Below are 141208 nucleotides of genomic sequence, written 5' to 3' on the forward strand. Positions count from 1 at the left end.
ACTCAGGCCATTCCCACACCATTTCAGGGGGTTGTGGCCGGCAGTGCCTCTGTCTCCTGAGCAGTCCTGTGACTGCTGAGCCCCACTGGCCCCTCACGCCAGACTTGTCATGCGCTCTCCAAAACACAAAATGAGAACATCCGCAGTGGAAGTGGAATGTGAGGCTCTGAGCAGGTGCAGAGGAAGTACGTGGGGGCGGGCAGCTTGCCCTGCCCACCCGTCTCTGGGTCCCCACCAGGCCAGAGGAGCTGTAGTTGTGATTTCCTTCAGCCGCCACTGGGCCGAGGTGTCTCAGGCCTCTGGCCTCTGGGTCTCAGATGTCTCAGGCCTCTGGGTAGCGTGAATGACTGCTAGAGTTCTCGGCTGTGACCAGTCTTCATCCTTTCCTGCTTGTGGGGCTCTTCCCAATGCCCTGCAGCTGTCACACAGCTGGGCTCTACCATCTGGTGGGATTGCCTTGAGAGAGAGAGAATAAATGAATGAATGTGATGTGTGTGTGACTGTGGATGTGAGAGTGTGTGAGTGTGAATGTATGGGTGTGTGGTGTATGATATGTGAGTGGCGAATGGTATATGACTATGATGTGTGAGTGTGTGGGTGTGAAGTGTGTGTTGTGTGTAACATTGTGAGGAGTGGTGTGGTATGTGTGATATCTTAGTGTGTGAAGGTATGATGTGTGGTGTAATGTGTATGTGGTATGTGGTGTGTGAATATGTGATGTGTGGCTGAGTGTGTGAATGTGTGTTTTATGACATGTGAATGTGTGTTGTGTGAGTGTGTGAATGTGTTGTTGTGAGTGTGTGAATGTGTGGTGCGTGAGTGTGAACACATTATGTGTGCGAATAGTGTGTCTATGAAGATGAGTGTTGGCTGCATTGTGGCTGGGCCTGCCAGGCAGTGCTGGGGATGTGTGGGATGAGAGTGATGGGGAGAGATTTTCACAACACGTGTGGCCCAAATAAAACCCTTAGAAACATCACATTGGGTTGTTAGAGCAAGAATTAGGGGTCCGAGGCCTGCCAGGTGGGAAGTGGATGTTTGGAGTCTGAGATCTAGGCCTGACCAGTCTCTGCCTTCGGGTGTTGCCCCAGGGTCTTGGGGGTTGGGCCGCAAGGGAAGGCTGCCCCCCGGCTAACTTGCCAAGGGGGAAAAGTTTACTGTCCTTATTGTCTTCTCCCTCTGCTTTTCCTTGTCTAAAATTCTCCTTTCTGACTCACAGGGCTGCTGTCTGGCCCTGGTGCTCCCGCTCCCAGGAGAAGGTCTGATAAGCTGAAGCACACTGACAGGGAGGGGGCTCGATGGCTGACGGCCTCTGGAGCCAATGCTTGACCGGAAGGGATGAACCAAGTGGAAAAACTTCAGGGCCCAATGACAGGCAGGTGGAGGAAATAATGCCAGATCTACCGGGAACTGTTGTAAGTCTTTTAGGTAAATTCGTTTACTCTCCATAATCACTTAGGTTTTATTATCCTCCCTATGTTACAGATGGGATAAGAAGAGTGTTTCTCATAAGGTTGTTGTGAGGATTGCATGAGATCAGCATTACAGGGGCTTAGCACGGTGCCCGGAACATAGCATGAGGGCAGTGGAGACTGGCCGTGCTCATTAGGGCGGAGGCCATCCTTATGGGTTCTGCTCAGTTACTGCATCACCCTACTTTGACCCCCATGTGGCCAGGCTCCAAAGGGCCATCTCCTGGGCCTTCCTGGACTGAGGGTAGAGATCCTCCGCTGGCACCTCCCATGACTCAACACTGCTCTCCCCAAAGAAAGACCATGAGAATCCCCCTGCCTGCTGGATTCACCAGGAAGCCCACCCAGGTAGAGGCACCTGGCTCAGGCATGTTGCGGTTTGCTCTTTCCAAGAACTTGGACCACAGGCTCGCCTGTCCAGGATGAGCCGCTCTGCAGGAATGGGGCTTTGGGAAGGTTAACCTGCACAGTAAGCCTGCTCATGACTTTCTGCTACAAGAAATGGTAGAATTTTGGTGAGGAAGACTTCATTCCTGAATATGGTCATATTCCTGTTGGTATTCTAAAGTTAGAACCCAAATATGTGGGAATTTTGGATGAATTTTAATGTGATTTATCAGCAAAAATCTAGATTTTGGAATAGTCACCTCCACACATTTATTTATTTTTATTTATTTATTTATATTTATATATATATATTTTTTAAAGATTGACACCTGAGCTAACAACTGTTGCCAATCTTTTTTTTTTTTTTTTCTGCTTTATCTCCCCAACCCCACCCCGTACATAGTTGTATATCTTAGTTGCAGGTCCTTCTAGTTGTGGGACGTGGGACGCTGCCTCAACATGGCCTGACGAGCGGTGCCATGTCCGCGCTCAGGGTCCGAACCCTGGGCTGCTGCAGCAGACCGCGCGAACTTAACCACTCAGCCACGGAGCCGGCCCCCAAACCTCCACATATTTAAACAAAGACTTTTGGGTCTAGTGAGGGAGAACTAGCTGCCCATTTCTTTATCAGCCTTAGGAGAGCCTCACCAAGCCTCCAAAGCTGCTTGAATCTTACAGCTTGACTGTCTTCCTTCCCTCCCCTTCCTGTGTTAGCTCCCTGGCCAGCTGGGGGCCATGGTCTCAGTCTCACACCTTCTCTCTCATTGTGCCCTCTGTCTACCTAGATATGTAGTCTTTCTGAGATGATCTCTCATTGCTTTTTTTGCACAGACTTCCTAATAGAGTTCATTATTTCCGAGAAGCGTGGCAGGGGGTGAATTCTACTTGTTTCTCAGCCTTGGGGACCAGCTTCACAGACCGTATCCCAGTCAGCTCCTCTCTGCTGTCTACTGTTCTTAGGAGAGATGTCCTGAGTCTTGGGAAAGTCTTGGGCAAATGACATATACATATGCCTTGGCTTTACAAACCAAAATCAACTGCCATAAACAGACTCTAAGCTGCTACTGGGCCTTAGTAAGGTGCGGTCATTATTACATATGGATTTTTAAAAAGAAAAAAAATCAAGATAATTCAAGAACTTGAGGAAGATTTTTTTGTCATCAGAAATATTTGAGTAGATCTCTGAATGGTTGTTGGACACTGATCATTGCTGATCAGTTTATCGACATCAACCCTATAGATGATTGTCAGTATTGGGCTGAAAAATGTCCCTCCAAAATTCACGTCCATCTGGAACCTCAGAATATGACCTTATTTAGAAACAGGAACCTTGCGGATCTAATTTGTTAAGATGAGGTCAAACTGGTTTGGGCTGAGTCCTAAATCCAATGACTGGTGTCCTTATAGGAAGGTTACGTAAGGACACAGAGCCACACGGGAAGAACACTGTGCGATGACGGAGGCCGAGATTGGACAGATGCAGCTACAAGCCAAGGAACGCCAAGGATTGCTGGCTGCCATGTGAAGCGAGGAGAGAGGCACGAACAGACCCTCCCCTCAGAGAGTCCGGAAGGAACCAGCCCTGTGACACCTTGATTTCAGACTTCTAACCTCCAGGACTGTGAGAGAATAAATCACCGTTGTTTTAAGCCATCGAGTTTGCGGTACTTTGGTACAGCAGCCCTAGAAAATTAATACATTCCCCAAACTGGTGACTTTTTAACTTGTCGGAAATCCCACCTCAGCTATAGACCGACTTCCTTCTTCACACAGGGGCACCTCCGTCCTCCTGCTGCAGGACGAGCAAGTGGACTCTGGGCAGGACATTCGTATACTTGCTATCACCTGCTGACAGTATCAGGTGAGAATAATGTGAGATCATCTGGGGCTTTAGCGACGTTTGGTGACATTTCTTGATTCTAGGGACCGGCATAGGCTGCACAAGCTCAGGACTCGCTTGCAGGTTGTTGACATTAATACAGAAGCTGCATCTCAGTCCTGCCCCAGGCGTGACCCTTTGGTGGGTTAGGGAGCAGCTTCCGGGGGTAAAACAGTGATACATTCTGACACCTTGTGGTTCTGGTTCTTCTGGAATAATTTGCTATCATTCCAGGAAAAGCTAGACACTCATCCCCGTTACAGAAAACAAAGAAGCAGACATTGCTGATGACCACCTCCTCTGGCCGGGGAGGAGGCCAAGGCTCTAACCCAGGTCAGGGCCCGGGGATCGGGACTGGGCACTGCAGTTGGTGGGGCTGGAGGGGAGACCGAGGGGGGCTGAAGTCTGTGTCCTGCCGGGGGCAGGCCTGGGAAGCACGCAGCATCCATTGGAAGCATTGTGTTCAAGGCCTGGGCAGAAGCAAACGTTCGGCCCGAAACCAGCACATCAGGCAGGATGGACTGGGAAGAGCGCTCTCCCGGGGAGAACTCTCCGCTCACAGGTCCTGAGGAGGAGTCTAGGGGCGGGGTGGGGGCCTATAGGATATGACGAGGTTTAGTGCCAGAACCTAGGAGTGGCCTTAGCAGACAAGGGGATCCTTTACCTAATCACTGTCCCCCAAGAGACTTTGGGTCAACTATTCTAAAACCTAATTTATTATTTAACTAGCTTCTAGTTGATATTCCTATGGAGGGAAGTTACTCATTTGGTTACTTGAGTTTTCATTAAAGCCTCTTGATCTTGGAGGACACCCCAGGAAGGTATGAGATTCAAGGGCATGTATTCCATGAATGCCTTACCATTTTTTTTTTTTTTAATGCCTAAGAAGAGCACTGGTTGTACTTGCTTTCAGTTCATTCCGCTATAAATAGTCTTAATTTTGTCCTGTGACACAGAGCTTTGGGGTCTTGACCATTGCAGTAGCCCCCAAACTATTCTTTTATTGAAGATCATCTTGGTCCCACTTGTAAGCAGTCTCCTAGCCCCCTCAGCCCAGCGCTGGAGGCGGCAGAAACTTTAGTTTAGACACATCCTGGGGTGCCTGAAAATGGGACCAAAGCAAAATGCTCTGAAAGTGTTGTCTGGGAAACAGAAGGTATGGGGGACAAATGCAGTCCAAGCCTCCTTGGTGGCAATCACGGTCTTTAATTATCAATTAAGTCACTTTTTTGATTTGTTAGCAAGTGCCAGCTCACAGGTGCTGGTTGAAGTACAGAGCTCAGAGGGAGAAAGACGTTAAACCTTAGCTCTCTGAAGATCAGTCCCTCCCTGGCACCGTCAAACATGCTCTTTTCTTCCCTTCTGTTCAGAACTCTTCCAAAGCTGGGGTTATGAGTGTCTGACTATTGTCTTATCCTCTCATGTCCATGTGAGTGACAGAAAGGGGAAGGGCTGTCTTCCCTGAGGTGGGGTTTGTGAAATACCAGTCTCCATTTACACATTTCTCTTCCTCCTCCTCCTTATTCTAGAACTATACCTCCACCACGAAAGCAGGGACTTTTCTAGAGAGATTCTTGGCCAAGATGACAGGAGATGCCAAGCCTAGTTTTGACACTAGTGTATCTCACTTGGCGCCCTTGAGCAAACCTCTTCACCTCTCAGAATCTCAATTTTCTCACTTGTAAAATGGTAAGAATGTGTGTTCATGACTTGTTGTGTATATGCCGTGTTACGTGATCCCTAAGGCCTTAGGACTCCAGACATTTTATGGTTTCTCCCAGTATGGGCAGAGGTGTGTATGCTTGATGAGGATTTCAGGTTGCAGAGAGTTTAAACACACTGAGAGGAGATGTGGCTCCCAAAGATTCAGTGATGTTTACAGAAAGGCCGCTGGTTGGGTTTGAGGCCTCTCTGTCCCTGTGTCTAGCAGAATGCCTCAATTCTAGTGAGTATTCAAATATGTATCTTTAACGAAGGAAAGAAGAGAGGATGGAAGGGAGGGTGGATGGAGAGATGGAGGGATGGAGTGGAGGGGAGCATCCCATTGGCATCCCATAGTAAGAGTGAAGAGAAGCCCTGAATGGCTCTCCTTTCTGAAATTATCTCCCTACCCCCCACCCCCTCCCAGCCCCGGTGTCTCTTCTTTCTGAGAGGCCCCTCTAAGATCTTAATTCCTCTTCCACACCTTGGGTTCTCTCATTAGAAATAAGCTGCAGGTGGGAACTCCTCACGTCATCTCACCCCCAACAGGAACAACGAGGCCAGGCTTGGATGCCGCTGAGGAGGGACCAGCACACCTCTGAGGACAGGTAGCAAAAGCCTAAGTGGAGTATGAGTGCAGGCAGCAGAGCCCCCCGGAGCTGAGGGCCCCGAGGATCAACGTGATTCTGAAGGTGATTGTCATGGGCGAAGGGAGGAGGCAGCAGGTGCTCTGCCTAGGCCTTGCTGGGGCCGTCCTGGATGTTAGCAGCCATGTTGTTGGCCTGGAGCAGGAAGGCAGTGTAGGCCATGTCAGCTTCCTCCTTGGAGGACTAAGGGGACAACAGGAAAGGAGTCAGTGTTTAGGGCATTGGCTCAGCAGGTGGGAGTCGGAGGGAGGGGATGCAGTAAATACCCTGAATGCATAATCTTGGCCCAAGCAACCCAAGCCTGTGTTGACCCACTGTTTTTCCAGCCCCCATGCTCACCAGCAGGGACTAATTTTGAGAAACGGAAAGTTGCAGCTCCTAAAAATATCCCCTTCTGTCTCACTACCTCCTTCTGACCCGTGGAGTGGAACACCTCTGTTGCCTGGGCCTGTCCCCGGAAGCTCTGCCCACACAGTCCACGGCTAGGCTAGGCCTGTGTCAGCCACAGTGGGTTGTGTTTTTCTTTCTCCACCAGCCCAGAGGTGTTGCTTTTTGTGTTGCTTTTCAGCAACACAAGGCTGGAGAGGAAAGCTGTCTCCAGGACTAACTTGTTCCCCTAATTGCTCCCAATGCTGGGCTCTCTGCTGCTGTGAGGGAGAGTGGACAGGACAACCAGCATTGGCGCCTTGGGATTTGGGGGGCACAAGGGGAGGGTCACAGGACTCCAAAGGCAGGAGTCACTTCTGGTAGGATTTCAAGTAACGTGGCACTTGGCTGGGATGGGGATGGGCTTCTAATGACTATCAAATTGCCCACCACCACCTGCAAATGTCCTCCCAGCCCAGGCAAATGGCTGGTACCCAGCAAGACCCTCAAGGGAGGGTGGCTGACCTGAAGTCCACGGGTCCCACAGCCCAGGAAGAGCCCACACCAAATTGCCGGCGCCTGACATTTGACCTTCCCACCTTGGGGCTGAATCTTCTAGGCACTGGCCTTCCCTACCCGCCAGTCTCTTGCACTCCTGCTTGAGGCTCAGCACCTGCCTCTGCCCCAACCACAGCAACGCCACAGCCAGTAAGATGCGTCTTGCCCTCAGGAAGTTCTCTGGAACACTATTTAAGCTACCTTCCCTATTCTGACATCAGCCCCTACTTTGCGGTAGTTTTTTCCGACGTCTAACTGCAGTCCCACGCACTACATTTCCTTGTCACACGAGTGGGGCCTCAGCCTCCCACCTCACCCTCACCCTTTTCGCCTTCTTGGGTTCTTCGGTCTCCACGGTGTTCTCGGTGGTGGCAATGAACTCTATGTGAAGAGAGGGGATGGATTAGCCCTCACTAGCCTCATATTCCCACCCAGGTGCAGTGTCAGGTCTAATTGTTGCTCTCCCGGGAATTGGGCATTCCTCTGAGTGAGGGACGTACCATCTTTTCCTCCGAGAGTTGTCTCCTGAGAGACTGGAGAGGCTCCCATGTTGTCGTTGGCTCCAAAGTCCCTGGAGTTCTCAAAGTCCGACATGCTAATGTCTGTCCTGTAGCTTCTAATCGAAATCCGGTCTGCGGGGGAGAAAGGAGCAGGTGCAGGGTGGGGGCTGCGTGCACGAGCACGGGCCGTGCTGCTCCTCTCTGAGGGAGCCCGCAGGGCAGCTGAAGGGGGTCAGGGTCTCTGACCACCACCCAAAGCAGAATGCAAATGACCCTGGTCTCTTCCTCCTTAGACAGTCCTGCCCTTTTCACGGATAACCGAGACAACAATCCCTGACCGTTGTCGCTCAGAGCCTTTCAATGCACAGTACCTTGCTTTGTCCTCACAGCCCTTTGAGGTGGCTATTTATTATGATTCCTGTCTTGAGCAGTAAGCAAACTGAGGCGTGAAATGGGGACATGCTGAAGTCACACAGCTGATTAGCTCTCACACTAGGCCAGCAGCGCAAGGGTCTGGGCATCCTGCTCGCCTCTTCCTGGCAGCCCTGCCTCTGAACTGAGACCCTGAGCAATGGGAGATGGCCTTCCAGAAATAACATTTGGACAGCATCACTTCATGTGAGTTTTGGGCACGTGTGGCTTTACTTCCCCCCCCGCCCCACTCTCCCAGAACCTGTTCCTAGAGACTATAAGAGACTGTGGTGGTGGCATGCCCCCACCAAGGACAGCTAAGTCAGGCTGAGGGCTCAGGGTTGGAGGTGGGGCAGGAAGCACCTAGAGACTCACCTACATTCTTCCTGTGCCGGGCTCTTAGCACCCCCACCACGAGGACCCCCAGCGCCAGCACCAGGGCCAGGGGTACCAGGGTGGAGACCACCACTTTGGAGCTCCCGCCTTGTCCTGCAGAGCTGGAATAAGGATTCAGTTAGTTAGTTACCGAAAGGAGAACCTGGGAGTCCCAAGATATGCTGGCAGGTTGGCTGTGGCTAGTTCTTTCTCCCGGATTGATCGACTCCCTCCTCCTGATACAGCCCCTTGCTCTGTTCTTCTGAGAAGCCTTCCCAGACATGGCAAAGGCAAGGACAGAGCCTTTTCTGCATCCCAGGCCGGGGAGAATGGTAAACTGCACCCCAGCCACAGGAGAAGGGCAGAGCTCATCGGCCCCTCGCGAGGCAGTGAGGGCTGCCCCTGCTATCAACGAGCGGACAGGCTCTCCACCTTGGTCCCGGTGACCCAGCCTCAGGTCCTTGGCCTCTGGGATGTTCTCTGAGTGAGAAATCCCGAATCCTTCCTCACCTGCCGGGGTCTGCAGATGCTATGCTCCCACCAGCTGCATCTTCAGGATCCTTCTCTTGCGTGTCCACAAAAAGCCTGGGATCCTGAACGACTTCGCTCTCAACCTTCCTGACACTTGTCTCTATCACATCTTCAGCAGCAGCAGCACGCACTGAGCTGAGAGCTCCAGACCCTGGAGAGAGCAAAGCGGGGCTGGATTATGGTACTGTCTCTGTTGTTTTCCCCCCTTGAGGTTAGGGAGTCTGAGGAATGGGACTTCATTAGGAATCCCAGGGTCAGGGTGAGATCTGAAGGCTGTTAGGGTAGGGTTCAGGATGACACTAGATGTAGTGGAGGGATGGTCTTCTCTAGCTTGTCACAGATGATCTCTGTCCTATTAACACCAAGTTCGTTTCCATCTACAAGGCTCCGTGTCATCGATCCACCTGTGCATAAGGGCTAACCCATCATTTGGGAATAGGAAGAGTTTTCACAGCCTTGAAACCCTGCCCGAGGCCTCCTGAGGGCAGAGCTGGGTGCAATAGTGCTGCCCTCTGGTGGTAGCTTGGTGATGGGCCCCAAGTGAGCCAGAGCCGCTGGACCCACAGACCAGGGCATTTCTAGAGGGACTAAAAATATCCTCGATAGGAGTAAAACATTTCATGTGACATTTTAAAAAGAGGCTTAAAATGCAAACTTACTAGAAGAGGTGGCCTAAATTTTCTTTGTCAGTCCTTGTACATGAAGGTCTCTGGCCCTCTTCTGAGAGCAGGCTTTGGCGGGGGGTACTGCGTGTGATAGTGACTTTGAAATTTCTGTGTGTGGAAGAGCTCTGAAAATGGTCTGAAGGAGCATCCAGGGAGGGGACTTGTCTTGAAGCTGAGGTTAAATAACAAACCCATCTTTTTTTCTTGGAGGGCTTTTTGGAGGGCTAAATGAGACTATATGGGGGCTAAATCTCCCCCAGCATCTTACAGCCAAACCTCGGGGCCACCCCTGATGAAGAAGCTGTTAGGCAAGAGTCTTCCTCTGGGGTTGGGGGCGGGGGGGGGGGCACAGGCTTTGCCCTTGGAGACTCACCTGTTCCCTTCTCCTTGACCGCCACATAGACAGCCACGGTCTCTCTGTATTGAAGGCCCTCCTTCACCCCGCACCAATACCAGCCCTCGTCCCCCTTGGTGACTTGCTTCAGGGTCAGGTTGATGAGCTGGCTGTTTTGGTCGCAGTTCACGACGGCCTGGCCGGAGCCCTCGTCTTGGCTGGGCAGGGCACTGCAGCCTTGGTCGGTCCACTTGCACCAGAATTTCTTGTAGGAGTAGAATTTGCACGGTGAGTGGCAAGTGAGCTGGACAGTCTCTCCCAGCTCAACATTCACAGTCTTGGGCACCTTGAGGTTAGGTTGTCCTGGAGCAGGGAGGGAGGGAGAAATAGGCACAGAAGCTGTCATTGGTGATGCTGCAGGGAAGTGACTGGTGGGGACCTGTATCCACAGCCTGATTCCTCTACGGATGACGTTGTAAGTCCATGCCTTACAGTATACGAAATACTTAAGAAATGTAATTATGTGCCCACGTGGTAATTATTATTGATGACCACTATGAATCAGTCCAGTCTAGCATAGAACATGGAACCTTGACATTGACTTCAGTTTGCTTTCCTTGCTCCTCTCTTCTCTTCTAGACTCAATACAAAGAGCTGCACTCTACTTCAGCTGACACAGTACACACTGTAAAAGAGGCCAGTGATCTTGATAATAGGAGGCGCTGTGTGTGGTCGTCTGGAGATTATGGTGTGTGTGCAGGGAACAGGTGTGAAAATGGGACCTCTCGACAGGTGGGCTCTCTCCCGAGGTCTGTCCCATCTGCATGGAGGGCGGTGAGATGGGAGGAAGAGCAGTTGGGGTGATGCTGTGGCTGACTGGAGGGGTCCTGGGGCTGCCTCCCTTCCCTCTCGCCCCATTTGAGCTCTTACCTTCAACAATCTTGAGCTCCACCATGGACCTCCAGTGAATATCACCATTGGTCAGGCACCAGTAGAAGCCGGCGTCCTGGGCAGTGAGCTGGTTGAGTATGACCGTGTAAGTGCCGTTGCCCGGCTCGTCATACAGCACGAGCCTGCCGTTGTACTGTTCGTACTGGTTCTTAACCAGCCCTGTGCTCTGCACCAACGGTGGGCAGCCGCTGTTTTGAATGTCTTCCCAGCGACACCAGGACTTCACGCTGTTTACTTCCTTCGGGTTGTAGGGGCAGAGCACAGCCACAGAGCCTCCAACCACACCTTTCACCACAGAGGGCCTGGAGGGGAACGTGGTCTCTAGAAGCACAGACAGAGATGTGGTGGAAGAATGGACACATGGTCTGAGCGACCTCTTCCCCACGGCCTCACAGGGCAGGGAGGGAGGTTTAGATTAGTCTTAACCTGGTCTTTCTCAGAAAATGATAAAGGACCCACCAGGACCAGACTCCAGGGACCTTCACCACCAGTCTGGGCATCTCATTCCCTTTCCCACCTTATTCTGAGCAGAGACTGGAAGGAGTTTAAGGAGACACCATCAACCCTCCTTTTTGGGCTTCTTACAAAATCTCCCTCTATATAAGTTTCTGGCTGTTTATTAGCTTGCCCCACAAAAATGGCCAGATGGATTTTCTCCAAATTAAGAAAATATATTTAGAACAGTGTGATTTAAAATATAAACTATGTAGCACAGATAAGTTTAATTGCTGAGGACCCTGAGGGCCGTCTCAAAGAGAAGAATGGCCCTTCTCCAAGAAGCCAAAGCCAAGGTTCAGGGAGGACCCTGGATGACTGACAATGCCGGGGAATGTGGTAAGGACCCGGAGCCGCATATAGAAGTGATGCACAGGGAATGTGAGCCCTGCAAGGGCACAAGGGCAGTTACTTTGAACTGCCAGTACTGGTTTGCTGCTTCTCCTGAGGGCAATTCTATGCAGATGCTCCAGGGTGAGAAGGAGCAGGGCTTTAATTATGTCACCACTGTTGATGTCTTAGAGCTGAGCAGGCTAGATCGTGCTGGATAGCAACCTGAATAGATGTTGGAGAGGGGAATTTAGAGGCTGGGACATTGCCTTCCTGGGAAAGCTTTGAGACCAAGATAAGCCAATCCTTCTCCCTTCTGGATGTGAAGGATGAGGTGCCATCCTGCCTAATGGTCAGGGTGAAGGGACAGTCAGCCCCTGTCTCTCAGCCTGGCACTTGGATTCCACCTTAATTCCTCACCGTGGTTCTCTGAAACCACGACAATCTACAAGTCTTGCCTCTATCAGGAGCTTCGCTCGCCTCATTCCTGTTAATCAGGGAAGCCATCAGAAGGCTGTGTGTTCTAGCTCTCCTGTACAACAGCCCGCGCAGCATCCAGTTCAGGGCTTGTCAGTGAGCAGATATTGTCGACCGATGGAGGAATGTTGAATAGATTCACAGGGAGGGAGCGAGGCTCTCACCTGCCAGACTGTCCCACTCCTTCCCTCCCCCCGCCTCAAGTCTCACCTTCATTGACAAAGAGTTGCCAAGCCTGGATGGGCCGGGATTTCCGAGGCTGACCATCAGAGTTGGCTCCACACAGGTACAGCCCTGCATCCTCCTTCCTCAGGTTGGTGACGTCCACGCTGAAGACGCCATTGTTGTTCTGGGACAGGATCCTGCCCTTAAAGGCCTGATTCCACTGACCCAGAGTGTTGGCGACCAAATTACAGGTTTTCTCTTTATTCTTCTGGCACAGGAATTTGGCCACATTTACCACCTCGGGGCCCAGGGCACAGTCAAATCTCACTGAGCTCCCCAGGTCTGCATAAACCAGCTCCGGCTCAGGCTTCAGCACATGGAGGTCTACGTTGCTCTTATCACCACTGGAATCATCCCCAGCCTGGCAGACATACTTCCCATCATCTTCGACCTGGAGCTGGTCAATGACGAAGAAGAACTCTGTTTGGGTGGTACCCTGAATAATAAGTTTTGCTCTGCCTTCATAGTTGGGTCCCTTGTACCCAGCGGAGTCGATGACTCGGATGCAATGCTTGTCAGCTATCTGCTTGCACACGGACTTCACGTTTGGAAGATTCGCAGAGGTGAAAGGGCAGCTGATGCTCACTTTTCCGCCTAGGTCTTCTGCGTAGACTTGAGTGCCATTTAGGACCCCAGAACCTGCAGGATGAGAGGAGGGGGTCAAGTTGTGATTTCACTTTCTTGCAGCACAGGACTGCTCAGTGTTCCCAGTGAGGAGCCAAGTGTGCCTATCAGCTCCGGCTCAGGTTTCGGCACCTGGAATGTGCACCCCCTCCACTGGGACACTATCAGAATATGTCTTCTAAGGCCCGGCTTTACTGCTGTCTCCTCCGTGAAGCCCTCCTCAAGCAGGCACTAATCTCTCCCTCCTCTGTGCTCTCTTGATATTTACATCTGTATCACTTATTACGTCCAACCTTGTATAGCTGCTTAAGTTCCCTGCAGGCTGGAAGTTCCTTCAGGGCAAAGACATGCTTTCCTCATGTTTGACTCCCCTGCAGGGCCCAGCACAATGCCTAAACATAGTAGGTGCCCAAATTATCGTGCGTTGAAATGAACAGAATGAATATAAGTATAGGGTGGTGGATTTTAGTGTATTGTGACAGAAGTTCCTAAAATTTACAACAATCCGAACATGGAATGGGCTGCATTGTGAAGTAATGAATTTTTCCGTTTAAAGTGTTTAATCAGAGCTCCATACCCGTCGTCTCCAGTGTTCTTCTGGACGTCTAATATAGGGTCAACTCTAAGCTCTCCTCAGCTCTTAAGATTCTTTGATTTTATGAATCTCCATGACCAGTGAAGGAACTCTTTAGTCAGTGCACAGAGAGTACTAGACATATCGCAACGGAGCAAAGCTTCTCTTTGGGAATCCCTCTAAATTTCCTCCCTTAAGACCTCTTTCCCTTCTAATTTCCCTTGATTACCTAAAATGCCCTTGCCATTGAACCCTTGCCAGAAAGATCTTCCCCATTTTTCTCTTTTCTCAATCAGAAGAGGCTTGTTCAGTGGCCCATTCCTTCAGTGCCCTGGTCTTTGGGCAAGAACTGCTCACTTAATTTATGCTGAGAATGTTGATGGACTAATGGGTCCCAGGTAAAAAATGCATTTTAAAACAAACCTTCTGTGACGCAGGTCTTCTTCTTCTTCTTTTTTTTTTTTTTTTTTTGAGGAAGACTGGCCCTGAGCTAACAGCCGTGCCCATCTTCCTCTACTTTATATGTGGGACACTTATCACAGCATGGCTTGCCAAGCAGTGCCATGTCCACACCTGGGATCCGAACCAGCAAACCCCGGACTGCCAAAGCGGAGTGTGCGAACTTCACCCCTGCGCCACTGGGCTGGCCCCTGTGACTCAGGTCTTGATCTAAAGGGTTCGCTAATGGCAGCAATAAGGATCCCTATGGAGCTCTCCCTGCCTTTTCTACCTCCCTCAGCGCATGGACCTCCTGGCTCACTTGCAGCAAACAATGAGAGAACTTGTGCCCTGATGCGCTTCTGAGTTAGAGACTTCATAAAACCCTAAAATGTTACAGGCCCTGAAGACCTAGAAAGGTCCACCCGCCACCCCCAAGAAGGTCCCATCCGTCTTGTTCCTGTGTTCTATTATGAAAAGTCTTTGCTTCTTGCCTCTGGAGGGAGGAGGACCCACGGCCTTCCCCCCCTGCGCCAGGACCCTCTTCTCTCTCGGGAAATTCTCCTTCCAGCTCTCCCACTGCACCTGAGATGATTCCCTCTCACTTTTCCACAGAAGCCCAAGGAGCCTGGATCCTTACCCGGAACGACTCTCAGCCTCACATCAAAGGACAGGCCCCGGTTATTGATGCCCACACCACACTTGTAGCTCCCGGAGTCACCCTGGACGAGATGGTCAATGTTCACCACAAACGTGCCACTCTCTGGGAAGTTGGTGAGGTTGGCTCTGCCCTCATAGTCCTTGGACACGTAGCCGTTGGAGGAGATGAGGGTTGTGCACTGGCCCTTGGGCCCCTGCCGGCACCAGTACTTCCGGGAATGTCGGTTGACGGAGGTGGGTGGGTAGTAGCACTTGATGGATGTGGAGGTGCCTTCCACGCTGTCTATCTCCGGGGGACCAAATATGGGGCTCTTCATGGAGACCACTGTGGGGACAGAAGACAGAGGCTTTCTGAGGCTGGGGAAGGTGAAGCCTGCTGAAAGGATCAGACTGCCCACCTAACACACGTGCCTTCTGTGCGATATTTACCATGTACCACAGCTGAACAGGCGCCGCAACTGGATAAACGGATTGACTAATCATTGTTAACTTTTAGTTGTAATTCCTTAATGATAACCACTTTAAGGACAATGGAATGGCAAACTTATTTAATGATATCCCTTGTTTATAAATAAAACCACTTTTGTGGGGTACTATACTTTTGCCGTTGCTGTCTATTTCCTTATATTTCTAAAAACGCTTTGTTAATGATTGTCTTTTTTTCCAGATAAAAATATTGAGAGCTAAGGAGGATAAGGCATTTCCCTAAAACCCCATAGCAACTCATAGAGATGCTTGGTTCAAGGTCAAAGTCCTTTGTTTATTCCCAGTGAAGACCCTTGGCCATGTCTGTTCCTGACCCCCAGCGCTTGCTCACCAATCCATTTCCATGCCTGTCCTTTCTGCATCATCTGTGTGACTCCTGCTCGAGGGAGTACAAGTACTGAGAGGGGCATCCCTGAGCATGGGCCAGATTTCAGCATCCCCAGGGAACTGAGTCCTGGAGAGGGGTGGGCTGGGACCCGGCAGATGTACCTGGGAAGACAGCCAGCAGGCAGGTGAGGAAGAAGAACATCATCGCTGGTGGCTCCCGCGGGGCTCTGCCACCCAGGCCAACTCCTTGCGAGGGATGCTGAAAGACAAGAACAGGGATGAAGCTCCTATGTCTTCCAAGGCTAGTTGACCTTAGAGTTCCTGTAACACCTGCTTGGTTTTGTAGCTCCAGTAACTGACAAAATCCTGTTGAGACAATAAATGGCTCCGCCTTTCCCGTTACAGCTCAAAGTCCCACCATCCGCAGTGCTTTTTGATCCTTAACGGTTACAAGTTGATTTTTCTTCTCAACCAAGCTGCAAGTTCCTTTGGGATATGGACACAGGTGCCATTTCTTCTGTATCCCCGGCCAGCAGGCACGGTCCTGAGCAAGATCCGTAAGATCTCAGGAACAGCTCACTGGACAATGGGTAGCACCAACAAGTGGCCCCTTCTCTCTGTGTCAGCCCTGGGAAGTGGGGGGCTGGCATATTCTATGGTGTGTTCATATGAGTAAACTGAGACCCATAGAGGAGGCCTAGTGAGGATTAAAGCTGTACACGTGACAATTTAGGTCGTAACCACCATCAGTTGCTCTCCTACCATGTTCCAGGCACTGTGTTAAATAATGCACTTGTATTATCTTACTTAAATTCCATATCCTCCTATGAGGTAGGTGTTCTCATCCACATTTTGCGTAGGAGGAAATGAAAGCTTAAATGTTAAGTGTTTTCCTGAAGGTCACCCAGGCATTAAGTGTGTGGGTGGAGGTTGGGGGAGGTGGGCAAGATTTGAACCCAGCTTTGTCTTACTCCCCAAGTCCGAGTTCTCAGCCTCCCCGCCACACTGTCTTGCACCTCAGACACGGCAGCATGCTCAGCCCTGTCCTTATTCCTGTCATCTGTGGAGTCCCCTCTCCTTATCAAAGCCTTGTCGTTTATACCGCTTCGCTGGAGCTTTGTTACTCCCTTTTAATAAGACAGAATGGATATTAGCACAACCATTTTATGGATAAGAAAATCAAAATCTTGAGATGGTGAACAATATGCCCAAGATTTCCCAGAGACTCGGTTATGGGGTCAGGGTTAAAAATGTGGGTGTTATGGCCTTTGTTATGCCACCTGGTGGGGCAGGGCAGATCAAGATGGAGACGCCAAGATAAGGCCACTCAGAGTGTGCCACGCACATGGACCTGGGGAGGGCAGAGGGTCCCTGGGTCCAGCCTTACTGCGGCTGTCTTCAGGTCCCAGACTGCCGCCTAGAGGAGGAGAGAGAAGTCCCCACTTTCCCAGAGACTTTGACAGGCTTTAAACTTTGAGATGGGCTGAACAAGAAGAGGGTTGAAGGAGAAAATGGTGTTAGCAAGAGCAGGGCAGTAATAGGCACCTTACTTCCGGGCCCTGCCCTCGTTCCCAGAGACTCCCTTCCCCAGCTCTAGCCAAAGGCAATAGATCTGTTTATCTTGGTTGTTTCTTTCCTGTGGGGGAATTTCCCAGCAAAGAACCTTTTTGTTTCCTTGTGGAGATAAAGGTATTCTGTTTCTCCAGTTCTCTAGAAGAGTAAGGGGGGCAGGTCAGGGGAGGTGGGGACAGATATGGGTGTCAGGTGGCAGCTGGAGGCTCTCTTGATTCCAGTTAATTCCCCCAGACCTTTCACACCAGGCCAATGATTAGCCTTAGCCAAATGCCAGTGTCAGCCCCAACCTGGACACACTCAGGGGACTCTAGCTGGGGGACCCCTGGAGTATGTGCCGCAGGTCATCTGGGGAGAGGGTTTCAGGTGGGAGCAGGTGTCAGAAGGTGGGAAGTCTGCCTCCTCTGGGATGCTTGGGATGGGCTGGCTGCAGAGTTTCAAAAATCTACCACCTGCCATTTGCACTGGCCTTGGGTGCAGCGGCAGGTGGGAGGACAAAATGCCGTGTGCTTTTAAGAGCCCAAACCAGCAATGGCTCTCCTTGGTTCTAGTTGCTGTTCTTACCTTTAGATAGGCAAGCTTCCTAATATTTCTGTGAGGCAGGCGTGGATCTGCCCGTGGGCTGAGCTGGGGAACGCAGCCTCTGGGTTAGTAAAAGTGATTTACTCTGGGCTACAAAGAGTTAGCTGCCAGGTTTTCCAAAGTGGGGTTCTCGACTTCCTGCCCAGGCTTCCTCTCATTTGTGACATGCTTGGATGGCTGTGAATGTCCACATGGGAGGAGGACACGTGCATGTACCCATTAACCCTTGCACAGCCTCAGGCCCAGGATGAAAGCATCAGGCATGCACAGCTGGAAGGGCAGATCTGGCAAAGGGTGACCTTGGTGAGGAAGCACATGATCTAGTCCCAGGGGAGATGATGGGAGGGCAAGGGCACCCACACCCTCAGGAACAGAAAATCTTTGCCCAAAGCTAAACTTGAAACACAATTTCTCTGGTAGCAGCTGAAAGGGCCCTGGGCTTTGAGAATCATTAGATCTCTTCCTCTCAAAACCAGCCATTCTCCCAAACCCGGGAGACTCAGGTCTCAGGGAGGTCCCAGGTCTGCAGTGGCCAGAGCTGGATTTAAAGAATTTGCTTAAGGAAGGAAGGAAAGAGCATGCCATTTATTGGGCACCTGCTCTGCACCAGATGCTTGGCGAAGGTTTTTTCTTATATGACTTCATCTATCATCACAGCAACTCGAGAGGTAGATATTATCTTCATGTGGCAGACGGGAAATCTAAGATTAAAGAGATCCTGGCCCCGACACCCACAGCAGAACTGGATCATTACCCTATTTGCACTCTGTGGGTGAGCAGAGGGGCCTGTTCTTTTGGGATATACATATGCTAGTGTATCATAAACACAGGCACCTTTTCTGGTCCTTAAAATAGGAGTTGTTTTACTCACTGGTGAGGCTGGAATGTTCTGGGTCATTCTCATTTTACCAAGTTACTGCCATTGACATAGTCATAACATATGTCTACATAATTGTGGATTGGGGCAGGGGTGTAGGCCAGGCTGGAGAATAGAGTTTGTCTCCTTATGAAATTAATCTAGCTAGCTCCCCTTCAGTTAGAGTGACTGATTTTCAGCTATCATGGCTCAGAGTCCAAACCTTTCTGCTCTTAGATTTCCTCCTTTTTCAGAGAGAGAGGGATCTCCTGGTCCAGGTCCTGGCTTGGCTGCTGGTTAACCACATGGCCTTCAGCAACTCTGGGCTCTTCATCTGTCTGGTACACAGCAGAGGGTCAGTCTGGGCTCTTACAGCCCCAGGGGCTTCAAAGGGGATAGAGAGCAGGGGCTATGGGGACCTGAAGCCAAGTTGGCAATTTCAGACAACTCCCTGTGAGCGTAAACAAGTGAAAACAGAAAGCTTGGAGCCAAGAGGAGTGGGGAGCAGCTGGCCTGGCTGAGGAAGGGCTTTCATCAGCCTGGACTGAATGGGCCCCTTCCCCTGCTTCCAGGAGAGCCGTTGCCTGAGGCCATCTGGGACTGCCACTCTCATCTTCCATGGGTGCGAGGGCCGAACACAGATGAGAGCGAGGGTGAAAACCGCAGCTTCGCTAGGGGAGGGAGAGCAGTCTGTGTGTTTGGAAGAGCCTCAGACTTGTAACGACGGGCGGGAGCTGAGGAGAGGTTGCGTCGTTTGTGTAAGCCCCGCGGTGTGAGAGAGTCACCAAGGCAGGGCAGTGCTGAGGGAAGGGAATCGGAACTCTGGAGGGCAGGGAGATGGAGAAATAACAGCCAAGGGGTCTGAAGAATGTACAAACTAGAAAGATCCAAGGCTTTCTGGTCCCATCCCTGTCAAAAGTGTCTTCTATTAATGCAAGACTTAAGCAGAAATTAAGAATTTGAAATACCAGCTCCACAAGGCTCTGGGAATAAGCCTATGGATTTCCAGATGGTCTTTCAACAATGACTTAGAACCCCTGTGATTGACTCCAACCCATCCTACCTTGACATGTAGGTATTTATCTCATCCAGTCTACCGGATGGCAAGCTCCTGGAAGGCAAGGACCAACTGAGATCATTCTCTCCATCCCCACAGTGCCTGGCAAGGACCAGCTCTCAGCAAAGACCGACCAGACTGGGAATGGTTACATCCTCATCCCCTTGCCAAGAAAGGTGAAGTCGGGGCTGATTTCTCTCACTTTGCCAAATGCCTTTTTGTTCTGGGCACTCAAGGGACAGTAGCATGAAGAGTAGCCTGGAGGATGGAAGTGAACCCAGAGGTCCAGAGTCCTGCTTTGTCACAGGCTATCAGGAAAGCTCTACCACTTGGACAAAACATGCTGGCTCATCTCCCCATCTGTATAATGGGCCTTATAGTTCCTGACTCATCTAGATTGAAGGGCTACTGCAGGATGGGAAAATATGGGGGCAGATAATGGGATAATGTATATGGAAACACTTTAAATAGCATAAAGTGCTCTTCAACTCTAAGAGGCTACAATCACTCTTAAGCACAGGAGGTGGGGGTCCGTGCACTTGGCTTTCATGTTTGCACTGCTCTTGGAGAGTGGCAAGAGCAGGGACCCCTCACTGTGGCTCTCAGCTCTCTCACGGTGGGGGGGCTGTGTGATTTGGGAGCCGGTTATTTAAACTCTTTGAGCCTCAAGTTCCTCAACTGTAAACTGGAGATAATTGTCCAGAGAGTCGCTGTAAGGATTAAATGAAACGACATACATTAAGTCCTTAGTATGGTGTTGGGCTTAAAAAAATGTTAGTTCCTTTCCCATCTCTTCTCTAAAATCAACACAGTCTTCTCTTTTTCTTGTTCTAGAGTGAGAGGAGAATAGAAGTCTGTTTACTGGGCGTCCTTTGAAGACTAGAGGTGAGCTGTCTATGTTGGACCAGCATAGGCTGAAAGAGGAGACACTCACTATGGCCTAGGGTAGAAGTGGGGGATAATAGTTACAGCAAGCACATGTTGAGTTATTTTCAAGTGCTTTACATGTGTCAACATTTAATCGTCCCTAGCAGCCAGGGAGGTAGGGTAAAATGTGCAAGCCCATTTCACAGATGAGAAAATTGAGGCACAATTTTGCCTCCTCTGAGGGAGGTAAGAAATTTGCCCAAGGTTACACAGCTGGCAAGTGACCACAACAGGACTGAAATTCAGACCCTCTGGATCAAGAGCGAAGCTCATAGCCGCTAGGCTAGACCGCGGAGGGTCTTGAGGTTGAGAGGAAGCAGTCAGGAGAGGAGGGAGCAGGAAATTCAGTTTTAGAGGAGAAATTAGTCCAGTTCTCTCCTCTCTGCCTTTCACGGGAAAGGTAGTTCCTGTGAAGAGACGCCTGAACCCAGAGGTAGGTGCCAACGGAAATTTCTTCCTGAAAAGTAATAATAGCTGCTATTTATTTAGCACCTACATTGCGAAGGGCACATGATGTTTGTTTCCTGTAACCAGACACCTTGCCTCCAAAGCTTCTTTCTACTCTATGACCCTGTGTCTGTGCCAGTGACTTTGGGACCCCAGCCCATCCAGAGAGAGGGCAAGACACAGATGGGGAAGGGCTCCACTGAGCACACGCATGGATAATGCTACTTTTTTATTTTAAGAGGTGGGTATTCTGTTTTTCAGGTGATGTCAAAATGTCCCCATGACTATATCAAAATGGCTGCACCAAAATGTCATTGTTCGTACTTACTGGGTGACCTTACACCACTCACGTTAACTCACGGAGTCTTCATTTCCTCAACTGTAGAATGGGCTCATGATACCTACCCCGTCTCTACCTTCCAGGTTTGTTCCAGGTGGGAATGAGATGAAGCTGTGAAAGCCCAGGGTAAGTGGATTTACTGCATGGAAGCTGCTACAATGGCACTATTTATAAAATAAAGCCACAGAGGTCTAGATGCGCCAAGAGACAGGCAATGATCACAGACCCAGTTGCTTTCCTGCCTCCTGGTTCAGTACTCTTTCTGGTACATCACTAAACCCGGGGCCAGGGAAGAGGATGGATGGAGAGTTCCAGAGTTGGCTCTGGGCAGACCAGACAGCTGCCTCTACCCTAACTCATGAGTTGGCATATCCTCTCTCCAGATGTTAAGGAGCCTGTAATTCCCCTAGTGAAGGGGGAGAGTGATGATGAAAAACAGTGCAAGCAGCTTGGGTTGAGGAACTGGGGGTGGTGGGGGCTGGAGCCTGCACAGCTGCGGCAGTTGTGTCGGAGGGTCCCATGGCAGGCTTGGGGATGCCATCATGATGAGCAAGGGGAGAACACGGAGGGAAGGGAGGCCCATGTCTGAGGCCTCCTGGCTGGAGAGCCAGGAAGAGCATCAGGACTTGGGAATGCTGCCTGTGTTTGGAAGGGGACTCTGCCGCATGTCTCACTTACCCTGGAGGACCTCCTTTTCCCACCAGAGCAAGGACAGGACAAGACGATGGTGCACTATGCTTCAGGGTGGCAGGAGTCTACTGGAGCAAAGAGGGGTTGAAATCGGAAAGGATCTCAGAGCCTCTTTGAAGCCCAGAAAAAGGGCAGCACATGCCGTCAGCAGAAAGCTGGAAGTGGACAGCTTCAAAGACCAGAGGAGAACCTGCTGTGTGTGGGTGTGTGGGCACTTTACATGCCTTATCTCATCCAGTCTGTCTGGGGCTCCATAAGTCCTTGAGTAATTGAACTAAACTGAAAAACAATTGCGATTTTGCTCTGGAGGTTACAAAGCAACTTCACACATATTTTCTCATCTGAACCTCACATCGACCCTGAATGATGGGTGTTATTTATATCCCCATTTTACAGATTAAGAAACTGAGGCTCAGAGAATGATTAGGTGACTGGCCCAAAGTCATACAGTTAAAACTATGGAGGGGCTGGTAAGGAATTCAGGGACCAAACTCGGAGAGGAACTACACACGCTGACCACAGACATTCCTGCTTCCCACCTGCTGATATTTCGCAGAAAAGTGGGGCGGGGGGCTTCCACACACGTGTCCTTACTCTCCCTCGAGGGCAGACCTCTACTCCCCCACCACACGCTCAGGACACAGGCTTTCGCCCCTGTCCTCCTCACCCACTCTCTGTAGGCCGAGAGTTGTGAATGAGCCACCATCCCTGGGTCCTTCCCAGATGGCATCCCGTCCAGGGATCCCAGAGCAGCCACACTTACTTTTACCACTTCCTTCTCCCCAGTCGACTCGGTTTCGGGGGCACAGCCTGTCAGCCAGACGGCAGCCCCTGCCTTTCTAGAAGTTGCCAGCAGGACACTGGATGCTGCTGCCAAAACCGAAACTGTGTGCAGTGCTGGACCCACACCTGGGCTCTTAAAGGGACACTCTCCCCCAGGCATGGCGGCCAGCCAGGGGCACGTGACTCTCACAGATCCTTTCCTTTCAACTTTCCTAGCTGGCTCCATTTGCTTCCCTTTGACCTTGGGGAGACTCTGTTACTTGGGGATTCTCCATCATTGCAGCTGCAGGATGCAAGACAGAGCATCAAGCCTGAAGAGCCTGTTCTGCCGCTCTCTAGCTGCAAGACCTTAGGCAAGTCACCTTCACATTTCTTTTCATCTGGAAAATAGGGATAGTAATTACCAACCCCACAGGGAGAAGATATAACCAGACATTAGATGTGAAACACATGGCCCGGGGCATAGTATGAAATTGATGTGCATTCGATGGGGCACAGGTGGCAGGGATGGCTCTCAGTCCTTGGTCTCACGTCTCCACTCACTCGGAACATCGCCCCACTCCCTAGGATACTTAGCCTGGATTAAGTCCACTCTTTACTCATCTTTTGCAAAGCGCCTTTTACCAGCTCCAGCGCTTCCAGCCACATGGGGGGCCGTGGCTCTTCCCTTTCATGCCCTGCAGGAATTAAAGACTCTGGCTGCTTCTGGGCTCCCCTGAAAATGGCGGACCTTGGAGTCTTGTTGGGAGCTGGGCTTGGCACCACAGCAAAGAGGGCACTGATCTGCCGAGCCGGGTAGAAATCTCTTTCTCTTAGTTGGTCCTTGGAGCAATCTCTCTCCCTTAGTTGGTCCTTGGAAGTCCCCCGGACACGGCCTGGTTAGGACTCCCAGGCAGTCCCCAAAAGATTTTAGCAGTCCTGCATCACACGAGTGAAGCCCACTCCCCAGCACACACGCACATCCCCCACCCCCCCACAGCCCCACACAGAAGCCTGCCCCATCCTACCTGCGCGGGGCTGACCAGGCTCTCCCTACAGTATCCTGCAGGCCAAACCCCAAAGGGGAAGGAGGAAAGGAGAAATAGAACCCTGGAAAAACAGGGCAGTCAGAGCCCTGGTCTTATTTTAGCTAACCACTCACTCGTGGTAGGGTAGCAACCTGGAAACACAGATTTGACAGTATTTTCTATTATGGAGCTTAATTTCAGACCCCAAACCCAAAATCTGACTGACGTAAGGAAAAAATTGCCTAGTCACTTCCAGGCAAACTCGATCCAATTCAGCAATACCTCTGTCACTTCACTCCTTATTTAAAACTCTGTCTCCGTCAGGATTTCCTATCCTTCTTGTCTGCCTTCTCTCCTCTGGGGCTTATGTTAGGTGTGGGGTAAGTGGGCCCGTGAGGGGTGGCTTTGCCCGTGATGCTTTGGGAGCGCTGGGAAGGAGTGCTCCATTACTTTGGTCTGCTTTGTCATAGTGCTGTGTTGGCCTTGTGCTCCAGAAGGAAGTTGTCCTGTCTTTTAAGATGGAACTCGACTTGCAGTCATTGGGCCTTTATCCCTGTTCATCCGAGAGGTCTGGTCCACTCTGCGCTCTCCTTGTCTCTACTGCTGGGCTCCTTTGGCTAGGACTTCCAGGCCCCCTCGGCCCTTCCTTGCCGTTCCTGTGGGTGCAGGGTAAGTTTGGCCAATCTGTGTCTCTCTGAGCCTTGGGGACATCCTGTGCACAAAGCCTCATTCTCCCCTAGAACCCCTTGTGGGCTTCTGTGCTCGAACATTCCTGTGTAATTGGGGCTGCAATGGATATTGGCAAGACTGCTGGCTACCAAAGTCCTGTATGGGACAAGCCAGCTGCAGCCCCCCTTGGCTCCAGCATCTCCAGACCCTTCTAGATCTCTCTGTCATTATGGATCTCCTCTCCTCGCTTGCAGCCGGGGACTACACCCCATGGTGGTGGGTGGGAGGGCACAAAGATACACCAACAGCTAAGTGGTCTTTCTTTCCCCTCAGCAATCTTTCTCCTCCCCAGTTCCAGGGTCTGTATCTAGTGGGAGGATGTAAGGGGAGATGGAGATGGTGTGGGGACAGTGAGGGAATAAGCCTGGTTCTGCCAGACTATGGCTTCCTTCAAAGGTTCTCTGTCTTATGCCTTTCTCCTTTAGAAGTGGATCATTAAGATATTTGTAGATTTTGTTTTCTTATTCCTCGTTAACTCACATTCCCCAGAGCAGGGGGTAAATTGCGTCTAGTTGTCTGGGCTGGTAGGAGTTCAGGGAGGCCCATCCACGAAACAGCTGCTCTCATGCTTCCCCGGGGCCCCCAGATCTCCTTCCCTGCCCCCTTATTCTATGATGGTGGGATCATGTCCTGGTGTGTGTTCCCAGGAGTCCCCATAACTATCTTAGCAGACTGTGTCAGGCACACACGTGTGTGCATGGGCACACACACGCATGCACACACACACCCCTGAAGCCCACCTGGCCCACTGGTCCAGCTTAGGGAAAGGGGAACATGAGAAGCGGAACCTGGAGAAGAGCCAAGAAGCAGAGTCCTGCATCCTGTTTTGGGCTCAGCCACATGCTAGTGGTGTGATTGGAGTCCCCCAGCTTCCCCTCTCTCACTGTGGTTTCCCCATCTGTAACTCAGCGGCTCTAAAACATCCCAGTCATCAGGAGGGAGGGACTGGCCAAGAGGGCCAACAGCCCAGCTCAATAGTAATGACCATGACAGCAGTAATCGTACCTTCCAAAACTTACGTCACTTCATCTGCTTTAAAAGCTCCCCTTCCCTTTTAAAATAATAACATGAGAAGAAAATAGTGATCAGAAGAACGTCTTTTCATTTGATTCTCATGGCTCAGGGACTGGCATGAGTCAGTGTGGGGAAGTGCAGAGCCCTGGTCTGGGGTCAGAACCTCTGTGTCCAGGCTCTGGCTCTGCCTCTAACTGGCTAAGTGACCTTTGCCGAATTGCTTCTTCCTTTAGGGCTGTGGTTTCAACTGTTAAATGGGAGGCTGGGCCAAATGGTTCCCAAGGCTCCTCCGGTTCTAGGATTCTGGGTTCTGGTTGAGTACTGCATTAGTTTCCTGTGGCTGCAGTAACAAATTATCATAACCTTGGTGACTTAAAACAACAAAAATGTATTCTCTCTTAGTTCTGGAGGCCAAAGGTCTGAAGTCAAGGTGTGGACAGGGCCATGCTCCCTCTGGGGGACTCTGTCCCTCACCTCTTCTAGCTTCTGGTGGCTGCTGGCATTCCTTGGCTGGTAGCTCTATCGCCCTAGTCTCTACCCTTGTGTTCATCCTGCCCTCTGTGTGTGTCTCAAATGTTTCTCTGCCTCTCTCTAATAAGGACCCTTGTGATGGCACTTACGGTCCGCCCAGATGATCCAGGAGATCTCCTCATCTCAAGCTTCTGAACAGAATCACACCTGCAAAGACTCTTTTCCCAAATAAGGTAACATTTACAGATTCCAGGGACCAGGGTCGGACACGTCTTTGGGGGGCCATTTTTCAGCCCACCACAAGCATCTACTATGTCCATGACCTGTTTGAGGTTCAGGGAGATGCAAGACGTGCAGGAGTGTTCATCCATGTTCCCCAAGGGCACGCGGTCTGATGGAGGAGTCATTGCCCCCACACACCACTGCCAAGGAGCAACACCAGCTGGGCAGCAGCCAGGACGAAGAGGCAAAGCAGCCTTGTGGACAGTGTATCGGCTCCAGCCCCAGAGCACCCTGGGTTCACGTCCAGCCCCTGCCACTTGCCAGCAAGTGGACCCTTGACAAGTTACTTAATATCTCTGAACCTTAGTTTTCTCATTTATAAAATGGGGCTAATTATCCTCCCCCATAAGTATGTTACAAAGATTAAGTATAATTTGTGCAGTGGCTGGCATCTAACAGCTGCTTATGATTCAGCTTCAAATGAATGGGACAACACAGCCTTTCAGAACAAAGAGTGATTCCCCACTGATCAATGAAGAGCTAAGGGCCCAGAAGTGGAATGACTTGTCCAATTTTGCACAGTGAGGCAATGGCATAGAGGAGTCGAGAACCAAGGTCTCCCAATATCGGGCGTTTCCCTCCAGTTCTCCAAGCTTTCACTCTTCCGACAAATCTTTTGAATTGTGTTTCCACAGGCAGCAAATGACTTCTGTTTGCACCTTTGATTGATTCAGGGATTGGAGAAGACCAAGTACACAAGCACATGCAGGTCCAGCTCTTCAGGTTGGTGGCATTAGCTGATGCTCCAAGGCCCTAGGTTGACCCAGCGCCAATAGAGAAGGGGAGGCCTGAGCCATACAATCCTTCCCCACCTCTCCACTGCCCTTCCAACATTGCTCACTGTGGATGCTTCTTATGAATGTGGCTTTTCCCAGAAGAGTGAGATAGGAGCGGACAGATGAAATGCCTATCACTGCTGTTTACTGCCAGCTCTCTGCTCCCATGTGAAGCTCTTCTGATTAGTCAACATTTAACCCCTGTCTTGAGTCAATGTTTAATCCCAGGCCAGCCAGCCCTAAAATCCAGCATTCCTCGGCCAGCCAATAACATAACAGTCATTTCAGTGTCAACCATTGGAAAATAGAATTGTGACAGTGAATCTACCAAAGCTGGATGGCTAACCCCCTCCCTTTATTTTAAGGATATTGACTGTTTGGGATTATCCATGTCCAAGTAGCCCCAGTGTCACCATTAGCAGATAATGATCTTGTATTTCCTGACCTTAGGTGTCATCCATTGGCCAAGAGCTTTACATCCATTTACTCTTCCTGTTCTAATTTTGCCTTTCGGGCTGGAGAGAGGACATGAGATGGGAACTACTGCCATTGTTGCTCAGCTGAGTGCTGCTGGCTGGCCACATGGTCCCTAGTATGGTCACTGGTTGGAATCCCACTAAGAGAGTGGAGACTGGAATAGTCCAGTAGGCTGGGCTCAGCCAAGCTCTTTGGGAGTTTCTGAGCCCAGACTTGTGTTCAAAGGCCTGAGCCTTTTCCCAGGTGAGTCTCCCTGTTAGCGACAGGTAGGAGGAAAATTAATTCTAAACGCTCCATATTTGCCTGGCTATTGGGCGATTGCACAAGGGATCCCCAGGGCCCTTCTTAAGGAGCTTGGAGATGGCGTCTGTGATCTGGCAGCATCGTGTAAATGCCAGGAACAACCTTAGTTAAGGAAAAGTCAGAGAATGGCCAGCTGATGGGGGCCATGTGGAGGGTGTGAAAGACGGGGAGAGGACTGTGACCAGATCAGCAGTTCCAGTCACTGGATGGTGTTGGAGAGGGCGTCTTACTGGCCGAATGTATGTATGTGAGCCTCAAATCTTTTCTTTTTTCTACATGAACACACAGTCACCTCCTTCTCCCTGACTACCTGCTTCCCTGTGTCACTGCACTGATGTCCAATCCCTCACCTGTTTTCCTAGCTCTATTTACTCCCAACCAGAGAGTGAAAACAACATTTCTTCTGGGGCTTCCGGGGTAGAGGGCTGTCTGTTCTCTTTGAGTGGTGGAGGAGCGCAGGCAGGGACTGTGGTGGGAGCCCTAAGACAGGTGCATTTTGCCCTGAGGAGGCTGTCATGGAGAGCAAGTGGTAAAGCCGAATGAGAAAGAGCCTGGAAGTGGAAAGTTGGCCTTGGTCCAAAGGCCCTTAATCCTGCCAGGCCAGTCCCGGGGCCCCAAAGAGCTTTTATTCTCCCATTCTGAGAGGCAGGAACAAATGAGCAAAACTTTCTGAGGTTACCAAACCACTCTCTTGCCTCTCCTACCTCCTTACTCTGGCCAGGGAGGGGCGGAAGGAGGAAGATTTTTGGGATACACATCCAAAGTCAACAGGTGAAGTGTCAGGTGACAGGGCCTAGCCCTTCTCGTGAACCATTGGGGTCCCCCTGAAGACTTGCTGTTTCCTTGTTCCTGGTCTTAGCCTGGCCTTCAGCCCAAGGTTTGCCTGGCTGGCAGCCATTGGAAAAAATCCCCTGCAGCCTGTGCCCATCTGAGCCTCAACATTCCCATCTGTACAACAGTGTACAACCTGCTTCTTTCTGCTGATGTATAGTCTAACTCATTTTCAGTTGTCTGTACCACACAGATGGAAGAGAGTGCTGGCAAAATGAAGAGTTTAGACCAGTTGCATTTAATAACCAGTCTGCCCTTCTTATGCCAGGCTCTAGAGAAGGAGACTCCTGACGCCCTTTTCCTGAACTCTTGTCTGATGTGAAGGGCAACAACTTCAGACACATTGTGGGGCAACTCGGAGAACACCTTTGGTCATGGTAGTCCTGGCTCTCTTCCTCCTATCTGAGGTACTCAGGGTTGGGGAGTCAGGCATTTGCAACATTAGGGAAAGAAGTGGCCTGGTTTGAGCCTCTGTGCTCAGAGAAGAACTGGTAGATCCAGATCGAGGCAGCAAATAAGCGAGGGGGGCGGGGGGGACTGAGCCAGAGGCTGGGAAAGAAGAACACAGAAGGCTCCAGATGCTCTCAGGGAATGTGTGTTTTCAACAAAACGGGAGTAGGGGGCGCCTGGTGGCCTACTGGCCCAGTGCCTCAGTGTTCACGATTTCTACACGCCTCCAGAAGTGTGGCACAGGGTCCTCTCCTGCAGCTGGCACCTCTCTGTTGCCCATCTGGGTTTCAGCTGACCCCTTGCAGAATGGGCCGTGGGGTGACAGCTCCTCCTCTTGCTGATAGCGAAGGGAGCAAGTTGGCCTGGGAGGGTCGGTGCGTGTAAGCCAAGCTACATCACTTAATGCAAAATGGAGAGCTTGGTGATGCTGGACCCTGCATGCGGGGCCACCCACAGAGAGTCTGTCTCCTTTTGTGTTGAGTCTCCATTTTCCATTCAATGTTTGTCAACCCCTTAGCCCTGGAACGTCTATACAAGTGGAAAAGAATCACTAATGGCTAAAGTGTGTTACAGGTCTTTCCATGGAAATGCCTTCCTCTTGTGCCTGACTGAAGCTGTTATTAAACTGGTTTTGCAGTTCCCAGATCACACTGGCTACTAGAGGAGAGGAATAAACCCCCAAAGTCTTAGTGGAGGACAGTGAGAAGTTGGCTGGGGGTCAAGCATTTGCCCTGAGTTACCTGAGATGGATGGACACCCCTGCGGGTAAGTAAGATCTGAACTCTATTTGTACAAATGCCGGTAAGGACCTCAGGGCCAGTGACTGAATTTTTAGCTCTCAGTTCCAGCTCCTTGAACTTTTACACTTCATTTAACCAAAATAGTAATAAGTCAGCTAGTGACTGGAGAGAACAAATTGCTGGAAATGATTATGAAACTTTCTACACATAGGCCTAAAAGAGAAAACAAGGAAGACGTTAGAGTCTTAAACAGCAAAAGACCTGGCCGGATACCCAGGCCATAAATCCAGGCACAGAGGAAGGCAGTGCAGCACGGCCCTGAGATCAAGGAGGTGCGGAGGTGGACCACGTCGCATTCAATTCCTAGCTTGCCCCTTTTCTAGGAGGGTAACCAGTGAATTTCTCTGGTTTCAGTTTTCTCATTTTTAGAGTGGGAATTCTCATACCTACCTCACAGAAATGTTGCAAAAAGTGCCATATGGAATGTGATAACACCTGGGGCAGGCCCTGCTGGGGAGAGGTCCTTTACGAGTAGTTAGTAAGTAGACGAGTGAGAAGTGAAGAATTGCACCCTAACCCGTAGAACATGCTTGATCCTAGGAAAGTCAGGGCCTCCCTGAATCTGGGATCAGAAATCTCCATGGGCGCTTCCCTGATTCCAGCCTCAGGGGTAGAGCGTCTCCCTGCCCCTTGTCCCAGTGATGTAGGCATCGTGCTGGCTAGGGATATAAAACAAAAAGCTAATCACTGACCATACCCAGGGGTGGAGTTGGCCTGCTTTGCCTGTTTTGCCTCTGGCCTTTTAAGTCAGCCGCCCCTGCCCCACTCCAGGATCAGTTAGCCCATAAAGGAGAGCTGTAAACTCTTGGGACTGTCCCACTTCCTTCTTGGCGAAGGTTTCACTCAGATCTTATCTCTGCATAGCTCCCCTCTCTTGGCCCTGACACTCTGATTGTGGCTCTGCTCTGGCCCCTTGAACTTGGACTGGCTCCTTCCGCTGGTGGACCTCAGCTTTCCCTAAAACACCCTGACTTGACAGCCTTTCCACATCCTGGAAGCTGCCCCTGACTCCAGCCACTTGGCCTACACCCTTGCTGGGCTGGGCCCTGCGTTCCCCCAAGTAAGGGGGGTCAGGCAGGACATCCTAACTGCTGAACCTCAGACAGCCAGTATCACAGGAGTTTGGGGGAAGGGGAGGGCCTGAGAGGGGTGGTGAGGGAAGCTTTTGAGGAAGAGCGGGGTCTGCTCCTTCGCATCAGAGTAGAGACAGAGATCCTTGCGAGGTTTTATGGCTTTGCGCAGGGATTGGCAAATTATGCCTCCGGAGCCAGGTGCCGCCTGCTGCCTGTTTCTGTAAAGAAAGTTTTGTTGGAACACAGCCAAAGTCATTCGTTATTTATTGTCTTGGCCGCTTCTGTGCTACATGGGCAGAACTGAGTAGTTGCGACAGAGGCTGCATGGCCTGCAAAGTCTGAAATATTTGCTCTCTGGCTCTTTACAGAAAAGGTTTGCTGACTCCTAGTTTAATGCATCAAGCCCCAAACAAGGAGTGACCCGAGGAACCCAGTCCTGTGCGACCGCTTCACCAAAATACAAGAGTCCACAATGCCGGGAATCTGCATGATGTCCCCACACCCAGGGCCACTCAGCGTGCACCTTAGCGTATTAAAGTCTCCAAAGGCGCGTGTGCAGGAGAACCTGCTTGCGTCCAAATTGCCTCGCCCGGACTTCTCTCAGCTACCAACCTTCTTTTTCTCAGAATACCGCCTAACAGTCCTGAAAAGCCAGTTATCTGTGGACGCCCCTAGTAAACACCAGTTAGGTGGCACGATCCCACACGGCCCGGGTTCTCCGCCCATCCCTGTCCCTAATGAGCTCAGTGACCTTGGCTGAATTACATCCTTCTGGGGCCTGCTTCCTGCTGGGTGAATGGCATCATGATGGCTGTCCTATCTCTCTTACAGGTTTTCTAGGTAGGTCACTGAGACAGCGTGCATGAAAATGGTCTGGAACACCATTGTGGTTGATTTTTGACGATTAGTTTTGCTTTGATACATTATTTAGCAAGGGTGATGTGGAGAAGGCACTAGATCAAGGATGTGGGTTCCCTTTTCTTGTCCTCACTCTGCTACTACTGACTGGGTTAATTGAGTAACTTTAAACAAGTTACTTCCCCGACGGGGCCTCCGTTACCTTACTAGGCTGAGGGTTAATCTCTAAGGCTCTACTAGCCTGAAATTCTATGATTCCATTTGGTTAGATTCATGCAGCTTTCCTACTTCTCTAAAACAACAGCTCTCTCTGCGAACCATGGAGACGGCATCTCCTCGACTTTCTTGGGACAGTGACCGGGTTCAGCACCGGCTCTGTGGAGGGAGTAACCAAAGGTTTCCGGTGCTGCTGACAGTTGGCAGGCAGGGCCGCGCCTCCTTGGAATGTCTACCCAGCAGTTCTGCACTGCATGTTGGACTTTCTCTCCCTTCTCTTCTGTTGCTCAGAGGCTGCTCTGCCCGCACACCAAGTTCAGACAGCTGGGTAACGGATTTGGCAGAATGGAAGAGCAGGTGTGATTCCTGAAAAGACAGTTGGACTGAGGAGGAGTGAAAGTCCCCAAAAGGCATGAGATGAAGTGGTTATAAAGCAGAATCCACACAAAATTGCTCCTGGCCTCCTTCTCTCTTATCCCTCCCTGCCAACCCAGTAACCATTTTCCAGTTTCATCAACAGTCCTTGATATCAAAGATTTATAAACAGTTGAACAAGAGGCTCTTTATGAAGAAAGTGAGAATCTACTGAAAAATACCCTCCTCCTCCATGATTTTAGGAAAATCCCAGAAAATCTTGACTGGGTCAAAAGGTCTGCTGCATGGAGTATGGACCCAAATGGGGAGGGATGATTTGAAGAATGAGTGTTGTTCCTTTTGGTTTCTATGTAGAAAACACCGCCTATGGAGTCGTCCAGGGGACTACCAGTTGAAGGGGGATTCAGAGCATCTGCATGGGCAGAGTCCCAAGAGCCCACTGAGCCCATGCCTTTCCAGTCAGCCATTTAGTCACAAATATTTATTGGGGCCCTACTGAGCTGGAAGTTCTCTGGGGACACAGTGAGGCAGATGAAGCAGAATTACTGCCCTATAGGAGTGTTGAATCTGCTTGAGAAGGCAAAACTAGTATACGTGACCATATACGCAAATACAATGAAACGTGTGCAGCAGGCTGAGTGCTAACAGATGTCAGAAAAGGGGGCGCCTAGCAGGGGCTTGGGTGAAGGTTAGAATTTGTACCTTTCCACACCACCTGGAAGCCTCTTGTATTTTCAAAGCTCCAGGAGTGTAAATTCCACACTTTTCCTGGGTGACCTCTACCAGTGTTTAATAAGTCCTTTCTTGAAGACTTCTTTGAGTCATACCGCCACCTTTGACTATGGAAAATGCTTGGCCTTCCTCAGCCCAAGGATGGTCAGCCTTTGCTTCCCCAGATGGCCCCCCAGTTCCGTTAGCTCCCTTCGTCAGGTGGAGGAAGGGTGAGGTTAGAGTGTTTGGTCCGGGTTCTCCTCTGTGGTGACTGAGGCGCTGATCCTTCGGTTCCTCAGGGTCCAGGGTCCCTCTCCAGGACAGTTAGGCTGGCATGGATAAGAGGAGAGTCATCCTGGAGCATCTTCCTTTCCACACAGGACAGCTGGCCTGGCTGAAGGCTCAGCTCCAGGAAATGTGTCATCCGAGTCAAGATGCCCCCTGCTGCCCTTCCTGTCTCCTGAGCTGCATAGACACAGAGCATGCTGTGAGGGTACTGGGCACTGGATTGGATTTCCCAGAACCACTCCCACACACCAAGAAGCCTTCAAGAACTTTCTGACACAGAAGAATTGCAAACGTGCCCTTAGATTGACAGGAATTGGGCCAGGCCTTTGAGCCCCTGGATCTGAGAATCTTAGCCTCCTCCACCTGCTCTCAGAAAATCTCATCTTTTCCTCGCCAGATCTAACCATCATGGATCACTCACTTTAGGAGTGTTTAAACCTGGGCACCTGGCTGTCAGAGACTTTTAGCTGGGCTGCGCAGAGGGCGCAGAGGTTGTTTGGCCCCACGTCTGGGCCCTGCACGCCCGCTGTCTGCTGCTCATGTGGTTCCCACACCTGTGGTTAGCGTATGCCTTGCCATCCTCCAAAGAGCTCCTGAAGCTCTGGGATGGCATTGAGCTATAAGTACAGAGATGATTTTCCCATTTGGTTGACAAAGAAACCAAGGTCAAGAGTGATTAAACGGCTCAGGCTAGAATTTAGCTCTCCTACATCCAGAAGTCCCAGCACCAACTCTGACCCCACCCGGTGCTGAGGGTATCAGATGGGAACAAGCACTCCCCTCCCCGGCCTTGGGGCTACTTAAACTCAACTCACAGGTGCTCTTTCTCTGGAGCTTCCTCTGCAGTAGAAAAAGAGCCACAAGAGTAAGCGGGAGCAGCACGGTAGAGACTGGAGTCAGGATCCGAAAGACGTTTTTCCCTTCTGGAGAAGCGCTGGAATGGAAGTAGCAGGAGTGGGGATGGGAAGAGCACAAGAGAGGGGAGGTTAGAGCTGGGTAGGAGACTGCAGACCATTTGACCCTCACCCCTCATTTTACAGGCAAGAAGCTGAGGCCAAGGCAAGCTGGCTGCCCTCACTCCCACGGCGGGTTAGCAGAGCTGGGACTAGAGCCTCTGTCTTCAAGCTCCCAAGCCCCCAGTCCTTTTCCTGCTCCGCCATCTGTGTAGGGCCCCACCAGTGTGCCACACAGTGGGAAAGAGGACTGAGTGAGAGCCAGGGGATCTACCCCTGGCAATTGGCTCTGCCACAGTCCTTCCTCCTGGCTTCAGCAAGTCACTGCCGCTCTCTGGAGATTCTTTTCCTCATCTTTAAAAAAAGCCCCAAAGGTTTCACTGAGTATTCTGTTATTCTATTGTTTAGATTTTTGCTTGAAAATATTCAGATAGCATTCTCCTAGCAAGGACCCTTGGCTGAGGGAGGGTGTCTGATTTTGGTGTCCCTGGCCCTTGACTGTCTGCAGTTCCAGCAGCAGAGAAGCAAGCAGACAGAGGGGGCACAGCGGGCAGCTCACTGAGGCCGTGCCAGGCAAAGGGGCTGGGGGCAGCCCCAGCTGAGAGGAGGGCTGGGAGCTTACGTCTTCATGGAGGACTCCCTGCCCGGGGGCCTCAGGGGCCCTGCTCCCGCAGCCTGGATCGGGGTTGCTCGGGCACTACTGTCTCCAGCAGGCACGTCCAGGTCCCCTTCAGCGCTTCCCTCTGCAGACGCCATCTCTACGCTGGTGGGGTCCATGGTCCACACACCTGCAGCTGAGGTGAGCCATTCAACGGAGCCCGGGGCTTGTGGCTTAGAAAGCGACGTTTCTTCTCGGAGGGTTTCCCACGCCCACTGTTTTGAGACGAGGGTTGATGGCCTAATGGTCCCTATGGCCTTCCCAGCTGCATCCAGGGCCGTTCTGAGCCTCTCCGTCTCCTCTCCCGGCAGGGCAGCCTCAGGAGTGGTGGTCTCCCTCCCTTCTTCATTGGCCCTAGCCCCATTTGCTACTGAGCTGCTGGTGCCCCACACCCAAACACCTTCTGTTGCAGTGGGCACACCCCCGATTGTTGAAGCTGGACTCTCTGGAATGGGGACTGTTGCCCTGACAGAGCCCTCCACCCGGCTGCCTGTCCCTGGAGCTGCTGCCCTAGTTGTTGCTGAGGTTTGCCTTCCCTTAGCTGAAGCTGCACTTTCGCGGGTTCCTGGAGTCAGAGCAGCTCTGTCCCATCCTGTCCCCTGTCTTGCTATAGTCTGGGTGGTTCCTGGGGTCCATCCGTTGGCTGCCACTGATGTTCTTCCAAAGGGTCCCCTGACGAGCTCACCAGCAGCTGGAGTGGCAGTGGGGCTGGTGCTGGCAGGACCTGTGTGAACAGCAGAAGGAGGCCACGTGGGAAGGCTATCCGGGCCGCCTAGAGGATCTGGCAAGGGAGGCCAGGCTTACAGTGTTTCCGCAAGGAATGCAGCCTCACTAAGCCACGCAGCCTTTGGCCAACATGTTGGATAAAATAAAAACGGGGAAACCAGATGGACTCTCTAGTCTTTGCAAATATTGACGTTTTATGTTCCTGTCTCGTTCTTCCACGCCCACATCTTGTCTATCCACTCCTCCAGGACCCCCTTGCTGTCCCTTTCCCAGAGGCCCACGGCCCTCCGCGTACTGCTCTTCAAACAGGACAAAAAGGAAAACCCCAGCTGCAGCGGAGCAGCAGCCTCAGCAGATGGTTAGACGGCAACATCTCACAGGACAGGTTCACGCAGGCCCCCGTGCCTGCCTGCTCCCTGACATGCCGTCCTTTCTGTGGTCTGCCCTCTCACAGCCTGGCAGCCCTTCCTCGGACCCTGGGCACCTGGTTCGGGATCACCTCTCCGCACCCTGCCACACAGACGAGGTAGCAGCTGGAGGTTCACTGAGGGCCTCCCTCTTAGGGAGACCCCCGTGCCAATTCTTCTGTTCTGCCCTCACCTGCTTTGCATGTCTGAACCAAGTCATGACCATAAGAAACCACTTTATCCAGTTCACTCCCTTCTTAGCAGTCTCTCCAAACGTATATTCTACAACATTTCGGGGGGATTGGGTGGGAGAGCTGACGTGCATTCAGCTGAGAAGTTTGCCTAATGTCTACCTTCCTTCTGAAACGAACACCTATACTTCCTAATGTCCTCGCCTTCTCCTGGCTTTTCGTCATCATTGCCCCCGTGTTGGAAGCCCTCTTGGACCCCTGGGTCTTCTCTTGTACCTCTCCTTCCCAGCACCTGCTTCCCCAAGCCTGACCCCCCCCCCCCCACCCCCCACCGTCAGCTCCTACCTGCAGAGACAGTCAGGTTCATGCTGAAGAACACCATGTGGTTTCTGTTCCCGAGGCCACAGCGATATCGCCCCGCATCTTCAGGGGACAACTGGGACAGCCTCACTGCGAACAAGCCACGCTTCGGGAAGTCTGCTAGAGCCACGCGGCCATGGTAGCGAGGGTGAGTGTAGTTGTTGGTGGACACAACGGTGTGGCAGATCCACGTCAGGGGGTTCAGGCGGCACCAGTACTTCCTCTGGTGCTTATTGATGACCAAGGGGTCATAATGGCACTGGATGGTGACAGCTCCCCCCAGCTCACCAGACACCAGCCTCGGGCCCTTCAACGCACTTGCAGCTGCAAGCAGAGAAAAAAATGTCAAAGGAGAGGGAGGGTTGAGTATCGTCACTGTTTGGGGGGGTTACCAGCTCCAAACTCCACCAGAATTAGATCAGAAAATGCCTCTGTGAAAGTGAAGCTAAGAAAAATCAATGTAGAAATGTCAGCGCTTAGCCGCTGGGTCAGGAGTAGCCCTTGGGCACGGAAAGGAGCCGTGTCGAGAGATGGAAACGCGGTAGAAAATCTTCCCACTATTTCGCTGACGCTCATCACGTGCCAGCTGTTCTCCTACCGGTCCATGCAGAGCCTGGGTTCATTCCACCATGCTCTGCTGCAGAGGTTGAAAAGGCTGCCGTCTCAGCGCCTGTGAGAGGCTGAGGCAACGTCTGACAGAAGGGCTGCGGTTTGCGGGGCGTGTTAAAAGAGAGTCAGAACAGATCAGTGTACTTTCTGCGGAAAGGACAGGGTGTCCTAAAACTCAAGGATTCTGGTCTGCTTGGTGGGTACAGCCCCACATCAGTGGTTGCAAAAACGTTCACACTGTTCTACACGTTCTGTAGAAACGGGCAGAGCCAGCGCCGCCGTCAAAGGCGGGTGAGCAGCACTGCGAGTGCCTCCACTTTGGCCGTGCGCGTAAGTCGCAGCTGAACCACCATGCATGGCCTGGGTACTGATCGACTTAAATTTGATCGGGTGCAAGCAGGAACAAAGTTTGTTCTTTCTCTCACTACCTCCTCATACTTGTTCTGTGGGCTTTCTGCTCCTCTATGACATTTTAGGAGTAATTTTGGGTACAGTAGCTTTCACAGTCTCAGGCATTAAGAAAGAGCCCAGTCTAGTCTAAAATTATATGCCCGGTCCAGTCCAACAACTGGTTGCAGCTCCAATCCCTTATCCACCTGAAGGCTTTTCCTTTCTCCCAGCCACGCTTAGAGGCCTGCTGTGGGGGAGAGGGACATGTTGGGGTCTCTTGCTCTGCTCTACCCCTTCCTCTACTCAAAACTCTGCTGTTCCAGGCCCTTCCAGGGTTGGGTATGGAGGGCGAGAGGAGTGATCTGCTCTTGCTGCCCTCCAGGCATGGCAGATGTCCAGGGCTGCTTCCTTCTCTTTTACCTCCCAGATCTCCCTTCCATGGCCTCTGGCTGCAGGTCCCTCCTCGTAAGAACTGCCTCCTCCTGCTGCTGGCCTTGTGTGATTGACTCCTCCACCGCCACCAAGCCTGTTGCTTCTGGCCATCTGCCCTCTTTTGTGGGACAGTCTCCTCTGGGTGGCCCTCTTGGTGGAGGCCCCAGGCTTGCTCCTTTTTGTCCATCCCACATTTGGTCACAGGAAGCACACCTTTGTCCTGCTGTCAGAAGAAACCTGGGACATATGGCGAGCTTGTTGAGTGGCTGTCTAGAAGTTCCTTCTCTTACTAAGCTTACAGTGTGGGGAAGCGATCCCTCCCGTCCCCCAGGGCAGGTGGCGGAGAGCACAACACATGGATGTCTCTCTCCAAAACGGCTCACACAGTGAGCTCCTCCACCCTCCGAGGACTCTTCAGAAGGCCACATGGTGGGCGACTGCGGGAACGACCAGCTTTGCACTCTCTCGCCACAGTCCTGCACAGGTGGTTCAACAGCCTTCTTTAGGATGTGGGTGCCTGGCATCTATCAGTTTGTTCTATATCTCTAGGGCTTCTGAACCCAAGAAAGCTCAGTTTAATGTCCTGTTGCCAGGACCAGCTACGTAATTTGTGGGGCCCAGTGCAAAATGAAAATGCAGGATCGCTTGTTCAAAAGTTATGAAGGATTTTACTACGACAATAGCAGAGCATTAAACCAACCAGTCATCTTGGTTTAAACCAAGCACACGGGCCCTATATGACCTCACAAGGCACATGCCCATGAAGCTGGCCCTGCCTGCTGCATATGTCTTGAGGTCTAATTATAGGAAGAGTCGAGGCCATAAATGCTATGGGTGTATCAATACTCACTGTGGGTTTAATTAAACAACACACCACCAACTACACCACCATTGATAAAGTTAAATGGTCATCTATCAGTAAAAGGCAAGAATAGTCCTGATTACAAGGTCTATCTCAGGAAAACAGTGATGTGCCCTGATCAAATTCTCATACCCTGGATTTTAGGAATTCTCGCGATCGACATGTGGCCTGTGCGAGAGTTGCTCTGCCTCAGAGCAACCGTTTGTCAGCAGGATGGGACCATCCAACTTCACAGTCAAAAGCTGATTAAGGATCCTTAATCAACTCTGGCAGTGCACATCTCTTTCTTTTACTGATACCAAATTTTACTCACCCTTAAGAACTCATTTGGGGGATTACTTATCAGTAGCTGTTACTTATATATAATTAAGGTTCTTAGAACTTTTTCTTAGTCACTTGTGAGAATTCAAGAAAGGGCTAGCCTCTTAGAGTCAATGTGGTGCCCAGCTGGGGCCCCTCATGCAAATTCTCTGCCCCTCAGGGGAGGCGGTACCCCTGCTCCCTTCACCGTCCTTACTCGGCAGGCGATGTCCAGGCTCCACTTCCCTTGGGGAGGGGCGGGTGAGGCCTGCAGTTGGGGAGGGGCCTGCAGACTGGAGCCTGACTTGGTCTGAGAAAGTGCAAGAGGTCTGTAGCAGGACAGAGTCGGGGGAGGGTTGCACCTGCGATGGATCTCGCCTCCCGCCAGCACAGGGGTGAGGAAGGTATGAGTGTTTCCTTGGCCCAGAGGTGGGACCTGGAGGGGAGAGAGCCAACCCACAGCCATCTGAGGTGGGGTCTTCTGTGTGGAGGGGCCAAAGCAGAACCTGGGACAAAGGGAGGAGATGGCTGTCAGGGGAACACCTAAGGGTCCACAGAGGCGCCACAGAGGACGAGGTAAAGAGCCAGCTCTAAGCACCTGCCAGGCTGGGAGCTGCAAGCCACCCCTCAGACGAGAGCGGCCTGCTCCCCACCTCTCCTCCCTCCTGCCTGTGACCTGCTGGGGTCCAGGTGCAAGATCCTAGCCAGGGAGGAGAAGGCGGAGGGAAGAGAGGAGGCTCCCACCACACCCGCCTCCCTGGGCCAGTGAGGGAATGAACGAAGATTAAAGTGCTGACCAAAATATTTAACTGGACACTTAAAATTACCAAATTTAGGGTGTTTGAGACTTAAAGGAATTGAGGACTATTACCTGCACGTTAGCAGAGAAATCATGGGCCCTGAGTTTTCACCAGGGGCAGGCCTACTCCTACGGAAAAATTGTAAAGGGGGCAGTGTGGTGTAATTATATCACAGGGAGTTCTTGCTTAAATCTTAGCCACTTTTAATTCGTTTAAATTCTGGTTTGTTTATAAAGCCAAACATAGTCGTTAATCCTTTGGTATTTTCATAACATTTTCGTTCGTTCATTAATTCATTCAACAATTATTTGTTAAGCATCTACTTGGGACTAAGTTCTAGGTGCCAGACACTCTAGGTGCCACTTACTACATTCCTCAATGGCTCCCCATACCATCAAAATGAACTCCAGACACCACAGCATGGAGCAGGGCCACTTGTCATCCAGCCTGACCCGCACCTGGCCAGCCTCCCCACACCAGCGGCCATTTGTCATCCAGCTTGACCTGCACCTGGCCAGCCTCCCCACACCAGCGGCCAGGACCTGCAGGGCTGGGAGTCTGCCGTTCAGCCATCTCCTGGGCCTGGCACAGGGTGGGCCCTTCATAAATGTGTGTTGACTAAATAAGTAGATGCATAGATATGATTTTTCTTTACCCATCTAGTTTCTCTGTGGACTCTGAGCTCGTCAGAGTAGGGCAGGGCCTTCATCTTTAGGTCCCTAGGACCGGCCCTTGACCGACACTTGAGTGCTTTCAGGATGAGTGGTAATGCAGCAATGTTCCTTCTACCTCTTGCGAGCCCTGGAACCATTATCTTGCAAATGCAACCAACTTTCAGTCATTAACTCAAATGGAAGAGAGCAGAGACAGAGGGGATATCAAAAGAGCGAATGTTCTAGAAATCATCAGGTCAAGTATATGCCCTCTCAAGTGAGCTCTCACCTCCCTCCTTCCCCCTGGGCCTAATCTGATGCCTGGCCTTGGATCCCGGGAGAGAAAGCCCTGGATCTGCCCAAACTGAGGAGCCCGCCAGCAGCCTCTGCAGCCTGGAAGGCACGGGTCTGGTCTTACCAACTCTGAATCTGGGCTGTGTCCGGGACTCACCTTGCAGGAGGCACAGCACAAGGAGGACAGGCATTTTCCATCCTGCCTTCTGGTTGGTGACCTGCAAAAAAACTCTGTAAATGAACAGGCCTGAGAGCCGGCAAGCGAGCGGCTGGGCGAGCAGCAGTGGGACCCGGGGCAAGTACCTTCCTGCTTTGGGATCTCAGTTGGCTCAACACTGGGGCTGGATTAACTCTATCTGGGAGCAGACAGGAGCTGCCTCTCGGAGAGAAGCAGGATGCCATTCTCATGCTCCTGAGCAGGCACATTTGGCTGGGGTCACCACCACCACCAAGGCGAAAATTCCCCTACCCGTGAGGTTTCTGTGTTCAGAAGAGATGACACTCCCTCTGTAGGATTCCAGCCCCTGCACCCACGAGCCAGTGTGGAGCTCTGAATTTCGGGGAGCGGTGTGTAGTGGGAAAGACCATGTGCTGGTTTAACCTTGGCTGGAACTGTGGGGCTTTGGGAAGCTCCCTCAGCCCTGGGACCAGCCTTCTCTCCAGGGGTTGTAGTAGCACTTCCACGAGACGGTGTTGAAGTGCCCACAGGGGGCCTGGCACAGGGCGGCTCCCTTCCGCTCCTCTCCTCACCACTTCCTTTTTGCAGAAGGAAAATGGCTCCTTTGCGGGAAACTTGCTGTTCACTGGTAGTGTGCCTCTGGTCACCAACAAGGGGTGAAAAATGAACTCTCAGGCCAAGTAGCTGTCTGCTTGAGGGTCCCATTATGCTTCTTCTCCACGACTTCTCGAAAGCCTGCCCTGCCCGCCGTCTCTGCCCATCTCCCCTGCTTTGGGCTCGCCCACAGGCCTAGGGACCTCCTGGAGGGACCGTGTGTTTCGTCGCTCGCCTCCAGGCTCTGAATCAGGGTCCAGCACAGGGTTGGCGCACAATGCACAGCCGTTGTGAACAGAACTAACCTCTCTTTTAATTGGCACCATGCTGATCGCTGTGCAGTGGTCCTTACTGCTTGCTGATTAAAGACAGATTGTATGTTATACTCCTTTTGTGTTCCCCACAGGGTTTTCATGGATGTTTTTGGTTGATTAAAAATCTGTTCCTTGAATCTATCTACTACCTGCAGTTCCTGGAACCTGTAGTTTGGTTTTTTTTTTAAAGCAAACTGAAGATAGCCGTGTTTTCTCCTTCCTCCTCAAACACACGCCTCACTAACGGTCAGAACAGGTGCTGCCAGTCACTGGTCTGGCCATGGGCAGGGCAGCTGCCCCCACCCCTGCCCAGCTAGACTGAGCCACACCAGGCGAGAGGAGAAGTGGGAATGTGGGGAAAGCAGGCAGAGCCAGCAGGAGAAGGGGAGAGGGAAGGTGAGGAGGAGGCGAAAGAAGGGAGAGGAGAGGAGAGAAGGAGAGAGAAGCAGAGTCCACCGGCCGTCCCCCCAGCCTGGCTCTGCCCAGCCGCCTCTGCCAAAGCCTCTGCCTGCTCCACCCAGGGAGAGCCCGAGAGTGGTCAGACTTGGAAAAGTCCAGGGGCTCCTCGTGCCTCCTTCAGTGCCCTCCCTCAGGGCCTCCATGTCTCGGGAACGGCCACAGCAGCCTGCGGCCTCCAGAGCCGCTGGCTCCCTGCCCCCACCTGGAGGCTCGCCCAGGGGTGCCTGCACCCAGTCCATTGTTTGAGTAACAGTCACTGAGTCCAGGCTCATTCTGACACTGGCGCCTTGGTTCCCCGGAGCTAGTTTTTCATAAGCACTAAGTACTGACGGCAGCACGTGTTGGGGCCAAAGTCTCTGTGCCAAGCAGCCCAGTTCCTCTGAAACCCAGAGGTGCAGCAATCTCCCCGAGGGGCAATGAGGAAGCACGGAGCGTGGGATAAAATGTCCCAGGGAGTTATCAGCCTTGATTGAAGGCTGCAGGGATAACGTTCAACGGATGTCTCCAAGTCTCCCGCCCTGCCAGTGACCTTCAGAAAGCCTTTCCCCTGGAGACAAGGAGCACCAACCCAGGAGCCTGGGGCTACTGTTAGAGTGCACAGCATTTTAGGGGATCAGGGTCACATTGGGGAACTCCTGTCCCCTGGTCCTGCTGCGAAGGGCATCTGCCTCATTTTCAGCACAGGCTGGGCTATGACTCGCCAAATGCCGCCACCCTGAGCCCCACTTCTCCCCACCCCCCACCCCCGGACAGCAGACAAGAAAGGAAGGAGCCAGTGTGGGGTAGAGGGAAGAGCAGAGACCCAGGATTCAGGGGGCTCCACTTTGCCTGTGGCAGACACAGTGACCTTGAGCCCCGCGCCTTTCCTCCCCACCACAGCGGAGGAGCATTGACTGCACTGGCTCCATGTTTCCTCCTCTTTCCAACGTGTGTCGGTTCTAAATTACTCAGGGCCTCTATGGAATCAGGCACTCTGGGCAGGGAGAGGGAGGCTGAGCAGAAGGTATTGGGGAGGAGGGAGATGCTGTGGCCTGAGCTCCGGAGTCCTTCCCTGGCCTCCTGGGAGCGAGCCCAGCCTGCTCTGGGAAGGGCACTTGAGTGAACACTTGACAGCAGCTGCTGCCACTCATCACCCGCATTCAGAGAGAAGACCCCACCCTCCAGGGAGAAAGCCTCAGCTCACCTGTCCTTCTCCAGGCTCTGCTGGGGCTCCTCCATCCATCTTGGTCCAGAAACAAAGTCCTCTGGGACTTTTCTTCTTCTCTCTTTGAGATGCTGGTGTTTGGACGTTTTCTAGTTTCTCTTACTTAAACCCTGAGACTGAGAGGCAAGACTGGTGAGTTGGAGAGCAGCTGGAGTTAACAGTAGAGATCCAAGTGTATGGTGCAGCTTAGCCACAGACCCTTCCACAGCTAGCATCAAGTCACTTCACCCTGGGCCTTGGTTTTTATTTCTTATAAGAGGGCACCAGTCCTGGTTCCTGTCATTCTTACTGCTGCTTATTCCTGCAGAAATTTTCCAGGGCTGGTGTCAGGGGACACACACATCCGCACCCTCCCACCTCTCATTTCCCCTCCACTCCGGGGTCCAGACTCTTCAGTATGCCCCCTCTTTGCCAGCCCATTAGGGCCTCTTCTGGATAAGTGATGCAACAACTTGGGCAGGAGAGAAAATTCAGGAGAGGAATTCCCCTGCTGTCTAGCCAGCAGCTGGTGCCTTCTCTAGCTGACCTGGCCCTTCAACTCCCATGGAGAGGCAACTGGGTCACTGACTGCAGTTCAGCTGCATGCCTGGGGGTTATGAATCCATGCCCTGGACGAAGCACAGGACAGTAGATGGGACAGTCTCCATGGAAAGAGATCACTGACAAGTATGGCTTATCCAGACGCATGACACACTTCAAAAATACCCCACTATTTCCCTTTGGAAAATCTTTCATGTGTGGGTTCCTTTCCTTATAAGAGATGTGATGTGCCCACCTCTGTTGCGTTTGAACTGACATTAAGACGGCCGGCACAGCCCAAGCGCTCACCCATGAGGGGCTGCCGGGCCGGAGGTGCTGCAGGCAGAGCTAAGGACTCTCACCAGGAGCCCTGACAACAGCGTAGCACCCTTGCACCAGTTAGAAAGGGAGCTTCTTCCTTAAGAAAAATGAATTCACTTGGTCTATTGTGCATGATGCGAATAACGATAGGTGGCAGGTTGCATTCTCTATGCGGTCCCTCTTCCAGGTTTGAAGATGGGTTGGGGACAGGAGTTGAGTCTCTGAGAGCAAGAGGAAAGGAAAGGAAACAATTCCATGGGACCTCTGGAGTGTAGTTGGGACAAGGCATCTTGTGCATGTGTGTGTTCCAGTGCTTGTGTGCACAGCTGTGTGTGACCAGGACTTGGTCAGGAACTCCAATCCTGGAGCTCCAGAGCTTCACAACACCTGTAGCCTCTCATATCAGTTAGAACATCTACAATGTGAATGACATCCCATTAACTGTGGCATGCTTGAGCAGCACACAACCTGAAGAACTGTACGTGGTGGCCCTGCTTTCAGAGGCTTATCCCCCAAATTGAGCCAACTCTGTGCAGGTGGTAGAGAGGTGATTAATGCTTGGCTAGATTCTCCCCTCCCAGCTCCTCAGGAGCAGTATAGCATCACGGTTGGTCACATAGACTTTGGAGTCAGACTCCCTCCAAGTTAATATCCCAGCCCTAGTTTTTCCTCGGAAAATGATACAGGTCAGATTACTTATCTGCTTTAAACCTTGTTTTCCTAATCTGCAAAAGAAGAGATAATAGCATCTACCTCATAAAGTTATGATGTGGACTAAGTGTAATAATTCATGTAGCTCAAAGCGCCTAGCAGGCAGTAAGTTCTCAGTAATCACTAGCTGATAATATTAACAGCTTAGCTGACAGCAACAGGGAGCACACTCTCAAATGATCGAACTCTGAAAACAAAGTCCTTTTTGAAAGTTTTCATCTATTCAGAGGTCTTTTTCTTTTCTTTCTGACATTTGAAAGGTGAAAAAGAAATCAATTTGTCTAAGGACATATTTGGATTGATTGTGTATTTTAAAATAAATATTCGTCAAATTTTCATTATTTTATAAATAATGCAGTCAGTTTACACCCCTAAGGGTATCTTCTTCTGTCTACTTTTGAACAGTTTGAAGTTTTTTCCATACTAAAGACATAAATGGCAGTAAAGTTCAGTTAGTTGCAAAGCCCTGGGCCACCTTCAGAGCGCTGACCCAGAGCCACGATGGGCCCTCTCTGAGGTTTGTGAGGGAGAAACTTCTGTGCGGGCCACTCTTTCAGGAGCGTAACTGGATCCTCTCGCCCAGCACAAAGCCACAGGAGCCTCTTTATGTAGGTTCACGGCACCGTGACCTTCTGACTTCAGGTTCCAGACTCCAGAAAAAAGCGAAATAGTACTTAGCAAACGTGAGATCTGGGAAGAGCTTTATCCACTCCCTGCACCCACCTCCAATCCCCCAATCTCAATTTTAGCGAAGGATTTTATTTTCTGAATAGACACACAGAGTAAAAATCAGCAAACGGAAAGGTACGTAAGGCAAGGAAAGCCACTTGTGCTATAGCACAATCTCTGCCCTCTCCACACACGTTTTCTAATGAATAATTGAGAGCCATGTACAGAGATGTCTTATCTATCCACGTGACTGATAGTCAAGGCTTGCATTCCTCCTTACACATTGCTGCTAAGTTTTAGCTGTTTTTACCCTCGTTATACGCAGAAGAGACACCCCCCTCCTCCCCAATCCAGCATGCTGCACACAGAAAAAACATTGCTTCAGAACACTTGGATTACCACAGACCTGATCACTTACTTAGAAACTCATAAAGGGAGGTGAACCATGAGAATTGTCACTCTTCCAAATGATAACAGAAAAAGTATTTGTAAAGCACAAGTAATCGTTTTATAACGGCTTTCGCAGGCTTTTACAACCTCAATAATCATTTGGCAGATAGCGAAGATTGCGGTCCAGCAACACTCACGGCCCTCCAAACACAGAAGGCATTCAAAGCGGTCGGGAGGGTGCAGAGATGCTCTAGGCTTGTGCACAGAATGCTGGGAAAAGCACAGAGCCTGGGAGATCGTTTCACAGATCATAGGAGCGTGTGGCCTAAGACCTCAGCTGCAACCCATCTGAGGATATTGGAGATCGCTGCAGGAAATCATGATTAACAGCTCCCAGCACAACCTTCCTGGACTGACTTGTGTACGGGAGCAAAATTTGCCACCCCAAAATGTGTCTCTTTGGCACAAGGATTATTTTAGGCTGATTATTTTTAAGAACCAGAAGACTTGGGAAGTTTTTCCTTTTTCCTCCCCTTTAACTGCCTAAAAGAATTTAGATGGAGGGCCTCTAGCAGGAAGAGAGCCATCACCAGAGACAACTGCAAAGAACATGAGTGACATGTGGTGGAGGGGTGGGGGTGGGGGCTCTTACAAGGCCTGTTTGTTCAAAGTCCTCTCTGTGTCCCATTGTCCCTGCACGGCATGGCAAACATTTGTTTACCAAACATCTGCTCTTCCCATCTTCCTGCGAATTGTCTTCCTTCCCTTTGAAGTCCCAGACCACTACCCCTTTGTTACTGGTTGGGATTATTTGATTATGATGCTATTTGGAATAGACATTATCCCGTGACAATGAATCACTGGCCATTCCAGGGTGGAAAGGGCTCAGAATAATTAATCTGCCTCCAAGGAGGCAGTTGGTCTCCTTGAGGAATGTGCTAGATGGGGGACTTGGTGTCCAGCTCTTTGCTGGCAGGTTGGATGTTCGTTAGCAACAGTGTTAAACTCATCCTTACTTAGTGGGAGCCTTTGCTGTTTGTGGGAGCCCAGGCATAGCCCCATTCCTCTGACTGTGGCTACTTCCTTTGTGGGTTCATTGTGCCAGCACCATGTGGCCAATACCTAGAGGTGGCTGATGTCAGATGGCCAAGTCATTCTGTCTTCTTGGTAAATTAGTTTTTTTTCCATGTAGATACTCTCTGGTGGGCATTAGCTTATGATACAAAGAGCTTCAGTCTTCATGCTTCTCCCATGTCCATCCACGTGTCTCTAACCAACCTTTCAATCTTTCTCTATCCAGACCTGTGTGTATTCTAACAGCAGGCCATTTTTCCTTTCGCACGAAGTAGATGACCAGGTGCCCTGCCCAAAGTTCTGCCTAGTGGGAGGACTTTCTCTTGCCACTGTTTTTTGAGGCCACTCCTTGTAATATACCTACTGTTCACTTCCAACTTGAACCCATGTCTTGAACCAACTCATCTACAAATGAAGCTTGGGTTTTCTGGTCCCCTGCCATGCAGTTACACAGAATCCTCCTATGTGGCCCCTTGTGAGCAGAGGGAGGGGCACTGTTGCAGCCATTCTAGCTGATATGAGGGGCTGTGCTACTTGCTCACGTGGCTTGCTTGTACCCTCAAGTCCTTGCTGTGCTGGGTCCCAGCCGTGGCATTTCCAATCAATGATGAATTGCTGCTGGCCTGCCTGCTCTTATGACTTAGTGGGTGTAATCGCTCTCAGCTCACGATGAGCAGTTCCAGATGCACCCTGGAACTGGTGTCCTGGGTTCAGGTATTACACCTCTACCAAGGCCCAGTATCATGTCAGGAGTTGTTTTTTAAAAGACACACGATTCTCCCTTGCAGATGACATGGCCTGGCAAAATATCCACAGGGGACCTTGTGACTAGGCTGCGATTGTCCCACTGTGGCTTGTCAGAAGTTCCACATGGCATCTTTTCCCAACACCTCTACCTCTAATATTAAGTGGCAGGGTTGCTTACATCTCAGCCTGGACCTGCTGCAGAGCCCTTTTCTGCTCTGGGCCCCATTCAAAGGTAGAAGCATTTTATGCCACTTGGTGTGTGGGCTAGAGCAGTATTTCCAAGTGTGGAATATGCTGGTCCAGAGCCAAAGAGGCCTATCTGCTATGTTGCTTCCTTCATTGTGGTGGCAGGTGCAAGATGTAACATCTTGTCTTTCACCTGGGGAGAGATTTCTTGGCAGGCCCCTGATCATTCGACCCCTAAAAATATTGTTGATGTGGCAGTTCCCTGAGTCTTCAAAGGTTTACCTCCTACCCTCTGAGGCATGTGTGTCTTACTAAGGCTTCCAACATGCTAGCCACTTCCTGCTCACATGGCCTGATTAGCATAATGTCATGAATAAATAATGGATTGACATGACATTCTTCAGGATGTCCAGATGGTACAGATGCCTTCGGACTATGTTATAACAGAGAGCAGGGGAGTTAGCACAGCCTTGAGACAATAATGTAAATATATGTTGTTGTTCACCCATATAAATGCAAATTGTCTCTAATCTTCTTCTCTGAAGGGAATAGCAAAGAATGTATTCACCAAATCAAGGCTGCAAACTCTTTGCCCAAGGCCATGTCAATCTGCTGTAGTAGGTAAACAGACACAAAGGCTGGATTCGGGACTAATATTTGGTTGAGCTTGTGGTAGTTAATTGTCCTCTCCCAGGATCCACTAGGTTTCTGCAGGAGCCAACTACTAACTTGAAGGGAGATATTATGGGAAATACCACTCTGCCTCCTTTAGCTTCTTCAGGGTGGTACCAATATCAACAATTCCCCCCAGCAGGAGACATTGTTTTGTAATTCTTGTCTTGGCTGGGATGGAGCAGTTTCGGAGGCTTCCACTTGGCCTTCCTCACTACGATAGCTCTTACCCCACAAGCCTAAGACCCAGTGATCCAACTAACAAGCCTGTCAACCACGATTATCTATTCACAGACTAGAGAAACTACCACTGCGTGTGTCTGCAGACCTAGTGGGCACAATGTAAGCCAGGACTTTATTCATTACCTGGCCACATATACCCCATTAGTTAGAACAGGGGGTCGTGATGACACTTTGGTTCTTTGGGTATCATCTCAGCTTGGCCCCCGTGTCCAATGGTCCTCAGAACATTTGTGAATCCCTTTTCCCCAGTGTACAGTTACCCAAATAAATGACCGTGGGTCTCTTTGGGAAGGACTTATGGAATCATTACTGTATACGTTTGCTGGTGTCGCAGGGCTCATTCTCCTGGGACCCGGCTGAGTCTGAGTCTGGAAACTGGCTCAGGTCCAGAAAATGGGCAAGGGATTATGACATTTTATCGGGGCTACCGCCCTCAGGCTCTTTGTCCTCCATCCTTAACTTCTTCTAACGGTGCAACCTAGGAAACACCCTTGTTGGCTGAGTGTCCGTTTTGCCTCTCGGGACGCTGTGTTCTTTTGATCATCTCCGTAACTCTCTGTGGGTGAGGTCCCTGACAGGGCTCAGGTCATGTTGCCCCAAAATATGCCACTTTGACAGAATAATTATTTTGAATTAAAGTTACTTAAGAAACAGCAGGTGCATGCTGGATACTCTGACCCTGTTTTCTGTCCCTGGGAAAGCAGGAAATAAATCTTCCAGGTGACAGGTCTGCTCCCTGCATCAGGAGGCATCCTTCCTGCCAGAGATATGGCATTCAGGACTGAGAAGTGTGTGGAAATAAACTCTGCTTCATTTCTTCATTAATTAGTACCCAAGCCTCAGTTTCCTTGTCTTGTCAGTTCTTCATAAATTTATTGTTTCTTCGTCTAAAAAGTATAAAAGTTGCTTGCTTCGGTCATTTCTTTAGGTCCCTTATCTATGAAACCTCCATAGATATGAATTAAAATTGCTTTTCTCCTGTTAATCTATTTTATGTCAATTTAACTACTAGGCCAGCCAGAGAACTTAGAAGGGTAGAGGAAAAAATTTTTCCTCCATAACAGTGGACATAGCCGTCAGGATAAACTTCACTGACTAGACACTCCTTGCTCCAGGGCTGAAGCAGCTGCAAGAGCCTGGGACTCTGGACAAGGGTCAGCAGAAGGTAAGAATTCTCTTTTTTTACCAAAGTCAGCTCCCCTCCATCTCTCTGTACGCCTGGTCCCTTTCTTCTCTAAATTTAGATTAACGGGAGGAAATATTTGTGGCACTAATTGTTCCTCGGGCATAGCAACTCTAGTTTATTGATTCCTGTCCTCCCAGAGATAGCCATTGTTTTTCTTTGTCTCTGTCTGTTGTGTCATTTGTTATAAGGAGGGCAACAATAGGGTGGAATGCAGGCACAGGCCCTGTAAGCCTGATATTTCAGCTGGCCTCACAGACTGGTGACTGCGAGATTCTCGGCAGACCAGCATCTGTATAGAGAAACTTTGCTGTGGGTCTCCTACGTCAAAACCAGATGAAGTTTGTCCTTTTGTCTTGTTCTATGTCCTGAGAGCTTGACTTTGTGACCAGAGAGAATATTCTCTCTGGTGTCTGCTGTCTGGAAGGTGCACTTACCAGGATGAACCTTAGTAGCCAGTCAAACAGACTGCAGTTCTGAGACACAAAGTCACAAGCAGCACTCTGTCTGGCTATGCTAGCTCGCAGGGGAATTTGTCATAAAGGGTCCTAATCCATAAGGGGCCACTGTCATCTCAACTTTCATCGCTTTGTTGGTGCTGGAACAGTCCCACTCCGGTAGCGCCTGCCCAGTGTCAGAGGTTACAGGGTCTGTAACTGGAGCAACTCACGTTGCCATGAGAGACCAGAGATGCTGTTTTTATTCTATCGTCTTTACCGCCTATGCAATGAAGGCCTTCGCTTTTTTTGGGAGCAAACTTCCTAGATCTTACGTGGGCTGCATATTTTGTACTCTCTTGTAGGATGACCCCTGCATCCTTGGTTAAGCCATAAAAGGCTTATTGGTTTGAGCTGCTGTTGAGATCCTATAAGATCCCACTCATCAATGTCCAGATGATGAATTGCCAATGTTTAAAAGAAAAAAATTTTTAGAGAGCTCTCATCTTAAACGTTTTTTTATTGGTACCTTTGGAAAGACCAAATTAAACAGTGGATACAAAGAAACATAAGAGCTAGCCTTTGGGACTCCTTTTAACAAGATGAAAAGACAGAAATTAAACAGAACAAAATTAAAGTTCACATCCAGTGTAAATTCCCCTTAAAATCTGGCCCCATCTCAGCAAATTCCCTAACTCCTCCACCTTCCCCAGAAAACCCCTAACCCCCTGCTGTCTGTGCTAACTTCCCTCTCCCAGCAAGATTTGCAGAGAGCGCTCCAGCCTCATCTGCAAGCCCAAGGCTGCTCACTTAAATGTTAAAAGCCAGAAAATAAATTCAGCAAAAGCACCAAGGATGGACAATACGGTTCTATCTCTCTCTTTTTTTTTTTTTTTTTTGCTAGGCTCTACAATTAGGCTCTGCCAGCTTCAGGCCTTGCCATACAATGTCCTTTGTGGCTACTCAATTCTTTGAAGGTAGCTTGCAGGAATACAAAGAAAAGAGTTAAAATCAATAATTCTTGATTTGCAACTTGAATCTTTTAAAAAAAAATCAGGACATTGGAAGTACAATTGTCCTGCACTTAAGAAAAAAGTTAAATAGTAATTACCCTAGACTTCTGATAATAGGTAAATATACCCCAAAACTCCAAGGAAAAAACAACTTGCATTCTTTCTTTGTCCCTTGAAGCTGTAAGTTTTATCATGTCTTTGAAATGTAAACACAGCCCACAATCGCCTAAAACTGAAGAAAAATAAAAAGAGAGAAAAAGATCTTTTAAAAATACTGACTGCTACAAACGGACTCTTTCCCTAACTCTTACCTTAATTTATTCTGTCTACTAGAGACACAATTACTTATAAATTAGTGAGTTTTGTATCATATCTGGTTTACGGATAAAGTTTTAAAATAAAACCTAAGAGATCTCTGTTTGTGTCTGTCTACATGTCTATGTATGTAGGTTATAGATATGACATTTTTCTACCTCCAGATAGTATTGCCAAAATTAATTTGCAAAAGAGCTCTATTTAATTGTCTTAAAATAAAGCACTTATAAATTAAGTATTTTTAAATCTCAGAGATATAAGTGAAACTAACCTTAGTGTTTTTCAGGTTCATGTGACTTGGGTTAATCTTTGGGGAAAAAAACTAGTTCAAGTTTGGTTTAATTAAAATAGTTATGTATTCAGAGTTATCAGCATTAAATATAATGCAAATAAACAACTTTTATTTTACCTGGGTTTACTAATCAAACAAGCTCATATTATCTCTGTTGAAAAATTTGTCAGCAAAAAAATTAGCTTGAGATGATGGCTGACTTTGTCTAATGTCTCATGAAGTTTTTGTAGGTAATCTAAACATTACTGTTAAGAACAAATGAATTAAATAGATGTAAATGAGATAAGAGTTTTTAGGTGAATTTTTCAGCAATAATTGTTTTATGGTATGTCTGCTTAAATAGTTTTCCAAATCTTTTTGTTAACTTACACCCTTACAGCTTTGCTAAGTTAAATTAAGTGATGGAAATTCATTGAATATCTAGACCATTTTCTAAATAAGATGAAATACTAGAACATTAATTACTGAACACAGGTTTATTTACTTTTGGCTTCTTTTTGCAGAGAAACTAAAGATAAATTTGGGTCTATTAGTAAACACATCTTATACCAAATTGAAAAAATGTACTGTGATGAAGCATACATTTCTAGAAATTATGAAATGTGTTCATAAATTTGCCAATCTAAAAAATACTGCTGGTGTAACCGATAGTCCACAATTGCTTGCTTCTTCGTTTTTGCTAGAAGGTTTCTAATGGCTAAGAATTCTAATTAATATATGTGGTTAAAGCTACTAAAAACAATAGGGGAACATCTCTATATACACGGAAAGTAGGAGATGTTTTTGGGTAAGAAAAGGTATGAGGTATGGAGATGTTTTGTTAGGGGAAAAGAAAGTAAATTTGTCCTAAAGTACAACTGGTTATGAGAAGAAGGAAAGACAATGCCTGAATGTAAAAAAGAAAGTTATAGAAGGTTTAAGCAAAAGGAATCTTTGGGAAGAAATTCTATGTGTAGTCTGGGTTGGCTAAGATTAAAATGAATTTAATTAAGTGAATGAGTTTTAATATCGAAGGCATGCTGGTGCAAAATTAAAGTTTGGTTTTCTCTCTCTCAAAAGGATAGAGTTTTCCTCGAATGTTGGCCTGCTCTTGACAGGATATTATGAAGGTTGTTTGTTTGTTTGGTTGGTTTTTTTGCCTTTTAAGTGATCTGCCTGGAAAGCAGCAATTCTATGTTTTATAAAAATGATTTCCTGTGTTTGCTGTCTTTATCATCAGGTCTTTGATTGTTTGAAAAATTGAATCTTTTCCACTGAGAGAGCCTTTTGTTTTTACAAGCACTTAACTTGTCACTTTGGTTAAATGGATAACTGATTATTGTTTCACAGTGACCTATGATCCTATTTGACCAAGTGCTTTAAAGCTGCTTGATCTTTTTGACAAACTGCCCCCAATCAAATTCTAAATGAAGTCTTTTTGACTTAGAATTAACTTTGGGATTTTTTCCAGACAGCCCCTGAAACATCTCAAAGATTTGTTCTCTCTCCTTATTATTTTTAAAAAAGGAGAGATGTTACACTAATTAGGGTTATTTTATATGTTAAATTACATGGGAAGCATTTTCAAATAAGTTATGATAAATCTTCTTAGGTTATAGTGCATGATGAATGTTATTAGTATAAGTGTTCTAAAAATTATGTAAAATTCCTAAAATTGTGATATGTCCTGGTATAATGTTATTAGCCATAATTCAAGTTATTATCTTAAAATATTATGTGTCACAGAAATAAGCAAATTTCCTTGTCAACTGCATTATAATGAACTCTTATCAGATCTTTAACCATGGGTGTTTTAAAGTCTTTTATTATTTACAGTTTTTGTTTTACTCAGAAGCTTTTACAAAAGCTTCCTGCAACTGTGTTTCATCTTCAGAGAAATTCGTGGAAGGGAATCTGACAAGTACTCTAGAATACAAGTTTCTGATAACTTTCAGATCATACCACTGAACCGAGTAAGAATTTACAGAGCCCTAATGGAGAAACTGATGGCTTCATAAAACTTAACCAAAGACCAAGATAAACAAGGATTAATTACATGGAACTGAACGAACTGGAGAGAATGATTCTAACTTTTTAATGACTTTTTTATTTGAAACATGCTGATTTTCTTAATGTTTTGCTTTTCCAGATTTAAGGAAACTCTTTTCTTTTAAGCTACCTATGACTTACATGAAAGATAAAACACACCGTTTTCTCCCTCCTGGTCTCTCCAGAATTCAGAAACTCTCAGTGAGTATTCTCATTTCCATGCCAATATAGTTATTTGCATAAGTTCAATAAGAATCTGTTCTCCTTGTCACAGGACGCAATTGGAAACATTGGTTATATTACCAAGGTTTTGATTGGAATGTCATATTTGAGAGAGACATGTGTAGACTCAGATATGACCAGATAGCTTTAAGGAACTAAGGCTGATTTTATGGAGCAAATAAAGCCCCTTGGAAATGTCTGCCTGGTACTTTGTTTACAGGGCTCCCAGAAGCTTTACCAGGTGAGTAGAGAAAGTCAGTTCGTGACAGGCCCAGGAACCTCAAAATATTTTCAGGATCTTGAGAAGAGAGGAATTAACCCAAATCTATAGGTATTGCAGGTGAAGTCTGATGGCAAGTCCTTCATTTGAGGTTATCAAGAGGTCGAATCTGAGATTCCTTATGGAAAATTCCAGCAAAGCAGATTAAAAGATTCCATACGGTCAGTCATTATTCTTGCTGCACTTATGTAAATAACCAGCCCAAGTTTATTGAAATGACTTTACAAATAAATTGGTCTTACTATGGTTATCTTTGATGGAAGTAGGGGTGAAGGTAAAGAGAAAAAATTATGTTTCAGTAGAAACTATAATATACATTTATGGATATTAGATTCTAGTTCTATTAATTTTCTTTGAGGTTGTTTTCTACCTGCAAACTGGACTAGAACCTGAATTCTTCCAGTTTCCTCCAATGTCTCACTACAATTCTCCAAACTGACTTTTCCAATTTTTCTCCCATGCTTCTGACTCAGAATCATTAAGAACTAAAACTGCTCTTTCTCTAAAGCCATGCAAACTAAAATTGGACAACTTGATATAAACTTCAGGTAAATCACCACACCAGCTCATATATGGACCATCTTTGTGCTTGTTGCTGTGTGACCACTCAGGAAAATCACCAGAGTCATTCAAACTGCAAACCAGCAAAATCTGTCAAATTGTCACTGCCTGCCATCACTCTATCTGAAGAATGCTTCAAATCTGACATCTAGAAATCTTCTCAACTGGCCACTCTCAAAACTCAGAAACTGGTTTTTAATTCTCTCCAATCATTAACCATTGTTTCTCTCTTGTTTCCCTTGACATGCCTCTTATTAAATAACTGATTGCTTGCACAACACAGAGCTAACTTTGGGAGCCCACCTGCATCACCGCCTGCTAAAATGAGTTTAACTGGATTGACCTGTTCTCAGGACTAAGAAACTGGCTCAATGAGATAAGGATCAGTGTACTACTCAGCTACTAACCTGATTCTGCTCTCCACAGCCATCAGTTCAGCCTTTAATATTTAAAACTTCCAGGGAAGTTTCAGAGGGGGGAACTGATGGGGCTCAGGGCACGTTGCCCCTAAATGACGTGCTACTTTGGCATGGCAATTATTTTGAATTAAAGCTACTTAAGAAACAGCCAGTGTAAGACCCTCATTTCTGTCCCCGTGAAAGCAGGAAATAAATCCCCCATGTGAAAGACACCCTCCCTGCACCAGGAGGCAGAGAGACATCCTTATCACCAGAGACAGAGAATTCGGGGCCAAGAAGGCTGTGCAAACAAACTCTGCTTCATTTCTTCTCTAATTAGTACCCAAGCCTCACTTTCTTCATCTCGTCAGTTCTTCTCAAATTTATTGTTTCTCTGTCTAAAAATTAGAAAAGCTGCCCACGTTGTTCGTTTCTTTGGTCCTCATATCTATGAGACCTTTGCACGTATGAATTAAGTTAGTTTTTCTCCTCTTAATCTGTTTTATGTCAATTTAATTATTAGGCCAGCCAAAGAACTTAGAAGGATAGAGGAAAAATTTTTTCCTCCCCGACATCCCTTTGGCTCCAGCCAGGTTGCTCATCATAACTGCATCTACCTGGCCTCTCTGGTCCTGGGCCTATCATCACTATTGGTATCACTGAACCAAATTTTCCACCTACCTCTTCACCATCAGCCTTGGCTTGTGGAAGAGAACCCCAGGTGATCTTTTTGGTGATACTGGTGTCCTTCTCAACCAGCTCATTTCTTTCAGCTTTTGTGAGTGGTATTCCACAGGCCTTCCCATGGAATAGAATCATCTAGTACGTCTCCCAGCCTTAGGTATATCCACTCTAGCATGCTTACTTCCCTGAGCCTTTGCATTTCTCCTTCCACTGCCTCCTGGGGCAGTACTGGCTTTGCAACTTCATCTAGCTTAGGCCATCACTTTTTCCCTACTTCTAGGAGCCATTTGAACAGCGAGGTCATATCACCTCCTGGAGGCCTTACCAGGGTGTTAAATCTTGTATCCCTAGAGAGTGTTCCCAAATCAATAAGTTCTTCTCTATCTTATGTTACGTTTCAGCCCTTTTGATCCAGCACCTTCAGGATTCAGTCTCATGTGAACTCCTCTGACTTTTGCTGGTACAAAAGAATGAGAGAATTCAATGGGCCGAAGAAGTTAGGAGAAGATTCTCATAGAATCATAAATTATCAGAGAATCATAAAGCGTAAGGGACCTTAGAAGTGACAGAATTCAAATCTCCACTTGATGTACAATATCGTCAAAGATTTCCTTAAAAAGGAGACATTCCACCTCAGTTTGATTACCTCCAGTGACAGGGAACTCACACAAGGCCAATTCCATTTTCAAACAGTTCTAATTTTTAGGAAATTCTGATTGAGAAAAATCTAACTACTTTTAATTTCTAGCTATTAGTAATGCTTATACCTTCTGGAAAGAGAAATATAAGATTAAATCTATTCCCTCTTTTCTCCGTAGCTTTGAACTAGTCCACCTGAGTCTTTTGTTGGCTCATCTGAGCAAGCCTCATTCCTTTGGACTAAAATCATAGACTCTTATTGATGCAACTATGTATTCCGTATTGAGTGTTTATTTTCTGCCATGATCTCATTTAAGCATTGCAATGACCCCTAGGTCAGCATGACTATCCCTGCTATTTAGAGAGGAATGTGGGGCCTCAGGGAAGTTAACTTGCCCCGCTGCCCTACACCATCAAAGCTGCTCCCTTCTAGATGAATTTGTCAGTATGTCTCGAAAGCTCTTGGGAATTAAACCTGTGAGTAATGTTTTTTAGGAGCTGGGTAGTGGAGTGGACAACATGTATTGGAGAGCAAACATTTGGAAAAACGAAAACCTGTTAGGAAATTGTGGCAACACCCAAAGGTCATGAGATTGGGATCGTAGTGATGAGCAGCACAAAGTCAGGCTGATGTCAGCGGTGTGGAGAGCGGGTGGGTGGAGGGCATGTATGAGAAGAAAAAGAGGAATTAATTTAACGAGACCTCAAGTATTTATCAAGAATAAATAAACCAAACACTATGCTGGGTGCTGGAAATCGATAGTGAACAAAACAGGTATGTCCCTCCCTTCATGAAGCTTATAGTCTGGAGGAGGAGAGGGACCTTGATCTGAGCAGCATAGAAACAAGTCTATAATTACAAATGTTAACGACTATTAAGAAGGAAAAGCATAGAACTCTAAGAAAGCAGTCAGGACAAGTCTGGATAGGAGAGGGTGCTAGCAACATTTAGGTCAGTTGGGTTCTGATGAGTGAGAAGCCTATCTCCCACACAAGGAGTGATTTGCTCTAAGTTCAAGTTCGGCCACCTGCCTCACCCCTGCCAGCTGTCTACTGGACTGAGCTAGAAGCTGAACTGGAGTTTGGGATGGTGCAATCATGAAGCATCCTCTAGTGTCAAGGAAAGGAAGGGAATAGCTTGAAAGAGGGAGTTGGGGAAGGAAGAAAGAATTTAAGTGGGGACTTGTTTTGGAGATGGGTGGCCCAATCCTTTTCCTGGGCCGAGGAGAAGCCCCCAGGGACCTGTGCTGAGAGGTTGGGGGTAAGGTTGAAGCGAGCACCCCCTTGGTGCCCCAGAGTGCGTACCCACATCCCAGCCAATAACACAGACCACGAGCAAGAAACTGTCCACTGCTCCACGTGTTTTACTCGATTACTCTTCACAAAAGCCATATGACAAGGTACTAGTAGAACCCTATTTTACAAGGATGGAAACTGAGGCACAGAGGCGAAGTCATTTGCCCAAGGTCACACTTGTAAGTGGCATCAAACAGAATCAACAGTCAGTGTTAGTCTCCGACTGGCCCGGGCAGATCTCTGGACCCCAGCACATGTTTGGGATGCTTTGGATGTGCTTGGCTGAGCTTCTCTTTGCAACGTTTTCCTGACGGCTGATCGAGAAACCCAAATGAAGGTGATCAGTTAGGGTACTTATTGCTAGGCTCATACAGTAGGCAAACCCTAAAATCTAAGTGGTTTAACACAGCGAACTTTATTTATTTCTAACTCAAGCAACATCCCACATGGATTGGCAGGGTCTCTCTCTCCAGTAGAGCCACCCCTCAGGAGCCCAGCTCCCTCATCTAGTGGCACCACCCTCTCAACACTTGGCCTCCAAGTCTGCTGAGTCAGGGAAGAAACGGATGGAGAAACCACACGGGCTTTTCATTTCTTCACCCCAAAAGTGCCACATCAAATGTACTTGGCCTGGACTAGTCACATGGCCTCAGCCTAAGAGTAAAGGAGGGTGGGGAAAATGTGGAGACAGAGACTATCAGGGGAGCACCCTCCCTGCCGAAGTGGGACTGACCCCGAGCCCAGCAGCAGAGGCAAAAGTGAACGCGTAGGAGCAGTGGCTCATTTCAACCCCCGAGGAAGATAATAGCCAGATCCTGGGAGAACACAGCCTGTCCCTGCCCACGCCAGCCTGCTTTCAGCTTCCACTCTTGGCCCCTGCCCCAGGATTTAGGGGCCACTGGCAGCACGGAGAAAGGGGCATAGCTGGGAAGCGGGTCACCCCACAGACCAGTGAGAAGTTGCTCCCAATTTGGGAATGGGGAGGAAAAACAACTTTTGTCTTTTGACTTATGGGGAGAAGGTGACAGAGCTGTGGAGACTTGAGCTCCTGGATGTTCACACTGGAAACATAACCCTGGGGGAATTTGTTACCCACCCCTCATAGATGTGGCCCCCGTGGTCCCTGCCTCCTGGGTTTCATGCCTTTTCCTCAAGCGTGGGGGTGATCTGTGACTTACTTTTAACCCACAGAACATGGCAAGGTGACGAGAGGTCACTTCCGTGATGCAGATGCGTGAGATTGCAGCGCCTGTCTTGTGAGGAGAGTTTTTCCCTTGCTGGCTTTGCTGCAGCCGGCTGCCACGGCGTGAGCTGCTCTGTGGAGAGGGCCATGCAGCAGGGAACTGAGGGCAGCCTTTGGCCTGCAGCCAGCAAGAAACCGAGGCTCTCAGTCCAGCAACCTACAGGACCTGCATCCCGCCAATAATCATGTCAGCTTGGAAGCGGACCCTTCTCTACTTGAGCTCTCAGGTGAGAACCCAGCCTTGGCCAACACCTTGATCGCAGCCTTGCAGAGAACTCAGCTAAGCCATGCTGGGACTTTTGATCCACAAAACCCAGGAGATAATAAATGTGTGTTGTTTTAAGCTGCTGACTGTGTGGGAGTGTTGTTATGCAGTGAGAGATGCTAATACGTTGGGATTGGCCAAGTGTGAGAGGGCAGTGCATCGGTTTCCTAGGGCTGCTGTAACAACGTGCCACGAACCGCTGGCTGAAAAACAACAGAAATTTATTCTCTCGTGCTCTGGAGGCTAGAAGTCCCAGATCAAGGTGTTGGCAGGGCCATGATCCTTCCGAACCCTCTAGCAGAGTGTTCATCCTTGCCTCTTCCAGCTTCTGGTACCCCAGGCGTTCCTTGACCTGAGGCAGCATCACTCCAATACTTCTTCTCTTCTTGCACGGACACCAGTCACAGGATCAAAGGCCCGCTCTACTCTCCAAGGCCTCATCTAAATTACTTGGATCTTCAGTGACCCTATTTTCAAATAAGGCCATTCAGAGGTACTGGGGTTAGGACTTCAACCTATCTTTTTGCAGACAAAATTCAACCCATTAACAAGAAGGAAGAAGAAAAGTATCGGCTGGAACGTGGACACCTCCTTCAGGAACACGCCCAAGCAGGCTACACCTTCAGGGCGGGGGCTCCTGTCTTCGCAGAAGGGCCTCAGAAACCGCTGGGGGAGAGGCCCCTCCCCGCGTTCCCCAGGGAATGCTTGAACCCAGGTCTAATTCTAGCTGCTGAGGGAATCCTCACCCTGCAGACAGGTTTCCCACGGGTGCCTGGTGTGGTTGTGTGGCCTGCCACATGGCGGGGGTGGACAAGGTGACCCCTTTACAAGTCCTTGCATTCTAAGGTGCCCCCATTTCGTCTGTCTGGTGTTATACATCCAGCCCTGTCCTGGGTTAATGAAGGGGCCACTTTGTCTGCCCAGATAGGGCGCCACCCACAAGCTGCAGTCCTTTTCAACTGTGGGCAGATGCTGCCACCTTGCGGTGGAAAGGCTCCGTGGCCAGGGTGACCACGTAATGTATGACAGACTAGGATGCTTTTGAAAGTTAAAGGGGGCACTTTTAATCCTTGTGCTGGGTCAGCGGTGTAATCTGGGACTGCCCCAGGCACACCGGGACATATGGAATGTGAGGGAGCAAGAGGCTGTGCGGGGACTCTGAAGCAGGCAGAGGTTTCCAGATTGTCCCATTCTCCTGTGTTCACTCCTCTGCCACCCACGCTGGCCTCATCCACCTTACACCACTAACACAGGAAAGAGTTTCGAGTTCCTCTGACACAAAGTACAAAGCAATCCCAACTATGCCTATTAAAAGGGAAAAAAGAGCTCTCTTTCTGCATTGCCTATGGACTCAACATGCTCCAAACACATTTAAAGTTTTCTTCTGACTTTAAAAATACATTTTAAATTAATAAAGGATTTAAATTCAGAAAAGGCCTTGTGTGCGTGTGTGTATGTGTGTGTGTGTGTGTTTGGTGGTGGTGGTTTCAAGATTTACATATTATTCAGAAATACAAAAGTGAAATTTTTGTTTTATAATTGCACTTTCTTCTGGAAGCTAACTTCTGTTGCTAGCAGGGACGAGGTGACATTGGCAGGACATTTCAACCTGAAGATTAAGGGTAACTTGACCTCTTTCATTTTCAGACCTCTTTTAGGTAAAGCAGTGAATTCAAAGCTCAAACTCCTAACATCCTGAAGGGGTCCCTTGCACCCCTTCTCTGGACCGTGTCTGGGTAGAGTGATGCTGGTCAGCCCCAACCGCTGCTCAGATCCCCTCGTCCTGCTTCATGATGAAGGCACAGCTGGCCTGCCCTGGTCCTTGGGTATCACAGTGGCATCTGCCACCCACACCCTGGTCCTCATCACTGTCTCGGGTGACAAGAGGGCCACTCTCTCAGCTTTCTTACTTAAAATGCAGGTCTCTTCTGGTCTCTCAGCTATCCCACTCCTTCATGGGTGCCAGAACACTGTAGAGTGCGTTCTTTCCAACATGCTGTGGTCCCTCAGAGTCTGCCCACAGCATCTGCCCCAGTCACTCTTACGTCCCCTCTCCTGGATCGTGTTAGACCTGCCATCCCACCAGTGAACCGTTTCTCTGTGAGGCCTGTTGTTTCCCCAGCTGTAGCCACCTCGGGCAGGATAGCAGTCCCTGAAGTTCTCAGATACTAAATCTATCTGGCAGCTCATTTTATCCACCTACCTCCTACCCTGCCACACCTGCTGTCAGTGTTCCATCCTGAGGTGAGGAAGGAGTCCGAACATTCCAGGTGATGCTTTGCCTTCCCTTCTCCCTCTGGCACCCAGCTCCTATTCTCAGCACCAAAAGGGACTTTTCCCTTCCTTTGTGGTAGAAACTTTGCTCCCATCTTATTCCATGTTCCTCTCTGGTCAATGATCTGTTCTCTGATTCGTTCTCTAAGCTCTGGCTGCCTGAAACTCTTCCAGCATTTTTTTTTTAACTTTCTCAACATAACCTGTAAACCAAATAGTAGCTGCCCCATTCTTGATGGTTCTTCCCCACACTGAAGCCATGAATGTCATTAATTCAACGTATGGGAGCCCCAGGCTAACCAGAGTCTAGGCGTTCCCAGGTTTAATATCTCACACAATGCTGTCCTCCTGCAGTGAGAATTTCACACTTGCTGAGTGTCACCAGATAACAAGTAAAGAAAGAATAGTCTTAGCTAGCAATTTAGAAAATAGATTGCTCCGATTAATTGCTAAAATAAACTTAGGTGGATTAATTAATTGAAACTAGCAGAAAATAGAAATGAGTATCATATCCTTAAAGGGGTAATTTTCTAAGCTTTAAAATCATGGAAGAAATAAACTAGGAAAAGAGAAATTCAAATACTTTTAAAGATCTGCCTCCCCCAACAAGAATATAAATAAATAAAAAGGAAAACAAAAGACCTGGAAAATCTTCCCAGCACATATTAGAATCAAGGGCTACTACACATGTTACACAACAGAAACCGGCACTGCTTCATTGTAGTACAAAATGACACCTTTTAGAAAGCAATCTGTCAATATAACCCAGGAATCTCACTATTTGGAATTTATCCCGAGGAAGTAATTTAAAAGAAGACTCAAGTTCTACATGCTTTTTATAACCCTGTTTATTGCCCTGTGGCGAACATTCGACACCTCTGACTCTCCCACCGGACGACGGGGATTGTGTTCTTTTCACCTCTGAATTCCGGATGCTTCGTCTAGAGTATGAATATTGTAGGTGGCAAACAAATGTTGCAGAATAACTATTTTCGTTGTATTTTTATTCTATTAAAAAATGGAAACAATCAATTTTCAACAATAGGGGAATGATTAAATAAAATATAGTACAGTCATTTGATGGGGATACAGTTGATTAAAATAACTATTAAGTGTTACAAGACATGAAAAAAATCTTACATGACTGTAGCACGTATGAATCCTGGACTATAGACTCAGTTGTGCCAAAAATGTAACTTTCTTTAGTTTTCTATAGTAAGCCTTACTTTCCCTTCCAAGCCCCCATTATGCTAAGTGTCGCACCCCTGGCGTGCTCCGGGGCTGGTCCTGGGGATTCTCCTGCAGGCCGGTCCTTCAGCCCACCCTCCTCAGCCCCATCCCCAGCTGCTCACTTTCCCCTGGAGCTGTGTGCAGTAATTTGTCCTTACCTGCTCTTGCTGGTGTCCACCAGGATGTCCACTGACTTCTTTCTCCTTTGATCATTGATCCATCCAGGACCTAGGGTGGCCTCTATTCCCTAAAGCAGAAATTTCTCAGTCCAGCCTTTTTAGCCACACCCAAACGACCCCAGGCCAGAGGGAATCCGAGAGGTCGTGTGAGTCCTCAGGTCTAGCTGGGTCACGTAGCCGTCGCTGCTCCCACACCGTGCTAATTGGAAGGAACTCTGCCACACTTGCCACTTCTCCAGGCTCTTTTCAGAGTCTCACCCATGAGGTCGTGTGGGAGCCAGTGAGGTGGGGGATGGGCCCAAGCCACACACCTTCCTTCTGATTCTCTGCAGCCCTACTCCAGCCCAGCACCATGAGCAAGTTTCTGGGGTGAGAAAAACTGGTTCTGGCTGTTTATTTACTTCCGAGTGCTTTTGTCTTTGGGCCAGACCTCAACTTTTGAAAATTCTTTTTCAGCTTTTGAAATTTTAAGCCCATTATTTGATTACTTTATAGTTTGGTTCTGATGTCACAACCCACCAGAGACAGAATAGGAAAAGCTAAGATATAAAATACAACAGTACAAACCACAATAAAAATTTAAACTCATTGACTAATGTACCAAAAAGCCCACAAAATGCTAAAACAAGCAAAACCCCCAAATCACGTGCACGACCCCATTATAACTATGTGAACGCTGTCTATGCACATGTACAGACACTCTATGGAACCGGGGCACACCAAGCTGGTTGAGGTCTCGGTGAGGAGAGAGTGTGGGTGATTTGTTTTCTTTAACACATTTCCTTCATCTTAGTTATGTGTAAATACCAGCCTTGTTGTTTGTGAAAAAATCATTGTAGCTCCAGTAATGCAGAAGCTTCCCACTTCCTCTGTTCCCACCTGGCCCCCGCCCCGATTCTGCATGTCCCCTCCAGTACGGCCAGCCTCCTCGCCGCAGCCTGCCTGGGCCTCTGCTTAGCCCAGTGCTTCTCAAACTTTAGCTACGTCAGAATCCCCTGGAAGGCTTGTTAAAGCACAGATTGCTGGGCTCTGCCTCAGAGTTTCCCATTCGGTCCACTGGGTGGGGCTGAGGATTTGCGTTTCTAACCAGTTTCCAGGTGATGTTGATGTTGCTGGTCTAGGGGCTGCCCTTTGAGAATCGCCGGCTTAGGCTCGCCTCCCACCTGAAACGTCTCCTTTTTTTGCTCCCTCCCTCCTTCCCTTCCCTTTCTTCCTTCCCTCCTTCCTTCTTGGCTCCCTTCCTCCCCCTATTCCTTCCTCCCTCCCTACCTTCCTCCCTTCCTTCCTTGTCAGTCGTCCACAAACTCCTAATGGGACCCTAATATGCATAATAGGCATGAGATACTCCTTAAGGAGTTTTTTTGGCTAGAACCAATCTATTCATCAGTGTACTTCCCCTACCTTTTCTCAACAAATTCTCAGAACTTGCATTGTTTATTCTGCACCATCCCTACCACTTACATAATCCAGCCAGTATATCAAGATAACTCTATATTATTTTGAATTTATCACTGCATGCCTTTGTAATTGTTTCACAATTTTTTCTCGCTTTAACCAGCCCTTTGAAACACACAGAATCCTCCTCCTCCTCCTTTGTGGGCACAGAACCCAAGCTTGCAGACTGGGTCTCCGGAGGGGCCGGCGCCCTTCTATTGCTGGAGCACTGACTTAGAAGCCTGTCTGCTCGCACCCTGACTCATCCTGATGACGAGCTGCTCCGGCCATCGTCCACATTCCTGCTCCCAGGAATACCCCCGGCTCCCTTCCATCAGCGCCCGGCCAGAGACAGCCGTGCTGAGCAGAGAGGAACAACTTCACCATGTTAGAAATGGGTGTTACTAAGAAAGTTATAATACAGTTTCAGAGTTTTATATTAAAAAATACAGAAAAGCCAAGGAAGAAAATTAAAATTTACCCATAACCCCACCACATAAAGATACCCAATTTTAACATCGGAATGTTTCTCTCCCGTATGTATTTTCCCACATAATTAAACTATTCTGCAAATACTGTTTTTCAAGTCATATTTTTTCATTTGCCAATATATCCACACTTCTTTACTCATGTTAATCTTTTATGACGTCGCTTCAGATGGTTACAAAGCATGACCTCGTATATGGAGACTATATGTTACTTTAACCAATCCTTTATTGATTAATAATCCACCACTTCTGTTAATATAAACAACAACTCAGCAAATATCCTTGTTCGTTCATCTTTGTACACCTTTCAATGATTTAATCAAATGTATATTTTAAAGACTTGGATGCATATTGAAAAATTGCCTTCCAAAATATTTACATTCCCCTCAGCAGTGTGTAAGAGGCCCATGCAGTCCCTCACAGGCCACTACCAAACTGTGGGATGGTGTCCTTCTCATCAGTGAAGGTGGCATCTTATTATAATTTGAATGTATCTCATTGCTTGGAGAATGAATTTTATTTTATTTTTTTGAGGGAGCTCAGCTCTGAGCTAACATCTGCCGCCAACCATCCTCTTTTTTTGCTGAGGAAGATTGTCCCTGAGCTAACATCCATGCCCATCTTCCTTTATTTTACATGTGGGACGCCTGCCACAGCATGGCTTGACAAGCAGTGCGTAGGTCCGCACCCGGGATCCGAACTGGCGAACCCCAGGTCACCAAAGCAGAGCATGTGAACTTAACTGCTGCACCAGTGGGCCGCTCCAAGAATGAATTTTAAATTAGTAGTAAACATTTGTATTTATTCTTCTGTGAATCGCCTTTTTGCATCCTCTGCCCAGTTTTCTCCTTATTGTTTTTTGACAGCAGATTAAGTTAGACATTCAGTTGAACCACCAAGATCCACAGTGAGATGAGAGACGGACCTGCAGAAAATTCCACGAAAAGAACCAGTGAGGCCACTCCCCGAGCCCGAGGATGAGGGGTTGAGAGTGGAGGTGGGAGTTGGTGGAGCAGATTCCTGTGCAGGGGCTGTGCTGAGCCTGACCTCCCCAGCCCAGTCGGGGAGCGTGCTGCTGCCGCCCGGGCCTCAAGTCTCATGACATGGGCTTCCGTTGACCACGGGGAGGGCGTATGTTCCCTGCAGTTAGGGCAAAGGCTGACTCTGCCCATGGAATCCAGGGGAGAGGTGAGGCGGTTGGCCAGCTGCTTTGGTAGTGGAGCGAGCCAAGGAGAGTTGCTCAGATTCTACCCAAGCAAAGAATGCGAATTTCCTGTGGACCAGAGGTAGAGGTGGCCCATTCAGGAACGAGAAATGGACTGTAGCCATTTGAAATCCTACCCTGTAATAGGCAGAATAACAGTCCCCCCAAAGATGTCCGTATCCTAACATCCTAGTCCTCGGAGCCTGTGAATATGTCACCTTACCCAGCAAAAGGGCCTTTGCAGATATGACTAAATGAAGGATCTCGGCCTGGGGAAATTATTCTGGATTATCTGGTGGTCCCAATGTAATGACAAGGGTCCTCGTAAGATGGAAGAGGGATGCAGGAGTGTCAGAGCCAAAGACGGGGAATTTTCCATAACTTTATATATATATATAATATTTATAAACTTCTGCTATTGTATAGTATTTTACAAGAACTCTCTTGTTTTCAAAATGCTTTTTTTAAAATATATAACATCATTTTCTTTTCTCTTTTTTTTTCTGGGAAAGATTCGCTCTGAGCTAACATCTGTTGCCAATCTTCCTCTCTTTTTTTTTTCCTCCCGAAAGCCCCAGTACATAGTTGTATGTTTTAGTTGTAAGTCCTTCTAGTTCTGCTATGTGAGCTGCTGCCACAGCATGGCCACTGACACACAAGGAGTGTGGTCCCACGACCGCGAACCGAACCCCGGCTGCTGAAGCAGAGCACGCCCAACTTTAACCACTGGGCCAGAAGGGCTGGCTCTGTAACGTCATCTTCTTGATTCATGGTTGCAATATCTCCTTATGTTTCCAAGGATATTGATTATCATTTTTTCCGAAGAATTGTTTGTACAGTTTTTTTAAATCTCTGCATTGTGTCTGTTTCCCCAAGCTCCTTTTTCCTGTTTGTTTATTTTGGTCTCTGGCTCTGATTTTAGAGGCTTTCCTCAAATGTCTAGTGGTCCCCGTATGTGTGTTCACACCTAAGACTGAGGCACCTAAACATGGATTTAATTTTTTGGATTGATTTTTGGAGCTCATCGATCACCTTGACAGGCATCACTGTAGGTTTTCTGTTGTGTTTTTTCAGGCAGGGACCCAGCCACTTCATTGGCAGAAACTCCCAAATTTAGTAGCAGTGGCCGTTTACCCTTGTGCTGATTGGCTTTCCTGGAGCATCTTCCAGCGCCCTGCCTGAAGGCATGGGGCAGGGACACGTGTCTGCTTGCATTTTTGAAACCAAATGGAGAAAGGCTGGAGGGTTCACATCTCCATGTAGAGGACCAGCTAATCCGCTGGTTCTCAGCTCATGTGCCTCATGTTTCTGAGTTTAGAGTTTATCTGGTACGAATTCTCTTACTTTCGGCTGATCGCCCATCCTCACCCCCACAGGCCTGGCTTCCATTCTCTCGACCCTCCCGGCTCAGTTCCCTTCTCCTACATGCTTTTCATCTTCCACTGTCATCTCGTTTTCTTTTTCCTTTGTCTTTGTGGATTTTTATGGTATTTATTCTTTGACTGTCATTTTAATGGGATTTGGGGATGAAGTGGAGATAAAATATTGTATCTACTCCACCTTGTTTAAGCAGAACTTGGGATTTTTCTAGATGGGTACCGTTTGATTGTTATCCTGCTGTGCTGTGCCCCTCTCTGGGCTGGCACAGTGTCAGCTGGGGGTTTGCTGCGTGGCCCCAGGAGCGTGAGATTTCCCGGAACACTAGAGGAGGCGTGGTCCCTGGCTGTCAGATTCTGGAGGAATGGTTCTCAGCTGCCACATTTTATAGTTTTGGGTTGTTTTATAATTTGGTGAATAGAAGAATTCACTTCCAATAATTTATTTAATCTCAGTAAGAACAGTCTTTGTTTTGTGGGTTTTTGAGAAGCAGCAGTAACACTCTTGGGGTGTTTTGAAAGAAGACTAGAGAATCACCCTCTAATCAGTCACCTGCATTTAGAAACACACTGATGAGAAGTTAAATGCCATGTTGTATTAGAAAAACCTACACTCCGCCTAAGTGTCTCCTTCATCTTTACACAGGACACTTCACTTCTGACACTTCTGGTTTCCCTCAGCAAGCAGTTCTATCACACCAGCTGGGCGTCCTACTTTTAACTCAATTCTGATTCTGTACCTGGAGACAGCGTCAAATCCCACAGGTTAAAGCCTCGGTCCCTCAAGACCGTGCCCCTCCCTTCAGCTCAGTCCCTTACGATCATGCCGATCATTAAGTCTGGGTTGTCACCTGTGCTTTTGACCGATGGGCTATAAATAAGAGGTTCCCACGACCCCCTCCTCCAGTTCAATTAATTTTCTAGAGCAGTTCACAGAACGCAAGTAAACAGTTTACTTGCTGTTTATCAGTTTATTAGAGAAGGATATGATAAAGGATACAGGTGACCATTCAGATGGAAGAGATGCGTCGGGCACGGTGTGTAGGAAGGGGCACCGAGCCTCCAGCCTCTGGGTGCGCCACTTTCCCAGCACGTCCGCGTGGTCATCAGCCTGGAAGCTCTCTGAACCCCGTACTATTGGGGCTTTATGGGGTCTTCCTCGTGTGGGCATGATCACTTATTAACTCCATTTCCAGCCCCTCTCTCTTCTCTGGAGAAGGGGCTCTGGGGCTGAAAATTCCAAGCTTCTAATCAGGGCTTGGTCTTTCTGGTGACCAGCCCACATCCCGGAGCCCCCACCCCCACCCCAGAGTCCCCTCATTAGAACAAAACCTGCTCCTAGTGCTCTTGTCACTGGGTGGCTTAAACAAGTGGAATTGAATGTCTCACAGTTCCGGTGGCTAGAAGTTCAAAATCAACGTGTTGTCTGGGCCTTATTTCCCTTGAAGATGAGGGAAGTATCTGTTCCAGGCCTTTCTCCTAGTTTCTGGTAGCTTCTTGGCTTTGGCAGCGTAGCTCCGATCTTGACATGGCATTCTCCCCGGAGCATGTCTGTCTCTTCGTGTGGAGTTTCTTATAAGGACACCAGTCATATTAGATTAGGGATCTCCTCTATTCCACTAGGACCTCATCTGCAAGGACCCTGTTTCCGAATAAGGTCACATTCTGTGGTATCGTGCATTAGGACTCCAACGTAATTTTGGGGGGACACAATTCAACCCATAACAAGCAGCAACGATGAATTTGTAAAGCGGACCTTTGGCTGAGGGAAGCTACTGGAGCTAACGAAAAAGAGCACGTGTTCTAGAGACTAACTATTAGGTTGGAATTCTGCTCTTGCGACTTCTTATGTGACTTGAAGCAAGTTGCTTACCTTCTCAGCCTTGGTTTTCTCACCTGTATAAGGAGAAAAATAGTATTCATCTTGAAAGGTTGTTTTGAGGATTAACTGAAGGAATCAATTAGAAGCATCCTGCCTAGAACCCAGCACACATCACTGTGCCACACAGTTGCTAGCGTGATGATTCTATGTGACTTTGGGCGGTATCTAAGTGCTGCTCTCCTATGCAGCTGTTGTTAATCAGGGGTCACCAAGTATTTATAATTACACACCATATCAGCTAAAAATATCTGACTCTGCACGCACTCTGTGTGTGTGTTTGTGTGTATGTGTGTAAACATATATGCACACACACATATGCATTTCTCACTTTGTTAATGCATTATCTACGTTAGAAGATATACACACGCAAAAGAAATAAAGAGAATGAGATAAACAGAAGTTTGAACAGTTTCTCCCATCACCCCAGTGAAACGTCCTGTGCACCCCAAGTGCATTCACTTCAGAGATTTAGAGACCAGCCTCGATGAGGTTGGAGAGATCAGCATTTGTCTGCTTGGCCTCTGCCCCAGTTACAGACCAATGAGCGTCATTGGCTTCCCCCAGTTGACACGTTCTCCACCTTTTCCACTCCACGGAGGCGAGCCCTAGCCGCCACGGTCGTGTGCTCTGGATACCCTGATAAACTCCCATACACTCTCTAATGGACCCTAGCTGTGGCATATCAGTGGCCAGAAGTTTGTCCTGGGTCAAATTTCCCCAGTCTAAGGGTGGTATAAGATCTCTTGAATCGTGCTTTTTTCGGAATACCTTCCTCCTGGAGCTCTCAACGTCCCGCCCCACAGTGGGTACTGCTTGCTCCTGAGACCTGGCACGCAGCTGTCATCCTGGGAGTCACTGCTTTCCTTGAGCAACAGCCACTGTTTCCTGGGCCCCAGGCCTTCCTCTGGCTTAGCTGACTCTGTATTTGCTGAAGCATGTTGTTAATCATTTACTAACAAAGGAGGTTTGGTAGGTAAATTTCTCCCATCTTTGCATTTCTAAAAATATCGTTATGAATAAAACAATTAACAAAGCTGATCTAATGAACATATATTAAATACTATACTTAATAACTAAAGAAAACACACTTTTAAAAACTATATACAAAAGTTCAAGAATTGACTACCATCATAAATCACAAATCAACTTTGAACAAATTTCAAAGAGTTAATTATCTGATCACAAAACAATTATGTTAAAATTCAATAACAGAGACACATCTACTTTTAAAAAGCCATTTATTTGGCAGTTCCGAAACAGATCTCTGGATATCTGAAGGGTTAAAATGGAAATAATAATATGAATCAGAAAAACATTTAAATCTAAATAATAAAAAATACTAACCTTCAAAACTGAAGTAGAAATGTGAGGGAAATTAATAACCTTAAATTGCTTGTATTAGAAGGAGAGAAAAGGCTCGACACTAATGATGAAGTTGGATTACACATCCAAACAAGACATTAGAAAAGGAGGCAGAGAAGAAACCCAAGTGAAGTTGAAGAGTGAAAATGTAAGACAAGGGCAATGCTTAAGAAACAGAAAAGAAATAGAAAATAGTCACCGCAGTCACAGTGATCAACGAAGCTCAGGAAGGGGATCCCAGCGAGGTGAGCCGAGGCGCTCACAGCGATGTCAGGCATGAAGAAAGGGCACCGCGAGATTAAAGATAACAGGCATGTAACGGATGACCATACAGCAATACACTCGCATTCTCAGGGGAAGTGGACAAACTCCTGGAAAAATATAACTGGTAACAATTGCCTCTGCATGAAATGGAGAATTGGAATGGCTTTATAACCGTTAAAGAAATAGAATCATGAAGGAAGCTCTGGGCCCCAACAATTGTAACGGTGAGCTCTCTTACGTGTTCAGGAGACAGACGCAGATGACCCAAACTTACTCCAACTCTTACAGGAGGGAGGAGGAGAGGCAATGCTCCCAAACTTATTCTGTGAGACTAGTGGAAGCTGGATCCCCAAACTGTACAAAGACAGCATGAAAAAAAGACTAGAGATCAGTCCAATTCATTAATTTGGATTTTAAAAAGCCCTAAGTTAAATATTCTAAACAGAATCTGGCTGTGTTTTTCTTTAAAAAAAATAATATGAGTCTATTGCAAGAAGTTATATTGGAAAATACGTTAATATGATTTATCCTGTTAGAGATTTGAAGAGATATTCATCTCAATAGGTCGAGTCTAGAAGAAGTATTAGATGACATTCGACATTTAGTCATTGTTTAAAAAATTAAAACCAATCTCTTAGTAAACTAGAAACAGAAGGTGATTTCCTTTATCTGGTTAAGGAAATCTGCTTAAAAAAACTACAGCATTAACATTGTAAATCATTGGTGAAACATTAAAAGCATTGCTTTTAAATTCAGGAACAAAATAAAGATTGCAATGAAGATTTTAGCCAGCTCAACAAGGCAAGAAAAAGAAGAGGAAAGGTAGAAGGATGAAATAAAACTCTCATTATTTGCCAATGATATGAATACCCACATGGGAGACTCCAAATAATCTTTATTGCTAGAATTATCAAGACAGTTTAGCAAAGTTGCCAAGTAGAAAATCAATATACAAAAGTTAATTTCATTTTTTATACCAGTAATAAACAGAAAAATATAATTTCAAATTTCTAATGATAAAAGTAGCAAAAAAGAAAAAACATCGAGGAATAACTCCAAAGATGTGCAGGTCCTTCGTATAGAAAATAATATGACTTTTTGAAAGATATTAGAGAAGCTCTAAATAAATAGAAGACATATTTGTGGGAAAGGAAGATCAATTTTGTAAATATGTACATTTTCTCCATCTTGATTTATAGAATTAAGGAAATTCTAATCAAAAGCTTAACATGGTTTTCCATGGCACGTGACAAGCTTCTCTCAAGTCTGTTTGGAGGAGCAAAGGGCCAAGAAGATCAAAACCCTCCTGAATAAGCACAAGATTGGTGACGGGGGTGGGACAGCGTGTTCTCTCTGATACCACGATTTATTATAAAACTAGAGTAATTAAAACGGTGTCGTATCCGGAAAGAAGAGACAAACAGATCAGGGGACAGAATAAGAGAATTCAGAAACAGTCTCATGCAAAGACGAAAACTTGATATATGAGAAGGGTCGTACTGCTGATAATTTACCCAGATGGGGAAAAAGTCAAGTCCCTAATTACAGCATATACAAAAATAAATTCCAGATGGATTAAGAACTTAAATATAAAAGGCAAAAAATTTAAACATTTAGAAGAAATGTAGGAGAAGAATTTCTTGACTTCAAGGAAAGTAAGGGGGTTTTTTTGGTAACAAGACACAAATCACAAACTAAAGGAAAAGATAGATACACTTGAATAATTAAGATGTTGTATATATTTCAATATATTGAATACTTTGAAACTGTTTATCAAAGTACATCATAAAGAGAAAAAGAAGAAAAGACACAGAGAATATATTTGCAACATATGTAAATGAGAAAGGAATTTGTATCCAGAATATAGGAAAAACACCCACAAATCATAAGAAAAATAAAAATAAACCAAGAGGAAGATTGACAAAAGACATCTCACTTTTCACTGGAGAATAAACCTAAAATTCCCCAGGAACATATGAAAAAATGCTCAATAAGATGAGTAATGAGAGACATGCCAATTAAAAAACCACAATGAGAGAACGTCGCAAACACATCGGGTTAGCCAAGATTTAAAAAATCTGATAACATCAAGAGTTGGAGATAATGTAGAGAAACAGCAAGTCTTAAACGCTGAGGATGGAAGTGCTTATTAGAATGAGTTTTTGGAAAACAATTTGGAATTAGCTCATAAAGTCGAAGATGTGTGTGCCTCATGATCCAGCTAGCCCGCTTCTGGGCGTATCCTCTGAAGAAGCTCTTGGATGTGCACGCTGGACGAGCTGTAGGAGAACACTCACAAAAGCGTTATGTATAACAGCAAAAAACCGGAAAAGGTCCAAATGACCCTCAGCTGTAGAATGCACCAAGTGTGGTATGTGCATACAACAGGTGAACTATAGTCACAAGCATCGACATGAATGGATCTGAAGATGTCATCCGGACCATCATACATGCTGCTGGGAATGTAAAATAGTGCAGCCACTTTGGAAAACAGTGTGGCAGTTCCTCAAAAATTTAAACATAGAGTGACCATATGACCCAGCAATTCCACTCCTAAATTCTCCAAGAGAATCAAAACATAGATCCATGTAAAAAAAAAAAAAAAAAAACCCGCAACTATACATGAATGTTCACAGCAGAATCATTCATAATAGTTCAAAGGAGGAAACAACTCAAATTTTCCATCAGCTGAGGAATGCATAAACAAGAACGCAATGCATCCACCCGCATAACGCAGTGTTACTCAGCTGTGAAAGGGACGAAGTACTGACATGCGATACGACGTGGAGGAACCGTGAAGACGTCATCTAAGTGAAAGAAGCCAGTCACAAGAGACGCATACTGTATGCTTCCCTTTATATGGAATGTTCAGGATTGGCAAGTCCAGAGATACAGAAAGTAGATTAGTCGTTTCCAGGGCTGGAGGGAGGGGGGAATGGAGAGTGACTGCTAACGAGTGTAGGGTTTCTTTTTGGGGTGATGAAAGTGTTCTGGAGTTAAATAGTGGTCATGGTTACACAACTTTGTGAATATGGTAAAAAGAATTTTTTTGAGGAAGATCAGCCCTGAGCTAACATCTGCTGCCAATCTTCCTCTTTTTGCTGAGGAAGACTGGCCCTGAGCTAACATCCATGCCCACCTTCCTCTACTTTATATGTGGGAGGCCTGCCACAGCGTGGCTTGATAAACGTGAGTAGGTCCACACCCGGGATCCGAACTGGTGAACCCTGGGCTGCTGATGCAGAACATGCAAACTTAACCACTGTGCCACCAGGCCAGCCCCATGGTATTAACAGCGCATGTGATCCTTTAAAGTGAGTTTCAACTCTCTCTCTTTCTATCTGTGCAGCAAGTTTCTATCTATCTATCTAGATATATACGTACTCACTTTTGTGCATATTTTCTAATTTCTAAAAATTAAATCCCTTTTTCTGTCTTTACACCTGACATTTAGTTTGTGTCCTGTAGTCTTTTTATGGATGTAATAAATATTTCTGAGGATATTAATTTGAATATTTAAACAATTCCCTTCTTTTCTCTGAATTATCCTTTTGTTTATAATCCCCCTCCCCACCCCCACTCATGGTGAAGGTTCTTCTAAGATATCTGGTGATCTTTGATTGCCTATTCTTAGTTTAAAACATCAGACTGGGGGTCCACGTACGCGGACATGCTTTACTTCCCCTGGTGGGTGGGGAGCCGGGAATTACGCTGCGGACATCTAAATGCCATTTGAGGAGTATCTTTTCTCTGGGACCATTCAGTTTCTCAAGGGAAAAAGCCCTTCCTTGTTTGCTGTTTGGGGTCTTGTTTGTGTCTGGTCTGGGTTGTTTCACTGTCCTGGGGAGGTTGGCGCCAGCTCCTGTGAGCACCTGCTTTGGGTGGCGTTGACTGCCCCATGTTTCGGGTCTCAGCAGCCCTTCCCCACTTCGAGCCTGGGTCCCTCTCCTGGCTTCACTCCACGTGGCGCTTCCTGGCTCACGTCCACTGGGTTCTGCAGAACCCAGCAGCCCTCCTCCGTTCCTATCCCCTCAGGCACGTCACCTCCAGGCTCTGGCTTCCTGTTCTCCGCTTCATCAGTCCTCACTCCTCTCTCTGCTTCATTTCTTCCAAGTACCTGTTGACTTCTCCCATCTGCTGATAACCTCTCTACTGGTCTTTTCGTCGCTCAGATTTTTACATCTTAATTCTTTACTATTATTTAGAGGGGTCTTTGAAAGGAGAGGAGAAAACAAGTGCAGGAAATCCGTCATCTTCAATCAGAAGTTAGGTTACCTTCAGAATAATAATGGAAGACGGCCGGCCACATGGCCGAGTGGTTACGTTCACGCACTCTGCCTCAGTGGCCCAGGCTTGCACCGGTTCAGGTCCTGGGTGCAGACATGGCACCACTCATCAGGCCATGCCGAGGTGCGTCCCACATGCCACAACTAGCAAGACCCACAACTAAAAATAGACAACCTTGTCCCGGGGGGCTTTGGGGAGAAGAAGAACAATTTAAAAAAGAGAGAAGATTGATAACAGTTGTTAGCTCAGGTGCTAATCTTTAAAAAATAATAATAATTATTATAGAAGAAAAAGAATGAATATTTATTGAACACTAACTAAGGGCCAGGCATTGGTGCAAGAACTTCATGTGTGTTATTTTGTTGATCTTCACAACAACCCTCTGAGGCAAATGCTCTTTTTTTCCTCCTTTACAGACAAGGAAACTGAGAGACAGATGGTAAATAACTCGCCCAAGTTCTCAGAGATAAGCAAGTGGTGGGACCAGGATCTGACTGCAGGCAGTCTGACTCCAGGAGCTGTGGCCCTGATGCTCATGTGACACACGGCTGGCTGCATTGCAGAGGTCCTATAAGCAGTGGTGGCAGGTGAAAGAGTAAAAACCCTATACCTAACTGAGAGCGTGAAAATCAGCTCAGAACGAAAAATAAAAAACCAGCCCTGCCCTTACTCAGGTTGGGAGGACAGACACAGATAAAATCTCCACAATATTAACAGGAAACATCGTTTCTCTCAAAGTCACACAGCAGATACAAAACGTCATCAAGAATGAGACTCCCTTCTGGGGGCTGGCCCAGTGGCCCAGTGGTTAAGTTTGGCACACTGCACTTCAGTGGCCCGGGTTTGGAGCCCGGCCACCAACCTTTACCACTCGTCTGCGCCCGTGCTGTGGTGGCGACCCACATACAAAAGAGAGGAAGTTTGGCACAGATATCAGCTCAGGGCAAATCTTCCTCAGCAAAATAAAAAAAGAATAAGCCGCCCTCTTTGACCACTGCTTTCTGACCACTGATGCTCCCAGACTTGCTTTGCTCTTCCCGTCTATTCCTGGAGTACCCAATTGCTAAATGGCCCTCGGCTCACAACAGCATCCACTCCCTAGTTAATTTCCACGTATCCTAATCCTGCCTCAGAAACAGTAATTGGTTCAGAACTCAACCCCACTTCCCTGAGACTCTCCTCAAAATTCTTCAGCAGGAACCCAAACCTTACAAAAGCTGCCTTCCCTCTTCTCTCCTGTGGAGCCTTGTTCTACAGCTCCTCTGGAGCAACCTCCCTCACTGCGCTCAGGCCATGCATGCGGTTTTGTCAGACGACAGGTCTGTGCCTGCTCATCTTGACTGATTAGGCTTTATTGTAGGTATGGGTGTTCTTAGAGATTCATTCCTTTGGCTTAAACTCATGAGCTTTCTTACAGCACCAGAGCCCTGGGAGGGGTCAGACATGGAAAACCTCATGAAAATCTTGGGAGACAAGGGCGTCCTGGGGGAGCGAGTTTGGGACTTGGAAGGCACAGGTAGTGCTCTCTGGTGGGCCTTACTACTCTCCTTAGACTGGCCTGGTGTCAGGGCACTGAACCCTTCCAGGGATTGGCTCAGTTTTAGGCATCAGTTTCCATCCTTCCCGGGGCACTTGCAACGGCCATTACTGAGCTGATAGCTGTCTCCATCCCCATCCTGGGGAGGTACTTGCTTTAGTCAGATGCAGTTCAGGATAAGCGTGTCTCAGGTGAGAGAGGGCGGTCCAGCCCTGACGGCACAGCCTTGCCGTGAGAGGGCTGAGCCTCTTCCAGCCTTGACTGCACCGGGTTAGGGCCAGGAAGCTGGGGGGCGTTGACATCAGCCCTGTCGCTGGCACACTACTCTCAGACCCCTAGTGAGAGGCTTCTCAGTGCTTTGAGAGCCACAGACGAGTCCCCATGGACGTAGGTTATTACTGTCGTTATCATTGGTAACACTTACTAATACTTTTTACATTGGTATTGTATTTTTAACTTTTCTAAGTACTTTCACGTTGGTCTTCTCTCTCCCCTGTGAGGTATACACAACACGAGTGATCACCCCTCATTTTACAGTTGAAGAAACTGAAGCCCAGAGAAGTTGTCACTTAACTATGTTGGTGACAGAGCAGAGGTCTAAAACCAAAGTGCCCCGACCCCAGTCAATGGTCACCCCAGTGTCTCCCAGCAGAAGAGGACACAGGTAGGCGAGCGCTGACGTGCACAAAGTTTCCACTGCCGGGTGGTAGTGGGCGCAGCTCTGCAGACTAGAAACTGGCTCTTATCTCCACATCTCTAACCCAGAGCCTGCCCAGTAATCCCACCTCCAGAAGCCACTCAGCCCCAAACGAGAGACTGGAGCAACGCCCCGGGCTCAGGTGTCTGGGGAGCAGGGGTGGAGGAGGGGCAGCCTCCGCCCTGGCCTCTCAAGGCCAAGTGTGGGCGCAAGAACGCAGAGAGGCCGCTCTGAGCCGGCCGGGCAGGCCTTTGCCTTGCAGCCGGCTCTGAACCGACAGGTTCAGACCAGTTTGTGGCTTAGCCAGCACTGCAGAATGGGGTGGTGCTCGTCGTCGTTCTGTTCCATCCCCACCCTAAAGCAGGCTGCTCCATTGAGAAGGAGGAATGTGGACCAGACAAGAGGCGGTGGGAGGAGAGGACACTCAGACTGGAGGCTGCTTCTGCTCTTCTGAGCACCAGCCCCTGACGCCAGGTTTCAGGCCCACAGTGTTGTGGGGTTTTTACCGGAAGTGGTCCACTCATCAGTGTTTCTTTAACTCAATTCCACTCTCCTGACTCCACCCTTGCCCTTTCATCCATTCTTCATGCAGCAGCCAGAGTAAGCTTTCAAAATACAAATCTAATCATGTCACTCCCCTGGCCTAAGACTCCCAGTGGTCCCCCATTTTGCATCGAGTCCAAATTCCTCAGCACGGCAGCCAGGCTCTTTGCGCTCTAGAAGAGCCCACCTTCAGCCTCACCTCGCCCCACTCTCCTCACTGCTCACCAAGCTAAGCTCCAGTTCCTGGAAAGGGCTTTGTGTGTTCCTGCCTCAGGACCTTTGCATCTGCTGTTTCTGCCACCTGGAATGCCCGTTGTCCCCACCCCTCAACCCTTTCCTTTCTCTCTTCCCACTTAGATTCTTCAGATCCTTCAGATGTGAGCTCAGTATTTTCTTCAGAGACGTCTACTGAGATACTGTACCCCACATTAGGTCCCCTTGCATGCTCTCAGAATACTCCATACGATAACTGTCATTATTTAGTTAATGTCTGTCTCATCCTTTGCTTGACCGAATGCTCCATGAGGACAGGGAACCTGTCTGTTCAGCTCACTACCATGTCTTCAGCACTGGGTATGAGTGAATGAATTACATTCAATTTATTGAAGACCTAATGCTCTGGTTCAGTAAAGACTTGCTGAGCATCCCCTATTTGTCTAGCATGATGCAACTTCATGCAATCTTAATTAATTTAGTGTCTACAAACTTTAAGCTAGGATTTGGGGTCCCAGAGCTGAGGTTCCCACATTGAGATTATGTGTTTTAGATGAGCTCATTGAAAAGCATAGGCCTGGCACACAGTAGGTGCCCAATAAATATTTATTCAAGGGACAAATGCATTGAAGAAAGCATCTTTCTGGTGAAGAAGTTAAATCATACATTTTACAGCCGGGAAGAACAGGGTTCCCCAGGTCACAGAGCTTAGTAAGTGCTAGACCTAGGATTTGGACCACGGCTGGAGGCGTGAGTCACCCTGTGACCCACTCAGCCATGTTGGCCCAGTGGGGAACTCAAAGAGATGAAAAACCTTGGTCTGTCCTGGGGGCACTGACAATAAAGTGGATAAGAAAAAGCTGCAGATACAGGAAACAACCTGAAGACACAGTTGCCTCTGTGATTTGGTGCCAAAGAAATTGATATGGACGCTAACTGAAATTGGAAATCAGAGAAGGGAGGGCTCCGGGGGGGCGGGGGGGGGTGGGGGCAGTGAAGGACGCCTCCAGGGAGGGAGAGGCGGGAAAGGCCTTTCCAGGAGTGTGAGACAGCGGAAGCAGGGGCAGTAGGAACCAGTCAGCATGAATCCCAACCAGACCGTGCGTGTTCCTGAGGGGCAGGAGATGAAGCATGGAGAGGACAGGGGCTGCCAGAAGCTGAGGATCCTGCATAGCAATGGAGAGGCGGCTGGACCTGGCAATGGGAAGTCATCTGAGATTTGCGATCAAGGGAGCAGCCGACGCGAGTGGAGTTCCAGGAAGACCAGTCTCGGGGGTCGCACAGATGAACTGTAGCGAAGAGGAAAGAAGAAAAGGCAGGGAGGAGAGAGGGAAGATGGACAGATGGAGGAGGGAGAGGTGGTGTTTCTGGGCTCCCAGGAGGCCCTTCATAACGGATATCTCATTTAATCCTGTCAACAACACTGAGCTGTGCGTGTTCTCGTCTGTGTTTTGCAGATAAAGAAGCTGGAGTTTGAAGAGGTGGAATCACTTGTCCAGGGTTACTCAGCCAGACAAGGACCAGAACCAGTGCTTGGGTGTTTCACCTCCAAGTCCAGCCACCTTTCCACTACATCACGAGGTGCCTCGGACAGAGCACCCAGTTAGGAGGTCCTCCCAGCAGGGAGGTCGTAGGGCGGTGGCTTTGGGTATAGGAGGAGATGTCGTGAGCTAAGATGAGGGTGCCTGTCTCAGGGGCGCAGCTCTAAAAGCATCGTGGCAGGCGCGCCAGCGAGTTAGCCATGAGGTCAGGAGCAGCACGATGTCAGTCCTGGCAGACGTGTGGAGCATGGAGCCACACGGAGACTTGAGTTCAAAGCGAAGTCTCAGCAGATGTGGGTAGAGCAGAGAGTCAGCCTGGCCTGGCGGCCACCGTAACAGGATTCTGGTCCTGGAAGCCTCACTTTGGGACTTTGGGTCAGTCATTTAAACTCTTTGAGCCTCAGCTTCCTCATCTGTAAAATAAAATAAAAAAATCTCGACTTCCTTCTCCTCTGTGTTTTGAGACCCAAATGAGATTGCAGCTGCGGGCTTGTTTTGTTTGCTGAGAGATGCGGGCTGTCAGCAGAGATGGGAGCTGGTGGGCGGCTGACCCGGGGCCTGGGGGCCTTTCCTCCCAGGACCCAAGGGGCACTCTCCCGAGCTGTGGCCCTGAACTGAGTGTTTGTCATCAACCATGCCTCCTTTTGACTTAATTGCCTCTGATCACTTCACTGCTCATTTCTTTTTTTTTTTCCTTAAAGATTGGCACCTGGGCTAACAACTGTTGCCAATCGTTTTTTTTTTTAATTTTATTTTTTAAATTTTTTTTGTCTGCTTTTATCTCCCCAAACCCCCCCGTACGCAGCTGTATATCTTAGTTGCATATCCTTCTAGTTGTGGGATGTGGGATGCCGCCTCAACATGGCCTGACGAGCAGTGCCATGTCCGCGCCCGGAATCCGAACCCTGGGCCGCCACAGCAGAGCGCGCGAACTTAACCACTCGGCCACGGAGCCGGCCTCTTCACTGCTCATTTCTTAAGCACCGACTCTATTTAAATCGTGGTGCTGAGCTCACCTTGCTCCAATCCTCTTAGCACACTTCTTTTACTTTCCTCTTTACTGTAGTTGAAAGGGTTAGTCGGATAAATCCACTGTGCTGCTGGTAAAAAGTGAATTACCTATACCCAAATATTGAGATGCACTGTAATGCTTCTTTCACGTTTTCCTCAGCCCGTCCCCTTCTCCGCTGAATTCACCGTCTGTGGCATATTTGTGTTATAAATGACAGGTATAGCTCATCAGATTCAGTTGTAGAAAGACGAAAAAGGGAAAAATATGCTGACTAGTTTTCATTGCTAGTGGACTTTAAAACACGATGCATTTTGTGTGTGTGCGTGAGGAAGATTCGCCCTGAGCTAACATCCATTGCCAATCTTCCTCTTTTTTTTGCTTGAGGAAGATTAGCCCTGAGCTAACGTCTGTGCCGATCCTCCTTTACTTTGTGTGTGGATGCCGCACAACATGGCTGATGAGTGGAGTAGGTCCACACCCAGGATCCTAACCCGTGATGCCAGGCCTCTGAAGCGGAACACACAGAACTTCAACCACTGGGCCACGGGCCTGGGCCCTAAAACACGATGCATTTTATGTGTGTGGGTTAGGAAGTCTATGCGTTGGCTAGCACAATGCCTTGAGAATTTACTTTTCACAGAAAATGCCTTAGCGGGGGTTGGCATTTTCATTTATTTGTACCAAAGCCTCAGAGAAAAATAAAATGCCAGTGTGTTGCTCAAGTGTGTACCATCCTAACAAAACAAAACTAGCGCAAATGTCTGCACACACTGGACCCATCCAGTCGCCTGAGGAGACAGCACACCTAGGGGTCTTTAGGGACCCATGTCTCTACGAATGTGCCTGCCGAGGCCATCCCGCCTGTAGCTCACTGTCCTTGACTGCGCACGTCTCCTCAGCCCCGGACGCTTGAAGGTGTAGTGGGTGACTCTGGAGATCAGGGTCAGAGAGGCCAGATGGCGGGGACCCTAGTTACAGGATCAGGCCCATGATATGGAGAGACAGAGAGAAAGGACGCAGAGAGGTTGAAACACTGAGCGCTGATGGAGAGGCAGGAGTGCAGCCCCATGGAGACACAGGCCCCAAGGAAGGTCAAAGGGGACATCACCCAGGCCCAGAGAGGCGAGAGTCCTACTTTACTGAAAACAAAACCCACTCTAAGGGAGCATTCTAAACACCCTTGACTCTTGTCCATTCCTTTAGCTCAGTTCTGTGTGATCAGTTTGTTTGGGAGATTCTCTGCTCCCTGGGGGCAGAGGCTGGGGAGAGGATGGGAGCAAAGCTGAGCTCTCTGGGTGGGCAGGAGCAACCAGCTGTCTGAACAAGTGGCCTTTGAGTAAAACCACTCCTTACCTTGTACACTGGGAATTCGTTCATTTATTCATCCAACAATGTTTACTCAACCCTTGCAGATGCCGGGGAGCATGCTAGGAGCTGGGACAACAGAAAAGAATGGAAGCCAGTCCCCCCAGTTTTCTGTGATGAAGCCACACAAGAGGGCCTCCTGCCAGCCACATCGGTCTGTGGCTCCTCGAGGAAGGAGTCTGAGGTCTGAAGACTCTTTTATTTCACCGCTCTTACATTCTCTTATTTAGAGGCTTTGCCTTTCTTATACTTTTCTAGAAAATCATTTGGAAATAATTCCAGCCTTGGATCAGCTAAACCAGGGAGGAAATGGAAATAGTCTATACCTGGCCTGGAGGACAGAAGGGACAGGACAGAGGCCAGGCATGAGAGTGTGGTAGCCATTCCATCAGATCAGTACAGGGGTCAAGTGAGGGGGTGGCAGAGGAAGCCCTGGGGTCTTCCTTCCTCTTGGGTTTTGTACCTATGAGTGTCTGGAGGCTGCTTTGTCTAATGGCTGAGAGTAGCCCCAAAGGTTGGAACTAGGCATAACAGGATGCTGAGCGGTGGCAAGGACCCTCGGGCCCTCTTGGCCTTTGGTGAGGCCACCCCTCACTCAGGTGGCACCATCTTGCATCTGGGTTCGGCGCATGGCTATGCATGGCACCCAGCTCAGTCAGTCTACTGCCCTGATTCTCTTCTCCCCATCAAATTCCATCCTGCCTCGGGCAACTCACCGTGCCCCTCCTCACGCAGGACGGGGCCAGTCAGCGGCCTGCCATCTTCAAATCCTGCTGGAACACGAAGGGGACAAAGTGGCCCCCACTTCTGGCTCTTGACGGGAGAGCACCCAACCTTCCAACGCCCCTCCTGTTCCCTCACAGCTGACCTCCCCTGCCCTCCTACTCCCTTCCCTCCTCAGCCTGGGAAGAGAATGACAAGAATCTCACCTCCTGTGCAGCCGGTTCTACTTTCTTCTCCCCCTCCCCAGAGCCCAGGTCTCTTGTCTCTCTTCCAAGGCCCAGCTCAAGTGCCAGGCCAGCTAAGTCCTGATTCCTGTGTACCAGAGAGGTGGGGCACAGGCAGTGCTGGAGCAAAGGAAGGGGGCTGGCACTCATACTGAAGGAGCACAAAGAGGGGTTCATTTATTTGTTCATGAGCTACTTCACTCTTAGTGGACTGAGAGTTTTCCACAGTGTCTCTCTCTTGTCCTTGTCCCCAGCAGCTATTCCTCCCAAAACTCTCTTGCACACACGTGACTTTAGCCATTTTCTGCACCTAATTCCAATGTGTGTGTCGGGGGGGGGGAGGTTCTCCACCCCACCAAGCAATTCTTGGACACCAGCTGGGTGTCCTACAATTCAACTCAATTCTGATACTATACCTGGAGATAACCTCAGATCCCACAGGTTAAGGGCTCAGTCCTACAAGACTGTCCCCCCTACCCCTCCACTTTGGATGCCAGTCACAAGCCTAGATCCTTCCGATCCACCAGCTTTAAAATTGGAGGGTTCAGTTAATTTGCTAGATTGACTCACAGAACTCAGAGAAACATTTTACTTACTAGGTTACTGGTGAGGGGGAGCAGAATATGCCACTCCAAAATACACCACTTTGACACACTGATTCTTTGAATTAAAGTTACTTGAGAAACAGCTAGTGCAAGAAGGACACTCTGACCCTCCTTTGCCCCCTGAAGGCAGGAAACAAATCTCTTCCGTGAAGGTATCCTCCCTAGACCAGGAGGGTAGAGACATCCTTAGCTCCAGAGACACGGAATTCAAGGCCAAGAAGGCTGCATAAACAAACCTTGTTACTGCCTTCCTAACTTACTACCCTAAGCCCAAACTTCTTGTCTTGTCAATTGATGCAGGCTCTGTGAGCCGAGAAGTCGAAAGAAAGATTTCTTGGACTCTCAAGGTCTGGCAGTAGTGCTCTTTTATTCGGAGAATAGCATGGAGTAGCATGGGGACAGGGCCTGTGGGCAGGGAAGAGCTGCAGATGGGGACAGGACCTGAAACTGGCAGAGAGTCAGCCATTGATGACTAAGTAGCTAGGAACTAAAGTTTTTTTCCTTTTTGCAATTACTGATTATAGCTTTTAGCTATTAACCCGCCCATCGTTGACTGTGCTGCTGAGGCAATGTGCTCTCTGACTCTCACTAGGCTGCTATAGATAACATCTTCCTGGAGCCTGGGTCACCATGGTAATGGGTGTGAGAGCTGCTCTTCAGGAATTAGAACTCTACGTCCACTTCAGGCCAGTTGAGACCACCAGCCCATCAACTAGGCCTGCGCAGACGTCCGATAGGTGACCTTTTGACATCAAGAGGCTAAAAACTCCACACTCAGATCATGGTAATGCCGCTATTTTGTGAACATGGGTCCCACGAAGAGGCACGGAGTCTGACTACGCTTGCGCAGATTGTCAATTACCTCACCTCTCCCCACCTGCGATCACCTCGCTCCACGTTTCAGACCACCTTGCCCCCTATCCCATAAATACCCCTGAGTCCCTATTTTCAGGGAAGTGAATTTGAGCTCATGCTGTCGCTTCCTCACGTGGCTGCCTTGTGAGTAAACCCTCTCTCTGCTGCAGTCTCGTCTTGGTGTTTGGCCTTCTGGGCGGTGGGCAAAAATGAACCTAGTTTGGTAACAGACCCAGGGCAGTGAGAGCTGCAAACATGGGCTGAGGGCAGGGCTAAATTTATAAGGCATAGGTATGTGAATTATTTCTTCACAAGACAAAGGAAAGATTATGTGAAAAAATCATTAAAATGGTATCAGTGTAGGTGGGGTCTGGTTATCGGGTGGTCCTATAACTTTAGATAAGAATCAGATCCGATCAGGTCAGCAAGTCCTATGCTTCCCAGAGGATGATAAAGATCGGTATGTTGGGCTTCTCTCCCTGGGGCAGCCATGATCCTCATCATCAATTCTTCACAAATGTATTGTTTCTTTGTCTAAAAGCTATAAAAGCTGCCTACTTTGGTCACTACTTTGAGCCTTATATCTTTAGGGCTCCCATGCATATGAAGTTAAATTTGGTTTTCTTCTGTTAATCTCTCTTATGTCAATTTAATTATTAGACCAGCCAAAGAACCCAGTAAGGAAGAAGGAAAAGTTTTCCTCCCTTACGCTGGTTTATTAGAGAAGGACACAACTCAGGAACAGCCAGATGGAAGACATGTGTAGGGCAAGGTGTGGGGAAGGGCGCGGGCCCCCACGCCCTCTCTGAGTACACCTCTTTCCCCCGATCTCCACGTGCTCACCGACACAAGTTCTCCAAACTCTGTCCTTTTGGGGTTTTAGGGAAGCTTCATTACATAGTCACGACTGATTCACTCACTGGCCATTGGGGACTGATTCAACCTCCAGCCCCCTCCCCTCCCCAGATGTTGTGGGTGGGATGGAAAGTTCCAGCTCTCTAATCACAAGGTTGGGTCCCAGGCAACCAGACCCATCCTCAGGTGACCTGGGGGCATTCCCAAAGTCACCTCATTAACACAACAGAAGACACTTATCATTTTTGATGCGGGGTCGGTGAGCCAAGGAGTGGAAAGAAAGATTTCTTAGACTTTCAAGATCTGGCAGTAGTGCTGTTTTATTTAGAGAATAGTATAGAATAGCATGGGGACAGGACCCATGGGCAGTCAGAGCTTCTGCTGCCGCCGCTTCTGCTGCCCCCGCTGGCATGGGGACAGGACCCATGGGCAGGCAGAGCCGCTGCTGCTGCCCCCGCTGGCATGGGGACAGGACCCATGGGCAGGCAGAGCTGGTGCGTGGGGACAAGACCCACGGGCAGTCAGAGCTCCTGCTGCTGCCCCGAGTTGAGGGTTAGGGCTAATTTTATAAGGCATGGGTATGTAAGTCATCTCTTTACCAAGACAAAGGAAAGAACATGGAAAAAACTTAAAATGGTATCAGTGCAGGTGGGGTCTGGTCATTGGGTGATCCCATGACTTTTAGACAAGAATCAAATCGGATTAAGTAAAGGTTAGAAAGGTTAGACGCCACCACCCTAAACCAGTTACATGAGATTGCCAGACAGCAACCAACTTAAGTTCTTGCCTTCCCCATTAAGAGCTTCTAGAGATAAGACCATTCCCCCTTCTTCCTGGCACAGAGAGGGAGGCATCTTCACAGATAGAGGTTTCCCTTAGAAATGTAAATGTTTCCCAACAAAGGGGCAAACAGATTCCACTCCTTGGAGCCTGAATCTCATCTGTAGTTTTAAAACTAACCAGCCTAAAAATCCTCATCATAAACCATTTTAAAATTAAGCAGCCTAAAAATCCTCATCAATTTTCATCTCTTAGGAAGTTCCGAGGGTTTTAGGAGTGGGTCAGGTCAAGGTTAAACATAAATTTCTCACTCTAAGTCACAGCATCACAAGCCCCTAACTGTTTCTCTCTACGCCTCTGGACAAAATCCACATGGCCCAGACAATGGCTGTTAACCTGAGAACCATTCTTGACTCACTATTCCCGAAGCTAGCTGAACTTCTGCTGCCCCCTCCTGCTAATGCCCTCTAAGACCTTTCACTCTCCTTCCCCAGATTCCAAAGGAATAAAGGTTTATGCTAACGGCGCTCGCTCTCGTGGATTTTCTTCCACAATGCTCTCCTTGTCATAAGATGATCCAGTCCTGGAGAGCGTCTTCTATTATCCCAAGAAGAATCTGGGGGATGGGGAACATGGGGAGAGAGGAAGGGAAGATCATTCTGAAGTCTGTGGAGGGATTTGAAAGAATGTGTCGGGAGGGGATCCCAGCACAGCGTGAGTGAGGCCTGTCTAGCAGGCGCCGCACCCAGGGGCTGGCCCTGGAACCCTTTCTCAGCTTCCCTCGTCCCCGGGTGCTCTCCCCTACAAGCCTCCTGGGTGGATGACTCCTCGCCTCACCCCTGTGCCCCACCTCTCAGGCAAACTGTCCTTGCTCAGTACCTCCATTTGCTGCAGAGCCCACATCATCTGCTTAGTTTTCTCTAAGCCCTGGAGGAAAGGTGATCGGCTGAAACAACTGAGACTCATCCAGGACCTGGCACTTCACAGAGGAAGATGGGCCTCTGGAAACGCAGGCTCAAGGTATCTAACCTGAGGTCAGGACTTGATCCCAGCACTGTGCTTTGGGACACCCAGTGTGGATGCAAGTCCTTTTTGTCTCTCCATATGGTTAGCTGGCCCTGGTCCCATCTCTTTAGAGCGAGGTACACAATTCCTGGGTGTGAGGAGGGCCTTATCAGAGGGGATCGACAGAAGCTTGATAGCCAGGCCAGGGTCCAAACTGCACCCCACACTACAGCCACACATCTGAAAGGACAAAGTGTTCCCCACTAACCCTGCTTCCTGCTCCTGCTTTCCCCGAATGGAATCCAAGCTTATTGGAAGACAGGAAGAGTCTGTCAAGGCCAGGTTCCTATCAAAGGGCCTTTTGTCTCCTGAGCGAAACACTGGCTTATTGTTACCTTCCTGACTGGGCCCTTCCAGAGGTGGGAGGCCGCCCAGAGCCTCCAGTTTTGGTTTGCGGCTCTGAACGCACTGGTGCAGGAGGAAGAGAGTGGCCCGGCTCTGGGCGAGAAGAACGCCTGGGACAGGCTAGTGTGATGCGTTTTCTCAGGGCTTCCTGTCCAGGGACGACGGCTTCAGTGGGACAATGGGACACATAGTTACCTTTCTTCAGGACGAGGAATTCTTACATCTTTCCTTCCTCCCTTCTAAATTCAAGCCTGTTAAAGAATTCTTTTCCCCTTGCTTCTCAGATTAAGCACTTAATCCTTCAAAAATGGAGCCCAACATCATTTGCTTTCAGTCAGCTTCCTTCCATCAGCTCCATCAATACTCTAGTCCGTACCCCTCAGCGGTTACGTACCCACCTGCATGGTACTCATAGGCTCGTCTCTTTCTGTGGCACTCTTCATCCGTGGGCTCCATCTCCCACAGTGGAAGGCTTTCTGAGGGCAGAATTCATGTCTCCCCCATTAGCTTGGGAGCTCCCTTCTTTACGACTCAAAGCCTGAATAGTACAACACATCATGTTCTCTCAATGTTTGTTAAATACTGTTACTAGCCACAGCTCTCCGAAGGACGGTGTTTGAAAGGTCTGTGTGGAAACAGACTCTCTCTCTCTCTCAGGATTGGACACGTCGATGCGAATAATCCATAACAATCCATAAACCAAAATTGGGGTGAGTTTTTTATGAGCCAGATCTGCAGACCATACAGCCTGGGAGAGTCCTTTCACAAAGGAATGAAGCGCTCCAGGGAAGTGGGGCTGTGCAGAGAGGTTACATACCGTTCAAAGAGCATGTATCACATATGATCGGAATGTCCCTTTTACAACAGTCACAGGATGGTCTAGCCAGCACAGCGATTCACACAGCAACTGATGAACACAGCAGGTGGCAGGGCTGTGGGCTCGAACTGGGTGGTCAGCAGGCAATCCCTAGCCTAGGAAGAGATGCTTCTCCTTAAGGAAACGTGCCTGTCTTTCTTTATCTTAAAGGGCATTGTTCTTGTCTTTGGGACATTGTAAATACTTAAAGCAGATATACAATGCATGCTCAACTCCACATCAGGCCCTTTTGGAAAAACACAAGGTTGGGCCAAATTAGTTTTACACCAAATGACTTCCTCATATACCCCAATACATCCTATTGCCTGCCATTTATTTATCAGACATAAGCTGCGTGGTATTTCATGTGGATCAACCATCCACCTTCAACAAGTTACTGCCTTGACTATAGTAAATGATACAAAACGAGTTTACTTAGATTGCCCCAAGTCTGGAAGGCTCTTGCCTGTTTCAGTAAGGGGTGAGGGTTTTAATTAATCACGTTCTCTCTGCCCTGACACTCCCAACTCCCATTACTGAGACTGAAAACATCGGAGGGAAGAATTTCCTCCCAGCCTGCGTTCTGCTGTACACCTAGACTGGCTTGACACCGGTGCTCCCTAGGGCGGAGCCCAGCCTGGGTCCGAATGGGGGCTCTCTGCACCAGCATTCAAGCAGCTGTTCTTCCTCACCCCACATCTTCTGCTAAATACGCAACTCTGACCTGGCCTCGGTATTTCACAGAGCACTCTACTTCTGCCCGAATTGAGACACGCCTCCCCAGCACCCCCTGCCTCCTTATGTCAAGGCACTGGGATGACACTGGGAGGTGGTGTCAATGTTCTGCTGACCCTAGGCCATTTCCAGAACATGGCTTTTCTGCCCTTGTAAGTATAGTCGCACTCCGCAGTGCTTTGAGAGTGTATTTTCAAGTTCCTTGTCAGTAGCCTTCAGGTACTGATAGCTCCTTCAGGTACCGTCAGGTGCGGGAGTGGCTTTCACAGGTTCTGGGAATGAGCAAGGGTGGCAGCAAGAGCTGTGGACTTAGGGGGCCGGCCCGGTGGCGCAGCGGTTAAGTTCACACGTTCCGCTTCTCGGCGGCCCGGGGTTCGCTGGTTCGGATCCCGGGTGCGGACATGGCACTGCTTGGCAGCCATGCTGTGGTAGGCGTCCCACGTATAAACTAGAGGAAGATGGGCACGGATGTTAGCTCAGAGCCAGGCTTCCTCAGCAAAAAGAGGAGGACTGGCAGTAGTTAGCTGAGGGCTAATCTTCCTCCAAAAAAAAAAAAAAAAAAAAAAAAAAAAAGAGCTGTGGACTTAGCTTAATCGAGCAGAACAGTGGGGCAGTTGTTTTTCAGAACAATTGTTTTCTGCTAGAGATGTTTTTATTTATTTATTTTTTATTATTATATTTTAATTTTTTATTTTCTTAACTTTTAAAATTTTTAAAATTTTTCCTTTTTCTCCCAAAGTCCCCTGGTACATAGTTGTGTATTTTTAGTTGTGGGTCCTTCTAGTTGTGGCATGTGGGACACCACCTCAACATGGCCTGAAGAGCGGTGCCATGTCCACATCCAGGATTCGAACCGGTGAAACCCTGGGCCGCTGAAGCAGAGCGCACGAACTTCACCACTGGGTCACAGGGCTGGCCCCAGGGATGTTTTTATATGCTGGCTGTACAATAATGAGTGAGGGGGCCTCAGTCAGAGGGTCAAGGTGGGAGATTAGCCTGTACTCCACAAACCCGGATTGACCAATTCCACCTTCCTTTCTCTGCACGTCCTGAAGAATACACAGGTGGTCTCTGACCTCATTTCGGCCTTCAGTGCCACCACACATCCCTTCTGTCGTTGTTCCAAATGAGCTGAACTTCTCACTTCTACCCATAACGGCTACTTTATGCTTTCTCCTCTCTCATCAAGCTCCCTACTCTACCCCTACGGCCCCGGCTCTCAGCAGCTGACATCACTTCCGAGTTAAAAGAGAAAATACAGTCCATTAACAGGGAACTCCTTTCATTTTCCACCCTCTACCCACAAAGTTTTTTTCTCTTTTTACATCCCTCCATCCTTTGCTTCTTCTCTCCTGAGCTGGAGGAGAAGGCGCTGGCCCTCTTTCCTCAGAAGAATTCATTCTTCCTCACTAGATTCTGGCCCCTCTTCCCTTCAAGAGCCTTGCTCTGTGGTGATCACCATTCCTATATATTTGCTTTTTTCCCTGCTGACTCTTTCCCCCTAGCATATGATCATGCTCAAATCTATTCCATCTTAAAGCAAACAATTAAAAAAAACAACCCTCCACGCCCTTTGGCACCTTCTGTCAGTTTCCCTGGCTTGCTTTCTCCTTTCATAGCTAAGCTTAAGTCTACACTCACTCTCTCCGCTTCCATTCGCTCTACAGCCTGCTAAATTTAAGCCTCCACACTCAACTCTCCACCAAAACTGATTTTGCTGAGATTGTTGGTGACCTCTTAATTTCTAAATACAGTGGATCTGTTTTACTCATTGCCATATTTGATGCATCTGGGGTATTTGATATTGTTGACCTTGTCTCCATCTAGAAGCTCTTTTTTCCTTTCGCTTTCACAATCTCTCCCTCTCTTTCTCTCTCTACTGTGTTTCAGAGAACTCCTTTCTTCTTTTTTTTTTTAAAGATTGGCACCTGAGCTAACAACTGTTGCCAATCTTCTTTTTGTTGTTTTTCCTTTCTGCTTTTTCTCCCCAAACCCCGCCACACATAGTTGTATATTTTATTTGTGGGTCCTTCTAGTTGCGGCATATGGGACACCGCCTCAGCATGGCCTGACGAGTGGTGCCGTGTCTGCACCCAGAATCCGAACCAACAAAACCCTGGGCCGCTGAATCGGAGTGTGTGAACTTAACCACTCGGCCACGGGGCCGGCTTCCAGAGAACTCCTTTCATATATTCATTAAACAAATACTTGTCGAGTGCTTACCACATGCCAAGAATTCTTCTACAAGATGGGCAAAGTCCTTGCTTTCACAGAATTTACATTTTGGTTGAGGGAAAGAGAAAGCAAATAAAATAAGCAAACACACAAGAAAATATCAGATAGTGGTGAACACTATGCGGAGAATTAAAGTGTGGTACTATGAAAGAAAAGATTGAGTGTCATCTTTAGGTTGAGCCTCAGCAAAGGCCTCTCTGAAGATCTGAAATTTAATGCAAGACTTGATGGATGAGAAGGAAGCAGCTGTGTAAAGATGAGGGGAAGAGAATTCTAGCAGAAAGAACAGCCAAGGCGAAGTCTAAGAGCTGGGACGAACTTGATGTGTTTAAAGGAGAACGTGTATATATATCTGAGCAGGGGGTCCCGGCCTGGTTGGAGCCCTGGGGCCCAAGAGGATAAGCTGGCAAAGGAGACTGAGAAGGAGCAGAAAGCACCCAGAAGACAAGAGAAAAAAGTATTTCAAATAGAAGGGAGTGAGTTGTCAACTGTGTCAAATATTGCTGAGAGATCAAATAAAATGAGAGCAAAGAGGACCATTGCCAGCGTGAGCATCACTAGTGACCTTGACAATGCAGTCCCGGGGGCATAGAGAAGTCAGATGCTTGTTTGAAGGAGGTGGAGAGTGAGTGTGGGGTGAGAAGGGAAGGGCTGTGACGATTTCAAGGAGCGTTTCCAGAGGACAAGCAGAGAGCTGGCCAGACCTCCAGAGTTGCGCCGACCAACATGGAGGCGCTAGTCACACATGGCTATTTAAAAACTTAAATGAAAACTAGCTAAAATCAAATAAAGTTAAAAATTCAGTTTCTCAGTCACATTACCCATATTTGAAGGGCTTGATAGCCACATGTGGCTAGTGGTTACTCTATTGATTAGAGCACGTATATTTTTATCCTCACAGGAAGTTCTATTGGACAACCCTGCTCTCGAGGATGTGGGGTTAAGGAAGGTTTTGGTTTGGTTTGGTTGTTAATTTTTACTGTGAGAGGTACTAGGCAGCGGTCAGACAGAGAGTGGAGGTGCATCTTTCTTCATGGACGTCTCTTCCTTTACCTCCCTTCAGATGCTGGTGCGCCCGACAGATCCATCCATCACCCCTGCTCTTCCTCTTCCCTTGACAACCATCCTCCCTTGACAACCTCATCCATGCTTATGATCAGTTGTCACCCATCAATTGTCCCCATTATTATGTCTCTCTCCTGAGCTGCAGACCCATAGTCCACCTACCTAGGGACCATGTCAACTTAGAAGTCCCACAGCAATTTCAAACTCAGTATGTCCCAAACTGAACCACCTCTTTCTCCTGGTCCAACTCCTATGGCACCTCCATGAATTCCATCCACTCGCCCACGCCAGCAAGGTGAGAGTCATTTTGAACTCCTCTTCCTCTTCACTCTATCTCTGGTGAGTTGCTCAGGGGCTTGTTAGATTTGTGAACGCACATGGACTTGCTTCTCCTCTCTCCCTCTTGACTGGCTTATTTAAACTCCCACTGGGACTGTTAGGCACATTGTGGATTAGCTAACAGAACACTCCTACCCACCTCCTTCTCCCAGGCTGAACTCTAGGAGAGAGGATGGGGAAGGGACCTTTACAAGTAGAGGAGGCTTGTCTCATTGATCTAAAAGAAGAGTTTCTGAGCAAGATTTTGCTTTCCTGATTAAAAAGGACAGATACATCTGCTGCCACGCTTTCTTTCCCTTCTTCCTCCTTTGAATGCTGACACCGTGATTGGAGGCACCATATTGCAACCAATGAGGGAAAGGCAAGGAGAATCACAGTGCCTCCAGCCCCGACCATTCCAACAGCACCTCCTCCCAGATTTCTCAGTATGGGACAAAAAAATAGCCCTTTTATTTAAGTCAGAGGGGATTCTGTTACCTGCAGCCAGAGCATCCTTGACCGATAGTCTACCTGGTCTCCTTGTTTCATTGTCACTGCAGTGTGTTCCCTCTCCCACAGCCTTGGCCAGAGTAACCTTTATAAAAGGCAGTCTTGGTCTTGCCATTTCCCTACTTTAAATCCTCCGTTGGCTCTTCATTGCTTACAGGGTAATGTTCAGACTCCTTCACGTGGCACACAGGCCTTCTACCGTCTCCTGCTGTCTGCTTCTCCAGTCTCATCCCGTGGTGTGGTACATCACAGACAATTCTCCACGTGAACCATGTCCTTTCGTGTTTTCTTGGCCCACGCTGTTCCTTCTATCTGAAATAGCTTCTTCTCACCAGGCTTTTCCCCTTCCTCTCTTAGAGCTCTATCTTCTCTGGTTCTGTATCCCTACTGTCTTTATTATAATCCCATTTTGTTGTCTTTTCTTCCACTAGATTATGAGCTCCTCTATGATCTGGATTTGTCTTATTCATCTTTGTTTTCCCAATATTGGGTGAGGGCTGGAACTCAGGAAATTGTTTGTAAAATGAATGAATGAAAAAATGAGTGCACTGAAACAGAGGCCATGATTCCATCTCTAATTCTACATCTTATGACCCCATGACTCTCTGAAACTTATTTCCTTCATATGTAAAACAAGGATAATAATTCTGCCTTTGTCTAGATCATAGGGCTCTTTGGAGTTCAAATGAAGTTATTTGTCTGTGGCAGATCTGTAATGGTAGAAACAGCACTGGCCTTGGTGATAGGCAGACAGATTCAAATCCATGGGTTTACTAATTGCCAAATTATGAACTTGGGCAAGTTAAGTAAACTCTCTGAGCCTGAGTTCCCTAATTGATAGGAGGTCGTATATACATGTGTGGGGTTGTGATGAGGATTAAACCTGACACTGGATGTGGGAATTCCTGGCTCATAACAGGGGCTCAATAATTGTTAGTTGAAGTAGAAGTGAGGAGAAGAGGTGTTCAGGGCCATGGGATCCCACCTGGGACACACAGTTCCTGGAGAAGAGCTGTGGTCCAAAGACTGCTGGGCAGCCAAAGCCACAGAACACTGTGTGCCTCCTTTCACAGCTGCCATGCCAGCAATGCCATTCTCCATCTCCAGGCTGGAGGAATAGGAAGATTACTAACATCTGTACAGCACTGAAGAGACCTCCTGGTGCCTCCATCACTATGTGTCTCATGGAAGTCTCAAAACAACTCTGTGAGTCAGGGACGGAGTAGAGATGGTTGGTGACTTGCTCAACAGCATACAGCAGCCACGTGGTGGAAGAACCAGGTCTTACAACTCCATATTTTGGAGCCCTCCCCTGCTTCCTCCCTCCCAGGACTGGAGGGGAATACAGAGGCTGAAGGAGAACTCAAAGGTTCAGGTTCCTAGGGAGTGAGGAAGCCTTACTCATGGTAAAGCCATGCTCCTAGGGGCAAGGGAAGGGAATGGAGAGTGGGGGCTGCTCTTCAGGGGCTGACAAAAGGGATCCCTAGTGTAAGTGAGCAGGAAGCCAAAGAGTTCAAAGTCTTCTTTTTCAAAACCAGCCCCAAGCCTCATGCAGCTTCTTTGAGATGAGCCCCAGGAAAGAAACTGGACCCAGAGATGGGGTGGGCTGTCTGCCGCCCATGTAACTCAGGTCCCCACCCAGAAAGTTCTCTCCTGTCCATGTGCTTGTCAGGCCCTGCACATCCAATCTTCCTGAGCCCCAATTCCTGCCATGAAGTCACTCACCAGTTAAGCTCAACAGTGCGGATGACGTCTCCAGATGCTGTTGAAAGTGCATAATCCTATCCCGGTATGAGAGGCAATCAGAATGGAGAGGCCACAAGACTGATCTCTTATGAGACCTTTCCCACTGGAACATTGACCGAGGTTGGCAGTTTTTACCTCCTTGAGAGGATGACGAAGAAAGGACTATCTTAGAAAGTTTGTACTCCAGTCAGAGATCGAGGCTGATGCCACTTGTTAGCTGTGCCGCTTGGGGCAAGCCTCTTATCCTCTTTCTGCCTGCTTTAGTTTCCTCTTCTACAAAGTGGCAATATTACTAGAGTTGTTGTGAGGATTAAACAGGATAATGTGGGTAAAGTGCCTGCCTCTGTGTCTTCAATATACTTACTGCAGTAAATGCTACCTATTATTACAGTTTTCAAGATAAGCACCAGGATCTCACTCCAGATTCTGCCCTCTTAACTTGTTCTCTGCGACCTTTCAAGGTACATAAGCATGGTCCTGGGGAGTTGGGATGAGGTTCTCTACCTCTGGTTAGGAGGTTCCCCAATGGAATCACAGGCCCTGGGTAGAGATGATGCCCATGCATTTGCTTGCCAATCCTAATTCCTGCGAGGACCCCTAGGACCACCTGTGAGTCCCAATATAAATGAGGCATAGTCAGAAAAATTGAAAAGGTGCACCTGAGCCTTGGTGAATCAGCATTGTCTCACTTTTTGTTTGAGCTGTAGGAATGATGGGCCTTTGTGGCACCCTGCACCCTATTCCATCATTCATTCCTTCATTCATTCAACAAATTTTCATTGAGTGATTACTATGTACCCAGAACTGTGCAATGTGCAGGGCATACAATGATGACCAAAAAGAGACATGGTCTTTGATCTTATGGAGCTTAGTCTAGTGGAGGAGTAGACATTAATAAATCAGTGTTAAGCAAACGCTCTCTAGGGAAGAGAATGACTAATTCCATGGACTGAAGGAGTGACTACAGCTCAGAGAGGGTGCAGGGGAGGCTGGAGGGATGAACTGGGCTGTCTGTGATGGAACTTTGAGAGCTTGGAGTCCATGTCTGAGATTTTGGTTTGTATCCAAAGAGTAATGGAGAAGCCAGGTCCTGACTGCTTTAGTTTTCTATTTTGGAAAAATAATTCATTCTTAAAACTTTGTTTTTAAATAATTTTGAACTTTAAAAAAGTTGCAAAAAGAGTTCCCACGTACTCTGACCCAGCTTCCCCAAATGTTAACGTCTTACATAGTACACATTAAAACAAGCTGGGATGTCCTTTTCTGGTGTGAGAGCTAACCTCCCTCGGATCTCACGTTGCATTTATTTGCTGTGTCTCTTTTGTCCCCTCCAATGTGTGATAGTTCTTCACAGTCTTTTCTTTATCTTTCAAAACCATGGTGCTTTGAAAGAAAATTGGCCAATTATTTTGTAGAATGTCTCTCAATTTGCGTTTGTCTGACGTTTCCTCATATTTAAGATCAGGTTGTGCATTTCTGGCAAGCACACCACGACTGTGACGTGTCCTTCTCAGTGCCGTGTACTAGACGTCAATGTGTGTTATAACAGGTGATGTTAACTTTGATCACTTGACTGAACTTGTGTCTGCCAAGTTTCTTCATTGCAAAGATACTATTTTTTCCTTTTAAGGGATACTTTGAGACTTTGCAAATATTCTTTTTCTCATCATACTTTTTCCCATTAATTTTATCACCAATTAATGAATGATTCTTGAATAATTGTTGAATAATTCAAAAATTAATACCGTAGTGTTTGCCAAATTGTGATTTCTCTATTTCCATCGTTCCTCCTATGTTTATTGATTGAAATTCTACTGACGTGAAGAATGGTTCCTTAATGCTAATTTAATTATTTATTCAATTATTTGTTTATATCAGTATAGAATCATGTATATTTATTTTATTCTATGGGTTATAGTCCGTGACTATCATTTATTTTGTTTGTCAACTTATCCATGTTTGGCAATTGAGAGACCCTTTACAGTGGCTCTTTTGTCCTTTGGAGATGCCCCCACCATTTTTTGAGTATTTCTTTACTTTTTGCCACCACAAGATGTTTTGGGCCCATCTCATCCTTTCCCTGTCCTTAGGCTGGAATTCTCCAAGAGCCTCTGGATCTCCTTTTTGGAAAATGACACTTAGAAACCAACATCTGAGTGCTAGAGCATTACAACAGGGATGTCATTGCTACTAGGCTCTCTCAGCGGACAGAGCTGGGAAATATATGTATGAATGTCACACACATGCACACACATCTATCTCTCTGTCTGTATTCGTCTATCTGTACATAGATTAAAATCATGAGTTTAGATACCTCCAATACCAATCCAGAACCACAGGGTTCATTCTAGTCTTGCTCATCTTCTTGTTTATAACTCCCTTCTCCAACAGTGAGAAACCTGGCTCTTTTATCCATAATATACAGTCATGTGTCACTTAATGACAGGGATACGTCCTGAGAAATGCATTGTTAGGCAATTTCGTTGTTGTGCAAACATCATAGACTGCACTTACACAAACCTACATACCCGGGCTACGTGGTACTAATCTTATGGGGGCACCATCATATATGTGGTCTGTCGTTGACCAAAACGTCATTATGCGGCACATGAGCGTAGTTACTTATTTGCTCAGTCATGTAATATATGTAAAGTAAATTCAAAATGCTAATCCATAAATGTGAAAAACACATTCATCAAATTCGTCAGCTAGAATCTGGCTTTAGCCTTTGACAGCATATAGTCAAAATACATTTTTTTCAAAGTTACTTAGATTAGTTCTTTTCTTCCCCACTCCCACTCTCATTCATAGTAATGAATGGTTATGTCATTCATTTTTAATATACTTAGGTTTACTTTTTACTGTTTGTATTCCATTTTGGATCCTTCCACCTTCCTCCTCCAAACACATACACATCCTGGTTGTCATTTGTTCATTGTTTATATATTCTTTCTCTGGATAAAAGAAACATCACCACGGGTCTAAAATCTGAAGTCTACATAAAGGTATCCTCAGAGAAGTGCCATGCCCCTCTTCCTTCTACCCTGATCTCCCATTCCCCTTTTCTTCCCACAGCTTTCCACCCACCCCTGTATTTCTTTACAGGGATTAATGTGTATCACATTAGTTTTTGGTTTAAACTTCATGTATTTCTTTTTGCACAAATGTGCAGACACATGCATTTTCTAAGGGCCTCTTCTTTCTTCTGTGAGAGGTAGTACACTACAGATGAGAAGACAACTCTGGTTGCTGGGTGGAGAAGGGCCTGCAGGAGGGCTTGAGTGGACATGAAGAGAACACTTAGAAAGCTGCTGCGATGGTCCAGCAGAGAGATGTAGGGCGCTGGTGCACTTGTGGTGGTAGGGCAAAGAGGAAAAGAGGACAGATCTGAACAATGTTTGGAGGTGACATTGCCATGATTTGGTAACTGATTACTGAGGGCAAGGGAGAGGGCTGTGTCATGCGTGATGTTTTGGTTTCCGGCTTTACTGACTGGATGGATGCCAGTGTTGCTTACTGAAATATAGAACACTGTAAAAGGATCAGATGAGGGGTCCCCCACATAGCTCTGTGTTTGGACACGTCCAGTTCGAGGTGCCTTTGAGATGCTGAAGTGGAGATGGAGTAGGCAGCTGAGGCATGAAGCACAGAGTGGCAGTCTGAAGAGAAACTTCTCAAGCAGTTAATTCTGCCCTGGTCTTCTGCACACTTAGGTCAGGAAATGAGAGCACAGCAGCACAGGGAGATATTCCAGTCCCATGCAGAAGAACAAGAACAAAAACGCAAACTTGGTGGTCACTCCAAACTCTTCTTGCAGGAGGCTGGCTGCTCAGGGCAGGCACCCGCCAGAGGACACCCTTCCCAGTAGGGGAGGTCAGAGGCACAGGGCTGTCCCTGCTTCTTGAAGTGGAGGTGAGATGGCAGAATATTTGGGCTAGAGTTGTAACTGATTTCAAGTTACCGTAGAATGCCGATGATGCCATGTTGAACTAACTTCAACTAAATGATATCCCCACAGCCCACAAGACCGACCTGGGGCCCTGACTAATGCAGAGGAGCCCTCGCCTGAAGGGCTGGACTTGGGAGTCACTGGGAGAGAAGACCAAAGCTCTCCTCATGTCCAAGTAACTGCACAGAGCAGGGAGCAGCCAAAAGGGGCCCTGCTGAACCCCTTGGGAAGAGGATAGCGAGGTTGGTGTGAGTTGGAGGCGTAGATGTGTCATGTCTTCCTCTCCACTTTCAGGAGTGAAGGTAAGGAGGTAGAGAACTCTGGAGTCTCCAGAGCTCATTTCCATGAGACACCTCTATTCATGGATGAGAAATTGTTTGGAAAAGTCCCTTGGAGCAGATGCTCCTGAGTGTGGGTGGAGGTGAGAAGAATTTCCTGGGTGTGCTGTAACACATCGGGAGGGAAAAAGAGGAAAGAAAGAGTAGCAGGGGAGGTGGTGGCGGGCTGAGTGTGAGTGTTAGGTCCCTCAGCACCCCACACCCCAGTCTTCAGTTCAGATCTCAGAAAATCACAAAATGCTTAAAGTAGCTTGGTTTTCCACGGGAATCAAGTAAGGGCCAGGATTTTGAGTCTGGAGTGGTGGCAGTGGGATGGTGAGGGTGACACGGGGTGGGCAGTGTGCGGAGTGCGAGGGCGGGGAGGCGTGGGGAGGCCCGAAGCAGCGCACAGCTGGAGACGGGACGCAGGAGGGTCAGGAAACTGGAGGAGGGCTTCTGACTGTTTCAGGTCGAGCAATTTAGGTGTAGGCTAAGATCCATTCAGTCCTCAACGGGGACCCTTTCGACATCTGAATTACATATGTATATGATAGTAATATTAATAGAATGCATTTACTGAGCAATATGCTAAGTGTTTTTTACACGTATTACCTCCTTTGATTCTGTCCTCATAACAACTGCAACAGGTAAGGATTATTATTGCCTCTAGAGGGTTCATTCCTGTTATAATTAAGTTCAGTTTTTTATTCCATTCTTAAACTAAATAATAACTGTAGGATAGCATATAGTCCCCTGAACCACACAACAAAGGAAGTTAAAGGATGCAAAGAGAAAGAAACAGAAAAGGAAACCCGAGTGCTGAGAGCCTGGCAGCCTGAGCCTGTGCTGTTGGCCACTATGTGTTCTCAATTTCCTCCCCCCACCGCCCCCTGATCCGTCCACCCACTCGCCCATCCATCTTTCTCACCATATCTCTATCCACCTATAGACATAATTCCTCTTTAGGTGGGAGGTTGGAGTACACAGCCTAAAAGTTTCCTTCCAGCTCTTGGGTGCTGTGAGGTGTATTTTCCCTTAGACTATATTGTGATTATTTTGGCAGGGTGTTGACTTCCTAATGATGATCAGGGCCGGCACGGATCTAGGAGGCAGTCCAGTCAAGTCCGCCATTCTGTGAGTGAGATGAAGCGACTCACTAAACCTCGCCTCGTCCCGAGCTTTGCCACGATAGCATCCTGCTTCAGATTACTTTGAACTTTGGATACACAGCAAGTGGTGATAAAGGATAATGATCCAGGTAGGCAATGAGCAAGAGGGAACGAGGGCCTAGAATTGGAATGTCACCTATTTTTAGCTCACTTGTATGCTAAGTCAGTGACAATCATGATGGTGATGGCCGTGGTGATGGCAATGACTCCTGCAATTCACAGGGCCCCTATGTCAGAAGGGATTGGGAGAGGTCGTCCACTATCCCCTCCTGCCTCCTGCTAACTAATGCCTGATTGATTCCTGAAAGATGCCCACCCTACTTTTTAAAAATGCCCCAGATATCTCTCCCTGATTTTAGCCAGAGTTCCCTCCTATTATATGTTTATTCTTTTCTTCCATCTTAAAATAAGTAACTATACAATAGCATTTAGTTCCCTGAACCACACAGCAAAAGGAAGTTAAAGGAAGCAAAAAGAAGCAAACTATATGGTCATGGGTAGCAAAAGATTGGTAAAGGGGAAGCTGGGTTTTGGAACAGGGAAGCTGGTTCAGCCTTCACTGAGACACAAACACCATATTCACACTGATCCCTTTCTTTTCAAATTCCAGGAATCATGGCGTGGGTGAAGTTGAGTCACCTAGAAAATGTGCCAAAGCCTAGCTGTTACTTTGGACTATTATTTGCAGCAAGATCTCTCCCCTTTCGTCTCAGAGCTGAATTGGGTGAACTCGTGGCTTCCAACCCTTTCTACATTTGCTCCCTTTGAGAAGGAAGGAATAAGACCCAGAAGACAATACTATCATTTATTATCTACACTATTTCAAGCACTGAGCTTTACATATTTTATATCACTTGTTCATCCCACCAATCTTGAAAGGATGGTGCTACCCCATTTTCCAGAGGAGATCTCTGAGGTTCAGAAAGTTAGAGTTCCAGGTTCCCTGATTATTAAGTGAGGGAGGTTGAATTGAGCTCAGATCTGTTATGCTCCACAGTCCCTCACGTGAGGAAGAGAGCTTGGGAGCATTTTAGCTGCATTCCTCCTTAGATTCTGACTGAGATGGACATGATTTCTCCTGCTCATCCCCCTGGTCCCCACCTCCTCTAATCTATGAGCCTATAGCTTCATATTCTGACAGCACGATCCTTTTCTTCCTACATGTATGATCATGGATCAAGGGGTGGAGTGGTTCATCTCACACGCTTACATATATTGTAGGCTCTTAAATCTTCACTTCCAGCTCTAACTCGTAACATCACCTAGGGCCTTCTCTTCAGTCTTTCACCTGTCCTGCCTTCCAGGGAATAGACATCAGCTTTTGCACACCTGCCGACCCCCAGCTTACAAAGTGGTCTCTGCCAGACCACACTTCCCACTGTGGAAGGAGGCACCTGAGAGGTGCCTGGGCCCATCCCCTGGCCTCTGTGTAGGCCAGCACGTGGGCCTGCCCCACTGAGTTGGAGAACTTTCAGGATAGCACATGAGTGGTGATCCAGAGAAGCAGCTGCCAACACATCTGAGGGCTCAGAACTACTGTGCTAGGCTGAGCAGACGCTACCTCCTATATCTGGCACCTGGTTTGCTCCCAGTGGCAGCAAGATTGCAGCAGGTACAGCAGAGATACAGGCCAAGTGAAGTAGAATTGCTACTTTACGTTTTAAAATCGAATGAATGGCCTTTACAAACTTCCACCCAAAATCCTTCAAAAAGAGGTGAGGACAACCCTGACCCCACTCTCACCTTCCACCTGATCAGTCTAAGCTGAAGGAAGAGCAATCCTTTATGGATATGGGAGGACAGATAAAGTTCAGGATGGGGACATTCTCACTGGGTCCACTTGCCCCTCTTCAAGATGGAGACAACTGGATTTGGATTTATTATCCTATTCTTGAACCCCAAACACCATTCTTACAGCAAAAATGCTCTTTGAAGGGTGAGGACATGGGGAAGCATGGTATCTTTAAGTAACAAGGGAAGAGAACCTCTCAAATTGGGAGAATTGGGGAAATGGGCATGCCACTAGGAACGAGGACGCAGAGCAGAAGGGCAGGCTGGATGTAACTTTCATCTCGGAGAAAAGTGAACTTTACGCCGTGTTGGCCAGCCTTGTGTTGATGCCAGGGCTCCAGATACCTACCAAGTCTTACCTTACAGCTAGTCCCAAGCTTCCTTCTTTATCAGGGCAATTAACAAAAAATAAAGTGATTGCTCCTCATGGTGTGTCCTGAAATATACACATGAAACAGTTCAACCAAATACAGCCTGTTGAATTGGTCCTTCAGGAGGGGGGCCTTCCCTCTTTTGGGGAGTCTGTGATAAGATGTGGCTTGGCCCTTTGTAGGAGTCCCTGTCAGCTGTGACAGACCAGGTCTTCGCCTAGGACCAGGAATAAGGTGCCAGGCTTTCAGGGTGTGTGTGAGAGTGTACATAGAAACTGTCACACCCTCATCCCACGTACCATATCAGGGTGGAGCCATTTGTTGTCCTCACCTTAACCATCTCAACATTTTCTGAAAGACTGAGCTTTGACGGTGCTGGGTCCCCAAGGTCACAGCCCAGAAATGCTCAGCAGACCCAAAGGGCACCTTGCCAGCAATGGTTCCCTTTATCTGTCCCTCATATCTGGGGATCCTGGACTCCAACCAGGTCACAGGCATGAATAACATTTATTTCCTAAGGGGAAGCAGGGGTCTGTCTAGCCATGTCTGATCTCCAAGCTTGTATTCACAAGCTCACACCACCTACCTATGTTACCCTCTGTGGACATTTTCTCAAGTTGTTCTCAAGGAATTTGGGGTTAATAATGAGTTACTATATTGCTACTTTCCAAAGATAAAATTAAAAAACACAACACCAAATATGATCCTGAACAACATTTAATCTCTGGTGTTTCAGAAGACAGTCGAGCATCTTGAAGGGCCTTAAGGTTGAGCCTCTGATAGTGACTATTGGTCCTTGGGGTGCTGTGTGGACATGCAAAAACACTGCTTGAGGAGAGGCAGCGTGCAGCGTGGAATGGGAGGCAGGAGCCCCAGCTCTGTTAGCACACGGCAGAGTGACCACGGATGAGTCACTCCCCTTCCCCAGCTGGATAGAGTTGGACAGAGCGTCTCTAAGGTCCCTCCCAGCTCTGATATTCTATGAATAACTAGCAGAGAATGCATTGTGTTGATTTCTCATAGGAACTGAAGAAATTAAAAAACTACTTGGAGCAGCATGAACACAGACTGGAACAGTCCTTTGGTATTTATAAAGCCTCGGCCTTGGGCTCCTACATCAGTGTTGGCCCATCCCTGGGGTCAGTCATGTGCAGACTGAGATAGGGAGCCAGAAGAACAGGAGTATCAGAGTCAGGGACCACCGCACAGCATATGACTGAGTTTATCAAGCCCAGGGACAAGGACCCTCCCTAGTGGAGGTGTGCCTGTGTGGTCACTTATCTTGCCTTCTCAGACCAACAAGAGCTCTTCTGCTCTCAGTCAACTAAGAGTTTTAGTTACAGGAATGTGTCCTATCCTTGGGACTGGGGACAGTGAGAAGGCAGTGGGGGAAGAGATAACAAACCAACTCCTCTTGGCCCCAGACCCTGTCCAGAAGGCCAGAACTGAGAGACGGATCCAGCAACATATAAGCCAGTCCCCATCCATTGCAGCGTTCTGGGAGACCCACATTTTGTGGGATCCAGTACTTGCCTAATGACCCTGGCACAGACGTCATCTCATGTGACTTTTTTTCTCAGGCTTAGTGACTGCTCTCCACTCAGTTCTGGCTAGGCTGAACTCTACCCAGTGTAAGAAAATCTCCAACAAAGCAGAACTCAGAGCAATGACTCCTTGTGTCATATAAATAGCTTCAGTGATATACACAGCCTATAATACACACCTACACGTACACACACACACACACACCCTCTTGTGGAAATCATCTTCAGGATGACTCGTGCAGGCACTCGTTGGCACAACCACTCTGAATAAAAATGTTTGCTTGGACTCAAATCTCTCCCTCTGCTTCACCTCAAGAGAGAAGAGAGCATCGGAGAGAAGCTGACCCCTGCCCAAGCCCTCAGTCGTGAGGAGGGAAAGGCTCCTGAGTGGAGCCCTGAGTCTCCTCTTATATGGCGGGGGGCAGGGAGGAGGTGGTGCTGGCGGCACTGGGGCAGTGCCTACTCCTTCAGCAGTCCCAGCTTCTTCAGAGCCTCCCTCCGATGTTCATCAGGGACGCCTTTGGGGGAGATCTTAACACTGACACAGGGGGGTCGAGGCAGCTTGTCACGGCTCTGCCCTTGGTAGGACAGGCGCTTGGAGCTCTGCTCCTGCTCCAGGTCAGCCAACTTTCCCACCTGGATAGCTGCAAAGTCCTTCCCCGTGCCCAAGGAGGCAGGGCGGGGCCGGGAATTACGTAAGACACTGGGCGAGATCTTGTTCAGGAAGGAGCCTCTTCCCAGGGAGGTGCTGGTTTGGGGGCTGGGACCTTCCTCAGCGGAGAGGTAGCTGCTCAGCCCCACGCCTGAGCGCTCCAGAGTGTTGGACTTAAAGTTCATCTGTCTCAGGCCAGGGATGTTGCTCTCCTGGAGAGTCAGCCCTGAATCTGGCTTTGGCTGAGTCAGGGGACTATTTACCCCGGGGGCCTTAGGGATAGGAATTGGCATGGATTTGGCAGCTGGAACCTGCCCTGGAGTGGGTTCCTGGGCAGGAATCAAAACCTTGCCTGGAGAAGATCCCTGAGCTGGAGCCGGAGCTGGAGCCAGAGCCTTCACGGGAGAAAGTCCCCGAGTTGGAGCAGAAGCTGGAGCCTGTCCTGCGGCTGGCACAGCTGCGGAGATGGGAGCTGGGGCTGGGGCTGCGGCAGGGGGCAGCACGCCAGGCTGCTTGGCTTTGAGGGATCTGGTGGGCTTACTTAAGTGGGGGATGGGCTCATCTTGGTCCTGGGGTAGCCCGAGCTTCTCCAGCGCCTCTCTGCGGGCTTTCCTCTGCTCCTGCAGTGAAGAGGCCACCAGGCTGGACTCTCCAGGGGCAGCCTCAGAGTGGCGGGACAGCCAATGCTGGGGGTCACTGTGGAAACTGCTTCGGCTGCTCTTCAGAACAATATTAGGGGGAAGCTTCCGGGGCTTAGGGGCTGTGAGTGGAGCCAGTTGGGCATTTGGATCCCCTCCTGATGGGATGGGAGCATCTTCAACTCTCATATTTTGAGACAACATGGCAGGAAGAGGCCGGGGTTGTCCTGGTTGTGCCATTGAGTCTTTCTCATTGGCTTTTTGGGACATGGCCTCTGAAGATGTCTCCTTTCTCTTCTGGGGGCCGAGTGACCTGTGGAGCTGGGGTGTGTGGCTGTTCTCCCCTGACCCTTCGGGTAGGCTGCCTTTCCCACACTGCTTGGGCTGGGTGTCCCGGAAGGCCTCTGGTGGCGGGATGAGCGCTGGGTCCAGATCTATGGCAGCCTCCCGGGGGCCGGTCAGAGCCTGGCCGGGCCCACTGCTTTGACTGGTCTGCTCTTTCTCAGGCTCTGGGGCAAGTCCCTCAGACTCCCCCAGGATGTGGCTGTTAGTCTGGATGGTGCTTCTCCCGAGGTTCTGGTTCCTGCCAATGTGGATATTTCTGGGGAGGCTGTAGGAGCCAGACCTGAGGCCCAGGCCTTGGAGCTCAGGTGGATAGGGAGAGCTGGACTGAGTCACTCTCCTTGGCTGTGGTCCTTGCTGAATGGTCGTCTCCTCTGAACGTCCTGTGAGGGTCCAGGAGGACAGGCAAAGAAGAGGGGACAAAAGTGAGAACCTTGCTGCTGAGGGAAAAGCAAATACTTCTGGAATTCTGATCTCCAATTAGCAAAGGATGGTTTTGGTTTTGTCGTTTCTTTGCTCTTAAAGGGGCAGTGCTCTTGTCTGGATATCATTTAGACTAACACATCAATACTAGCAGATTCCCTTCAACCAAGGATTAATTTTTCACGATGGTTGGGGAAAGGGCAGCCCTGGATCATTCCATGTCCTTGTCTCAGGCTCCTCCTAATGCTCCACAGATGCACCAGGGTTGGGGAGAGACTCAGGCCAGTCCCCCTCGCTATCTTGGAGCTCCCAGGTCACTGAGCCCAACAGAAGCATCGAACGTGAACAGCATGAACGGGCAATTTGCTTTTGATTTGACCAGGATCTGCCTTCTTCCACCTTCACTTTTATAAGTACCTGAATGATTCTGTAAGGCTACAGCTGTTCCCGCACCAGAGAGTCACGTGGGCTCTTTCCTTGCAGCTGGCTAGGCAGACGCATCAGGCCCACTAGGCCAGGAATTAGTCTTGGGCAGCGGGAAAGCCCCATGTCCCCATTCACTGCTCTATCTCCGGGAAGGTCTAACATTATCAATAAATATTTGCTAAATGAATGAATAAATCATTGCAGTCCTGATAGCAGTGGGACTGTCCTCAGGAGTAAAGTGCCTCCTCACCCTGGGGTACAAGGCCCCGCACTCATGGCCACATTTACGTGCCATCCTGTTCCTCTTCTACTGAGCCTCAACACCACTGGCTCTCCACACTGTCTCACAAGGGCCTCGAGGAGCCACCACTGAAGTAAAGGGAGCCCTTCCCTCTTCTTATCTCCTGCAGCTGCATCCTCTGTGTCATCCAGATTAGCTCCCTAGACTGACTCAGTCTCTCCAGAGCCGTCCACCCATGCCTCCCTGATTCCTTCCCCCACCTCTTTGGTCATATGTCTTTAGAATTTCTCCATGAGAGATGGGAGCTGCTCAGACCCCCTTCCCTCCTAGCCTCTCATACTTCATATAAAGACAGAGGAAGCTGGCTTGTCAGCAGTCCTTCCTCCCCTCCAGGGACAAGCTCTATTCTAGCTAGGAGAGTGCAGAGGAGTACGGCTGTCCCTTCTGCCTGTGACCCTTAGAACAGGGCAAACTAGGAGGGAAGTGGCCAGCAGGATGTACTGATTTTCTGGGTTTCCTGGAGGTGCTACCCCAGAGAGTCTCTCTTACCCTGGGGAGCAGGCTGGGTTATGGGCAGTGCCCGGGGATCTCGGGGAGTTGTGGCTTGCTCAGACTCGTCAGTGGACAGTCCGCTGTCAGTGTCCAAGGAGCCGATGGTTTCCTCCAGGAAGAGCAGACATTCCTTCTCTTCAGCAGACAGGAAGTCGTAGCTGCTGTCACTCTGGAGTGAGGAGAAGAAGGAGAGGGAGCTGAGAGGGAGCTCCGCAGAAACTGGCGGGGCTGAGAACCACCCGGCAGTGGGGAGGGAATGCTGAGGAGCTGGAAAGCTGTCCACGATGCCACTCCGCAAACCTGCTGGAGGTGCTTCCTGAAACTGCAGGCACCAGGGAGGGCAGAGACGGTCGGGCTGTTGTCCGACTAGCACCCATCTCTGGTAGCTGGGCAGGCAGATGGCAAGGGGCCTTTCTTTTGCTCAGTCCTGGGTGGAATGCTTAGGGGCACAGATCAGAAGCAGTTCCAGGTTCTAATTCCTATTCCTGTGTGTGACCGATGTCAAGTATTTTACTTTGTGTGTCTCTGACTTAGCTCTAAGTTATATGGGCAACATAATGATTTGCCCTTAAACTTGAATGGTATTGCTTTTAACTTTTCAAAGTACTTCTGCCTATTTGATCTGGCATGTCAAGGACAGTATGAGGACAAACAGAAAATAAGGCCAAGTACTGGCTGCCGGGTCAATGAGAACAGTGGCATGACTAGCCACAGATAAATTTACTAAATAATTTATACTTGACTTTGAAATGCATTCCATACAGGATTTTTTCCCCTTGTGTATTTACTTTCTTGATGGCATTTGGGTCTGGCTAACATTCAAATAAGGGTGCATTTCTTGAACAAATATTAACTTAAGGGGGGAAGGTAGAAAAATCAGATGGATATGGGGGAGGAGAAAGCAACTTGGTATTAAATATTAAGTAGATATTAAAGTAAGTCACTTTTATTATGAGAAAGCACATAGGAATATTTGGGAGAAAATGCTATGGCCGTTTCAGATGGTTTCCACCCATGTTCTACAAGGCCAGGAAGATCCACGGAACAGTCGCTCTCTGATGTTGAAGGTTGAAGGGAAAACCAAAGGACAAATGGGAATATAAGATATTTGGCCTGAGTCCCTTCCTGGCATCTCCACCCCTCTTTCTAACATCTGAGTCACGGCATAGTTGTATATTCTCCAGACCCACTCAGATGGTGAGGGAAGACTTTGAGGCAGCCCTAAAAATATCCTGGGGGTGGGGGGAGATTGTTGTTGGAATAACCCTTCCAGTTCCCCCGGCCCCTTAAAGAGCCATCTGTCAGTCGACTGAGCGAGGCCCACATGTCAAGGGAAACCCCAAATATAGCCCTGGAAGCCCTGAAGCCCACTCCAGCGCTTCCCGGGAGAAAATCTTCTTTACTGCCCTTTTCCTCCTAAAATAGCCTTGCCAAAATAAGCCAACTCTGAATGAGTCCTTCATGGATGCTTCACTTTGAAGACCTTTAATCCCTGTCACGCTCTGTGTCCAATGGTATGGAACTCCTCATATTAGCCTCAGTCTAACAGAAGCAGAAAGATGTCTCTGTGGCCCCACCATCTAGGGTCAGAAAGAAATTATATACAGACTGCACTTTGGATTTTGTGTGCATGTGTGTGCTGGTTTTCCTACTCCATTTTTACATATCAAAACTCATTGACTATATTAAACATCCTTGACATGCAGTAGAGATCCTTCTAATCCTGAAATTTTCAAATACCTCTCTAGGATATAATGCAACAGAGTAGAAATTCTCAAAGGTTATTATGCACGTGATGAGTACCAATAACAAAGGAATGCTTACATTGAGACATAGGGCAGATTTACTCTTTCATACCAGCCTTACAACAATCGACAGTTAAATTCATGCCCAGAAAAATTACAGTTTATCACATGCCAGTCACAAATTTTAAAGATTGACACCTGAGCTAACAACTGCTGCCAATCTTGTTTTTGTTGTTTTTTTTTTTTTCTTTTTCTTCTTCTCCCCAAATCCCCCCAGTACATAGTTGTAGATTCTAGTTGTGAGTGCCTCTGGTTGTGGCATGTGGGATGCCGTCTCAGCCTGGCCTGACGAGCGGTGCCATGTCCGTGCCCAGGATCCGAACCAGGGAAATCCTGGGCCGCCGAAGTAGAGCACGCGAACTTAACCACTAGGCCACGGGGCTGGCCCTGAGTCACAAATTTTAAACACAGTGCTTTGGAAGGTTCTCAATCTCTGCTCACAGCTAGGCTCTATCTTTTCTACACAGACACATGTACTAAGTGCTTTATATGCATCTCACTCCCTGCAAGAACTCGATGAATTCAGTGTTAATACTATCCCCTTCTTGAAACTGAGGAGACTGAAGCTTAGAGAAATTAAGTAATTTTCCCAAGGTCATACAGCTTATAAGCAGAGAACCCAGATCTGATTGTCTCCAGAACCCAGGCTCTTAATTATTCTTTTCTCTTTGATCTTTGCAAAAGCCTGAAGTAATGCTGCTCATTGCAGAGAACTTCAGGAATCCATGTGCTACAAGGATCTACGTTCTAGTTCCCACCATGACCTTGGATCATTGGCCTGCTTTCTCACCTCAACTCAACCCCTCAACCTAATGAAAACTAGGAAGAAGTTTTATTTGTCCTATTGCTCTCTGGGGTTGTCCCACCCTATTCTCTACAGAACCAGGGGTGACTCAGAAAACATCAATTGGTATGATTCACTCCCTGACAAGGAAGATAAAAGAAAGAGAAAGAGCCATGAGTAAGGACAGTGGTGGGCAGGGCAGGGCAGGTATGCAGAAAGGAGGCCAGGTCGCAGGACAGAGGGTACATACAGATCCAGAGTGGGTGGAGGTGATGCTCATCATGCTGTCGCAGCTGCTGATGCGGGTCACAGGTTCCAAGCCAGGCCCAGCTGGCCACAGCTCCCTCTCGGGCATTGCCTGAAGCAAGGTGCAGGGACGGTGAAAGGGGCTCCCAGAGGGGAAGCGAAGGGAAGTGAAGAATGTCCCAAGCCGGGCCTGAAAAGAGAAGAATCAAAGCCACGTGTAAGCCCAGCTGAGGCTCTGGCAAGGCTCTGCCCGGGCCCTGGAGCAGCAGGGCGGCAGGGACACCAAGCAAGCAGACAGCTGGAAGGGGCCTTGAAAAGCCAGTACCAAAACCCAACCCCCCAGCTTGCATGGAAGGACACGTAAGATGGCTCACATACATGCAGAAGGATGGACCTTAGGTGGTGGAGAAGTAGTTTAGTCAGAAAGGCGATTCCATCACTTCTTTTAGTCACTTTTCTCTCTGAACTAGGGGGCTTAACCTACATTTTCATTACTATAAACAATAAATATTACAGGGGTTAACAGCTTGGGTTCTGGAGGTAACTGGATCTGGGTTCAAATCACCATTTCAACCATTTACAGTTACATGACTAGAGAAATTACTCTTTGAGTCTGTTTTCTCTCATTAAACAGGGTTAATGTCAGGATTAAATGAGAACGTTAGCACAGTTTAGGTGGTAATAAACACTCAAACACTTAATGAACAGTGAATGACTACCACTGTTCTTGTAACGAGAAAAAGACAAGATCTACCTAGGAGTAAACTCAATTGAAGTAAGGGAAACAAAAGTTTAGAAAAGGAGGGTTTGGGTTAAACAGGAGACTATATGCTTGAGAGAATGAACAGGGCCCTTAACAGTACCTACTTCATAGGGCTGTTGTGAAAATATGATGAAATACTCCATGTAAAACACTTTTTGCAGTGCACGGCCCAGTAACTGTCAGCTGCGATCACAGTCAACATCATCAACATCATCACAACCACTACAACCACAGCCACTGTCATCACCCTGGTCTGGGAGACACATGCATGGTACCCAGAGTGGTTGACACAAACCCAATTTCCCTCTTGTGTATCCCCCTCTCTGATGTTGCACTTATAATGAGGTTCCCTGACCTGTGTCAAATGAACAAGAGAAATGTCCTATGTAGCTGCCTCCTAACTCCAACTTAGAGAGGAAAAAAAAGGTCCAAGATCACTGTGCCAACAGTAAAAGCAAAGGAAGGCAGTGCCATCTTCTTTCTGAAAATCCCAAGGATTTCCATATGCCTGTTTGTGGGAAACACTCCACCAGAGTTGGAAAGGCCAGAGATGAATCTCCTATGTTAAAATGAAATTCTAGAAGAATTAAGAGTAAAAGACAGTTCCAAGGCCAAATAAAGATTCGGGGGAGAGCTAGAATTAGAATACAGTTTGTCTGATTCTGAATCCATATTTTCCCTACAACAACATGCTTTATTTTCTACCACCTTTCCTACCCTCCCAACACTAGGTAAAACGTCCTAGAAAAATGTGTTCTATTTGAGATCTTGGGACTTGGGGTTTGGATTCCAGTGCAGGTTGTCCTTTTGGCCTCTGCCAATAATTGCTTCCAGTGCCAAAGTCAGGCTTGAGTTGTGCTGGGTGAGTCAGCCTGCCAATCCTGTAGAATGGACAAGCACAAGGCTTCATGGAGCTCCTCTTCTGCTTGGGAGGAGCCACTCAAGTGGGGCAGGCAGGGAGGGGCAGGGCAATGGGGAAGGAAGAGGGAAGATTCCTAACGAGCTAGACACACGCAGTTCATAAGGGCTCAGAGCCTCTCAGGAGACAGAGAAGGAATCAGAGGGAACAAAGACACCAAAGAAACCCAATGATAAATCTACATCAAGTAAGATAGCTGTTAGAGTTCTTTCTTGAGGTTAGTTCTCCAATACCCAGAACCTCAAAGAAACAGAAACGTGAGAAGTCGTGTGGATGAAGTTCTGTCACCTCAGCTATCTACTCCATTAATGACTGTCTGGGTTCAGAAAGTACTAACTCATTCCTAACGTCCTGTTGGGTTGAGGCCATTATAGCAAAGGGATCCACGTTTCATTAGCCTGGGCATATAGAAGGCACACAAAAAAGTGCTGGATGAGTAAACTTGTCATCTCTTCTAATGTCCATTGAGTTGAGCTGTTGGAAGTCTTCTTTTTTGGCTTCTACCCTATTACTGTAAGTTCTTCCTTAAATATTTTATTTCCTAGAGAATATATATGACTCAATGGAATTCGGGCAATGCATTCAGTCCAACAAACATTTATGATCACCTAATAGGTACAGAGTGTACAAAACTTTATAAGACGAAGGCATTGTTTCCAAGGAGTCAGTATAGATCCAAGGGTCTAGTTTTGGGCTCCAGTGTTCTTATCTGTAAAATCAGGGCAGTAAATATTGAAAGTGACTCACTACAATTAATGTAATATTCTCTGTGAATAGGTGAGCAGACACTGCCTCTTCCCTTTGGAAAATTACTACCCTTGTTCTTCCAAGTACACTTCAGACTCTACAGTGGTTTGCTGGCCTCTCCGTCCTCCCGGGGCAGCCTACCACACTCTCATTTTGGAACCAAGGATGGTCTAAGGCAGCTGGAGGAGATAGAGACAATATGAATGGCACTGCTTCAGAGAACACGGCACAGTATAGCTGACAAAGTGCTTTTAGATATGCCAACTAGATCTTCAAAATAACCTGAGAACTTGGGCAGGATGTGACATTTTCTTCATTTCACAGATGAGAAAGCTGGGGCTCTTTCCACTTCCCCTTCCTAAGGCAAGTAAGCAATGCCCTACAACTGCATACATAGGGCAGTCTGTGGATCCCCGCCCCCGCAGAGAGCATCTCAGAGACTGCCAGATGCAAGAGAGCCATGTACATAAAGAAGGGTCATTGGCTACCCTTGACAAGATCACCCTTCTCCTTCTACCTCACACTTAAACCCTGGAAATTATCTGGTTCAGCTTTATGCTTCCAGGCCAGCTTTTTGTTCCAAAAACAGATACTTTCAGAGTAAAGAAACAACAGCAAATGCCATTGAAGATCCTGTCATCAGGCACCACATAATCACTGCAGAGAGAAATCTGAACTTGAAACCAAAGCTGAATGAGCCCACGGGACTTGTACCGCATGTCCACACCTTGTTTTCCGACCCAAAGAATCTGAACTATAATAAAGTCTTCTCTGCTTCCCACCCTTCCTCTCTCCCTCACTAGCTGGCCTGCCTTCGGTGATGCATTTCCTTCCACCAACTTTATAACCTTGAAACTTAGGGGCTGTTTCAGGGCAGCCATCGAAACCTGAGGCATTTCTACCTGATAAGAAGCCTGAGAAACAAGCAAAACACTCAAGGTGAGAGTTTGGTATCTCTTAACCCTTGACCTCTCTGAGGGACTTGAGGGGAGGAGGGAATGGGTTAAGAAATATGCGCAGCCTAAGTCAGGGCCACCAGTGCAAAAGCACATTAAATATTAACTACTTCACTGAAACCAGCCAAGACTTGGATGAGGGTAAATAAATAGCATGTGGAGTTCTGGCATCTGGAGAGGGTAGAGTGGGGACAGGGCTCCAGCCCCATTCCAGTTTGGCTTCTCCGTACCTTCGAAACAGACCCAAGGCCTCCTTGTCACCCTCCTCCCATGAGCCCACCCCCATATCCTCTAAGAGCTCAGCCCCTCTCCCCAGTAGTCAAAGAGGTTTCCTATTTCTCTTAGACCTGGTATCTCTGCTTTGTGCTGGCTACCCAGAGATGTGCCTCCTAAATGAGAACTTCCTATCAAAAACGTCAGGGAGACGAAAAGCTGCGTGCTGTGTGTACCCCTCTCCATGAGCACACGGGCAAGTTCCTTTGTGTGGTTAGGCAATGTTATAATCTCCCCTTTCACCAGTGGGCGTGAGGGAAAAGGTGGCTGAAATATCTTCTACACGAAAAGCTTTGTTCAACACTGCAGGGTATCTTTACTGCTGACAGGGTCACCATCCGCGGGAGGCCTCAGTCAGTGAGTTTGGCGGGTTGTTCTGTGGTGTGGGCTAAGCTAACGCCTACAGCTCCAGTTGCCAGGACTGGAAACCCAATATATTCACTCAAAGCTTATGTGCGCCAGGCCCAGGAGCCTGGCACTGGGGTCTTCCCACTTCCCTCTTTCCTGCAGCAGGAGGAAAAGAGGCAAAGTGAGGGAGCAGAGCACTAACCTCCCAAAGTGGATAATGGAGAGCTGACTTGCTACTCTGATCTGACCTCCACATCCAGCTTCTGTGTGCAGGGAAACCTGCCACACAGACTACTACTGGGAACCTGACGGAAAACAACGAAAAACCGCTACACGGTTTTGGTTGTCCTCTCTGGACTCTGCCACACTACTTTGGCCTGAGCCCCACTTGGAACTCCTACCAGACTTGACATGCCACTGTGAAATATTAACGCAGGTGAGGCCCCAGCAGAGCCGAGTAGCTTTCTGTTTGCCAGTCTCTGTGTCTATTAACAGGTAAAGTCGGAAAATTAATTGAGTTGAACCCAAATAAACTTGACTTTGCAACTAGATTATCCCCGGCTTTTCCAAGGATGAGCTGGTAGCCTGAGTTGGAGTTTTCCCAATGTAACCAAATCTCATACCCCGTTACAAACGACCTAGCACAGCTCACACCTTCCACAGCTGTCCACTGAGAGCTCCATTATCACACTACCATTACTGTACATACACACCCTGCACCTTTTATTTAAATAAAGATAGACATTGAGTTGATAAAGCCATGGGAGAATTTCCTGTTAGCAATGCAATGGAAGATCAAGGCACCCTTCTCTCCTGGGCGACCCTCCATTTTGCCTCTCTCTACTCCAACTATTCTTTTCCAAAATCACAACTCAATTTCAATTGCTCAGAGATGGGAATTTCCAAAACAAACCTATTTTCTTTTCTTGTTGTCTGCATAATATGCTTATCCAACCTAAACTGGCAGATGAAAAAAAACGTGTTCTAGCCCTGGTCTCCACAAAACCACTCCAATCAAGAAGCTACCAACTTACTCTTAGCCGATGCTGGACTCAGAGCTGAGGAACAGAGAGGACAGGCCCCCAGCTGGGGCTTACAGGGCTGCCCACAACCCTGTAGCTCCAACTTCCCACGAAGCCCCCGCTCTCACTGCACAATAAGCAATAGTTGGTTAGTGATTAACTCACCTTCACTGGGTAGGGGCTGAAGAGAGAAAAGGAATACCCTTATATTTCAAAGGGCGGAGACGAGACAGAGCCTGCTTCCCCTGCCGCCTACTGTTTCCTCCTTTTGACCTCCTCCTGACTCACCTGGACAGGTAAATGCTTCATCTGTGCTGCCTTACCCCACCCTGCCACTGCCTCTCAGCCAATCCCAGCCCTCCCTCCCTACTTCTCATTCCAGCTGTTTCTCCAGGGAGGGCGTGGGAGAGGAATGAGCAGGGCGGTGCTCCTCTCTGCCAATCATCTCTTGCCCTCCCCTTCCTCTGTTTAGAGCCAATAAAGAGTCCTTTAAAAAAAAAAGGAAGAAAAAGGAAGGCTGGAAGGAGAGCAGACAGGTTTGGGCTGAGACTGGAAGGAGGGTTGGCAGGGAGGGAGTAGGCAAAAAATATTATTATTAAATCTTGATATAAAGAAACACTGGGCAGTATGCTTTCCTATGTGTCTTTTTGAAACCGTCTAGAACTGCTGTCTTCCACTTGGAGCTAGGTATTCCTCTGATTTCTCCAAGTTAAAATCCTTGGCCAGTTTTGCTAATAGCTTTTCTAGCCGTTCAGGATCACTTTCATCCTTGAGCCTTTTCCTGGCAGCTCATAATTCTAGCCATTCCACTTGGGACCGCTGAAAAAGGTGTCTGAGGCTAGGGCTGCTGGAGCTGAGACACCCTTGCCCCACCGCTTGCCAACGAACTTCTTGGCCTCATTTATTTCTGGGGGAAATGAAACCATTTTCTTCCCCAAGAAGTCCCAGTCCTGACGAAAAAGTGACTGGACAGCCTCGAAGGAGGGAACGTGCATGCTGTCATTTGGGTTTCTGGTCTCTTTTAGCTGTTCATGGAAGGTAGTAATGAATATTAAGAAATAAAAACAAAATAAGCTACCAACCAGTTTAGCAACTCCCGTCTCCTTCCATGGGCAGATTTTTGGCATCTGTAGTTAAACCAACCTGAAGAGAGTGGGGAGAAAAGAGCAGGTGGGAGAATCCAATGCTTGCAGGAAGAAATCTCCCTTCAAGTAGGGAGGCCACTTTTACCAGATATGACTTTTGCCTGGAAACTGGTTTTTCCTGGGTGTAGGTTATTCTTGATACCAAAAGAGCAGAAAGAAAAATTAAAATCAATGTACATAATATGCCAACATTTATTAAGCTCTTACTATATGCTACGTATTGTACCGTGCTCAGCATTTTCATACATCATTTCATTTAATCTTTATTTCAACTTTAAAAGGTGGGCACTGTTTATATACCACTTTTACAAGGAGGTTAAATAACTTGCCCCAAATCACGTCACTAGGAGGTGGCAGAGCGGGGCTTTCAGTTCAGACTGTCTGACATCGTTTGCCATGTGCAGTATAATGCCAGTCAGCCTTCATTTTGGAGAATATCCCAAGTAGGAAACATGAAATACAGATAATTTGCAGGTCTAATTCGGACAATTAAATTCATCCTTTCGCATCTCATTTCTATCTTGTAGTTATTCATATCTTTTATAACAAGGTGACACACAGCTTTCATTTTTCTCTTTCTATGATCATAGTTGGGCAGGAAATAAGAAGTGCAATGATCCTGGGGCCAAAAAGAGGTGGGGCAGGACTAGTGAGGAGGAAGGAGGTTTGAGGAAGCCGGGGATAGCCCAGGACCCTGTCAGCGGCATACAGAGAACAGAGCTCTCTGAGCATTTAAGGGCAATGATGTGTCATTCAAATATGTCTGATGTCATAATACTAACGAAACAGGAAAGGCATCTGTAAACCAGGAGTTCAATGCAACTAGAGTTACACTCATGGAGGAAGTCATTGAAGCTGATCCAGCTTCAAAGGTGTGTGATTTGAATATTTGCTTAAAAAAATGAATTGACTTATGAGCATTAACCTCAAAGATGATAATAAGCATAGTCTTGTTGGTGAACAGACACAGTTTTTCAGTTTATAATAAAATTAGGATAATAAGGAAGTGTCCCTGTCTTTTCCTAGGTAGAAGTAGGAACATAGAACATGGAGAAAACAATCTTTCTGTTCCTCTCTTTCCTTTTAGACATCTCTTTTTGAAAACTGTGAAATATTTCAGGTACTCTGGCATAACAAACACCAATGTACCTAACACCCCATTCAAAAAATAGAATCTTGACATCACAATTGAAGTTGCTTACAAGCTTTACCCCAACTCCCCTCATGGCTCCTCAAAACACACATGTATTCCAGCTGACTATATCACTATTCTGAACTTGGTGTTTTTTATTCTCCATATCTTTAATGTTTTCGTTGGAATCTTTCTTATTTTTGCTTGGAAAAATATCAAGTCTCTAAGCTTCCAAGAGAAGTGAGAAGGAGGCCTGGGCTAGGGAGAAGAGAGGAATTCCAGTCGCAAACACCTGAGAGACTAAGGCTTACTGGTTGATGTGGGTCATCATTTAATGAGGAATGTGTGTCATTGTTCCTTGTACATGAATTCTTGTTTGATGACCCGACTGTGAAATCTAATTACTGGCCAGCTCACCTGACTCATCTAAGGCCACACTCCTCTGTCCCTGTGTGCTGAGATGCCATCATCTCCTTGACCGTCAGAAATTAGTTTACTATTTCCTTTCTCAGTATACCTCCCCACTGAAGCGTCTCACTTCCCCTACACACACGCACACACACACCACTTCAAAACCGAATATACCACAGACAGTCACTGGTCAATCTCTCCTCTTTGGGCCCTTTATAAAGTTGGACTCTGCAAAATAGAGTGAACCTCTATTCCAACCATTCATGATACTTATTCATTCACATTACAGTCATGTCCTATCGTGTCTTTCTTCTCCTTTTCCAAAGAACAGATGAAATTACTTTGAGCAGGTGCTATCACCATCCCTAGGAAACACTGGGCGCCCACTGTGTTCATGTATTGGACATGATACTACATATGCTGGGTCTCTGAGTGTACTCTGACGTATCCGGGAGAGGAAAGGTTTTACTCCTCAAGTAGTAGCAAGAACTTCCTTTAAAGAGAAACAGCTGCAGAAAGATTCAGGTGATTACAATTTGACTATAAGCCGTGGAATTGATAGACCAGATTAAGACATTAAACAGATCACCAAGTTCTCACCAAGGTGATATCAGAGTTAAGCCTAAAATAATTAGATGGGACCTAAAGGGTGTAATTAAGTAGATTTGGATGAAGGAGTTCTGAAATTATTTAATCATTAAATAGATCCTGGGAACAGCTTTTTTTTCTCTCTTTTTTTGAGAGCATCTACGATGGAAATTTAGCCCATCTCCCATGGAAATTTAGAGGATTCAGCTGTTCTTTTCCTCCGAGTTCTAATAAAAGTTTGACGGCTGAGACCATTTGTTAGCATCAGAGAGTTTTGTAAGGAACGCCAAATTGTAACATGTTCAAAATTGAACTCACTTGCCCCTACCCCTCAAACCTGTCCTCTCTCCTCCATCCCCATACCAGCTATTGCATCCCCCTGCTCTCACCCAGACTCACCAGCTCACAGCAACCCTCCTGTATCTCCTGTAAGATTGCTCTCGTATCTGTTTCCAGCACTTCATCCTCTCTACTCTGGGTCAAGACTTCACTATCTGTAGCATCACGGGCTGTTAAAGATGGAGGAGACTACAGAAATTCCTTGTTTCACAGCTTCCATTTTATAGATGCACATCTGAGTTGTTATTCCTCTCAAAATACTTTGACGCATTTTCATAGCATTCAGGATGAAATTCAAAGTCCCCATATGACATAAAAAAAACCGTCATGAGCTGGCCCTACATGCTTCTATGGTCACATATTCATTCATATTCTTTACTACGGTCACCTCTAATTTTTCTGAAACTGCCATGCTTTCATGCTTCTGAGCCTTTGCACATGCAGTACCCTCTGCTTAGACCCACTCCCACCTGTCCTCCTGGCTTAGTCTTATCCTTCCTTCAAGGTTGAGCTCAAGTACCACCTTCTTTTGGAATAGGATGTTAGGGGCTGCTTCACTGTAATCTCTTAACACAATGTACATATCTCTAGATTTAATTCGCTAGGATGTAACTGTCCTCTTTCTTTGTAAAATTTGAATTCATGAAAGGCATCAAATTTTTCTATGTATAACTCTTCTATTCTATTGTAGTCATTATATATTAATTCCAAAACCCATGATGAACTTTTGGACAATTGAAGTTCTGTACTTAAGAAACTTGCCTTAAAAAATTCATTTCTTGAGATCTTGTTGGTAGATAATCCATGCTACAATTTTGCTGTTGTTTTTTCCTAAATCTTGTCCTTTGACATACTGTTAAAATGTGGATTTCTCTTAGAAGTAATAGGCATCGGCTCATCAGAATTGTTTTCAGAGGTTTTTGACCTTGTGCTGTGATGAATTTACCTGTGAGTCTGAGATACTATGAAGGCCCCCAGTTGGTGATGCTTTACATTGTAATGATTTAAAACATACCTGGCAATGGGCTGACTGATTTCCTTTATCTTTCTTAAAATACTTCTAACATTCCTTATGTTCTTTACTTAGTTTTAGTAGTATTTACAAAGAACTGTAGCTTATAGCAAATATTCAACACTGGAAAATGCCAGGGAATATTATTGGATAAGACTGGATTTCCCAGCAAGCTCCTAATAGCTGTACACAGAATAATTTGTTGAAATTGCCAATTTAAGAATTTATTTTGCTTCTCAAACTTATTTCTTGGAACACCCTTCATAGAATTTGCATTAAGTATACAATAATGCATTAATATTTATTTTATTCATTGTTGGCAGTAGACAAGGCCATGGAATACACACTTATAATATGCCAACAGTTATAAGCAAGACAGACTGATGAGACTGTAGCCACTCCTGTCCCACCTGCTAGCGTCCCGGTTCCCAGAAATGTCGACTTTAACCTTCTGCTCCACATTCGCATTTCCTGCTCTTGCTTTTGATTTGTTAACATTGGATTTCTTCAAACCACTAATATCTCTTGTCACACAACAAGCAGATTGGCACCACTATAAACTCATGAATAACAACCTCAAATGGGTACTCTACACTGCCAGGCAATTACCACATTTCTCTAGGAAGCTGGATCTCACATTTTCCAAAACCGCTTTTTCTTCTTTCTCCACAAACTTTCCACTCCTCTTTCGCTCCTTTCATTTTCAGATAACGACTTTGCCACAAAATCTGAAAACCTTCAGTGAGAAAGCAGCAGCCAAGAGGCAGGAACTCCGCTCCCATCACCAAATTCACGAGCCTACCTTCCTCTGCGCCCATTTTCTTCTTCTTCTCTTCTGGTACAACAAAGGAGATGCTCTTCCTATAAAACCCTCGCATCCACATGTGCTCTGGATCTCATCTCACGAGCTCTACCCCTGCAGTCCTTTCTCCGACATCATCATTCGGACCTTTCGACTAAAATAATTCCCATCAGCATGCAAATATACTGTACCATAGTGTAGTGTCTCTGCAGCCAAACTGCCTGGTTGGAGTCCCTGCGTCTCCACTTCAATAAATGCTATTGACAGTGGAGCTATGAGACATACTACGTTGACTCTTCTTTTTCTATTTATCCTTTTTGTCCTTCCACATCCACCTATTATTTAAATCGACTCTCAATACATTCGAATATAGGAGTATACTATCAATTCCATCCTGAAGAAACATTTTCCAGAGCATTCTGACCTGCTTCCATTTGGATAGATTGTTCTCTAGCCCGCTGCATGGCTGTCATTTTGATATCTGTCCTCGTCACTCTATTGGGAAAAATCCTTTCACCTTTCTTTTGTTGGATTACCTGGATCTCATATCTTCCTCTTTCTTGAGTTAGCCCTCTTACTTTGGTAAAACAAATTTTTCAGTAGTTTCCTGAGAAAGAGCGTATAAGATCTTTTATGTGTGAAAATATGTTTGTTCCATCCACACATTTGATCGATAGTTTGGGTATAGAATTTTAGATTAGTGTCTGCCAGCTTTCAGTGTTGCTGTTGAAAAGCCCAAAGTACATTCATGTTTCTAAATTTAGGGCTTTCTCTTTGTTTCCAGTATTCTGAAATTTTCATGATGGTGTATTTTGGAGTGAATCTATATGCTTTGCTGGTAAATCTTTCCAATCTGGAAACTCTCGACCTTCAGTTCTGGGATATTTTCTTGAATTATTTCTTTGATGACTTCCTACCATCTATTTTCTCTCTTCTTTCTTTTTGGAACTTCTTTTATTTGGATGTTGTACCTCCTGGACTTCTAGCTCTCTCTTTGCTTTGCTACTGGGAGATTTCTTAAAATTTATCTATAACTTTCTGTTGTATTTTCTTTCTGCTATTGTGTTTTTAATTTTCAAGAATTATCGTTTGTTCTCTGAATTTTTATTACATTTTTCTCTAGTTTCACTGATGCAAAATCTTCTGTTATTACTTTAAGAACATATATGTAAATATAATGTTATGTTTTTCTGCCTCCATAGTCTATATTTTCTCCAAGTTACTGTTTATCTGTTTGTTTTGGCTTTTGTGTTTCTTATTAAAGAATATCTTCAGATGTCTGACAATTCTTGACCATTCACTCAAATGTGAGAATTTAGCAACAAAAAGCTGACTAGGTTTTGTGACATGGATGGAACTGGTTGATTGGGGACATCACTCTGGAGTTGTCTCACAGGTCCATTTGGTAGGAAGGTCTTTTATTTTTTAATATAATTTTTATTGAGTTAATGATAGGTTACAATCTTGTGAAATTTCATTTGTACATAATTGTTTGTCAGTCATGTTGTAGGTGCACCCCTTCACCCTTTGTGCCCATCCCCCACCCCACCTTTCCCCCAGTAGCCACTAATCTGCTCTCTTTGTCTGTATTTTTAAATTCTTTATATGAGTGGAATCATACAGAGATTGTCCTTCTCTATCTGGCTTATTTCACTTAACATAATTCTGGTAGGAAGGTCTATGATGTCAATATCTTTAGTCTTTTTTATTGGCCTGGTTGGCATCCTCAGAGAAGATTTCTCTGAGAAGAATCTTCCAAAATCCTGCCTGAAGGGCATAATTCTGGCAGCTAGTATTTTTGGAGCCTAGTGGCAGAAGAAAGCTGTTGGTCTCAATATCCAGTATATAAAAACATCACTTTATCCTCTTAGTTCTAGTACAGAAACCCTCTATTTTACCCTCTCCTCAGAAGCTCTTAGTTGCCCAGAGTGGGAGAGGAGACCTTGAGAGATCTGTTTCTTTTTTTAATTATTTTATTGAGGTCATATTGACTTACAATATTGTGTAATTTCAGGTGTACATTATTATATATTGGTTTCTGTATAGACTGCATTGTGCACACCACCAATAGCCTCGTTTTTATCCATCACCACACGTATGTGCCCCTTTACCCCTTTCACCCAACCCCTTCCCCTCTGGTAACCAGACTCTCTACCCATCTTCCTGACTTTTTTTCACTCCTATTTCTAGAGGTACTAATACCACCAATTCTTGAATTTTTTTGGAGCGGGGTTGCTCCATAGAGGAAATATGATTGCTGGTTTAGGATTCAGCTTTTTCAGACCGGTAGGCCAGTTCCACTCATCCAACTGCTGGCTAGCATCTAAAATTTTTTTGCTGTTATTTACCCCACCATCTCTTTGTCCTTGAGAATTTATGCTTCTTTAAATCCCATTACTATCATTTTATTACAATTTTGGGAGAGTGGAGATCAATGAATATGTTAAACCTACTATCTTTCACCAGACACCCTATTTACTCCAACCCATATCCATCTGGCTTCTTTCTCCACTACCCCCAAAACAGCTCTTGCTAAGTTCATCAATGAGCTCCAGGTTGCCAAATCCTACAGACTCTTCTAATCTTCCTCTTAACTTGATCTTTCTGTAACATCCAATATAGTTGGCCACGTTCTGTTTCTTAAACAACTATTTTCTCTTGGATTTCATGACATGAAATTCTCATGCATTTCTGATCTCTTCTGAACTCTCGGTTATCTTTAGTGGCTCTTCCTTCTTAAACTGACTTCTAAATCCTGGCTCTTCTTCCTTTACCTAACTTCTAGATGTTGAAAGTTCCTTGGGGTTTGGTGCTGAGGCTTCCTCTCTTTACACACTCTCTCTAGATGATCTCTTCCATTCACATAACTTTTAACTATCTAAGGTCAACAAATCCAAAATTTAGATCTTAATCTTTAGACTTTTTTTTTAACTTCAGACCTATAGATGCCTTCATGACATCTTTCATATGATTCAAAAACATCTCAACCCGAACATGTCCAAACTCTTATTTTCTCTATTCCTTCCAAATATTCTCCCCCTCCATCTTCCATGGGTCAGTAAATGTCTGGCATTGACTAGTTGCTTAAGTAAAAACACTGAGAGACATTCTAGATGCTTCCCTCTCTATTACTCCTTGTGTCACCAAGTCCTGGAGATCCAATCTCCCAAATATATCTTAAATCTATCCTCTTCTCTTGACATTTACCTAGTCCAAACTGTCATCCATTTATTAGCTCTTCATCCTTGAGGAAGTTACTGAACCTCTCTAATCCTCAGTAACCGTATCTACAAAGTAAGGTGATAGTAATAGTTATCTATCTCAGAGTCATGAAGATTATGTGAGGTAACGCATGAAAATGCTCAGAACATTGAAAGTGCTCAACAAATGCTAACTATTCTAATTATTACCATCATCACTTACATAAGTTCCTGCAGTCGCTCTCACCTAACTGGCCCTTCATTTCCACCTTTGCGCCCTTTAATCCATTCTCCACAGAGCAGTTAAAAGCATTAGGGAAACATAAATCTGGGGCCTTCTTTAAAATGCTTTGATGTCCTCCCAATGATCTTAGGATAATTTTATTCCTAAGTTACACATTAACTTCATTCATTCACATGTTCATTCATTCAAACATATATTGAACGTCTACTATGTGTCCAGTACTTTGTTAGATACCGGGAATACAACGGTAATAAGAGAGAACTGGTCCCTGCCCTTGTGGACAAACTACTTGGGGACACATACATAAAATAAACAAGCAGATAAAATGTGGTAAATATGAATTAGGGTAAGTGCTTAATATAGCTTACGGATGCTGCAAATCTGAATCCTTTCTCGCTTCTAAGACTTCATCACACGTCCCTCTTACTCCGTTTACCACACTATGGCCAGACTGGCCTGGAAAATATTTTATTTCCTCCTGCAACATAGTGTTTGCAAATGCTATCTCTCCTACTTGGAATGCTCTTCTTAGTCTTCAACCAACTCCTACTCACGCTTCAGGTTTCAGCTTAAATGTCACTTTCTTAAAAAGGCTCTCCCAGATTCACACCTTTAGATTCTCCCACCCTGTTATTCTCTTCATAGCACCTGTATTTCTATTCCTTTATAGCATTGTTTGTGTTTTCTCCCCCAGTGTATACCCAGCACCAGGCCAGTTCCTGAAACAACATGAGCACTCAAAAATGTTCGTTGAATGAATGACTATCCTTGTAATCCTGAAGTATTTGACACTATATCTTAAAGAAGTAGAAGTTCAACAAGGGTTTGTTAAAGAAAACTGCTTAACAACTTCTCTGAGGTAAATCATGACTTTAGCTGCTTCTAGCCAAATCCAAGATCATTTTCTCTCTTCATTGTTATAGAGTAAAAGTAAGAAAAATAAGGCTGGATGTTAAAGGATGTACCTAACGGGAAGGGTCACTTTGGCAGAAGGTTAACATAATTCAAAGTCTGCTCCTTAGTTGTACAGGTTTAAAACTTGATTTTATCAGTTTACTCTGTAATACTCGAGCTCTGGAAGAAGTCATTCAATCCAACAAGATTCATAAGAGAAAGATTTACCAATCCCAATGCAAAGTAGTTAAGTCATAGTAGAAGGAAGTTTGGAATTCTAATAGCTGTAAAGTTCTGTCCACAATTAGGATGGATAATTTTGTGAAATAGCCCACATAATAAACTTTAAAAAATGATTCTTATTCCATAATAAAGGACACATTTTCTATTTACTTTAATACAAATATCCAACAGGATTGAAATGAACTATGCTAGAAATATTCATGGTAACTTGATAAAGTGCTTCTTCCTTCTGTACTGTTCTAAATAAACACTGACATTCTTACTATCCCCTCCTCCACTGCTGATGGAAAAATTATGTTATTAAATCATTTGCTTCATACCTGATATTTCCATTTCCAAGATTGTATCTTTTCTTTCTTTCTTTTTTTTTTTTACAAATTTTATGGTAGTTGTTTTGTGATTATCATAAGAAAGGTATTGTTGAGGACTTCCATTTCCAGTAGCGTTGGACTAAGTAATTCAGACAAACCCTCTTCGTTAAAGCAGTGGGGAGCCAAAAATAGTGAAGAACTTGAAGAATTGCCAGGCCTGGACCAGGATGAGGATAGAGGTTCAGTGTGGTACACCCGACATTTGGGCCACTTTCCTCTGGAGACAGCTCTATTCCAGAATGGGTGGCTGAGACGCTGAGGGGTGCTTGTGAAAGCCTCACAGAAGCAGGGGATCAGGGACTGCGGTCCAAGGTTCATCTGTGGATGGGACCTAGGGGCCCACACTCGCTGTGGGTTGGGAACTCAAAGAGCTGCACCCCAGGAATGAGCACATCTCTTCCAGCACTGGGGTGGGGACTAGCTGTGTTGGACTTACTAAGTTATGGTGATGTCTATATGCTCTACTTTATGAGCCAGTTAAGGGGTTATCAGGAATAATTTTCTTTATGATTTGTGTTTAACGTCAGCACTAATTTCGAACCTGACTCAAACAGGCTTCAACTCTAAATTAATAGCTTTCAGCCTACTGCAATTATTCGAGGGTCGTCTTTAGGATTTTAGAACATGGCCAAGTCACTGGGACACCTGCTCTAATATCTTAAAATTCACTGATGAAGCCCTTCAATCGAATACAGAGAAATGTCATCAGAGTAAGATCAGAAAACTCTTCTTGGTGTAGAGAAGGAATTTTAGAAGGACAGAAAGGCAGAGAAGCAGTTAAGAGAGAGGCAGTTACTAAAGCAAAGAGAGAGAACGATTTATTCTCAGAGCTGCTTCCTCAGGAATTCTTGAATTTTTTTTCTTTAAACTCACACATAGGGAAATTATGAAAGTTCCAGTGAGCTTAGGGAAATGTGTTCACGATACCCTGGCACTGGGTTTCATCTGATAAATACCCTCAACATCTATAAACATGACAGAGACAAAAACAATCCAAGTCAGAACAAATTTTTATAATAGAAAAAGTATTTGAGATGCCTGTTTTTCTATTCTTGGATCTCTCTTTTTAGCCTTAGAGATATAAGAAGATAAGCATAGTACATACTATCACCAAATATGAAGTCCTGCTCTGCAGCCTCAGCTGTATTACTGAAGAGGAGCACAAGCCACTCCTTTCCAAATACTAACGGAATGGCAAAGAGGAGAAGAAAGAAAAAAAACCAAACTTTTTTTCTAGGGAAGTTCTTTTCGTAATTACTCATTTCATAACTAGCATTTGACATAAACTTTTCAAGATGTCAGAGGTAGTGACTTCCAGCTCTATTTCTCACACTACGGCAGGCTGCATCACTCGAGCTTTAATATTAAAGCATCCCTTTCTCCCTGCACTAGGATTTTAAGGTAAATTTTACTTTGCAATATTTACCCCTTATTGGTCTGAGTTGTTTCCTCTAGAGCCTCAGAGAATAAATCTAATTCTTCTTTTACATAACTCCTTTCCAAATTTGAAGTTAGCCATCACATCAATCTGAAATCCCTTTTCTCTTCTCCAGGTAAATATCTCCAGTTCCTTTAGCTATCACACGGCATGTGTTAAACCTTAGTTTTTCATCAGGTTTTACATGTAAAATTCTCATTCAAACCCCCAACGCAATGTGACAAAAGCAGGATACATTAACGCTATTGCTTCCTTTTTTCTAGATCATTTAACTATTAAAATGCAACTATTTCTGCAGCCCAAGTCATTTCGCCCTGCTAGGATCAGAATTATAGTTAAGTACTATTGCTGTTTTTGTCAAATCAACTTTTAAGACCAGGTTTTACCCGTGCTGGACTCACACAATGGATTGTTTTAGAACTTAATGGTAGGACTTCACATTCATGAATATTCAACCTTAGGGTTTTTCAGCCTGCTGAGATTTTTGAAATGTCAGTCTTTTCTGGATTTATATTATCTGAAAATTTTAATAAGTGTCTTTAAGTAGCGGATAAAGATGGATTGCATAAGACCTAGGACATAGGGCTAACATAAGCCATTAGCGGTCTCTACATGTTGATATCTATTCATTTAAAACACCGCGGTTAGAGCTGTGGTTCTCAAACTTTATCATGCATCAGAATCACCTGGAGGGCTTGTTAAAACACAGGTCATCGGTCTCTTTTATGTTTGATTTCTTTCCGAGAATTTGCATTTCTAACAAGTTCCCAGGTAATGTGAACACCCTTTTGAGAAGCATTGCTTTATGGGCACAGTTTATTGTTCAACAAGCCACCATCACACAGCCCTTGAGACTCCTTACCACCTTTTATAATGAGGTTTGGCTTGACTTATTCTTAGGTTGGATTTACGCAGACCCCCAGATATTTTGTCCTGGTGCAGAAATTGATTAGGTTACATTATGGTTCCACTTCCATAATTTTCAAGCTTCCAATGAGAAGGAAAGTAGTTCGATTTAGTTAGAGCCTAAATTCTGGCCATTTCTAATAACTCCAGTGCCATTTCAAATAAATGTTTAAATGTTGACGTCGTCAAAGATTAAATAAATTCTCCCAGGGAGATGTTGCAGTTTGCAAACAGATCTAAGTTCACACGGATCTCAGCCTATTATAAATGAAAGGGAACATTCAACCTTCCCACTTTGACAATTTGTCAGCAACAGACATTGAATGACAACTTTCTGGAGCTGACCGCATACCAGAAAATTGGGAGTCAAGGAAGGGAAATGTCAAATATCCTAGAAACATTTTAGTTTCTCCTGTCCAAGTCACTAAGACTCCACGTACAGAGTGTTTGGCAGATTTTGGTACACAAGTCAAAGCAGTGGTCAAAGCTTTTGATAATAAACATGTAACTTGACTGTAGCAGCTGTTCACTGGCCCTCTGCCCTCACCCCAAAATATGCTCAGACAACAATCTTTTCACTTCATTTATTCCTTCGAAACAAGTCACTTCATACAGCATTTAGATATGTAAAATCATATACCTCATAAATAAAATCAATGCATCTTAATGACAATGGCAAAATCACATAAGAGTTGTACAAAATGAAATCAGACATCTCCCAGGTAGCAGCAGCACATTAACTTCGAAAAAATGCTGGCAAACAGACAAAAGGACATTTTTAAAACAAGAAAACACTGTCCATCTTCATTCAGAAAATGTTTTCTCATGCCAAGAAAAAGCTGTTCTGTTTTGCCCTTCCCTACTACTTTTTCAAGTCATGTTCTAAAGCTCTACATTTGACAGTCTTGTGGGTTTTTTTGCTTCAGGAATCTCCACCTGTACTGCATTCATACAGGAAATAGAGCACTGTTGTCATTCTCTATCCCTTTTGACAAGCTATACATATTTATTCTGTATTTTAAGGAGAATTCAATACTTTTTTAAAGGAAAAAAATTACTCTTTGCTACAGAAATTATGTTTTCTTTAAACAGCTTGAGTATAGAATGCCACCAAGGTGAAATGGAAAACTGTCAAGAATTAGGTACCCTGGTCCTTTTAAGTAACTAATGGGCTACAACTAACTACATATCCTATACCAGTTATAAAGTCAGGTTCATGTAACCTTAGTAGAAATTCTAAACCTTTCTTAGGTTAAGCTGTTTACCCACAACTTAACCAAATCATTATCTCCACTATCTCTAAACTCCTATATGTAGGTCTGTATTTTAAAAAACAAGTACAAAAATGCATCGTAGCAAAATGGTTATAGTTGTGATTTTACACTTCAATGTCAAGCTTTTCAGTTATGGCCCTGCTACACTCTATACCACGAAATGCGGGAGGAGGGTTAGGGTAACACAAAGGCATTGCCTGAAAAATTTTCTGAAAAGCGTAATTCATGGCTAGGAATGCACCCATCTGAGAATCTCTTTTGGTTAAATGGTCCTTTACCCTCCCACCCCTTTTCCCTTCACTCGGAAATAGCATGGGAGGGCTGTCAATCTTGGTTAAATTCATATGAACCAAGACCTGAATCAGCACACCACAATTCAATATCAATATAGTAATTTCTTCAAAGTCAAATATTCAAAGCACAGCAAACAAAATGCCAACTAATTTTTGGAGAAGAAAAAAACAAAACCCTTTCCCACCATCAAAGAAGTTTTATATTCTTTTTAAGTTGGACGAAATGCGCGAATTATTAAAACTCTTACTAACAAAACATCTTAATAAACTAGCTTATTCAAATCAAGTGTTTTAATTTAGGCTTAAAAATGATGTTGCTTATATATGACACTTTTAAGGCCTCTGACTCAAAAATCAGCTCCCTTAAAATAAGTTTGCTTAGAAAACAAATGAAGAGCTTAAAGAATCTTATCTTTTTAAAGCTGTCATCTTTGTGCTACAAGGACAAATCTGAATACTGCACTGTACAACGAATGATAAAGATCACATTCTAGAAATAAGTAATATTTTGAATGCTAGGGCACAGAGCATGCTCTTAATAGTTACTGAAATTGAGTTCTACTGTTAGCAAAACACCACAATGTTGTACCACTGGATACACTACGCAATGATGGTAATTGTTGATTAAGAAGAGCTGATTGTTAACAGCTCAAGAATTATATTTTAATGTCTTTAATAAGATCCCTGGAGAGGGCTAACATGTAAACTTTTACTTCATATTTCTTAAAGTGCTGCAAATAATAACAAATGTGTCTCACACATAAAAGAACGTAAATCTTAATATATGAAAGTTTAGGAAGGCCACCTGATCCATAAAGAAAAAAATCCTTCTGCTACTAATCTTGCATACTCGCAATTCTTTTTCAAAAAAAACCCACAGAAAACTCTATTTAGCTAGGGCAACTTGCAACATACAGTTTTGATGCCTAGACGAGACAGACAGAATAAGCTAGAGAAGCAAGGTAGGCATGGGTACTCAGTGGCAAGTATATATAAATACAATGTCAATTCATTCCTGATTATTTTTTTGCTGAGACCGGAACTTCATGGAATAATCAAGTGGCATGACCGTATTAGTTTTTGCAATAGGGTGAAGCTGACCAGCGGCCCAAATTTCAAGGGTACCACTGGACTGTGCCCATTTTTCATTCACGGGAAACAATAAAGAAATCAACCCTGAAACAGCAACAGAAGATGTACCACATTGATGTCTTCATATGGCTGTAACATCATAAAATTCCCAGGGATATTCATTTTAATTTCTGAAATCACTCTGTGTAGAAGTGCATCTTCATAGCCCTATTTCTAACCTGTAAATCCAAAGAAGGGCAAGGGGAAGAAGAGCGAGGGAGAGGAGTGGGGGATGGGCAAGCACAATCTTCATTCACTCTGCCACTGATGTAAACTAGCTCCATTTTAATTAAAAAATATTCTTGTACGGCAGTCAAAAACTGAATGAATAGGAAGAAGGGTTTCATTATGCTCAAGTGCAAATTTAGGAAAAAGTTTCTTTAAATTCCACTGCAAGTACTAAATCCACAGGTTTTCAAAATTCACAAGATTAGAACTTACATTACGTTAATAAGCTAATTTTAAGAGTTTAGTTAAGTTCAGTAAAAGAAATCTTTAAATTCTGTGAGGTTTACAAGCTTGAGTTTAGAATGAGCACAGGTGTAGGTTTTTAGTCCTCAATAATTAAATCAAATGGTCTACAAACAGTGCTTCATCTTGAATTTTCCATGATCAGAGCATTACTTTAAAGTACTAGTGCTGAATTTCAGCAGGTGATTAATTTAAAGAGCCATTATTGAGAGTGATTTGACTATCGGTGTCCAGTTGGTGAATGAACAACCTAGACAACAGGTATAATAGAATAAAATAAGATCCCCTGAATAAATACTTAAGACATTTGCTACAAAAGTATAAGTTAAATATGCAAACAAAAACACTTACAATGAGAGGGTTTAATTTTATAAAATATCAGGTTCTATTTCTTTCCATTTGTTAAATTAGTCCAATGTAGATAAAATATACTCAGTTTTAAAGTGACAGAAATTTATGTTGAGAAACACATCAATACATGCCTGGTTATAAATTACTCCATAAATATTTGCTCCATGAATAAACTTCTCTTAAAATTCCAGTAAACAATGTCAAGTTTGGCTCCTGAAGTGCCGAAGGAAGAAGGGCAGGCTTTATGAATAATGATGCATAAAGCTCAATCTGATGGACATCACTCAGAATACTTTTTTTTTTTTGAGGAAGATTAGCCCTGAGCTAACATCTGCCACCAATCTTCCTCTTTTTGCTGAGGAAGACTGGCCCTGAGCTAACATCCGTGCCCATCTTCCTCTACTTTATATGTGGGATGCCTGCCACTGCATGGCTTGACAAGCAGTGTGGAGGTCCACACCGGGGATGTGAACTGGTGAACCCCAGGCCACCGAAGTGGAACGTGAGAACTTTCCACTGCGCCATAGGGCTGGCCCTCAGTAGGATACTTTTAACTTACATTTTTAAACTTAGTATTTTCTAGGGGAAATAGGAGATACAAAAACCTTTTAGACCAGATGACAGACAGGTACAGAGGGATTTTCAACCATATTCATTTGTACACTTTATGATTGCCAAACATTAAGTATCGCAAGCTCACAAGTGCTATTATTTTTAAGGCTCAGTAAAATAGAAAATTAAACACTTTTAAGTTATATTGACCATAATAACTTAGAAAGGTACTAAAAAATGTTGTCTAATGACCTCAAGCATACTTTGTGAATTTTTCCTTAAAGGTACTTTTCTCCTAAATTGTTTACGTGTTCCTTAATTTTATATGGCCATCTCTTCCGAGAGAAAGTGCTAAAAGTAAATTTCAATTTTAAAACATTTGCCAAGAAGATATGCTGAAAGAGATACAAGTGCTTTAAAGTATACCATTCGTTTTCTAAGTGAGATATTTAATCAAAAATGAGATCAAGATAACAAAACTTCACAACATTAAACCTCTTCACATTATGTGAGATAACACATAACAAACTATAATTTAGCATCCCTGATCTTCAGAAGAATTAAGAAAAGAGGTAGAGAACTTTTATCTGGAAGATCTCGTAGTGAAGCTAAGTTTTAGAGGGTGCGCCTTGCGGATTAGCACACGAAGCAAATGGCTACACATCTAATATTAGGAAGAAGCAGAATTCTGAGAAAGCTGAATAAGGCAAGGATTTAAAAACTGTCATAATTTGGAAGTGAAACAAATTCATTCAACACTATCCCAATTATTTTAGAATTCTTCAAAGTCAAATTAAAAAATCGTGGATAAGCAAAGTACTAATTTACAGAAATGTGAAATTATGCAAAAGAACATTTGTGGCAGGATAAGGCGAGCATGAAAACAAACACTGCTAAGGTAAGCAAAAGATCTCACAGAACCCAAACCAAAGCACAGCATTACCACTTAGATGGAGATTTCTTTTAGGAGTTAGAGGAAGTGCTCTTAACAAAAAGCTGAGGAAATTAAATCCCTCTAGACGAATCTTTATGTAAGAAAGCAAAAATTGGGCACTCAAATTTTAAGGAACTCTAGGTAAAAAAACATACCCTGCTTAATTTTAAAATTTTATTCAAGGTGACAAAGATCAATAAATGAGCTGCATTAAAACACGAGGCCAACATTCTTTCAAAGCTTCAGTAAGCTGCTCAGGCGCCTTCCCCTCATACATTCTACTTCTACACACTAGAAATCCTAAATTGGGCACTATCAGTTCCTGTTTTTCAGTAACATTCTCAAGGAATACACTCATCCCTGTAAAACGCTCATTATGTACTTACAACTGGTGAAGTACGCATTTATAAAGTCTACCAAATCACAATACAAAATCAGTTTTGACAATTCTGAGTATCTTCATTTGAGGAATCAATTCATAATTTAGGAACTATTAACTCATTCAGAGTTTTTAAAAGGACTCAATTACTGGAGACACTGTGGTTTATGTCCAGTGACCTCACATGAGGCCTTCTGCATTACCCAAAATACGGAAGTTATTTTCTTCTACAAGTTAATGCTGCTGGATGCTAGTTTATAATACTAAAACTCAATCTTCAGGTTAGTGTCAGCAGATGGCAAGGACCACCTATTGTCACCCCAGCAGAAAGAGGGCATGTATCACCACTGTAGACACACATCTGTAAACTTGCACACTAATTTTAATCTTAACAAGGAGTTTCAGTGTCTTAGTGGTTTTAAGTTAAAAGGATGGTTCAAGCATTGTGTCCTTTTGTTCTTTAGGGTTACGAATAGCTTATTGGAAAACCCAGAACCTTCTGGATCTGTGAGGTAGTAGGCTTCAATCCTCATCATGCATAGATCACACTTCTCCAAAGTTGGTATGGCCTGTCTCCTTGGCATGGTCCCTTGCTTCTGCTTGTCCAGTTAATCCCTTCTGACATACCATGCACCTCAGGGTGAAGCGGTTTACATCAGTAAATTGTCTCTTTCTTCTAGCTTCATCTGCTAATTCCAGTGCTTGTACAAGAACAATATCATCATTAGAGGAGAAAATGGTCAGAGGAGGGGTGTGTGGGTCAGGGAAGTTACGCTGAAGTGGATCATAGTGGATGCCATCATAAATAAGCAGGACCCTTTTGGTATATCCTGCATCTTCCCCAAAACGATCAATTCTTACTGTCTGTGTATCCACTACACAGATTTCGCATTGATAAAATTTGGACAAAATCGATATCTCAATAGCTCCTCCCCAAGTATCATCCCTTTTGATCCAGTCACAGTACTCTTCATTTGTTTTTCCCAGGATTGCCTCGCTATAGAACTCTGGATCACTTGCTACAATTTCTGCTATGAGGCGTCTCATCTCAGGGGCACAAGCTGGATTCAAGACTCCTCCTTCCACAACATAGTACACACTGGTAAAGAGGCAGGAGTTGTCTGCTGGGACCGCGGTTCTGGTAAGCACAGGCAAAGTTTCCCTGACGTAACTAGGAGCACCATATTTTGTGAATGCAGGTGAAGTTTTGGGCCTGGTTTGGTCTTCTTCAACGATCAGCATGTCGCCTGTTAAAAATAAAAGAAACCCAGAACTGCAGAGAAATTATAGATGAAACTGAGCGTTCACTAGCCACGTCTGTAAATTACAAACAGAAGGAGTTAAAGTATAAGCTGGGGTTACTTGGGAGAATACATCTTTGTCAACAAGTGACCAGGAACACTTCTTGTTCACTGAATCTTCATAAAGATGAAAACAGAACAAAGAGCAAAACATTCTAGGTTGCATCCCAATTTAGTGAAGCGGCCTGGGTTATCCACCTTTATACTCACTGAAAAAGATACATCTCAAGAAAGAAATTTCCTTATACTTGCTCTCTTCGTTTTAAAAGCACAAATCTTCCAGAAGGTGTTTACCATGGACTAGGCCACTAGGGGGTTCTCTTCCCTCTGAAATCTTAACATAGCCACCCTGTTTAGTGTTTACAGGATCCTTGATACAACAGCCGAAAGCTTTTAATTATCAATATTGCTGTTCAAATTTTAATACTGGACGGAAATAACTGCTGTTGTCTAGAACTTGAAAAGGCCTTTAGTGGACATGTGAAAGCAACCTCTAAAATAAGTACACTTAACTGTCAAAGTATATACAAAGGTGACTGCAGAAACGAGCCAGGAAAGCAAAAAAGAAGAGTATATCCTGCATTCTTCAAACCTGCTATCATCTTTCAGTGATACAGGGGAAAAGAACCATCAGGACAGAGAAAACAGGTCCTACTTTTTAACAGTTTTTTGGGAGGAGAGGGAAAACAAAATGAATGAGATGTTCTCAAGCGAGACCAGAAAGCAGACTGAGGACGAGTGGGCTTCAAGGCTTCTCACACAGGTTGGGCCCCCCGTGTCTTTCAACCATGTATAAAGTCAAGGAGTTGCTAGACACTTGCCCCGGCCTCCGTAAGAGTCCTCTGTTCTTTAATCTATCCTCATCCTTGTTCGTTCTCAAAGCCCCCAGCTGACCCACGGCCACCTTGCCTTGACTGGTTCTGTTCTCCCTCACGCCCCTCCCCGTCCTTTCCCCGGCCCCAGCCTCGATCTCCTTACCTGACTGGATGGGCAAATCCGCCAGAATGGTATCCCCGTTGCTGAGATCCAGGCACTCGGGCGGGTATCCGACGAGGATTCGCTGGCAGCCGGGGTCGATCCCGGTGATGGCGGCAATTTGGCCCTGGAGTTCCCGCACCCGGGTCCGGCTGGACAACCCCTGCAAAACATGAGTGCCATCCTTGGCCTTGCAGCGGAGCCGCCACATCGTGTCGGTCCGGCTACCCATGGGCCAGACACCCGTGTGGCCAGCTTTGGTCCCGGCACCTGGCTGGCACTCGCCGCCGGAACAACCAGCTGCCGGGTGGACTCCAAAATGGCCACCCTTCGCCGGGCCAAACATCGCGAGAAGGAGAGGGTGGTTACAGTTCTCGCGATACTTTGGTGCCGTTTCTCCCTTTGCACTTCAAGAAGCGCGAACTCTCTTTCAGTCACAAGTTTTCGCCCCCACCCTTCAGGAGCCGAAGGATGAAGATTTATCCGTATTCCTAAGTATAAGTGGTCTTGCTACCTGTAGAGCGAGTGAGGTGTCCTCCGCGTCGGCAGCATATATGCTCAAGGGAAGAGGGCGGGGGAAGGAGTTCCTGAATCGAGCACATTGGAATGTAACCTTGCCCTTAGTGAGGTCAGAAATCATTAAGTCGGGGCCTCCAGACTACACCGGGAGAAGCAGAAGCATAGTTCAGAACGCAAACGAATGCCAAGAATGCTCAGTGAGTCAAAGGACCTGTCAAAAAGCAGTCAGGTACTCGTGACTAGGCGGACTCATGGCTGCAGCAAACATTGACTCATTGAAATTAAGGGGGCCGGCCGACTGGGCTTTCCTCCATGAGACAGTAACTTGAAAATGTCCATTTGCCACATCCGAACGCGCAGTATGCGGTCAGCATCTGGGTCTAGGGCAGTACATGGAGGAAGAATGAAGAGGACTAAGGTGTGTCATCCAGATTCCAGTTCAGGCCCTGGGTATACAAATACGAGGACGATTCCATTCCTGCCTTCGGAATAACAAGTACTCACTGTAATCGGGAGAGGTGGGGTGTAAAGGACGCACAACCACTGGGATTCACAGCCACGTGATAAGGCTAGATTATGTGACCTTTCTTCAACCCTGGATCCCTAGAACCAAGGACTGCGCCTCGCAAATAGGTGTTCAGTAAATACTTGCTGAATGGACAAAGACAGTTTACGGGCACAGAGAGGGCGACTATAACACTGGGAGTTGTAAAAAGCTCCAAAGAGGACATACTATTTGAGTTGTTTTGAAGGATGAATTTAATCTCCATGAAGGAGGAATAAAGACATCTGAATTTATCTCTCTTCCAAGAAATCCATACTCGTTGTTCTTTTTCACCGTGGATCCAGAGCAGCAAGCCCTACCATGCGTAGAGTGGCTTTATCCACAGAATCAAGCATCAAAAAGGCCTGGGAGCAACTGTGAAAAGTTCGCTTGAAAGTGCAAGCTCACTGCCACCTCTGAATAAGTTATATGGAATCTTTACATCTTTTCCCACCTTTCATGACCCGATTTTCTGCTGGAGCAATTTTCTCTTTGGTTCTTCGAGTTGAGCGTAACAGACGGTATAGCGTGGGAGGTAGGAGGGAGAATAAAGAAAGTGGTTAGAAGTCCCCTGGAGGATGTGGGTAGGTCCAGGGAAGCTCCTGGTTCAGCGATGAGAGCAGTGATTTTCCCAGGTTACAGCGTCTGACCTAAGGGAAGGATATGCACATCCCTATAGGTGTCGTCAGCTCAAGCGCTGTGGTAGTTTACTCTAGCAGAGCAACTTCTAAGGCTTACGTTCCAATTTATAGATCTGACGAGATCCCGCTGGGATTCAGGGAAGAAAGCGTTAATCTCTGCAAGGTTTTCCTGTCACCAAAAAGTCACACCCTCTCAAGACGTCTACTTAGTCCACTCTCGCGAGAGTATGAAAAAAAGGTAATGCCTTTTATTAACCCCGCCCCCAGCCCTATTCGTTGCCAAGCAACGATGCAACCAACCTCGACAGTGCTGGGGAACTTGGCAGCCAGTCGTCTTTCCCCTTCACAGTTCCGTCCTCCTGGAGCCGGCGTCAGAGATTCCGACTCGAGCCCCGCCCCCTGGAGCCTGCGGGCGCTCGATTGGTCGACGAGTCTCTCCAGGTGAGGGCCAACGCAGGAGTGGGCGGAGCCAGGCAGGAGCACGTGATTTGCCGGTGACTGGTGTACCCGGACCCCGGGCACAGTCTGTCGGCTCCGGTCTGCCGCGTTCCGGGGGAAAGTGCCGGGGCCACTGCCGGAAGGGATCTTAGGAGGGATCACAGGGTGAGCGACGGCTGTTCAGTCCCTGGAAGGTCATGGGCGGGCGGGAAGAGGGGGCTGGGTGCACCCGGATGAGGTGCGGGACGAAGATGCCTCTCTGTTCTGGGGACGTGCCGGCCCCCGGGCATTGCGGGGAATGCGGACGTTCAGGGGCTGGGAGCCGCAGCTGCTGTGGGTGGGAGGATTTGTGTGGTCACTGGAAGAACAGAGTAAGGTCCTTGAAGCGATACGACCTTCCGTCTTCACGAGTCCCTTGTCTGGGTTTAGGGAGTGAGCTCGGGGCTCTCCTACCCCAATTCGAGTCAGGACTTACCCCTTATTCTGCAGGTGACCTTGGGGAAGTCCTTTACCACCTCTTTGCGCCCCAGAGGATAGATGGGGAGAGGGTGGGAGCAAGGACTGGAGAATGAGAACACCAGAGGAGAAATGGTGACGTCCTAGGGCTGCCTCAGAGTCCAGGTTTTCCCTCAGGGATCATGTTGGAGGTTTCCTCACGTCTCTCGTTTTTTTCAGAACTGAATCCTACCATTGAACTGCAATTACTTTACGATAATGAACTTATCTATTCGCAACCCACCCACCCCCACCTGCTGTCGCTCCTCTCCCCACGTTCTTCAACTAGAATCTGAGATCAGGAAGAACTTGGATAAGCCACTTAATTTGATTAACCTCAGTTTTTCAATCTGTAAAACGGGGAGACGTAATAATGGTAGCAAAATCTGCCTTATTACAGGATTATTGGAAGGATTATAGGAGATGATTTATGTGAATGTGAACTCTTGTCAGCGTTATTAGTGCCAAGTTCTAGTGCAACTCTCTTTATAGATGAGGAGAGAGGGCTGGAGAAGTTCACGCCTTATCCAAGGGCGCGTAACTATTAACCGGGAGAAAGGGCCGGACTTGACTCTTGGCCCGGGGTTCTTATGGCGCACTGATCCTCTTCACTGAGGGTTGTGAGGGATGTCTCCTTCCTTCGATTCCTTACATTCCTTTTGTCTCTTCCAGACGACTCCTGAAGAGCTGCCATGTCTGGGAATTTTGCATCTTCCTCAGAGCAGAACAACAGCTGTGAAACAAAAACCTCAAACCTTCGAATATCAGAGAAGAAATGTTGTGAGTTCTAAAAAAGAGGAGAGGCTGCTCTCTCCTAGGATTTTATCTTGGGAGTGTAGTTGTAATCTGAGACACTCGTGCTTGGTGGGAGTGAGAAATAATTCTTTGACGTGAAAATTTAAAACAAAGTCTACGAGGAGGAGAATTTTCTGTCTGAAACAAGTTGGCTCCGTGAAACGTCTGTCCTTGGGGCTAGCTTGCTGGTATAGCCCAGCATTTTCTTACTTTCTTACTTCTTTCTTTAACTGAATCTCTGTCTCCTGGGGGTATCTTCACACTCCGATTGATGTTGATAGTTAAGGTAAGCATTATTGTACACACAGTGGGGAAAGCAGAGTGGCGGGGTGCAGGAATTACTTGGGGCTGATACTTTTGACAGTTTCCCTTTATCTCTTGGGCTAAGCGTGATGAGGGTACTGCTGACTGCAGAAATTGCACACCAGAGCCAGGAGCTCATTTCTGCAGGCCTCGGGGAATCAGCCCTGACAGGTGACTCCTCAGTGTGTCTTGGGCACCTAACTTTCACACAGGTTTAGGCTTTGCACTTTAGAAGCTATTTCCCTGCAGGTTCTTTCCTGCAGCGACAGGTTTTGCGGGAGCATTTCCATGCCAATCTTTTAGATGGAGACAGCGGGTGGGTTTGCAGAGAGATGAAGCCTCATTTCTGGTCCCCGTGCGTCTGCATTCCTAAGCATCATTAAGACTGCAAGGCTGCATAGCCCAATCCGAAAAGGTCCTGGACAACTGGTCCCCAGATGTTTCAGGGGACCTCAAGGAATGCTAACCTTTGCCCCTGCTTCTAGATCGCACCTTTCCTTTGGAACCCTATCCGTCACTTTTTCTCACTTCAGTGGTTATATATATCAGCAGGTGGAAACAGCCAACCAGCATGAGACCTGGAATCATCTCTTGTTCAAAGCCCTCCCCAGAGCCTTGACCTTGATGTGACGCTCTTGTCAGTCTCATGATTAGTGATGACAGTCTTTCACCAGCACCCATGAGGCTTGCTGGGGTTTGAGCTGCAGCAGAGTCAGCTTGTTTAGATGTGATCCTGGGGTTGGCGCACCTCTGTGATTAGAGTCTCCTTTCTCTGCCAGGGCAGGAAGCCAGGTACCAAGGGCAAATACCCTAGGGGAGATAACTAGTGTAGTATGATGTTTGAGTGCAGCCTCTGCAGTCAGACTGCCGGTTTGGGTCCCAGTTTTACTACTTCCTAGCTGGG

General features: G+C 46.9%; 4 protein-coding genes and 3 long non-coding RNA genes across 39 annotated transcripts in view; 4 read left to right on the forward strand and 3 right to left on the reverse strand.

Moving 5' to 3' along the window:
• The first annotated feature begins 2796 nt into the window (after positions 1-2796).
• Positions 2797-35825, forward strand: LOC106783136 (uncharacterized). 6 transcript variants are annotated; one of them, XR_011438448.1, is made up of 12 exons: positions 2797-3531; positions 3633-3720; positions 19499-19656; positions 20315-20365; positions 21278-21320; positions 21899-23020; positions 24145-24343; positions 26017-26121; positions 26806-26893; positions 28826-28964; positions 29645-29772; positions 31249-32404. It is a non-coding gene; the product is annotated as an uncharacterized lncRNA (long non-coding RNA). The 6 variants fall into 6 exon arrangements; XR_011438450.1 differs by having other exon boundaries at positions 2798-3531; positions 19580-19656; XR_011438449.1 differs by adding an exon at positions 34369-35825 and having other exon boundaries at positions 2801-3720; positions 31249-31720.
• On the reverse strand, positions 4672-22818 carry PIGR (polymeric immunoglobulin receptor). 3 transcript variants are annotated; one of them, XM_014739413.3, is made up of 12 exons: positions 22648-22803; positions 21873-21949; positions 15576-15672; positions 14581-14925; positions 12290-12943; positions 10757-11098; positions 9866-10189; positions 8807-8978; positions 8297-8418; positions 7511-7642; positions 7333-7391; positions 4925-6269 (listed from the first exon to the last, which is right to left on the reverse strand). In XM_014739413.3, the coding sequence occupies exons 3-12, from the start codon at positions 15616-15618 to the stop codon at positions 6174-6176; spliced, it is 2289 nt and encodes a 762-aa protein (XP_014594899.3). In that variant the 5' UTR covers positions 15619-15672; positions 21873-21949; positions 22648-22803; the 3' UTR covers positions 4925-6173.
• LOC138924005 (uncharacterized) lies at positions 8889-12639 on the forward strand. The gene is made up of 2 exons (XR_011438451.1): positions 8889-9008; positions 10466-12639. It is a non-coding gene; the product is annotated as an uncharacterized lncRNA (long non-coding RNA).
• Positions 31128-64158, reverse strand: FCAMR (Fc alpha and mu receptor). 6 transcript variants are annotated; one of them, XM_014739536.3, is made up of 7 exons: positions 63763-64158; positions 43692-43828; positions 41121-41181; positions 36609-36947; positions 34904-35663; positions 34144-34262; positions 31128-33505 (listed from the first exon to the last, which is right to left on the reverse strand). In XM_014739536.3, the coding sequence occupies exons 2-7, from the start codon at positions 43728-43730 to the stop codon at positions 33336-33338; spliced, it is 1488 nt and encodes a 495-aa protein (XP_014595022.3). In that variant the 5' UTR covers positions 43731-43828; positions 63763-64158; the 3' UTR covers positions 31128-33335. The 6 variants fall into 6 exon arrangements, with proteins under 6 accessions (XP_014595022.3, XP_014595023.3, XP_014595025.3 ...); XM_014739537.3 differs by lacking the exon at positions 63763-64158 and adding an exon at positions 56655-56858; XM_014739539.3 differs by lacking the exon at positions 63763-64158 and having other exon boundaries at positions 31128-33369; positions 43692-44383.
• Positions 64159-93329: 29171 nt separating this feature from the next.
• LOC111773436 (uncharacterized) lies at positions 93330-103558 on the forward strand. 2 transcript variants are annotated; one of them, XR_002807816.2, is made up of 5 exons: positions 93330-93626; positions 99723-99817; positions 99924-100156; positions 101235-101429; positions 101951-103558. It is a non-coding gene; the product is annotated as an uncharacterized lncRNA (long non-coding RNA). The 2 variants fall into 2 exon arrangements; XR_011438452.1 differs by lacking the exon at positions 99723-99817 and having other exon boundaries at positions 93449-93626.
• Positions 103559-104201: 643 nt separating this feature from the next.
• C5H1orf116 (chromosome 5 C1orf116 homolog) lies at positions 104202-136889 on the reverse strand. 4 transcript variants are annotated; one of them, XM_023640461.2, is made up of 4 exons: positions 136573-136889; positions 111160-111345; positions 108318-108489; positions 104202-107061 (listed from the first exon to the last, which is right to left on the reverse strand). In XM_023640461.2, the coding sequence occupies exons 1-4, from the start codon at positions 136750-136752 to the stop codon at positions 105506-105508; spliced, it is 2094 nt and encodes a 697-aa protein (XP_023496229.1). In that variant the 5' UTR covers positions 136753-136889; the 3' UTR covers positions 104202-105505. The 4 variants fall into 4 exon arrangements, with proteins under 4 accessions (XP_023496229.1, XP_023496230.1, XP_070122691.1 ...); XM_023640462.2 differs by lacking the exon at positions 136573-136889 and adding an exon at positions 116349-116563; XM_070266590.1 differs by lacking the exon at positions 136573-136889 and adding an exon at positions 116196-116359.
• Positions 136890-136947: 58 nt separating this feature from the next.
• PFKFB2 (6-phosphofructo-2-kinase/fructose-2,6-biphosphatase 2) overlaps positions 136948-141208 on the forward strand; it is a 26704-nt gene continuing 22443 nt past the window's right edge. For 6 of the 17 annotated variants that reach the window (XM_014739447.3, XM_023640463.2, XM_023640468.2 and 3 more), the window contains exons 1-2: positions 138656-138876; positions 139879-139986. In XM_014739447.3, coding sequence (XP_014594933.1) covers positions 139899-139986 — 88 coding nt within the window. In that variant the 5' untranslated portion in view covers positions 138656-138876; positions 139879-139898. Of the gene's footprint in view, positions 138512-138538; positions 138877-139878; positions 140288-141208 lie in introns of those variants that run through there. The other 11 variants (XM_014739448.3, XM_070266600.1, XM_070266594.1 and 8 more) reach the window with 8 other exon arrangements.

This window comes from Equus caballus, chromosome 5, assembly GCF_041296265.1.
Source record: "Equus caballus isolate H_3958 breed thoroughbred chromosome 5, TB-T2T, whole genome shotgun sequence".
Classification (NCBI taxonomy): Eukaryota; Metazoa; Chordata; class Mammalia; order Perissodactyla; family Equidae; genus Equus; species Equus caballus.

Bases quoted from the DNA above. Each gene is read 5' to 3' on its own strand.
- PIGR (XM_014739413.3), bottom strand. From the start codon at position 15,618: ATGATGTTCTTCTTCCTCACCTGCCTGCTGGCTGTCTTCCCAG. The intron at 14,926-15,575 runs GTACATCTGCCG...CTGTCCCCACAG, and splicing joins CCTGCTGGCTGTCTTCCCAG to TGGTCTCCATGAAGAGCCCC. The intron at 6,270-7,332 runs GTGAGGGTGAGG...TTGTCCCCTTAG, and splicing joins AACCCAAGAAGGCGAAAAGG to TCCTCCAAGGAGGAAGCTGA.
- FCAMR (XM_014739536.3), bottom strand. From the start codon at position 43,730: ATGGATGGAGGAGCCCCAGCAGAGCCTGGAGAAGGACAG. The intron at 35,664-36,608 runs GTAGGAGCTGAC...CTGTTCACACAG, and splicing joins GAACCTGACTGTCTCTGCAG to GTCCTGCCAGCACCAGCCCC. The intron at 34,263-34,903 runs GTAAGCTCCCAG...CTTCCATTCCAG, and splicing joins AGGGAGTCCTCCATGAAGAC to CGCTTCTCCAGAAGGGAAAA.
- C5H1orf116 (XM_023640461.2), bottom strand. From the start codon at position 136,752: ATGGCACTCATGTTTTGCAGGGGTTGTCCAGCCGGACCCGGGTGCGGG. The intron at 108,490-111,159 runs GTATGTACCCTC...TCCTCACTCCAG, and splicing joins CCTCCACCCACTCTGGATCT to AGTGACAGCAGCTACGACTT. The intron at 107,062-108,317 runs GTAAGAGAGACT...GGACCCTCACAG, and splicing joins AACCCAGCCTGCTCCCCAGG to GACGTTCAGAGGAGACGACC.